The sequence below is a fragment of the Bos mutus genome, chromosome 29 (genome assembly GCF_027580195.1).
Source record: "Bos mutus isolate GX-2022 chromosome 29, NWIPB_WYAK_1.1, whole genome shotgun sequence".
NCBI lineage: Eukaryota > Metazoa > Chordata > Mammalia > Artiodactyla > Bovidae > Bos > Bos mutus.
Genome location: NC_091645.1, coordinates 27,541,284 through 27,683,394, shown reverse-complemented (window position 1 = coordinate 27,683,394; position 142,111 = coordinate 27,541,284). Strand labels below are relative to the sequence as shown.

Genomic DNA, 142,111 nt, shown 5'->3' with positions numbered 1-142,111 from the left:
ATGGACCTTTGTCAGCAAAGTAATGTCTCTGCTTTTTAATATGCTGTCTAGGTTGCTCATAGCTTTTCTTCCAAGGAGCAAGCGTCTTTTAATTTCATGGCTGCATTCACCATCTGCAGTGATTTTGGAGCCTCCAAAAATAAAGTCTCTCATAGTTTCCATCGTTTCCCCATCTATTTGCCATGAAGGGATGGGACCAGATGCCGTGATCTTAGTTTTTTGAATGTTGAGCTTTAAGCCAACTTTTTCACTCTCCTCTTTCACTTTCATCAAGAGGCTCTTTAGTTCTTCTTCTCTTTCTGCCATAAGAGTAGTGTCATCTGCATATCTGAGGTTATTGATATTTCTCCAGGCAATCTTGATTCCAGCTTGTGCTTCATCCAGCCTGGCATTTTGCATGATGTACTCTGCATATTAGGTAAATAAACAGGGTGACAATATACAGCCTTGACATACTCCTTTCTCAATTTGGAACAGTCTGTTTTTCCATGTCCTGTTCTAACTGTTGCTTCTTGACCTGCATACAGATTTCTCAGGAGGCAGGTAAGGTGGTCTGGTATTCCCATCTCTTTCAGAATTTTCCACAGTTTGTTATGGTCCACACAGTCAAAGGCTTTGGCGTAGTCAATAAAGCAGAAGTAGATTTTTTTTCTGGAACTCTCTTTTTCGATGATCCAACAGATGTTGGCAATTTGATCTCTGGTTCCTCTGGCTTTTCTAAATCCAGCTTGAACATCTGGAAGTTCACAGTTCACATACTGTTGAAGCATGGCTTGGAGAATTTTGAGCATTACTTTGCTAGCGTGTGAGAGGATGAGTGCAATTGTGCGGTAGTTTAAACATTCTTTGGCATTACCTTTCTTTGGGATTGGAAAGAAACCTGACCTTTTCCAGTCCTGTGGCCACTGCTGAGTTTTCCAAATTTGTTGGCATATTGACTGCAGTACTTTCACAGCATCATCTATTAGGATTTGAAATAGCTCAACTGGAATTCCATCACCTCCACTAGCTTTGTTCATAGTGATGTTTCCTAAGGCCCACTTGACTTCGCATTCCAGGATGTCTGGCTCTAGGTGAGTGATCATACCATCATGGTTATCTGGGTCACGAAGATCTTTTTTGTATAGTTCTGTGTATTCTTGCCACCTCTTCTTAATAGCTTCTGCTTCTGTTAGGCCCATACCGTTTCTGTCCTTTATTGTGCCCATCTTTGCATGAGATATTCCCTTGCTCTCTCTAATTTTCTTGAAGAGATCTCTAGTCTTCCCCATTCTATTGTTTTCCTCTATTTCTTTGCATTGATCACTGAGGAAGGCTTTCTTATCTTTCCTTGCTATTCTTTGGAACTCTGAATTCAAATGAGTATATGTTTCCTTTTCTCCTTTGCCTTTAGCTTCTCTTCTTTTCTCAGCTATTTGTAAGACCTCCTCAAACAACCATTTTGCCTCTTTGTATCTCTTTTTCTTGGGGATGGCCTTGGTCACTGCCTCCTGTACAATGTCAGGAACCTCTGTCCATAGTTCTTCAGGCACTCTGTCTATCAGATCTAATCCCTTGAATCTATTTGTCACTTCCACTGTATAATCATAAGGGATTTGAATATAGTTTAAAATATTGTTTTATTATTGTAAGCATAATACATGCTCATGGGGCTACCCAGGTGGTGCAGTGGTAAACAGTCTGTCTGCCGATGCAGGAGATGGAAGAGATGTGAGTTCAACCCTTGGGTCAGGAGGTTCCCCTGGAAAAGAAAATGGCAACCCACTCCAGTATTCTTGTCTGGAGAATCCAACGGACAGAGGAGCTTAGCAGGGTACAGTCCATGGAGCCACAGAGTTGGACACAACTGAGCGACTGAGCACACACACACACACAGTACATGCTCATGCAAAAATATTCTAGCAGAATAAAAGAGAATAAGGTGAACAAAGTGCTCACACCCTTCTTATCCTTCTTTAGCCTGGGGTAACCACAGATTGCTTCTTGTGTATCCTTCCAGATTTTATTTTACTTTTTAAATATTTATTTATTTGGCTGTACTGGGTCTTAGATCTCCGATTTTTCTTGCCTCAGGCGGGATCTTTAGCTGCAGCATGCAAACTGTTAGTTGTGGCATGTGGGATCTAGTCCCTTGACCAGGGATTGAACCTGGGCTCCCAGGCATTGAGAATGCGGAGTCTTAGTCACTGGACCATCAGGGAAGTCCCCAGATTTTAAAAAGCATATATATATATCCTTCTTAAAACATAAATTTGATCATGTTATTTGTTCTGTTTTGCAGCCTGTTAGTTTTAGCTTACCAATATATTTAGGGTATCCCTTCACATCAGTATATATATATATATATATATATATAGTCTCCATATTTTTACTTTAATGACTGCATAATATTGGTCATTGCATAAATTTATCATATGCTTGTAATCAGATCCCTATTTATGGAGATTTGGGTTGTTTCTCAATTTTTGTATAAACAATGTTACAAATAAACAACATTATATATATATATATATATATATAAATATATATATTTGCACATATGCGTATCTGTAAGCTAAATTCTTAGAAGTGAAAGTATAGAGGTGACTAACAGCTAACAATAGCTAATGTTTACTGAGTGGTTCTCTTCATTCATCTGTCTAGCAGATGTTCTTGCATGCATGCTAAGTTGCTTCTGTTGTTTCCAACTCTGTGTGACCCTATGCATTATAGCCTGCCAGGTTCCTCTGTCCATGGGATTCTCCAGGAAACAATACTGGAGTGGGTTGCCATGCTCTCCTCCAGGGAATCTTCCCGACCCAAGGATCGGACCCGCGTATCTTGCTTGGCAGGCATTTTCTTTACTGCTGAGTCACCATGGAAGCCCCCTTTCTAACCCCCTTATATCCCCCTCCTTAAGTGCTGATCCTGAGCATGCTCGTCCAGTGAGTCTCTGCGCTATTTCACCAGCTCTGTGCCTCCTGCCCATCTCCATGGCCACTGCCTTAGTCTAGGTTCTCACCATCTTTCACTACTGCAAAGTAACTCTGTGTGTTCAGTCTCCTACTGGGAATCCATCACCTGCACTGCTGCTTTGGGGAGTTGTCATATATTTGTTCAACCTCCATTGAGTAAGCAACTGCGAAGTGCCAGATACTGAGCTATGTGCTTATCTCTGATGTTTGAATCTGATCGTGTCAGTCGTCTACTTAAAAATTATAATCCCTAGAGGAAGTGGCAACGAGTGTTGCCATAGTTCAGATAATGTCTGCTGTTCCTGGTCTTCTCTGTTACCCCTCCCCTCACTCCATACCTCTGCCATCTACATCCCACCACCAAGCAGCCTTTTTCCTTTCACGGGTGGTGCTCTCTCTATTGCTGTGCCTTAGCTCTCGCCATTCTCCATTTCCTCTTCCTGAAATGCCCTCTCCCCTCTGTTCTTCGCTGGCAGGACTCCTTTCAGCTGGCAATCCAGCTTCCATCACCTAAAATTAGTAAAGCCCTCCGTGACTCTCCCAGACCACTTGGTTTATTCCCCTACTGTCTAACTGAACATGTGATGTTTTAATTATTTGCTGACGTAACTATCTTCCCCCTGAACTCCAACGTCCTCTTCAAGAGGTGGAGCTACATCTTACTCATCCTTGAACCCTGGGTGCCTAACATACGGTGTAGTGTGGCATTTACTGTGAACTTACAATTGCCAGGTCTGTTCTAGGTGCTTTATTTGCATAACTCTCCTATTAACTCAATAAATAGGTGCTGTTGTTACCCTCATTTTACAGACAGGGAGACATAGGCACTGATTCAGTTAAGTAACTTGCCTGAAGTTACTTAGGTGGCTACTAAATGGAGGATCCAGAATTTAAACTCAGGCTGTTCCTACACCTGTGTGATCGGTACACCACCTCTCTGCGAAAGACCTGCGTCTGAGTTTAGCAAAGGAAGACTCCCCTGCTCCCCACCCCCACGTGCTCATGTATAATTCATAATTCTAGTAACAGAATGACCTCTACAATCACGTCGCTAAGTATAATCCACTAAGGCTTCCAGATCTTTTCTGCCGTTCTGTTTTTAGTTCTGAAATCCCTTAGTCCCCGGTATCTATCAGTCTCAAACGTGCTGTTCTTTGAGTTTGTGCATTTCTATAATTCCTGGAACTTTTGCAGCTTCAGGGAGGTCAGAAATGGACTATGTTCTTTATCATATCTGTCTTAATGTCCCAGTCTCAACGTTTCTCTGTCTCTCTCTCTGCCTCTCCCTATCCTGCTGTCCCTCTGGGTGTGTGTGTGTCTACGTGAGCATAAAATGCACAAAGAAAGAGACCAATTAAGATCTTCAGATCCCCTGCCTCCAAGAGAGGGTGTCTTGCTTTTCAATTAAAGAGGACTATTCCCTGGCCTCTAATGATTTACATTCAGAGGGAAATGCTTTTGCGTTAAATACATGAGAAAGGCTTTCCACTTTACATCACTGGGTCTTTAGTCTCTGTGTTTCTTGGGTTGCTACCTGTGTTCACAGATTTCTTCATATTCACTGTGAATAACAGACTGATTTCCAGTGTGTTCGGGGGTCCCTCTGCCCTGGACTCCTACCTGCCACTGCTCTCCATTGATTTTTGGTTTCCTATACCAGAAGAGCCTCTGTTTCACCAACATATCCTGAAGCTCAATTCCTTGGAATGAAGATGACTCCAAGATCTCTCTCGGCTTCCATGGTAAAGCCATGGAAAAGCCGGCGTCACTGTGACGTCATTCCCCATGTACACATGCAGAGAAGTCGCTATTCTGACAAGTCAGGGGACTCTAGTCTTCCTTTTCTATGTCCCTCTCCTTTACCACGGCTTTTCTTCCATATCTCTCTCTCCTTCCATCTTCCCTCCCCTCTATCCTGCTGCCTGTTTATTTTTAAAGCCTTACCTCCTAGTCCTGATTGCAAGGCTTATAAATATTCAATATTTCCTAGAAGCAGTCTCTGAATGATATTTCACTACTCAGTGTCGTTAACCCATCCAATCAGAAATGGAGCTAGAGTTTCCTCAGGGTCGCTTCCCTCCACCCCCTTGAGCCTGCACGACCAGCATGGGGGCCTTATTTTCCTCTCCAAGGTCTTCATCATAAAGGGACGACCCACTGTGACTTTGGAGCCCTTTATGGATTCCAACCTTGACAGGCACTAAGACCCGCATCTCTAAATGTGAGAATTTCCAAATAGTCCCTCACCTCAATAAGATGGTTCACTTATTCCAGAGCAATAATCCTGGCATTTAAGGAGGAGAAGCAAAGATACGTCTGGAGTTATAATCCAGGTAGAAAAACTGTAAGCCCTGAGCCTGGTGCACAGAAGACATTTAGTAAATATTTCAGTTGTGTTGAGTGATTTCTATGCATATGAAAAAAATGGAAAGAAAATTAAACCAAACTATAAGCAATGATTGGTTGGGAACGAGGGAACATATGCAATTTTTCATCTTTCTTTCATTTAAAAATATTTTGTTAATAATAGAAAATATTAAATTGTCATTTTAAAGTTATTTTTTATATAATTTTATTTATTTACTTATTTTTATCTTTGGCTGTGCCGAGTCTTACTCGCTGCACAGGCTTTTCTCTCGTTATAGCAAGCGGGAGCTACTCTCTAGTTGCGGTGCTCCGGCTTCTCGTTGCGGTGGCTTCTCTAGTTGCAGAGCCTGGGCTATAGTAGCTGCAACATGTGGGCTTGGTAGTTTGGGCTTGCTGGCTTAGTTGCTCCAAGGCATGTGGGATCTTCCCAGATCAGGGATTGAACTCGTGTCTCCTGCATTGGCAGGCAGATTCTTTAACACTGAGCCATCAGGGCAGCCCTGAAATTGTCATTTTTAAAAATCTTTATTTTTTGGTCACACCCATGCAGCATGTGGGATCTTAGTTCCCTGATCAGGGATCGAACCTGTGGCCCTGCCTTAAGAGTGTGGAGTCTTAACCACTGGAACCACCAGAGAAGTCCCATAAAATTGTCATTCTAAAGGGTTTAGTGCCCAAACCCAGGCAGCAGCCAATCTCTTCTTACCTGCACTGGTTTGGAGAAAGGCTCAGCAAACCCACAGCTCTTTCTATTGGAGGGAAGAGAGATGTGGGAACAGGAAGCAAGTACAGGGCATCAGAGAACGGTAGGTCCCTTTGCAAAGATCCTCCCTAAACCTTTCTGCTCATCCAGGCATGGCTTGAATCCTTCCAGCAACAGGGAGCTCAAAACCTGATGGGAGGGGTTTCCCTGGTGGTCCAGTGGTTAAGAATCTGCCTTGTAACACAGGGGACACCCGTTCGATTCCTGGCCTGGGAAGATCTCAAATGCTGCAGAGCAACTGAGCCTACGTGCCACACCCAATGAGCCTGCGCTCTGAAGCCTGCGAGTGTCAACTACAGAGCCCATGCACCACAACTCCTGAGGCCGGCACGCACTAGAGCCTGTGCTCCGCTGCAGAAGCCACTGCAGTGAGAAGCCCATGCACCACAACTAGAGAAAGCCTGCAAGCAGCAATGAAGACCCAGCACAGCCCGAAACAAATGAAATATTTAAAAAACAACACACGCACACCTGATGGGATGCCGAGGCCAAGACAGACGGCTCCAACAGAGCAAAGGGCTCTGGTCTGTAGACGCCTGCCTCATCTCTGGGGCTGTGCTCTAGCTCAGCCTCTAACTAAAGAATTGATTGGGAAGTGGGTAGGAAGAGAATCAAGTGAGGTGAAAGTCGCTCAGTCGTCTCCGACTCTTTGCGACCTCATGGACTATACAGTCCTTGGAATTCTCCAGGCCAGAATACTGGAGTGGGTAGCCTTTCCCTTCTCCAGGACATCTTCCTGACCCAAGGATCGAACCTAGGTGTCCCACATTGCAGGCGGATTCTTTACCAGCTGAGCCACAAGGGCAGCCCAGGATAAGAATAGAGGTAGAACTGAAAAACAGAGATTTAAGGAACTAAGGAAAAGAAAATACCTCGATGAGATGCCAATATTAGCTGAGTCAAGCTCATCTTTTAACACTGTCTTGAGCCGTCTTTGCCCAGGACCCACACGGGGACTTATGTTGGCAGAGGTTGGGGATGGGGTGGGCAGCAATGACTCTTGCCAGTGTCCAAAAAAACAGCTTTTCAGCACAGCTTAGAGGGAGACGGAAGCGAGGAATATTCCATAGGGCTATTTCAGAAGGCCAGGGCAGCTGTCAGAGGAAGCTGCAAAAGTGTGTGTGTGTGTGTGTGTGTGAGGGGGAGGGTCGGTGTGGGGACAGGGCTCATGTGTTTGGGGCTCTATTAACTAACTCCCTCCCATCCATCACAGCCCCCCTCCCAGGCTGCTGCAGCCCTGGCAGCTGGGTTACCCCGGGGAGGCTGGGCTGAGGGTCCCTAAAGGGAGCCAAGCTTCAGGCAGAGCAGCGGAGACACATGTGTGCCTGGTCAGGTTGGGGCTGGCGCCTCATTGAGAAGGGGGCTCTCCAAGCTGGGCTTCATTAGGGCAGTGGCACTAATAGGGGAGGGGGTGCAGGGGGCTGGGCTGACAGCCAATTACTTGCTCGTCTGCATTATGGATTAACCCATCTGGGTCTGGGAGATTGGCTCTGAAAGGGGCACAAAAGGGGGGGCGTGACCACAATCACACACCAAATTATCCAGTCTGAGCGCAATTGTCCACCAACAAACGGGGCCTCAGGATGGGTGACCCCCTTGGGTTCTCTCCGTCCCCCACCCTGAGCCCCAGAGGAAGAGTCGGAGATAAACTGCCGGCTGGTTAAAAGGCAGGATCTGGCATGAGGAGGAACAAGGATGCCCTTCCTGAGAAGGAGGGGATTTAGGGGAGACAGGCCGGGTTTGAGGTTAAGCCAGAGAAGTCAGAAGCCAAACAAAAGTTCTCCCAACAGACTTGATCATTTCAGTCCTCTACTTCAGAGGCAAAGGATGACGTAAGGAACTTGCCCATCTGAAATACCAGACAGAATCAGAGAGCAGAGGGCCTTAACCAAGTCTAGGGGAAAAGATAGAGGGACTCTCAGAGTCGGGGGGTCTCCATCTCACCCATCATCCTTTCTGAGGCTAATTGATTCCAGACATGAATAAGGGGCTCTCAGATGGGGTCTTGGAGGACCCCTGCCCTGCTCTGGCATCTCTGATGCTCTCCCAGTGGGAGTGCCCTGCACCCTCCCCCATACCTCCTTCTCTAGGAATAAGCCCACCATGCAGGGTAATGGAGGGAAAGATAGGAGGGGGTGGCAGGCAGGGGGGCTCTCTACTCTGGCTAATCCCCTCATTACCATCTCATAATCAGAACCACGCTTTCAATGTAAATGGGGATGTTAAATATTGGTTTCTCTAGACACAAGCTCCTTTGGAAAAAATTATTGATGCTCCTTCTTTTGCCAGCGCTGGCTGGCTCCCACAGTGAGGGGGGTGGTGGTGGCAGCGAGTGTTAGTGAGGGCTGGGGGCTTCAGAGTCTGGTCGGTGGGGAAGGTGAAGGTGTCTGATGAGCAGGGGTGGAATGATTTGGTTTTGGTTGATCTGGGCAGCCTCCATTTTCCTGATTTGGCAGAAGAAACTCACCAGGAGGAAACTGGCTCATTTTGAATTCATCAAGACTTTGTTGGGGCTGATTGGCTGCTGGTCTCCAATCACTCTCAACTGGAGATCAATATGGAGTTGTAGATCCCAAAGTCAGATTACTGAGGGAACAGGGGTGTAGTCATTGGCCAGTTTAGGCACCTTGCCCTTTGCCCATTGCTAGAAACCCCTGGAACACTCCTGGGCAGTGACCTGGACTCCCCTTCCAGCCATTTCTAGATACAAAGCACAACGTAAAGCAACAATGACTTTTCACATGCAAAGGTTCATGCTTGTCCCCTAACAAGCAGTCCTGTGAAACAGCTATGGCTGTCATCATCCCAACTGGCAGATGAAACTCGGGGTCATCAAGTGACTCACCGAGGCCCACATGGCTGCTCAGTGACAGATTCACACTGAAACATGGTTCTTCCAGGTCCAAACTCAGCCCCATCCCCTTGTGCCATGCTCTAGCCTTTAAAAGCAAGACAACTACTCCTGTGCCATTTGTGGGGACACGGAGAGCATTTGGTGTGTCTGCAGTCTGACCATAGAGGTATGAGCACTGGGAGGTGGGTATGGGGGCTCTGGGCTTCCCAGGTGGCTCAATGATAAAGAATTTGCCTGCCCGTGCAGGAGATGCAGGAGACGGGTGTTCTATCTCTGAGTCGAGAAGATCCCCTGGAGAAGGAAATGGTAACCCACTCCAGTATTCACCCACCTGGAGAATTCCATGGACAGAGGAGCCTGGTGGGCTCTTTGCAGAGTCTAACACGACTGAGTGACTGGGCATCCACGCACTCATGGGGGCTCTGCCACTGCAGTTAGGACACCAAACTGCAGACTGTTGGCAAGGCCATACACCCCCTGTTCTCTCTCTGGTCGGGGGCCCCATCCCTCATGGATTTGTCTCTCGCCTGGGTCCAAAACTAAGTGTGAAAAGAATAATGACAACAACAGGGGCTTCTTCTCCCATTTGCTTAGCATTTTACAGTTCGCAGATCTTTTCCACATGTTTTGTGGTTAGACCCTCACATCCACCCTCAAACTAGCACCAGTGTTTGATGCGAAGGACCTGGGCTCCGTAATCACATGGTATGTTCACTTCCCAGCAGCACTTAGTAGCTGGGTGGCCTTGGGCAAGTCACCTCAGGTTTCCCACCCCCACTGTCCTTCTCTGTGGAATAAAGATGGTAAGAATAGACCTGCCTCCTAGCGTTTGGGGAGCAATAAGATTATATATGCCATGTGCTTCACCACCTGCTTGACTGAGCTGCTAACTGGTTTCTTTCCACCTAAAGCAGCAGGAATGCGCCTTCAGCTACTTCTTCCTCTCTCACAACGATGTTCCTATTCTACACATTTCTCTTCCCCAAAGTAGCATCTTTCTTCCTTCTTGTTGTAAAGCTGTATTGGAAGGAAACAGACCCGCAGACATAGAGAACAGACTTGTGCTTGCCAAGGGGGAGGAGACATGGGGGAGGGACAGATTGGGAGTTTGAGATTAGCAGATGCGAACTATTACACATAGGGTGGATAAACGAGGTCCCACTGTGTAGCACAGGGAACTATATTCAGTATCCTGTGATAAACTGTAATGGAAAAGAACATGAAAAATAATGTATATGTGTATAGCCATACATCAGCTTTTGCTGTACAGCATAAGCTAACACAACATTTTAAATCAAATATACTTGGATAAAATAAATTAAAAAAAATTATTTATGCCAAATGCTTACAGGAGTTTAAGTCTGGTACAAACTATTAATAAGATCTCAATCAACCTTAGCCGTTTTGTCTCAGGCCGTATCAGCCTGAAGGCGCCCGATCTCGTCTGATCTCGGAAATCAACCTTAGCCGTTTTGTGGTGGGGTAAGGAGTATGACTCATTGCAAAAGACTCTGATACTGGGAGGGATTGGGGGCAGGAGGAGAAGGGGACGACAGAGGATGAGATGGCTGGATGGCATCACCGACTGGATGGACATGAGTTTGAGTGAACTCCGGGAGTTGGTGATGAACAGGGAGGCCTGGCGTGCTGCGATTCATGGGGTCGCAAAGAGTCGGACATGACGGAGCGAATGAACTGAACTGAAGGAGTATGATCCCATTTTATAGATGCAGAAACAGAGGCTCACGGGACTAAGGAACTTGTCTACTGGTTACTCAGTTGGTAAGGGCAATTCAGTTCAGTTCAGTCGCTCAGTCGTGTCCGACTCTTTGCGACCCCATGAATCGCAGCACGCCAGGCCTCCCTGTCCATCACCAACTCCCGGAGTTCACCCAGACTCAAGTCCATCGAGTCAGTGATGCCATCCAGCCATCTCATCCTCTGTCGTCCCCTTCTCCTCCTGCCCCCAATCCCTCCCAGCATCAGAGTCTTTTCCAATGAGTCAACTCCTCGTTCTTAATTCGGGTCCGGAAGGAAACCTGCCGGTGGCCTGGGACTCCTGCCAGACAATGAAAAAGGACGGTGTCTTGAGGTCCTTTGTTGGGTTTTAGACAGGAAGGACAGTTTCTCTCTGTTTAGCGAGGCTGGGCACACGCGGAGGAAGGAGAAACGAGTTCTCCAGGGCGGCGACCCCTCCTTTATTCCCGGAGGAGCGAGTGGAGCCTGGGGCACCGCGTGGCTCGAGCTACGCCTCCCCTGAAAAGAGGGGGTGGGAGATGCCTTTGGAAGCCCCCTCCTCCCTAGGGCCTCAGACGGCTTCCGCTGCTCGGCTCCCTCCGTTTAGCTTTCTTCTCATTAACTCCCCGGCCTCATTAATCAGCCCGGATGAAATGCGCCCCCGGGAACGCTGCCCGCCCGCTTGGCCGTTTGGCGCTTTAATTATCCTCCCAGCGGGATGAGGCAGTGTGGGCGACGACCGTGTGGGTACACACACACACACACACACACACACACACACACACACACACACACACCCCCTCCCCCCCCACCTCAGGTCCAGGACTCCGCTGCATCAGCCCCAGGCCACCCTAGCCTCTACTTAGCATCTGTCAGTTTACCGTCACACAGTGTCATCTGCATCCAGCCCCCTCCTTACAGGAGAAGGGGGAACATCCTTCTGTCCAAAAAAGTCCACAAAGCTTCATCTCTCTGATCTAATTTCATTTACTAACCAAATCCTTGCTGACCTGCCTACTGTGTGCTGTGCTTCTAGTGTTGGAGGTACAGACAGAGCACCTATGAGGCCTCAGGGAGCGCCCACATCCTCCAGGTGGCAGACAAGTGGAAGGAAAAAACAACCCAACTTGAAAATACAAGAACAAAAAACCCACACAGGGGGCCACAGAAGTGCAGAGCAGGACAGTGAATGGAGTCAGGTCCTGCCCAAAGCAGGTTTCCAAAAAGACCAAAGCTTGAAGGGAGACTTAAAAAAAAAAAAAAAACCTTTTTATTTTGTATTGGCATATGGTGGCTCAGATGGTAAAGAATCTGCCTGTAATACAGGAGACCCAGGTTTGATACCTGGGTTGGGAAGATCCCCTGGAGTAGGAAATAGCTACTCACTCCAGTATTCTTGCCTGGAGAATCCCATGAACAGAGTCTGGCAGGCCCATCGGGTAGCAGAGTTGGGACACTGAATGACTAACACTTTCATAGCTGATTAACAATGCTGTGATAGCTTCAGGTGAACAGAAAGCAGAGGGATTCAGCCATACATATCCATGTATCCATTCTCCCTCCAAATCCCCTCGCATCCAGGCTGCCACATAACATTGAGCAGAGTTCCCTGTCTACAGTAGGTCCTTGTTGGTTATCCATTTTAAATATAGCAGTGTGTCCATGTCCATCCCAACTTGAAGGGAGACTTTTTTTAAAAAATGATTTTATTATCCTTAACTTGTTTATTTTTATTTTTTGGTCATGCTGCAGGGCAGGTGGGATCTTATCCACTGAACCTGTGCCCTCTGCATCGGAAGCATGGACTCTTAACCACTGAACTGCCAGGGAACTCACTTGAAGGGAGACAAACTATAAATGAGAGTTAGCTGGGGAAGGAATGGGTGCTTAAAGAAGAAATTAAAAACCCAGAGGACAAAATATAGATTGCACTGTGTGTGCAAAGTCCTGTGGGTAATTCCCTCTGGCCGGAGGATGGGGTCATGACGAGGGAACAGCATGTGGTAAGACACGGCTCATGGGGAGCCTTGTATGGTGTGCAGAGGAGGCTGGCTTGTATCTAACCTGAAGGCAATGAGAAGTTACTGACAGATCTTTAAGCCAGAGAGTGACACGATTAGATTTATGGTTTGGAACATCCTCTTTTTGATGAGGAGGTCAAATTGGAGGAGACAGGAATGGAGGCAGGAAGGCTAATTAGCAGGCTAGGTGACTGATGGTGTGGGAGGCAAGAAAGAGAGAGAAGGATTTGGAATAGTATCAAGTTTCCTCTGCAAAGTATGTTTTGGGAATTGGGAGGGAGGTTGTCTTGAGGTGTTTCAAGGTCTCTGACTCAGCTCAAGTGAAAGGTAAGGCAGAGAATTCCCTGGTGCTCCAGTGGTTGAGACTTCACCTTCCATGTAGAGGGTGTGGATTCAATCCCTGGTCAGGGAGCTAAGATGCCACATGCCTTGTGGCCAAACATAAAACAGAAGCAATATTGTTGTTCATTCGCTAAGTTCTGTCTGACTCTTTTCATCCTCATGAACTGCAGCAGCCAGGCTTCCCTGTCCTTCACTATCTCCCAGATTTTGCTCAAACTCATGTCCATTAAGTCAGTGGTGCTATCTAACCATCTCATCCTCTGGGGCCCCCTTCTCCTTTAGCCTTCAATCTTTCCCAACATCAGGGCCTCCTCATAGGTAGGTAAATTACTTCACCAGCTCTCTCATCTGTAAGATAAAATACAGATTGAATCTGATTTACAAACCCACACCCGCAGTATCCAGGCAGGTAACAGAAGAGATCTGAGCAGATCAGGAGAAGAACAAGTGTCCACTAAGTCTGGATGGGAGAGGAGTTTGGCAGAGAATGGATACATGCCCTTCAGCCACAGACTAGCCATGCTGGGAAAGGGCTCAGGATTGCCATATTGTCCTCAGGAGAAGACAGAGCTTGGTATTTTTATTATGGTGTCTCCTAATTTAAAAATACTCATATAATAAAAAACATACTGTAAAATCCATCAAATATATTTCAAGTCTTGAGTTTATAATGATTTTTTAAATCTTGCTTACCTTTAGAGGATGCTAAGGAATTGGCTCATTATTTTGAGAAATAATAGGCAAAGGAAAAGAATCGAGAATTTATCCTACCTTTTCTATTTGGATGTACCCCAACATAAATAGTTGATGACAGTTTTTCTTTAGAGAAGTATTCCAGCTAATAAATGAAGATGGAATTACAGAATTAGAATGTCACAATTTGGCAACCCCTAATGAAATAGTGGATCCAGGCAATGATCCTTACTGGATGGTGATATATCACAGCAACAAACAAAACAGACAAGCAGACATGACTGCTGTCACAACTACACAATATTGCCTATGAAGTATTCTAGTGAAAAAAATATCAAACATTAATTGATCAAGCCTCTGTATCTAACAACCAATTTACAGGAAATATAAGGGCATAAGAACATGTTAAATGACACCATGGGGATACATTCAATAAAATTCAGTGTGGAAAAATTTTCACAACAAATGACCCAGTTTTGTCAACAGATAAATTTCAAAGAAAAAAAGAGATAAAGAGGTGGAACATTGCCTCTTTATGTATAGTCTCATCTGGATCCTAATTTGAACAACAATGGATAAACATAAAACAGCTGGGGAAGTTTCAATATTGATTACATATTGGATCATATATTTCAGGTGTGCCAGTGTTATTATGCTATTATTTAATGAGACCTTATCTTTTAAGACTACACTGAAATATTTACAGAAGAAATATGATTTCTCACATTTGCTTCAAAAGTATGAAGGGAGAGAGATGGGGCCAGATAAAGGAAGACTGTCTTCAAATGGACAAGTGCTGAAGCTGGGTAGTGGGTTCATGGGGTCTCATTCTATTTTTCTAATTGTGTGTCTATTTATTATACAAAATATGCAACTTATCCATAATAGGATGCTGAAGAATACTTAAAGGGTCAACATGTGTCTGTCCTCTTGATTTGGCCCAGCATCTGCCAGATTGTGGCCTCTATATCTAATGAGCTTCAGTCTCCACTCAACTCTACCTTCACCCCTGAACTCTAAGTGTTAAGGCCCTTTATCACTAAACCTGGCTGTCCCAACCTTTCTCTGGTCCCTTTTCAGGTCCTTTCTCAGAGATGCCCATCTCCCAGCGATGGTGACATCGTGGCAAAGAGGAGCATGACACAATCCACAAAGACCAGGGCAGGTTCCCTGACAGGGAAAACACCCAGGAACAGGGAGCTGGGTGTCAGGGGCCGTCACCACCCAGCGCCCTTCGTTTAGTTCCCAACTCCTCTGCCCAATTCCTTAACCTCAAGGTCAAAGATACACACACACACACCTGTCTAGATCGCCCACCTTTTCCTTCAGCATTCCAGAGCCCAGACAAAGGTTATCGACCAACCAGGAAAATAAAAAGAGGGCATCTCTCCCGGAACAGTTCGGATTAGAGAAGAGAGTCGTAATCTGGGGAGATGGAGCCTTTGAAGCGCGGGAGGGGAGCGGGTCCCCTGACCCGCAGGCACGAGTGAGACACCGCGTTGGAGACAGGCCGGTACTTTTTTGTGCAGCCTCGGCTAGGTGCTTCCCTCCCCACCCCTCCCCAGGCCCCCTCCCTGAAAGACCCTTCCCCCGGCGCGCCCCACGGCTCTAGCTGCTCATTTCGAATCCACGAGGCCGGCAGGGAGAAGGCTGTTATTCCGACAGAGCGCGGGGGGCGCGGAGTGGACACGGACAATGGGCAATCTGCGAACCCGCTGGGCGCGCGCTACCCGGGTGCGCCCGTCTCTGCCCAGCTCCGGAGGGCCTCTCGTGGTTCCCTGGCTCCTCCTCCTGCCAGGCCTTGGGGGCCCAGATTGGCGCAGGCGTCGGGGGTTTGGCTGGGGTCGGAGATCGGCTGTAACTGGACGGGTGTCCACCATGCAGGCCTCGCCCCTCCACCCTCGCGCGCTCCGGCCCGGGGCTTTGGCGGCCGGCCCTCCCCCGAATCCCCCTCTTTCCACACCCGCTCCCCGGCCGATCAGGGTAATGAGCCGCCCTCGGCCTGGCCCCCGCCCCATTGTGTACACTGTGGGGGTGAAGCCGGGTCTCCGCGTGCGATGGAGGGTGACCGCGCTCGGCTGCGACCCCCGCTTCACACCTGCTCCCCGCCCCCAGCCCGGGGCTGGCGGGGGTGTGTCCTCTCCCTCCCCGCGGGAGGGGCCTCAGCTGGGGCTGCACTTGGTAAAGAGGCTGTGGAGAGGCCGGCGGCGGCCCGAGGAGGGGCTATAAATTTGGAACAGATGCGACCTGACAGGCCCCCAGCCTGGGAAGGTGGCGGGGGGTGGGTGTCCCCCTCCCAGGTCCCATCTTGTCGTCTGCTGCTGAGTTAGACTACAGATGAGGTGACCCGGGAATTTGGACGTACGGAGGCCTTCTCCCCTCCCTACCCAATCCTCCCCCGCCCCACGTCAGCGTCACCCCTCTTCCGCTCTTTGTGCCCACGTGTGGGGAGGAGGAATGGAAAGCAGGGAGGTGCCTGAATCACCATTGCTTTCCCCTTTAAAAGAGTGATTTCTTCTTAAGAGACTGACAAAGTCTGGCTTTGGCCTGGCAGTTTTGGCAGCAGCTGGAGAAGGCAATGGCACCCCACTCCAGTGTTCTTGCCTGGAGAATCCCAGGGATGGTGGAGCCTGGTGGGCTGCCGTCTATGGGGTTGCACAGAGTTGGACACGACTGAAGCGACTTAGCAACAGCAGCAGCAGAGAAAAATATGGCAGACAGCAGAGCATGCTTCGCTTGTTCATTCCACACCATTTGAATGCCCGTTTTGGCTTCCCTGGTGGCTCAGCTGGTAAAGAATCCGCCTGCAATGCCCACCCCTGGGTTGGGAAGATCACCTGGAGAAGGGAGCCGCTACCTACTCCAGTATTCTGGCCTGAAGAATCCCATGGACACGACTGAGCGACTTTCACTTTGTACTAAAAACGCAACGTAGGGAGGCACAGGCAGCGGGATTCGGGGAGAGTAGGAACCAAGGGCAGAAAAATGCTAAGGAATAATGCCTGCCCTGAGGGCTTCCCAGGTGGCTCAGTGGTAAAGAATCCTCTGGCATTGTCAGGAGATGTGGATTCCATCCCTGAGTGGGGCAGATCCCCTCGGGAAGGAAATGGCAACCGACTCCAGTATTCTTGCTTGGGAAATCCCATGGACAGAGGGGCCTGGCAGGCTTCAGTCCATGGGGTCACAAGAGTCGGACAAGACTGAATCACTAAACAGCAACAATGCCTGCCCTGCTCTAGGGACTTTAGGTGCTTCGATTGTGTATGTTTAAATAGCGTTTCCCTTGGTGAGTACGGTCCTCCCTGAATATCCTCTGGGGATTGGCTCCAGTACCCCCGTATCAAAAATCTGACACTCAAGTCCCTTAGATAAAATGTCCTAGTATTTGCATATCACCTATGCACATCCTCTTATATACTTTAAATCATCACTGCTGCTGCTGCTAAGTCGCTTCAGTCGTGTCGGACTCTGTGCGACCCCACTGACGGCAGCCCACCAGGCTCCCTCATCCCTGGGATTCTCCAGGCAAGAACACTGGAGTGGGTTGCCATTTCCTTCTCCAATGCATCAAAGTGAAAAGTGAAAGTGAAGACACTCAGTCATGTCCGACTCTTCGCAACCCCATGGACTGCAGCCCACCAGGCTCCTCCATCCATGGGATTTTCCAGGCAAGAGTACTGGAGTGGGGTGCCATTGCCTTCTCCAAATCATCACTAGACTACAACTAATACAACTCCTGTATGCATGCATGCTAAGTCACTTCAGTCGTGTCACACTCTTTGGAATGGAGCCACCCCCCTCCCCCAGGCTCCACTGTCCATGGGGATTCTCCAGGCAAGAATACCAGAGTGGGTTGCCATGCTCTCCTCCAGGGGATCTTCCTGACCCAGGAATCCAACCTACATCTCTTATGTCTCCTGCACTGGCAGGCAGGTTCTTTACCAATAGTACCACTTGGGAAGCCCACAACAACCCTTGCTGCTGCTGCTGCTAAGTCGCTTCAGTTGTGTCCAACTCTGTGCGACCCCATAGACAGCAGCCCACCTGGCTCTGCCGTCCCTGGGATTCTCCAGGCAAGAACACTGGAGTGGGTTGCCATTTCCTTCTCCAATGCATGAAAGTGAAAAGTGAAAGTGAAGTCGCACAGTCGTGTTCGACTCCTAGCGACCCCGTGGACTGCAGCCTACCAGGCTCCTCCACCCATGGGATTTTCCAGTCAAGAGTACTGGAGTGGGGTGCCATTGCCTTCTCCGACAACAACCCCTACTACAGTGTAAATGCTATGTAAGTATATAGTTCCTTTCCTGAAGCAAATCAAGGTTTGGTTTTTAGAAATTTCTTTTTCCGAATATTTTCGATCCAGGACTGATGGAATCTGCGACTGCAGAACCAGCAGATCCACAGGACCCACTGTAGTATTCTCCCCAAGCAACAGAGGAGGGAGCAAGGTGCTGATGCTGCCTGGGGTTTAAGGGAGTTAGTTTTCAATCCAGGTATCCCAGCCCCAAGTGGGGGAGGTGAGAGGGGGTGCTGCCGGGGGCCTGCCAGTACACCACAATGCCCAGGAGGTGAGTTGCGCCTGTTATGGATCCGGACAGAAGTGGAGAGAGTTGAAACAGTGTCGGCTGGCACAGCCCTTGCTTATCTTATCAGTCCTGAACACTGTGCAGCTACTGTTCTGGAGTAGCATGATTTGAAGGCTGAGTCCATGTCTAAAGATGGTAGTATAGTCACCAATCTGACCTAGGGTAAATTCGGGGGCTAGTGTCTCAGCTTGGCGCCAAGCTGAGCTGGCAAAAGGCACTGTGGTGCAGTGTCATCTCCCTTTACAGATGTTCTCTGCTTCCTCTCCTCTTGCAGGAACCACCACTTCCTCTCTTCTACCCCACCAGTCTCCCTGGTCCATACCCACATAGTTTCATAGACTCATGGTTCTCAAACTTTGGCATGCATCAAAATCACCTGGAGAGCTTGTTAAAAACATGGCAAGAAAAAAAAAAAACCACTCCCAGAGGGACTTCTCTGGTGGTCCAGTGGTTGAGAGTCTACTTGCCAATTCAGGGTTATAGGTTTGATTTCTGTTCTGGAAAGATCCCACATGCCTGAGAGCAACTAAGCCCATGAGCCTCAACTACTGAGCTCCTGCCCTAGAGCCCCAGAGCTGCAACCACTGAGCCTGTGTGCTCTAGAAGCCGTGCTCAGCAGCAAGAGAAGCCACTTCAAGAAGAAGCCTGTGCACCGCATCTAGACAGTAGCCCCGGCTTGCCACAACCAGAGAAAGCCCCCATAGAGCAATGATACAGGGCAGCTGAAAATAATAAATAAACAGTTTTTTAAAAATTGCCAGAGAGTCTGATGTATTTAGTCTGGGAAGTCACAGGGCCTGGGAATTTGCATTTCAAAAAGTTTCCCAGGTGATGGCGGTGCGGATGCCTGGGGCTGCAATTTGAGAGCACTGGCCTGGATGGAAGGAAAAGTAAGGGCTGATCAAAGAGGAAAGAAGTGATCGTGTGCAGTGCTGGAAGAGATTATTGGAAGTTCAAGGTCCCCAGCGTCCTGGGGTATCTTTAATTTCTGTGAGGGACAGATAGACTGAAATCCCCAAGCAATCCTGGGCATATTCCAGAATTAGCCTAGGGCATGTGTTTTTTGTCTGGAGATTTAGCACTCCCCCTAATGGACTTAAACAACTCTGCACCCTTCAGTGAAAACCAGAATTACCTAATTTATTTTCCCAACCTAACTTGGTCATCTGTTCATTTCTTTGGCACTAAAGGTGCAGGGATGTGATCTTACACATTTTTGTTTGCAAACTGATTTGCATGTTTTTCTTTTTGTGGAAAGGCATTTTATTTTGATGAACATGGTTTTTGGTGCTCAATGGTGCTCAACTCCATGGATGATGGTGTATGAATGAATGAATGCTTTCTTCTTCAGGAGAATCCTAATACCTACCAGTCCCCTCCTTCTCACCTTTGGTTCTTCTCCCAGCTGTTCTAAAATACTATGAAGGTGATTTAAGATCCAGATATTTGCTGAAAAATTCTCCTCAATATGTCAGCATCATTATTAAGTTAGGAGAATTTGGCTGGTGGCTAAGCAGGCAAGCACAAGTTAGAGGCTGAGGATGGGTTCTGTAAAAATATGTGTTAAGTCACCTCAGTCATGTCTGACTTTGCGACTCCATGGAATAAATGGTCCACAGAATTCTCCAGGCCAGAATACTAGAGTGGGTAGCCTTTCCCTTCTCCAGGAGATCTTCCCAACCCAGGGATCGAACCCAGGTCTCCTGCATTGCAGGTGGATTCTTCATCAGCTGAGCCACAAGGGAAGCCCTTGTAAAATGTATGATTGTATATGATTTTAAATATATACGATTTTTTTAAAAAAGCAGTATAGCAAGAAATTAGATGAGAAAAGCAGGTGACATTTTGTTTCTTCCCACCAGATGGCAGACCTTGCCCAATCAATGAGAATTAACCCTGCACTTGGAGCCTGGCCTATATACTCTGCATTTTTCCACTCAGAACCAGGACAAAGGGCTGTTTCTGTACTTAAATGACTTGGGAATTGAAGCAGGAAGAGCAGTTACTGGAAAATACCTCTGTAACAGCTGCCGAGGTACTTGAGTGATCCGTTGAATTTCCTCAAGGGCTCTCTGAGACGTCTTAGTTTTTCCTTATGGGAAAGAGGTCCACCCTGCTCTAGATATAAGAAAATGGGTTACTTAACTAAGAAAAATGGAAAGAATGTAACTTCAGACCAGAAGTTTCTACATAGGAGGCAGCCCTGAACCACTTTAAGGCCCAGAGCTTGGTTTCTTCCTCCCACGGACCCTCTGGCAGTCAACCTCTATTTCCTACCACCCAAGAGTTCTTTGTTCTCTTGCTGGTATTGAATCTTCCTCAAATTATTAATAAAAATGACCACTTTATTTTAACTCTAAAGTCCACTCTGGAGTCTTCTTACTAAATTCCAGTTTTCCATCTAATGGACACGAGGGTGGTCTCTCCCAAGTGATCATGACCCTCCCTCAGATGATACTCAACATGTTACAAAACCTAAATCATACAGTAACTTTAGCAAATTGTAACTTTAGCAAACATGCTCATAGCAAGAATATACATTGTTGTTGTTGTTCAGTCACTAAGTTGTGTCTGACTCTTTGAGATCTCAAGGACTGTAGCCCACCAGGCTCCTCTGTCCATGGGATTTCCCAGGCAAGAATACTGGCGTGGGTTGCCTTACCTCCTCTAAGGGATCATCCTGACCCAGAGATCGAACCCCACATCTTCTACATTGACAGGTGGATTCTTTACCACTCAGCCACCAGGGAAGCCCAAGAATATTCATATGTGTGTTAAAATATATTCTCAGTGTCTTACAGGAGAGCTCAATGAATGTTTTGGGACAAGAGCAGGTGAAGATTCTGTTTCATGCACTGTTTTTATCTCAGTTGTATGTGCAACAGATACTGAGAATATAATAGTACCCACCTCAGGGCCAGAGTGGGAGCAGATCTATACCTACACAGGAAACAGGAAGTTGTGAGATTGGGATCGACACATATATACTACTGATGCTATGTATAAAATAGATAACTAATGAGAACCTACTGTCCAGCACAGGGAACTCTACTTAATGCTCTGTGGTGACCTGAATGGGAAGGAAATCCAACAGGGAGGGGATGTATGTACATGTATGACTGATTGATCTTGCTGTACAGTAGAAACGAACACAACACCATACTCCAATAAAAATTGATTTAAAAAAGAAAGAAAACAGGAAGTTGCTATACCATTCTCATGTTCTCAAACGCAGGTGGGACATTACCTTCACTCAGCTCATCAGCTTGAAGCACTGTTGTTCAATCGTTCAGTCGTCTGACTCTGTGACCTCATGAACTGCAGCACTCCAGGCTTCCCTGTCCTTCACTATCTCCCCGAGCTTGCTCAAGCTCGTGTCCATTGGGTCAGTGATGCCACCTAGCCATCTCATCCTCTGTCGTCCCCTTCTTCATTTGCTCTCAGTCTTTCCCAGCATCAGGGTCTTTTCTAATGAGGGTCTTTTCTCATCATCCTGTGGCCAAAGTATTGGAGCTTCAGCTTCAGCATCAGTCTTTCCAATGAATATTCAGAGTTGATTTCCTTTAGGATTGATTGGTTTGATCTCCTTGCAGTCCAAGGCTTGGGGATGTGTAAATCCCAGGTAATAATGACCACTTTAGACTAACTAAAACTCTTAGCCCAGAAAGCTTCAGTGGGCAGTTCCCTGACTCTGCAGCAGCTCACTTGGTCATCTTAAATGTTTATAGAAATCTTGCACTAAAGACAGAGACTGTGAGGGAAGAAATTAGATAATTGAAATAGTACACATTTGGGGGTTTTTCTCTGTGGATTGTTAACAGAGTCAGTCAAACCCATGTTTATGGAATGCCCACAGGGCACATAGCAGGGTACTTCACCCCTCATTGAAAATCCATTAAGACAATTAGTAGACCATGCTTAGAAACTTTTTTTCCACAAAGAAATTTGCTTTAGTTGCTGGGGTAGCAGAAACTAATTTGAGATGTAAAACTAACAACCCCTTTTTGCACTAGGAAGCCTTTATGTAAACGGTCACATATATGTGAATTTATTTGTACCTGTGTCTGTGTGTATGGACTTCAAAGCTACAAATGTAATAGGATATTGATATAAGGGGAAAATAATGTTAAAAGTTAGTGAATCATCTTCTACTAATGCTCCAAAGTTAAATGTTTACCTGGGAGGTTATGCCCTGGTTATAGGCCGTTAATGACCATCAATAAATAAAATTGTGTTCACGTCTACACTTATGGAATGTCATCTTGTCTTGACTCTCACACAAAAATGAGGCTCAAAGAAAACCCACTTTGGGGCTTCCCTGGTGGTCTGTCTAGTGGTTGAGAATCCACCTCCCAATTCAGAGGGCACGGGTTCAATCCCGGGTCTGGGAAGATCCCACATGCCTCAGAACAACTAAGCCCAGGAACCACAACTACTGATCCCTCATGCCCTAGAGCCCATGGTCCCAACAATAGAAGCCACCACAGAGAAGCCTGTGTACAGTAAAGTGGAGAGTAGCCCCTGCTTGCTACTAGAGAAAGTCCGCGCGACAAGGAAAACCCAGCACAGCCAAAAATCAATCAATCAATCGTTCAAAAATCCACTTTTACTGAGATACTGTTGATCAATGTAAACTCATTCAAACCAACATTTTACCTGCCCCGCGAACAGGCCGCAGTGAGTGCAAATGAGGGACTCTGGAGAGGCTACTCTTTGGCATGTCCCAAAGGCACTATCTGCTGAGCCCCAGTAGCTGTTACCCAAGCCGTTGGGGGTTCTTCTGTCCTTACTCTTCTCTGTGGCAAGGATCTGGCCAATGAAAACTGTGAGCACGGGTCAGGTATTTAGCAGATTTTCCGGCAGGCTATGAAGGGGATCCCTTGGCACACTTTTCCCAGTGCTTTTTCCTCCTATCCTTTAGCTCTCTTCTGGGACTTGAGCCCGGCCAAAACCCAGGATGCCCGGCTTCAGGACCTAATGTAGCTCAGGCTCTGATATCTCATTGCAAAAATTCAGTGAGCGACAAAGCCATAAGAGGTGGATTTGTTAGGATTCACAGAGAAGCACACTCTTCAGGGTGTGGGCCATACCCAAGGGCAAGGGCTTGGGCCAAGGAATGTGGCCTGGCTAGGTTTTGCTATGGGGTGAATTCATATGCTACGGTGGGGAGGATCATCCCAATCATTGGGGAACCACCCACTCCTCTTTTAACATTGCCTTAGAGCTGTCCTGCCACCTCTGGGTGTGTCTTTTGGCTTACAAATTGGGGATTAAGGTTTACTTGAATTTGACTTGTCATCTTGGACCCAATTGATTTTAACCGGTTTACGTTATGCCCTTGTGCAATGTCATTCTGTCAAAGGTTGTGCTCTGCCCCCTTCCCTCCTGTTTCTTGCTGTTTTCCTCAGCCCCATCCCAGTCCACAATGTTGCCTCTACAGTCTTCTGGAGGGACAACCAGAAAATAGCTGGCCCTTGGGTGGGAAATACTGTATAACATCCAACCCCTCTAGATATTCAGCCCTTCATCTTCCATGTTTCCTACAACATGTGTAACATCAGCATCTCCCAGTGAACCCGCTAGGGCGGGCGCCAGGCACACAGTGCCTGGTACAAGTCCATCTGTTGGCATCCCTTCAAAGGCAATTGGGCTTCCAGGAATAATGTTTGCCACTTTGGGAGTCAGCCCTGCAGGCCTTTTGGGTCCAAACCCTTACCACCCTTGTCCTAAAGTTACAAACATACCCCTGGATCAAATCTCCACTCCACTTTTATGGAACATTTAGTCTGTTGCCTCTAAACAAATTTGTTCTTAAGCCAATTACTAACTCCTACAATCAGGACATGGAACAACAGACTGGTTCCAAATAGGAAAAGGAGTACGTCAAGGCTGTATATTGTCATCCTGCTTATTTAACTTCTATGCAGAGTACATCATGAGAAATGCTGGACTGGAAGAAACACAAGCTGGAATCAAGTTTGCCGGGAGAAAAGCAATCACCTCAGATATGCAGATGACACCACCCTTATGGCAGAAAGTGAAGAGGAACTCAAAAGCCTCTTAATGAAAGTGAAAGTGGAGAGTGAAAAAGTTGGCTTAAAGCTCAACATTCAGAAAACGAAGATCATGGTATCCGGTCCCATCACTTCATGGGAAATAGATGGGGAAACAGTGGAAACAGTGTCAGACTTTATTTTTCTGGGCTCCAAAATCACTGCAGATGGTGACTGCAGCCATGAAATTAAAAGACGCTTACTCCTTGGAAGGAAAGTTATGACCAACCTAGATAGCATATTCAAAAGCAGAGACATTACTTTGCCAACAAAGGTCCGTCTAGTCAAGGCTATGGTTTTTCCTGTGGTCATGTATGGATGTGAGAGTTGGATTGTGAAGAAGGCTGAGCGCCGAAGAATTGATGCTTTTGAAGTGTGGTGTTGGAGAAGACTCTTGAGAGTCCCTTGGACTGCAAGGAGATCCAACCAGTCCATTCTAAAGGAGATCAGCCCTGGGATTTCTTTGGAAGGAATGATGCTGAAGCTGAAACTCCAGTACTTTGGCCACCTCATGCGAAGAGTTGACTCATTGGAAAAGACTCTGATGCTGGGAGGGATTGGGGGCAGGAGGAGAAAGGGACGGCAGAGGATGAGATGGCTGGATGGCATCACTGACTCGATGGACTTGAGTCTGGGTGAACTCCGGGAGTTGGTGATGGACAGGGAGGCCTGGCGTGCTGCGATTCATGGGGTCGCAAAGAGTTGGACACGACTGAGCGACTGAACTGAACTGACTGACAATCAGGACCCTGTCCCCTTGTAGGCAATGTTGCTCCACCCAGCCTATTATTAAAATACCTTAATGTCACTAACAGGGCCAGATAACCCACTCCTTTGTCATTACTTCTGTTATTACCTAAAGTGGGTCTATGACAGTGAAATGCTTACCAGGGGAGACACCCTAACCTGCTCTTAAGGAGGACTAAGGGAAGAAATCAGTGACTTACAATCCTTTAGAGTAAGAGGACAAGGCTTATGACTGTTTCACTGTTTCCCAGTCTCAGGGCACAGGCTTGGATTGCTTTATATCATGATATCTATTCCCATCTGCGGTAAACAAACTGGCGATGAGTTAAAATTACAACCCCTTAATCCTACCCAGCACTGGTCATGCTGGAGACCTTGGGGACACCCAACTCCAGTCCGGGGGTCCCAGGAGGTCAACCTGCCTTGATCTGCCTAGGGATCTGGCCCTCGAAAGGTTGTCACACCTTAACCTGCTTGGGGATCCACCAGTCCAGGGGTCCCAGGAGGTCATCACGCCTCGATCTGCCCAAGGACCCAATTCTCGGGAGGCCATCACACCTCGACCTGCCTGGGGATTTGATCCCTAGGAGGCTGTCACGCTTCAGCCTGCCTGGGGATCTGCACCCTGACCCGGGCTCTCAGGTTGCAACAGTACTGGGTAGGATAATCTTCAGAATGACTCATCCCTAAGGAAGTCCACCCATGAAATTTGAAGGAGGCCAAGGCCCAGGAGAGGGAGAGAAGGAAAGAGACAAGGCATGCCCAGATGCTGGCCGCCCTCCAGGGAAGCCCTGTGGCAAACCCCGAGTCCTTGAAGGACAAGGCACAAGGCAAATGCCTAATCTATAGACAGGCGGAGCATTGGGCCGAAGAGTGTCCAAACCATTACAAGTCTCCTAAAACGGCTCGCTACAAATGCATGCTTGCATACAAATACAAATACAAAATCAACTGAGACACTGGGCGGCACTCTGCCCTTGGGACCCAAGAGCCTCAAGGTCAAGCGCCAAGCCTTCCCTCAGGGGTTCAACAGGACTGAAGCAGCCCGCTCCAGCCAGCCCGCCTCAGCCAGCCTGCCTGTCACAGATAACCATCACGGGGCTGGAGCCAAGGGTGCAACTGGATGTGGCAGGTAGGTCCGAGAATTTCTTGGTTGACACAGGGCTACCTACTCTGTCTTGATCTCCTACTCCAGAGCCTTCTCCTCCCAAACCTGTACCATTTTGGGTGCTACAGGAAAAACAACTACTAAAAGATTCACCCAAGCACTTCTTTGTTGCTGGGATGGACAAATATTTTCCCACCAGTTTCCGGTGGTCCCTGCGTGTCCTACTCCCTTATTGGGAAGAGATATACTCACTAAACTGGGGACCACCCTTGTGATGGGAAGCTTTTCAGCCCCGAGAGCTCTACAGCTCCTGGTTACTACTGAAGAACCCATTACACCTTCTCCAATAGAGAGGGACCAAAAACTATGGGAGGACAAAATTTACCCCCAGGTGTGGGACCAGGGGATTCCTGGACGAGCCCACCAAGCTGAACCGTTGTCCTCTGAGATCCCACTCAGTTTCCTAACTGGAAACAATATCCCCTCAAAAGAGAAGCTCAGGAGGGACTACAGCCTTTAACAAATAAATTCCTTGCTTGTGGGCTATTGCTGCTGCTGCTGCAGCTAAGTTGCTTCAGTCATGTCCGACTCTGTGTGACCCCATAGACGGCAGCCCACCAGGCTCCCCAGTTCCTGGGATTCTCCAGGCAAGAACACTAGAGTGGGTTGCCTTTTCCTTCTCCAATGCATAAAAGTGAAAGTGAAGTCGCTCAGTCGTGTCCGACTCCTAGCGACCCCATGGACTGCAGCTCCTCCATCCATGGGATTCTCCAGGCAAGAGTACTGGAGTGGGGTGCCATTGGTCCCCACCAATTCACCATGTAACACCCCAGTCCTCTCAGTAAAGAAAAAGGATGGAGCCTGGTGAATGGTTCAAGATCTCTGGATCATAAATGAAGCTGTCGTCCCCCTCCATCCCACAGTACCCAATCCCTGTGTAATCTTGGGAGAAATCCCACCCAGTGCCAAGTGGTTTACAGTCTTGGATCTCAAAGATGCATTTTTTTGCATACCACTGGTGAAAGAATCCCAATATCTTTTTGCCTTTGAGTGGGAGGCCCCAGGAGAAAAACACCAACAGATGACTTGGACAGTATTACCTCAGGGGTTCAGAGATAGCCCCTACCTGTTTGGACAGGCCCTTAGCCAAGATCTCCTAGATCTGGACTTGGGACCTAATGGGAAAATATTACAATACATAGATGACCTACTAATCTGCTCTCCTGATGGGAAAAATGCCCAACAACACGCAATTCAGGTTCTAAACTTTTTGGCAGAAAGGGGATATAAAGTCTCCCGTGCTAAGGCACAGATGGTCGAGACAAAAGTCACTTACCTGGGAGTTCAAATTACACGCAGGTCCAGGAGGCTGTCCTCTGATCATGTACAAGGAATCCTCCAGTTGCCCTCCCCCATGACTCGAAAACAGTTGCGAGCTTTCCTGGAGCTAACTGGGTATTGTAGAATCTGGATATCGAACTACGGTCTAATTGCCCAGCCCTCATATGAAAGCTTAAAGGGACGGGATGATTCAATCCCACTGATGGGGGGAACTCCTCAAAAGAAGGCAGAGGCTACACTAAAACAGGCCTTAACTCAGGCACCTGACTTGAGGTTGCCATACCCAGAAAAAGCATTCCAACTTTATGTCCAGAAACAGAGGGAATAGCCTTGGGAGTGTTAACTCAAAAGGTTGGGATCTGAGCCCCAGGCTCTTACTTATCCAAGAGGCTTGATCCAACCGCCCGAGGCTGGGACCCCAGCCTTGGAAATCTTGCAGCTATTGCAATCATGATAGAAGATGCTTTAAAACTCTCCTTTGGGGGCAAACTAACTATTTTTACCAGCCACCAAGTGAAACAACTCTTAAATGGAAGAGGCCATTTATGGATGTCTGACCAAAGAATCCTCAGATATCAAGTAGTATTGATGGAAAATCCAGGCCTCACTATATCTCCTTGAGGTTCTTAACCAGCCACCCTCCTGCCTACCCCGAGTACTCTCTCCCCTTTCACTCTTGCCTAGAAACCTTGGACCACAGGATAAAACCCCGAGAGGGATTGTCGGAAGATCCTCTGACCAATCCTGAGAAAATCTGGTACTCTGATGGAAGCAGCTTTGTCTTGGATGAAGAAAGAAGAGCCGGGTATGCAGTAGTCTCCAATTTTGAGACCATAGAGGCTAAGCCTCTGCCACCAGGTCGACAAGCTACAGTGTGCAGTGCCGGTTCAACAAAGATATAAAACTACACCCAACCAAGGAAAATATCACTCACCTTTAGATGGACACTGCTATAAGGACTCTGAGGCCTGAGACTAACAAGAGGTGGGGGGGGGCAATACCCCTCGCTGTCCCAGTTCAGCAGGAAGTAGCCAGAAAGACCTCAGCGCCCCTATTCCCAAAGAATTGGGCTTCCCATCTCTTGACGGGGGAATGTTAGGTAGTTAGAATAGGAAACAGGAGTCCAGAATGGCGGTGGCCAAAAGACAAGGAAGGGAAAAGCCCGTGAAAATAGAACAAAGGAAGGTCGGAGGACCGGAGTGAGGACCTCAGGTAGAACAAACAGCACTCCTGGCTAGCCCAATTTACATAGGTCAGGCCCAGGGGAAGTAAAAAACATAAAAAGAGGAGCCAAAGGGCCAGGTCTCTCTCTCTCCTGCGCCCTGGCATGCTCCCCCACTCTCTTCTCTTCGCGTCTTTGAGTCGACATGCCCTCACGCCTTGAGGATGGATTCTCCTGCTATTTTCTAAATAAAATAGAGCTATAACATGGTCTGTTTGAGATCTGAGAGCTATAACATGGTCTGTCCAAGACCCGAGAGCTGTGACTCGCTGAGGGCTTTAACGTCCGTCACTCCCAATCTTTGTTGTGACCAGACCGAACCGAGAATACACTCACCTGACAATCTGATCTTTGAAATTAATTTATAAACATAAGGAGATTTCGTAAATTTGTTTGTTGCTTTTTCCCACTGCTAACTTTAGCAACCTTTATTAACGTATGTACACATACACAGTTGGTTCTGCCTTTTTTCAATTATTAGTTCAACAAGGAATTTTCATCACATACTTAGGGCACTAAAACAGAACTTGTTGCAGGGAGGAAGCCAATTCTGACTCCACTTGGAACTGTTTCCTTGACTTGCTTTTCGTTGCTTTTATTATTATAATCATACAGAATGGTTTGCCTCAGAGCATCCTGCCTCTCTGCCTGACTGTTAAACTAAAGTGCCTTTGTTCAGAACCTTGTCCACCTGTGGGCGGCAGGAAGGAAGAAATTAACACATCCCGTCTGAGGATTGCCACTCTAGGAGATGTCCACAAGATTAACGGCCTTTTTACTTTACTTCCTCACCTCCCCCCATCTTTAATCTATTAAAGGACCTGGCATCCAGACCCCATAAGATGGTTATTTTGAGGTGCTACCCTGCCATCTTCTTGGTCTGCCGGCTCCCCTATTAAAGTCTCTTTCTTGCCTCAACACCTGTCTCTTGGATTCATTGGCCTGTCGTGCAGCGAGCAGAGTAAGCTTGGACTCGGTAACAAACTTACCCCCATATCCTGCAAAGCCCGAGTTATCTAGTAGAGAGTTTCAGTTTGAGGGAGATGTGAGGTCTTGTTGATGGTGCCTGGTCATAGTAGGGTCCCTCCATTGCTACTCCTGTCCCATGTTCTAGTCCCAAATCTTCTCTGCAAACAGCATCCGACCCAAGATTCTCTACAGAATCCCCTAGATTCTTTAGGGCAGAAGAAGAAAGAAAGCAGACTTGAGCAGAGGGCCTTAGAATTTATTTGAAACATGTATCCACATGTTAGTGTAAGAATATCTGCTGTCTATATTGAAAACATTGTCACGATGTAACTCTTTCCATTAAGAGACGAGTCTCTTTTTTAATATTTTTCTTTATTTATTTTTGGCTGCACTGGGTCTTCGTTGCTGTGTGGGCTTCGTTGTTGTGGTGAATGAGGGCTACCGTTTAGTTGTGGTGCTTGGAGTTCTCATTGTGGTGGCTTCTGTTATTTCGGAGCACAGGCTCTTGGGCATGCGGGTTTCAACAGCTGTGGCACGTGGGCTCAGTAGTTGGGGCTCCCAGGCTCTAGAGCACAGGCTCAGTAGTTGGGGCTCCCGGGCTCTAGAGCACAGGCTCAGTAGTTGTAGCACACTGGATTAGATGTTCCTCAGCATGTGGGATCCTCTAGGACCAGGGATCAAACCCATCTCTTCTGCATTGGCAGGTGGATTCTATACCACTGATCCACCAGGGAAGCCCCCAAGAGATGAGTCTTAAAAGTGAAAAAAATACACTTTCCATCAAGTGGCAGAACTGTGGTGACAGACATACGGAAAAGAATATAGGTTTAGAGCATAAGCTGAGGTCGGACAGTCCCAGCATCAAAGTTGAGATTTATCACTTACCAGTGATCTGGTTTTAGAAAAGTAACAACTTCTCTGACTTAAGGCTAAACTTCTCACTTGTAACATGAGGCTTCAATTAGACAAATATGTAAAATGCGTAGTATAGTGTCTACTAGAATGCATCAGTGAGTGGAAGTTCTTGGCATCCTGCAAAGCTCTGTGAGAGTCGAAGCCTGCTTCACCTCTGACACTTCAAGTGGCTTCTGGTTGATCTTCACCTCTGATCAAGAAACTATTGGGTTGGCCAAAAAGTTCGTTTGGGTTTTTTTTTTTTTTTTCCATTTGGGTTTTCCATAACATCTTATGGCCAAACTTCTTGGCCAACCCACTGTGCATGCAGCGTATCAGAAAGCTCACTGATCTGCCAGTAAGTCGGCATACCCCATCATAGAACTTTCTGTTTGGGGAGAAACTCTGTGGGATAGATGTCAATAGGTGAGCAAGATCCTTTCCTTTTTTTGGTAGGGAAATTATTGGTAGGTTAGATTGGATCTCCCAGAGATAGATGCTGAGATAAGGATTAGAGTGCAAGCTGTTTATCTGGGGAAGTCACCAGCAGGGAAATGGAGGTGTTTGAAAGAAAGGAAGGAGTGTGGACAACTGGGGTTTAATCCCATCAGGGAGCCCTGGGAGACAGTGTAGGACACACTTTGGAGCTTCTCCACCAGGAAGAGCAAGGAAGTTTATTTATTTACCAACTTCTCATCATCAGTTAAGATCTGCTTTCAGGAGCATTAACTGTTGCAGCAGAGCCGTGTAGCACAACCCTCGAGGTCTACGCCACAGCTTTCCCAGTGGAGCTTGCAAAAGACTCTGCATGGCATACAACTGCAACTAACGCCGCTAGCACCAAGGAATCTACTGGTCACAGGGCCAGGCAGCAAGGCCACTTAAACTGCTCTCAGAACCTGCTGAAGGTCTGCTCTTGCTCTGGCCCCCCTCATAATGTGTGGTCTTCAAAGTTACCTAATACATGGATTGGAGCAGTATTCCCAAATGTGGTACGTGTTGTCTCCAAGATCGGAAGAAGCCTACCGTTACTGCACCGCCACGTGGTATAAGGAGCAGGATGCAGGAACTTGTCCTCAAGCTTGGAGTGGACCTCTTAGGGATGCCCAAGACAACTGAACCTTAAAAACTTTACTGACATGGCAGGCCTGCCAATCATTTCAGGGCTTATGTCCTCCCTGCTGGTATTCAAGTGATCCAATTAACACGCTGCTTTCAAAATAGGGGAACTTGGGACTTCCCTGCTGGCCCAGTGGTTAAGAACCCACCTGCCAATGCAGGGGACACAGGTTGAATCCCTCGTCTGGGAACTAGGATTCCACATGCCATGGGGCAACTAAGCCTGCAAGCCAAAACTACTGAAGCCTGTGCACCCTAGAGCACGTGCTCTGCAACAAGAGAAGCCACTGCAACCAGAAGCCCAGTCACCACAGTCCCTGCTCACGGCAGCTACAGAAAGCCCTCATGCAGCAGCAAAGATGCAGTGCAGTCAAAAATAAACAATTAAAAAAAATATATAGGGGAATTTGGTGATGTTTTGTGTCTATGTACCAAGACAATCAAGGTCTTTGGAGTAATAATTTGGAGGTGCTGTGGGAAAACATCCTTAGGATTCTCAGAAGCCCTTGATGAGAGAGCATTTATCTTAAATCATTCAGGAGTCTTCACAGATGTCCTTCCAGCCATACCCTTGATTTGATATTTGGCCTTGGACTCCTTCAATGCTGAAAAATATTTACCAGCTGGGAGAACTGGGAATAAGAGTCAGTTCTATCAGCCAAACCAGCCAGTCCTGGCGCTTCTGTGTCTCCTCCAGATTCTGCTTACAAATTGCACGATGCCTTCTCTCGCTCATCCCTCTCTTGCTGCAAGTTACCAGACTCCGTTAGAAGAAACCAAATGGCACTTTCAACATTCTGTCTGGAAATCTCCTTATCATCTATTTTAAAGTTTACTAGGTACATTTTCTATCTTCCAAGTTGCCACATGCAACATTTCTCCATTTACTCCGTCACACTTGACACGTGTTGTCCTTCTCCAGCCTCTAATAACTTTTCTCGCTGCTTTCTCAGCCTCCAGCAACTGTTTGTTCACCATCCCTCCAGGCTTTGCTAACAGCCTCTTTGGTGTTTTTCCAGCTTCTAACCACCAACTGGTCCAAGGGCAGAATTCCAAGAACACTAGAGTGGAAGATACAAGCCTCTTGAGGTTAGGCTGGAACACTTCTGCTACATTTTATTGCAAGGGAGCCATGGGGCCATTCCAGATTCAAGGAGTAGAGGAAACAGACTCATCTAGTAATGGAAAGAGTCATAAAATATTGTGACAATGTTTTTTGGTATACAGCAGACATCATTACACTAACATGTGGATACATCTTTGGGATACATTCCCAAAAGTGAACTTGCTGAGTCAAAGGCAAGTATGCATTTGTGAAATACTGCCTAGGCACCCTTCATAGACGTTATACCAATTTTGAATTTCACCAGCAAACTAGAAGGGGATGGCAGATGAAGTTTCCTCAGATTTCACAAGACAATGTATTATCCAACTTTTTTTCCCCTGCCATTATAACAGGTAAAAATGACATCTTTGGACTTCCCTGGAGGTAGTACAGTGGATAGGAATCTGCCTGCCAGTGCAGGGGACATGGGTTCAATCCCTGGTCCAAGAAGATTCCACATGCCGCCAAGCAACTAGGCCCATGGGTGTCAACTATTGAAGCCCGAGAGCCTGGAACCTGTGCTCTGCAACAAGAGAAGTCACTGCAATGAGAAGCCTGTGAACCACAACAAAGAGTAGCCCCCTCTTGCTGCAACTGGAGCGAGCCCCCATGCAGCAATGAAAGGCCCAGTGCAGACAAAAATAAAAATTAAAAATAGACAAACAAATAATTTTAAACGACCTCTTGTAGTTTTACTTTCTATCTGCATATTAATATTTTATAAATTTGTTTAAGAGCCAATTGCATTTCCTCCTTGAAACTGGCTACGTTTGCATTTTCCATTTGGTTTGTAGGCTTGGCTTATCATCTTTCAATGCACTCATGAATTCTCATGTTAGTAGTAAAATACAATTCTGGAACAGGCTCTCTTGAGTCTCTAAACTGTTTTCTTACATACCTGGTTTTGGTCTTTCTAAGGGTAACAACTTCTCTCCTCCCTGCGAAAAGCTAATAGTATGAGACCATGATGAGCTCTACGGGAGTATGTGGTTCTCTAACTGGAGAAGACCTGGGTTTCTAGATATTTTCCCCCAGATTTCACCGTTCCCAGAAGAGAAAGTCACATAGGCAGAAGAGAATCCTAAGTCTGGAGGGACCTAATTGCCTTCAATTTCCTAATGGAGGCTTAGGGAAAAGTGACCATAAAGACATGCGTGTTTCTGTGTTGTAATTGATTTCTGTACTTCATGCACGCTGCTATAAAGAGTTCTGCACTGGGTTTCCCAGGTGCCCTAGTGGTAAAGAACCCACCTGCCAGGGCAGCAGACATAAGAGATGTGTGTTCAGTCCCTGGATCAGGAAGATTCCTTGGAGAAGGGCAGGGCACTCCAGTATTCTTGCCTGGAGGATCCCATGGACAGAGGAGCCTGGCGGGCCACAGTCCATAGGGTTGCAGAGTCAGACACATCTGAAGCAATGCATGCACACTAGTGGATGAAAATAGAAATGCCTTAAAGAGTTCTACATTGAAGTAGAACATGTCTTTGAGTCTAGTGACCTTGGACAAGCGTCTCCCCTTCACTTCAGTTTCTTTGCTTGTAAAAGGAGGATGATGTTACCTGTCTAGAAACTCAAAATTGCAATTTGCGAAGGTGAATTTTACAAATATATGGTGTTAGGATGTTCACCTAAAGGGACGCCTGAGGGACACCACTATTTCTCACAACCTAAGATACTAGATGTTGTTGCCTGACCTCTTCCAATGCTACCATTTGAGCCAACCAAGGTTAAGAGCGCAGACCCCCTGCCTGAGACTTGAGGCACCAACTGCAAGTTCAGAGATTCCTAGGGCCACCCTCACTTCAGACCAGCTGCTTACAGATTAGGAAGCTCCTATGACCACCTTCAGGTTCCAGTCTTTGTTAAAATGACTCAGAGAACTCAGGACTCATGATTACAGTTTTGTTATAATAGAGGGATACAAATTAGAACCAGCCAAAGGAAGAGATACATATAGCAGAATGTAGAATGGAGCGGGCTCCAAATGTGAAGTTCTGTGTCCTCAAGAATGTGTTTCCCTCCTGGCATCAGTGTATGGTAATATGCAGATTATTGCCAACCCAAGAAGCTCATCCACATGCTTTATATATTCAAGACACAGCAAGAAGGTCAGTGTGACTGTCTAGGGAATAGCAATATGAGATGAGGTCAGAGAGGCAACTGGATGGAAGCAGAACTTAAGCAGCTCTTCAATCTAGGCAAGAAATAATGGTGACTTGGAGCTAATACTACTGAAATATTAATATTCATTGATGTCTGTAGTTTACATTAGCACTGACTTTTTGTGTTGTAGAGTTGTATGGGTTTTGACAAATGTATAACGCCATGGATCCTTGTGCGTACGTCAGTATCACCGAGAATAGTTTCAGAGCCCTAAAACTCTGCCGCGCTCCACCCATTCATCCCTCCCTCCCTTCCTGCCCCACCTCTGGCTATCACTGATCCTTTTTTTACTGTCTCCATAGTTTTGACTTTTCCAAAACATGATATAGTTGGAGTCACACTGTATGTCACTTTTCAGATTGGCTTCCCTCACTTAGCAGTATGCATTCCTCCGTGCCTGTTCATGGCTCCATAACTCATTTCCTTTATTTGTTAAATAATATTCCATCATGTGGATGTACCAGTTGGTTTTTCCATTAACCTATTGAAGGACATTCTGGTTGCTTCCTGTTTTTGGCAATTATAAATAAAGCTGTTACAAACATTCATATCGGAGCGACTATGCGCACACGCACGCACGCAGCTTTCTGTGTGGACGTAAGCACCGTTGTTGGTATGTTTAGCTTTGTTTTTTTTTTTTAAAAGGCTTAAAATGTATTTTAATAAGTTCATGTTGCATTATTCATTTCTCAGAAAAACTTCAAAGGTATTAGGGACAAATCAAACATGGTACACCAATAAAAAATGCACAGCGTAAATACCTAAGATAGGCAAAGCTAAGAGCTACCGTCTGACATTCAGCATACAGCAACCCTGTTCTCAAGATTGTACTAGGCCTATCCAGAAAGCTGTGAATGGCAACATCACAGACACAAAAGGGCCATTTCTGGGTTGTCCTTACCCAAGAAAAAGATGGAGGCAAGTTTAACACAAGATTTTTTAAAGATACACTAAATGAAAATCTCTAAGAGAAAATGTCTTCCTTGGGACATAAAAGGGTAATATATGGGACATAACAGAACCATATGTATGTTGTCTGTGACCTCTGTGGACATGTGCCTGAATTCCCACCTGGGAGTGATTGGAACAGTGGGGCCAAGGTCACTGGGGGATGTTTGGTTTTTGTGGTGTATGTGGCAGGATCTCTGGGGTGAGACAGTGCACTAAGTCCGACTCTTGTGTCCGACTCTTGCGACCCCATGGACTATAGCCTGCCAGGCTCCTCTGTCTATGGGATTCTCCAGGCAAGAATACTGGAGTGGGTTGCCATTTCCTTCTCCAGGGTGTTTAGCTTTGTAAGTGGTTAAATCAATTTGCATTCCCACAAAAAATGAATCCGAGTGCCTGTTGCTCCATAACCTTGTCAGCATTTGGCACTGTCAGTGTTTTAGATTTTAACTATTGTAGTAGGTGTCTGGAGGTATGTTGTCATTGTTTCAATTTGCAGTTCCTCAAAATATATCACATTAAGGATATTTTAATGTGCATTTCCACCCATATATCTTCTGTAGTGAGGTGTCCATTCAGATCATTTGCCCATTTTTTAATTGGGTTGTTTTCTTGTTAAGTTTTAAGTGATCATTGTATATTTTAGATGAATCCTTTATTAAATATTAGATTTATAAATATTTCCTCTCAGCCTTTGGCTTGTCATTTCATTTTCTGAAGCCTATTACTCTTGATTAACAAGACGTACTGTGAACATCTCTCTAAGTTAACTTACTACAATACTTGTCTTGTCAGAATAGTATTTCATGGAATGATTATAGCAGTGTTCATGTAGCCAGTATCTTACTGCTGGGTTTATACACCCATTCTAATTGTTGGTATTGCACACCATGTAATGGCACACCATCTTGTAACTAAATCTTCGTGTACAATCTTATTTTCTCAGTATACATACCTCGAAGTGGAATAGCTAGCTGGATTAAGGAGTTATTATTTTTTTCAAGCTTTTGTAATTTATTTATTGGCTGCTCCATGCAGTACGTGGGATCTTAGTTCCCTGATCTGGGATGGAACTCAGGCCCCCCTCCAGTGGAAGCAGGAGTTTTAACCACTGAACCACCAGGAAAGTACATATTTATTACAATTGCCCAACAGAAATTATCAGTAGTACAGAGAAAGCATCTATTTCCCCAGGCTCTTAAGGAGGTATTACAAAATGCTTCAGAATTTGAAATAGCTTTCTTTTTCCTTCTGGATACAAAAATAACTCATGCTTATGCTATAATTTAAAACTATTTGCAAATTAAAAAGTTAAAACTAGTATTTTATGCCTTTAATTTGTATTTCTTTGATAAGTAAGTTAAACATTTTGTCAAGCAAAACATCTTTAGTCCCACTTAAATGACATTAATATAATGGGTATGTAATAAATGTGCCATGATAATATTTATAAAGCATCATTTGAATACTTGGTATACAACATGGTACTTTGCTGGTTATTACTAAACATGTATAGAAGAATGAATCCCTAACCACTGTGGTGTTGGGAAAATTAGACAATTACATGTAAAAGAATGAAATTAGAACATACCCTAACACCATGCACAAAAATAAAATAAAAATGGATTAAATACCTGAATGCAAGGCCAAACACTATAAAACTCCTAGAGGAAAATACAGGTAGAACATTCTTTGACATAAATCACAGGAAGATCCTTTTTTGACCTACCTCCTAGAGTAATGAAAATAAACACAAAAAATAAGCAAATGGGACCTCAGTTCAGTTCAGTCCCTCAGTCATGTCCGACTCTCTGCAACCCCATGAATCGCAGCACGCCAGGCCTCCCTGTCCATCACCAACTCCTGGAGTTTATGCAAACTCATGTCCATCGAGTTGGTGGTGCCATCCAGCCATCTCATCCTCTGTCGTCCCCTTCTCCTTCTGCCCCCAATCCCTCCCAGCATCAGGGTCTTTTCCAGTAAGTCAACAATTCACATCAGGTGGCCAAAGGATTGGAGTTTCAGCTTCAGCATCAGTCCTTCCAATGAACACCCAAGACTGATCTCCTTTAGAATGGACTGGTTGGCTCTCCTTGCAGTCCAAGGGACTCTCAAGAGAGTCTTCAACACCACAGTTCAAAAGCATCAATTCTTCGGTGCTCGGCTTTCTTCACAGTTCAACTCTCACATCCATACATGACCACTGGAAAAACCATAGCCTTGGGACCTAATTAAGCTTAAAAACTTTTGAACAGTAAAGGAAACCATAAACAAAATGCAGAATGGGAGAAAATAATTGCAAAGAAAGCAACTAACAAAGGATTAATCTCCAAAACATATAAACAGCTCATGAAGCTCAATATCAAAAAAGCGAAGAACCCAATCAAAAAATGGGCAGAAGACCTAAATAGATATTTCTCCAAAGAAGATATGCAAATGCCCAACAAACACATGAAAAGATGCTCAACATCACTAATTATTAGAGAAATGCAAATCAAAACTATTATGAGTTATCACCTCACACCAGTCAGAATGGCCATCATCAAAAATCTACAAACACTAAGTGCCTGAGAGGGTGTGGAGAAACGGGAACCATTATACACTGTTTCTAGGAATGTAAGTTGATACAGCCATTATGGAGAACAGTGTGGAGGTTCCTTAAAAACTAAAAATAGAACTGCCATATGACCCAGCAACCTCACTCCTTGGTATAGATACATGCACCCCAAGGTTCATGGCAGCACTATTTACAACAGCCAGGACATGGAAGCAACCTAGATGTCTATCAACAGAGGAATGGGTAAAGAAGATGTGGTGCACCTACACAATGGAATATTACTCAGCCATTAAGAGAAATGAAATTGAGTTATTTGTAGAGACATGGATGGACCTAGAGTGTCATACAGAGTGAAGTAAGTCAGAAAGAGAAAAACAAACATCGTATATTAATGCATGTATGTGGAATCTAGAAAAATGGTATAGATGATCCTATTTGCAAAGCAGAAGTAGAGACATAAACATAGAGAACAAATGTATGGATACTAAGGGGGGAAGAGGGTGGGAAGAATTAGGAGATTGGGATTGACACCTGTACATTAATGATACTGTGTATAAAATAGGTAACTAATGAGAAGACACTGTATAGCACAAGGCTGCTGCTGCTAAGTCACTTCAGTCGTGTCCGACTCTGTGTGACCTCATAGACGGTAGCCCACCAGGCTTCCCCGTCCCTGGGATTCTCCAGGCAAGAACACTGGAGTGGGTTGCCATTTCCTTCTCCAATGCACGAAAGTGAAAAGTGAAAGTGAAGTCACTCGGTCGTGTCCGACCCTCAGGGACCCCATGGACTGCAGCCCACCAGGCTCCTCCGTCCATGGGATTTTCCAGGCAAGAGTACTGGAGTGGGGTGCCAATAGCACAAGGAACTCTACTTAATTCTCTGCAATGACCTGAATGGTAAGGGAGTCCAAAAGAGAGGGGATATATGTTCAAGTAGGACTGATTTGTTTTGCAGAACAGTAGAAACTAACACAACACTGTAAAGCAATTAAAAAAAAATCCCTAACCACTAAGAAATCACAGTCCCAGAAAACCAACAGTCACTCAGTAAATACCTATTGTTTCTCTGGAACTATATTTTCATAACAACTTTACTGAGATGTAATCAACGTACAATGAACTGTGCACAATTAAGTGTTCAATTTGATAATCACTAACATATGCAGGCTTCAGCAATACATGAACCGTGAACTTCCAGATGTTCAAGCTGGTTTTAGAAAAGGCAGAGGAACCAGAGATCAAATTGCCAACATCTGCTGGATCATCGAAAAAGCAAGAGAGTTCCAGAAAAACATCTATTTCTGCTTTATTGACTATGCCAAAGCCTTTGACTGTGTGGATCACAATAAACTGTGAAAATTCTGAAAGAGATAGGAATACCAGACCACCTGACCTGCCTCTTGAGAAACCTATATGCAGATCAGGAAGCAACAGTTAGAACTGGACATGGAACAACAGACTGGTTCCAAATAGGAAAAGGAGTACGTCAAGGCTGTATATTATCACCCTGCTTATTTAATTTATATGCAGAGTACATCATGAGAAACGCTGGACTGGAAGAAGCACAAGCTGGAATCAAGATTGCCGGGAGAAATATCAATCACCTCAGATATGCAGATGACACCACCCTTATGGCAGAAAGTGAAGAGGAACTAAAAAGCCTCTTGATGAAAGTGAAAGAGGAGAGTGAAAAAGTTGGCTTAAAGCTCAACATTCAGAAAATGAAGATCGTGGCATCCGGTCCCAACACTTCATGAGAAATAGATGGGGAAACAGTGGAAACAGTATCAGACTTTATTTTTCTGGGCTCCAAAATCACTGCAGATGGTGACTGCAGCCATGAAATTAAAAGACGCTTACTCCTTGGAAGGAAAGTTATGACCAACCTAGATAGCATATTCAAGAGCAGAGACATTACTTTGCCAACAAAGGTCCGTCTAGTCAAGGCTATGGTTTTTCCAGGGGTCATGTACGGATGTGAGAGTTGGACTGTGAAGAAAGCTGAGTGCCGAAGAATTGATGCTTTTGAACTGTGGTGTTGGAGAAGACTCTTGAGAGTCCCTTGGACTGCAAGGAGATCCAACCAGTCCATTCTAAAGGAGATCAGTCCTGGGTGTTCTTTGGAAGGAATGATGCTAAAGCTGAAACTCCAGTACTTTGGCCACCTCATGCGAAGAGTTGACTCATTGAAAAAGACTCTGATGCTGGGAGGGATTGGGGGCAGGAGGAAAAGGGGATGACAGAGGATGAGATGGCTGGATGGCATCACCGACTTGATGGACCTGGGTTTGGGTAAACTCCAGGAGTTGATGATGGACAGGGAGGCCTGGCGTGCTGCAATTCATGGGGTCACAAAGAGTCGGACATGACTGAGCGACTGAACTGAACTGAACGTATGCATGCGCCAGTGTTCTTGCCTGGAAAACTCCATGGACAGAGGAGCCTGGTGGCTTACAGTCCATGGGGCTGAGTGGCTAGGCACACGCACCCAAGGAATGCACGCACCTGTGAAACCATCCCCACAGTCACCTTGTTTGTTTCTCATCTCTTAGGTTCACTGTCATTTGTTTTCTGATGTCTTTTGTCTCGAAAGCCCTTGTTTCATAAGTTTGTCTGGTTTTCTAGTGATTCAGGGGAGGAGGGTGTATCTAGTTCCTGCTGCTCATCTTGGTTGATTGTGAAAGCTTGCCTGGACTCTTTTAAGTGCTGGATCCAGTAGGAGGCAACAAAATGGACAAAATCCTTAGTTTCAAAAAGCCTACATTCCAGACCAGGGTGACAGTAAATATATGAAAGAACAGTAAATTTGCATAAATAAATGATTTCAGAAAATGTGTGTCAATAAAATAAGATGGTACTGTGATAGAGATGCAGGAAAGGTTTCTCTGGGGAGGAAACATTTGAGGAGATGACTTATGAGAAACAAGCTGTCACTTGAAGAGCTAAGAGTGTGTTCTAATATAAGGAGATATGACAAGTCCAAACAGAAATAAGCTTGGCTTATTTCATAGGGCAAATACAAGGCCAATGTGGCTGGAGTGTATCTGAGATGGGAGATGAAGTTGGTGCCGCAGGTAGATTGTTGTTGTTCAGTCGCTCCTTTGTGTCCGACTCTTTGCAGTCCCATGGACTGCAGCACACCAGACTTTCCTGTCCTTCACCATTTCCTGGAGCTCGCTCAAAGTCCTGTCCATTGAGTCATTGATACTCTCCAACCATCTCCTTCTCTGTCGTCCCCTTCTCCTTGTGCCTTCAATCTTTCCCAGCAACAGGCTCTTGAGTTCAGAGGAAAAGAGTCTTGTAGATCAGTGTTCCAGCTATCAACTGCTGCATAACATAGACCAACAACAATCATGAACTTTACTCGTGAATCTAGGGGTGCTTGAGGTCAGCCAAGTGACTTTTGCTACAGGTCTCTTGTGTGGTTGCAATTAGGTGATGGGTGGGAATGGAGTCATCTCAAAGATTCCTCATCCCCATATTTAGAGCCTGGGCTACTTAGACAAACAACTAAAGGATAGAACATTTCTAGTTCCTTCACTCTCTCTCTCTCTCTCGACTTAGGGTAGCCCAATTTTTTACATGGTGGCTAAAGGTTTTCAGAGCAGAAACTGGCAAAAGCTTCAGGGTATTTCCAAACCTAGCCTTGAAGTCACACAATGTCACTCCCACCACATTTGGTTTGTCAAGGTAGTCACAAAGATTCACCCAGGTCCAAGGGGAAGGAACAAAAATTCAACTTCTTATTGGAAGAGCATCAGATAATATGTGGATATGTTTTAAAACTGGGATTCCCAGGTGGCACTAGCGGTGAAGAACCTGCCTGCCAACGCCCGAGACATAAGAGACACAGGTTCAACTCCTGGGTTGGGAAGATCCCCTAGAGGAGGACATGGCAACCCACTCCAGTATTTTCGCCTGGAGAATCCCGTGGACAGAGGAGCCTGGTGGGCTACGGTTCATAGGGTTGCAAAGAGTTGGGACACAACTGAAGCGACTTAGCGTGCATGCATGTTTTAAAACCATCATACTCATGGCAAAGATTTTGGGTCATATTTTTACAACAGGAAGCCAGGTGGGTTTTTAACAAGGGAATGATACGCAATGATTTGCAATTTTAAAAGGTCAGTCTGTCAGGATTCAGTTCAGTTCAGTTCAGTTCAGTTGTTCAGTTGTGTCCGACTCTTCGTGACCCCATGAATCGCAGCACGCCAGGCCTCCCTGTCCATCACCAACTCCCGGAGTTCACTCAGACTCACGCCCATCGAGTCAGTGATGCCATCCAGCCATCTCATCCTCTGTTGTCCCCTTCTCCTCCTGCCCCCAATCCCTCCCAGCATCAGAGTCTTTTCCAATGAGTCAACACTTCACATGAGGTAACCAAAGTACTGGAGTTTCAACTTCAGCATCATTCCTTCCAAAGAAATCCCAGCGCTGATCTCCTTCAGAATGGACTGGTTGGATCTCCTTGCAGTCCAAGGGACTCTCAAGAGTCTTCTCCAACACCACAGTTCAAAAGCATCAGTTCTTCGGCACTCAGCTTTCTTCACAGTCCAACTCTCACATCCATACGTGACCACAGGAAAAACCATAGCCTTGACTAGACGGACCTTTGTTGGCAAAGTAATGTCTCTGCTCTTGAATATGCTATCTAGGTTGGTCATAACTTTCCTTCCAAGGAATAAGCGTCTTTTAATTTCATGGCTGCAGTCACCATCTGCAGTGATTTTGGAGCCCAGAAAAATAAAGTCTGATACTGTTTCCACTGTTTCCCCATCTATTTCCCATGAAGTGTTGGGACCGGATGCCACGATCTTCATTTTCTGAATGTTGAGCTTTAAGCCAACTTTTTCACTCTCCTCTTTCACTTTCATCAAGAGGCTTTTTAGTTCCTCTTCACTTTCTGCCATAAGGGTGGTGTCATCTGCATATCTGAGGTGATTGATATTTCTCCCGGCAATCTTGATTCCAGCTTGTGCTTCTTCCAGTCCAGCGTTTCTCATGATGTACTCTGCATATAAATTAAATAAGCAGGGTGATAATATACAGCCTTGACGTACTCCTTTTCCTATTTGGAACCAGTCTGTTGTTCCATGTCCAGTTCTAACTGTTGCTTCCTGACCTGCATACAGATTTCTCAAGAGGCAGGTCAGGTGGTCTGGTATTCCCATCTCTTGAAGAATTTTCCACAGTTTACTAAGATGCAAAATCAACATGCAAGCATCAATTGCGTTATTAAATAACAGCAAAAACAATTAGCAAATGAAGTGTTTAAAATGATACTATTTACAAGAATGTTTTAAAAATACCAACTACCTAGAAATAAATCCAACAAAAATGCATGTAAGACTTTTATGCAGAAAACTACAAACCTCTGTTGAGAGAACCTAGAGACTGAATAAATGGATTTACTATTTGCCAGAATTGTATGGCCAATTGTTATGAAGATGTCAGTTTTTCTTAAATTGGTCCATAGTTTCTGTGCAATGCCAATCAAAATATCCATAGCTTTTTTCTGTAGAACTTGACAAGCTAATTCTAACAATGTATATGGAAATGTGAAGGATCAGTAATAGTAAGCCACCCTTGAAGAAGGAGGAAGAAGAAAAGCGGAAGAGGGATTTTCTATCCTTGATATAAGACTTATCATAAAGCCAGTGTCATCTACTATTAAGGCAGTGTGATATTGCCATGAGGAACACAGATAGAAAAATAAATAGACCAACGTAATAGAAGAACCCAGAAATAGACTCATGCACATATGGACACTTGATTGATGTCAAAGATAGCATTATAAAAGAAGGAAAGGATGGTCTTTCAGTAAATGGAATTGGAGTAATTATGTATTCACATGGAAAGAAAGAAGGAAAGAAGGGAGGGGGAGGTATATAGTCTGCAGAAATATTCGTGCATATGCACTGGGAGACATGCACAAGAATGTTTGTAGCGGCATTATTCATAATATCCTAATTTAGAGACAACCCAAAGATTCAGCAGTAGGATGGATAAATAAAATGTGATATATTCATAAAACAGAGTATTTTACAGCAACAAAAATGAAATAACTGCAGCCTCATACAGACTAGATGAATCTTTAATTGAAAACATAATATTGAATGAAAGAAGCCAGACACAGAATACATGTGATTTCATTTCCAAAAAATTCAAAACTGGGGAAAACTTCTAGCGGTGCATAACCATGGACAGAGGAGCCTGGTGGGCTAAGTCCATGGGTTGCAAAGAGTCAGACACAACTGAGCGACTAACACTTTCACTTTTTTCAATCATTCGATAAAACTGTAAAGAAGGGCAAGACTGCATAGTGGTTATTTTTATGAGGAAGATAGAGTTGAACATTGGGAAGGGGTTGTAGGATAGGGCTTCTAGAGTGCTGGCTATATTTTATTTTTACCGTCTTGGGTGTCGTCATATCAGTTCAGTTCAGTTGCTCAGTCGTGTCCAACTCTTTGCGACCCATGAATCACAGCAAGCCAGGCCTTCCTGTCCATCACCAACTCCCGGAGTTCACTCAAACTCATGTCCATCGAGTCAGTGATGCCATCCAGCCATCTCATCCTCTGTCGTCCCCTTTTCCTCAATCCCTCCCAGCATCAGGCGTACCTGTTTTATAAAAATTCATTTAGTAGTTCTGATGCATGCTTTATGTACTCCTCTATACATTGTATTTTACAAGAAAAAAGTTTTAAAATACCAAGTTCACTCTGGCTACTGTGTAAGCACACAAGTATGTAAGCAGAAAGTCCAGTTGTCCAGGAATGACAAGATAGAGGCTTGGACCAGGGTTGAGAAGTAGTCAGATATAGGAAATAGTTTAGAATTAGAGGTAACAGGACTTGATGTGGAATATGAAGGGCAAATAATACAGCAACAAGCACACTTAGTCATAAAGCACAGTGAGAGTATGCAACAGAATTAACTAAGCTTCTGAAACAGAAAACTTTAATGTGAAGTGCTAAGTTGTGTGAATGGGTATCAGATGGAGGACTTCTGTCTGACACATCAGGGAAGGTTTCATAGAAAGGCTGGGAAGGAATTCCCCTGCTGGTCCAGTGGCTAAGACTCCCGAGCTCCAAAGGGAGCCGCCCGGGTTTCATCCCTCGTCAGGGAACTAGATCCTGCATGCCACAACCGAGAGTTCACATGCTGCAACTAAGACCCGGCATGGACAAATAATTAAAAATAAATCAAATAAGTATTTTTAAAAGCTGGGAAAACAAACAGTTGACACTGATTATGGAGGAAATGGATGAGGGGTGATACAGTTAAAGGAGATTAGTGGATTGCTTACAGGTAGAAGCTTTGTATTATCCTGTACTCTTTTGCACATTATTTTATTTTTGAGGCATTTCGTGCATTATCTCTCAAATAAGTTTTTATCTACTTATGATTACCATTTAGCTCCACAATAAAAGGTGTTAGCAAATTACTTCAAACGCAGCAGCCATTCCACAAGTCCCGATTGAACCATGAAGTCTTGAACAAGTATATCACACAACTCCTAGAAGCCAACACCACGGTCACATGATCCTGGTGGCCAATATGGCGGTGCTTCTACACTATAGAATGGAATACGTATTAATAGCTTTTACATTATTGGCTTCATTTTACCTTTAGGATGTTACTGGAAGTTTTATTTTTGATACAAGCTTTTCTCATTGGATAGACTGATGGGTGTGGGAATAAAGGGGGGGATATATAGAAATAATGTCTAAAACAGAAGTTAGTGGGAAGGGAGACTTCTCAGTCAACCCACTTTATCTAGGAAGGTTTCCTGCATGAGTCAGAGTGATTTGAGGATCATCCAGAATTAACAATAGAAGGAGGCAACTTTTTTTTTCAGGCTTGTGGAAAAATAAGAGTGGGAGAAGCAATGATTTTAAAACTCTGTGGCATTTCTGATTTCATGTATAATTTTAGGCACATCTCTCTCTTTCACCAGGGCTTCCTTGGTGGCTCAGCTGGTAAAGAATCTGCCTGCAATGAGGGAGACCTGGGTTTGATCGCTAGGTTGGGAAGATCCCTTGGAGAAGGGAACAGCTACCCACTCCAGAATTCTGGCCTGGAGAATTCCATGGACTGTATAGTCCATGGGGTCGCAAAGAGTCGGGCATGACTGAGCGACTTTCACTCACTCTCTTTCATACACACTATACACCTTGACATTAAAAAAAATTACTGTTGGCCTAAATGAGAGTGAGTTTTGCTTTCATAGGTGTCTAAGATTCCACTAGAGCCTGTGAGAGAGTTGGAAATGAGAACACTGAAAACCAGAAGTAGAGAGAAAGTGAAGGGGGAAGATTAGATTAACTAGAGTGCAAGCAAAGTGATGTGATAGCTAGTGCTCACACATGCTTGTGAGGAACCAGGAACCGTTGGAAGAGTTTCATCTATATTAATGCATTTACTCTCATGACAATGCTGTGAGGTCATCCTCATTTCATAGCTGAAGATACCACGACACCAAAAGGTTGGGTAAATAAGTTGGTTGAGGTTACAGAAGTGGAATTTGAAGCCAGGCCTTCTGAGTCTAGAATTCATACTCTTAACTGTGGTGCTAGACTATATATACATATAGATAGATAGATGTGAAAGATTTATTGCTTTGAATTTTTTAATTGGAGGATAATTGCTTTACAAGTGTGTTGGTTTCTGTCCTATAACAACAGGAATCAGCCAGAAGTATACATACCTCCCCTCCCTCTTGAGCCTCCCTCCCACCCACCCACCCCAGTTTTGAATTTTTATTGGAAGATAGTTGATTCCAATAGTTTATTGGAAGATAGGTGAAGATAGTTGAAACTAACACAGTGTTGTGTTAGTTTCAGGTGTAGAGCAAAGGGAATCAGTTATACATCTACTAGACTATTAACTTTTTCTTAGAAAAAAAGGAAGAGATAGCATGAATGTTGGAATTTCTTTGTGTTCATATTCCTATCTTATAAAGTACGGCGACATTTTAAAATGGCATACAGAGACAATTATCTCCTCTACTTTGTCCCTGGTGCTTATTCCTTTGGCTTTTCCAATGACAACCATGTCATTCTCTGGGGGTGATTCTGAGTTTATTTTTGGCTGTGCTTGGTCTTCCTTGCTGTACTAGCTTTTCTCTAGTTGCCAGGAGCCCAGCAGTCTAGTTGGCCGTGTGTGGGCTTCTCATTCCGGTGGCTTCTCTTGTGGCGCACAGGATCTAGAGGCCCTGGCTTCAGTAACGGTGGCATGATGGCCTAGTTGTTCCACAGCATGTGGGATCGTCCCCCATCAGGGATTGAACTCACGTCTCCTGCATTGGCAGGTGGATTCTTTACCACTGAGCCACAAGGGAAGCCCTGATTTTGAGTTCAAAATGCAGCTGACCTCACCTTTTTTTTTAAAACCTGATATATTTGCCATTAAAAGAAAAAAAACATTGCATAGCTTATTTATATTTGAAAAACAACAACAAACAGCTGGGGCCTTCAAGTTTAGCATCCAAGATTAATGTTTGGCTTTGAAGAATATTGAAATAGCTTACAGCGACGTATTGGACTTGGGGTGTTTAACGTTCATTAAACTGCAGCACTTTATGGAACGATTACCACTAATTACTGGAGGTCACAAGAGCCGTCATAATTGACAGTCTTTTTTTCGTCGCCTTACACTGGAGAGTATGAAAAACTGTGGGAAAAACGATGTAACTTCCCAGTTAGGGAGGATGGAGAACGGTATGGGAAAGTAACTTTTCTGCTGAGGCTGGGAGTTCATACTCATTTAAGCTGTAGACAGATCGTGCAAGCGCAATAAAGACGTCTAACTAACTGTTCTACAAACCATAACCCCCATCCAGACTAACTGGCAAATAGATCAGAACTGGAATAGGAGTTGCTCTTCAAATACTGCGCTTGGGAGTCTCGAAAAGCTACAGAGCACAAACCAAGCCTGGTTCCCAGATACTTTTTAAAGTCTTTTCCAGGTATGCTCTCCCTGCAGCCTCGGCGCCTTCCCGGCGCGGGACTCCCCAGCCTCCGTCCGGGACGTCAGCCCCTGCACGCGGAGGCCAGTTCCGAAGAGGGGAGCGGCAGAGCCGAGGGAGGAGAGCGAACGAGCGAAATGGTCAAGTCCTCCTTAACTCCGGGCCCCCTCGCGGGCCTCACCCCTCCTCCCGGGGGCTGAGATTGGAGAGGAAGTGGGAAGGTTTCAATCTGTTCCTCACACCGGCGCCCTCATGCCCCAACCCTTCTCCTCCGCTCGGGGCTCCGGCGAGCCTCATTCTCGCCCCTCGCCCCGGCAGAGGAGCGCGCGCCGCGGCCGGGTGCGCGGAGAAAGACCAGGGGCGACGGGCGACCTCCACGCTGCCGCCGGGGCCCGCAGCCGCTCGCCGGCCAACAAGCCAGGCCCGAGGGCAGCCCCGGAGTCCGGGGCGGCCGGATGTGAGGGCGCGTCACTTCCGGGCGGTGCAGCGGCGGCCGCTTGGAAGATGGCTGCGCCCTGTGGCTCGGAGCTGCCCGCCAACTCGCCGCTAAAAATCCCGAAGATGGAGGTGCTCTCCCCGGCTTCTCCTGGTGGCCTGAGCGACGGAAACCCATCGCTGTCCGACCCTTCCACGCCTCGGGGTGCCTCCCCGCTCGGGCCGGGCAGTGCGGCGGGCTCGGGGGCAGCGGCGTCCGGGGGTCTCGGGCTGGGGCTGGGGGGCCGCAGCGCCGCCTCGTCCTCGGTCTCCTTCTCCCCTGGTGGCGGCGGTGGTGGCGGGGCTGCGGCAGCCGCCGCCGCCGCCTGCCGGGGCATGTCGTGGACGCCGGCAGAGACGAACGCGCTCATCGCAGTGTGGGGCAACGAGCGGCTGGTGGAGGCACGGTACCAGCAGCTGGAGGGAGCCGGCACGGTGTTCGGCAGCAAGGCCCCCGGGCCGGCCATGTACGAGCGCGTGTCCCGGGCCCTGGCCGAGCTGGGCTACGAGCGGACCCCGTCCCAGTGCCGGGAGCGCATCAAGGTAACCGGCCGCCCGGCCTGGGGCAGCAAACCAGAGGCAGAGAGAAGGCGGGGAAGCGGGCCTCGGGGGCGGGGGCCGGTCTGAGCGCAGGGCTCCCCTCCGGGGCCCGGTGGGCCATTCGCATCTCCTCCGCCTTTTTTCTTCTCTCCCTGGGAAGGGGGGGCTTTTTTTCCAGATGGCCGCCAGCCCGTAGGTTTTCTGAGTTTGAAGTTGGGCGTGCCTGCCGCCGCCCCTCTTTCTTGCCAATCGAGGATGTTCTTGCGCTCTGAAGTTGGTAGTTTCGAATTGTGCTCCCGGCGGCGGTCCCGTGCAGCCGGCGCTTCTCGCCCCCACCGCCGGGGCCCCTCGCTTTGTTCTAGGCTGGGGGGCTCCCAGGCAGAGGCTTACCGGCCGGGGCGGGATGGAGCAGGGATAGAAGCGGGGGAGGTGCGGGGAGGTGCTGAGCTCCCCCCCGCCACCCCCCAGTTTAGGAATTTTCAAGTGAGTGGCAGGGGCAGAGCCGTACGAAAGGCGCCTTCAGACGATGGCCTTTGTGTCAGTTGTCTTGCTTCTGTCTTGAGCTTGCTTCTAAGTCGAAGGGCGATCAAGTCTTGAGATGCTTTGGAGAATTGGGAAGGCTCGGTTGTAGCCAGATATTGTATTGCTTTTGTGGAGTTAGGGCACAGTTAAAGTTAGCCTGGCTGATAGTTGGTCCGAAATTTGAGTGTGGTGTCTTCAGAGTTAGGTTGGCTTGAGGCCCTGCAGTGTTTCTGACGAAGCTCCTTCTTGAAAGCCTGTGTTCCCCTGCTATAGCTGTTGTGCCGGATGTGATGACAAGTGAAGCTCTCACTGTGCGTCTGGCCATCCTTGTGTACCTGAAGGTTTCAGTACAGAGGCTCAATTTCGGCTAGAAATGTTACCACCAGTCGGGTTACTGTTTTCTGTTCCTGATGACTTTTAATTTGGGAGTTCACATTTGTAGTATTGGCAGATACGGAGTTGTTTTTTAGGTAAGTTGGTTGGTGTCCTCTTCGCAGGGTCTGCTAAAAGATTCTGGTAGGAGACTTTCCCCCTAGTTCACGGAACTACTACTTGTTCAGAGTTACAGTATCAGTGTGCTTCGTTTCTGGCAGGGCTGACACTTTTTTGGAACTCCATGACGGGGTAAAAACCCAGTGGGAACTGTCATACTCACACTGGAGAAGGATATGGCTCCAAAATTCCAGAGATCTTGTCTCAAGTGTTCATTTGAGGACTTTGCGGCTTAGAAAATTTGGTCCAGAAACCAAGATATTTCAAACCTACTATTTTTAGGGACTCTAACACCCATTTCTCAATTAGAGAATTAGATTGGTTTACCTGATAACATGTTATCTTTGGGTCCCCCTCCCTCTCCATTTTAAACAAGGATGTTATGAAAGTAATAGTTTATAGATAGGATAAATAGTAGCTAATAGTAGCCACTGTTCTCTGAATCTCATTCCTTGTTCTATTCAAGGTTGTTAAGGTTAAGTTCAGGGGAGTTTTTGCATTGTGCTGTTTAGCCTCTATCCGTGAACTGTTTTGAGTTTAGCAATACTCTTTAGGCTTTTGTAATTGTTTTAGCTTCATTGATTTTCTTTTGTCCATAGAAATTTCCCAATCAGAAGGACAAAGGGTGTTATCCAAAGCTGCTTATGAATCTCACTGATTATAAAATTGTTTCTCAAAAAGCCAGGAAATCTCCAGTTGGGTTGCATCTTTGTCCAGTTATGAAAAGCATAACCTAAAGCAAAGAAAGGAAACTGGGTTTGTCTGAAGAATTTTCAAAAGAGGATCATTGTCTCTGTCTCCAAGCAGATAAGATCAGATTGACCTCAAGTTCTTAGAATATTTGGAGACCTTATGGATGTTGATGTACTCTAATCCATAGTAGCAGTTGGTGAGGAGACCAGATCACCGTTTTTTGTTTTCTTTTTTACATAAACAGTTCCTTAAGTGTGATTTCAATCAAGGAACCAGACTTCTTCATTAACAGCATTGGTCTTTCCTATTGGAATTCCATAAAGACGAGTTCTGATCTCTTATTCCCAACAGTATTTCCAGTGCCTAGGACATAAGTAGGCACTGGATACATATTTATTAAATTCACCAAATAAACAAAGCCTTGAAGGAGAATGTTGGAAAGTATAATAATCTAGAGCAGTGTCCAGATTTTAACCCCAAAACGTAGACTCTGAAACCCAATTTGAGAAGTACTTCCTTAAAAACTGAACTCTGTCCCTCTTGGAGACTTAAGATGAATGTAATCTTAAACACAGATGCACACGTGGTCACTGAAATCATAGCCGTACACAATTATGAGGTGGATGTCCAAGTACTCCAGATTATGTTTATGAAAATCAAAAGGCAACCTTAGGAAATTCCCAGGGAATCATCACAGACCCCTGAAACAAATCTTTCAATCCCAGTTTCAGAAATGCAGATTTAGAACAAGTAATTCAGAAATCTCTTTCATCTGATTCTGTTAATGAGAACTACAAAAAGAAATTCAACAGTCCTTTTTGCTTTGGAATTTGCAAAATAGAAACAAAGTAGTGCAGTGAGATATGGACCTGGAGGTACATCTTATCCAGAATAATGCAGCTCACTTAAGTGTGAACTCACGTCAGAGGCTCCCCGGGAAGGAGCACCGTGTGCATCAGTTCATTTCTGGTCCAATGTATTTATTTAAATATCTGTTAAGATTCAGCTATGAAGTAAATCGTTTCTTCTAAGTTTGAAAGGAAGGAGGGTATATAGTAACTTCAGTTTTTCCCTGAAACTTTCCCTGAATTATAGTTTCAATATATTGATGTAACAACCTTGTCATATGATGACTCTTGGATTTTGCTACCAAAGTACTATTTTTAAATACTATCCAAGCGAATATATGTATTTCTAAGTGCACAGGATTTTAACTTAAAGTCAGATATAAACATTTTTTTTTTTAATTGCTGCAAAGTCTGAAATGTCCTGTTACTGGTATTTGTTCAGTTTTTTGGATAAAATGGGTGTTTTTGAGACTGGCTTGCTACACGTGTTTGGTATTGTTTGGTTCTGAAGTTTTGTTGCTTTCTGTTTGTTTGCCAGGAGAAAATGAATCTGCTAACAATTCCAGCCTAATTTTGGAGTCAGATAAACAAATGGGTGATTTACTATCCTTTCCTATAAGCCTTGTCATATTTCCATTTTGTAAGTGCTTGAGTGTTTACTGTCTGCTTGGTGTTAGGGTGAAGAGAAGAGCTGTAGTACAGAGTCCAAGAGCTTACAGTGTAGTTAAAGTTTGTGTACCCACACCTAAGAGTTAAAAAGCTGTACCAGACAACACAGGGGATGGTATGCAGTGCAGTACTTCGTATCGAATGACAAAAGCGGACCGTAAGTGTGATGACTTCAAAGGAGGAAGAGGGCTCAGCACAGCCCATACTATAGCAGTTGAGAGACCTATCTAGACTTGGAATTTGGAGCCAGATGCCAGATTCACACTTAAGTCAGTTAATCCGATGCCCTGCAAAACTCATTCTCAAGTCCCATATTTTTGGGTGTTCTCCAAAAATTTGGCTCTTGAGAGCTGGCTTTTTGTCTCTCAAACAGATGCTTTACTCTGGCTCTGCCTGAAGATGAAATGCAAGGTGATCATATGACCTAAAGAACTTGTCTTTGCTCGGTCAATGCTGATTGTTTACCAGATAAACTTATAAATGGTGGGAGTCTTCTGCCTAACAAGCAAGATGATTAACTTTTTAGGGACATTGTCTTGATCTATATTCATCAGTAATTCCTCGTAATCTTTGGAACAAATATTGTACTTTAGCAGACAAATCACAGTGTGGTATATTTGATCTTTCATTGTAACTATTAAGACTTGTCATTATCTGTCCTGTGAGAACAAATAGGACAAAGATAACTTGGATCCCACAAATACTGTTGTCCCTGTCTGAACATTTTAAGACTGCCTATCTCTAAGGACTTTTCTGATGTCAGCACACTAGACTTTCTGCATTATCGTTGAAAGATGTTTCAGAAATACGGTCTGCCACTCAAAAGTGTTCATACGAAAGATTTAGTCAGATTTATCTCCTTCCGTTTCTTTTGTTCCCAAGCCATAGCCACCAGAAAACATATGTGTTCCAGTTTTTTTGTCTGCTTTTGAATCTGACGGAGATTTGATATATATACTGAAAGAATAGATTCCCAGCCATACAAACATATATTTAGGCTTTTGGTTTTGGAGGTAAGGACTCTAGTAAGCACACCTTAAAACTGCGTGAATAGGCACCTGAGTTTATTTCCTGTCATTTTGGGAAATCTACTGGAAAGTGGAGTGAAATATTCTGGATCCTTCATTAAGAGGATATGTAAAAAAAGGAAAAAAAAAAAAAAAGGAAACCCATACTATAAAGCAGTGCTGTTCAATAAAACTTTCTGTAATGATGGAAGTGTTCTGTATTTGCTGCAGTTCAGGGCAAGAGCCACTAGCCAAAGGCTATTAAGCTTTTGAATGTGGTTCGTGTGCTTGAGGAACTGAATTTTTAATTATGATTCATTTTAATTAATTACATTTTAAATTATAAATAGCAACATGTGGCTAGTGGCTACCATAGTGAACAATATAGGTAAAAAGTTGTTATTCAGAATATTAAAGAAGGCTTTATTTTATGAAAGGATTGTCTCGGCTACACCCTCAGACCTCCGAGGGGGCTTGTCGTGTTGGAAGTTCTTTCTTCGTGCCTTCCCTGTTGCTTTACCCCTGAGTAGGAGGAACCTTGACAAGTCGAGAGATAGGGTTCACCATTGTAGGAAGAGGAGCTTTTCCTGTAAGGAATAAGGTATTATAATCTCAGTTGACTGGGGCAAAACATATCTACACTGTCTAGCCGACTGTGCAATAGCTGCTGGCCACAGGCAGTAATTGAACACTGGAAAGGTGGCCAGTGTGACTGTGCCACTGGATTTTTAATCTCAATTTTAATTCATTTATATTTAACTAATACAACATTGTAAAGCAACTATAATCCAATAAAAATTAACTTAAAAAGGTAAGTTAATTTAGTGGCTGTTATGGCACCCCACTCCAGTACTCTTGCCTGGAAAATCCCATGGACGGAAGAGCCTGGTGGGCTGCAGTCCATGGGGTCACTAAGAGTCGGACACGACTGAGCGACTTCACTTTCACCTTTCACTTTCATGCATTGGAGAAGTGCATGCGTTGGGCTGCCGTCTCTGGGGTCTCACAGAGTCAGCCACAACTGAAGCGACTTAGCAGCAGCAGCAGCAGCATATTGACCAGAACAGCTTTGGAATTATAGTGTTCAGACTTTTTTTGCTGTGTACTCCCAAAAGAGTTTTGAAATCCATGCGCTCTCTTGAATGTTTGAAAGCTGACATTAATGTTTTTTCATCATATGTTTTAAAATTTATGGGACATTAACAGGATATAGGACATATTAAATCTAGTATGAGTAAAATGAGATTGATGTAAAACTTACTGAATAATGTACTCTGAATCTGAAAGAGTCACCACAAATTCTTATCTATAGGTTTTATCAAATATATCTTGAAAATGTTGATGATCCCACAATATTCCACTTACACTTAAACAGTATGATTAACCTATATTCCTTTGACTGTTCTAAATTCAGCAGCCAAGCTTCATGCCTAAAAAATATATACAAGACTGAGAATGACAGGAGTCCCTAAGGTTTAAGGTGCCTTGATCAATCATCAAAGAAGGCGTATAGGCACTACAATTAGAGACCGCTAATTTAGAACTTTGAGCATCTTTTCTGTTTCTTTCTTGGCTGATATAGAGCTCCCAGGCCCTTGGAATTCCACTGCCCTGAGGAGCCACGAGAGATTGGAACTTAACTCTTGGCTAAAGGCCAGGCATCTGGGGAGGACTTGGAAGTCTTACCCATTCCCTTTCATCACACTCATCTGACAGATGGATCACAGGGTTTCTTTAAATACTAAGGTCTGAAATAAGGACTTTTTTTTTCCCCCATTATTCATCAACAGATATGTGAGGGCTTTCTGTGGGAGGCCCTTGACATACAGCAGTGTACCATTTACTGTCAAGGAGTCTCCTTTCCAGGGAAGCAGGAGTCAGGATACTAGAGCACCAGTTCCAGTACTGTGAGCATAGTCTATGAACTGTGTGGACATTAAGCTCCTGGTGCTATAGCCTGTTTGAAAAGTCATGCCTTTCAGCTGAAGAACCGTTTGCTGTAGTGCATGAAGGTATGCCCTGGACACCACGTGCGACTGGTGGGGGGCGTCATCCAGGACCAGGCCAAAGGGTGGAGTCACTGGTTTGGGGACAACAGCAGAGGTACCAGTTCTAGAAATTTATGTTTCCATAAGTAACTTTTTTATAGTTTGAATTGCAGTTATATCCATTATATATCTCATTCCTTAATTTATATACTAGAAAGAAAAACCAAAGCCGTGCATCTTTGTGAACATTCAAGAAGAATTGTATTTTACCCTGTGGCCTAGTACTCACATGACATACATATATGTGCATAAATAGATGATTGTATGTATGTAACCAAAGCACATTTCACAAGATAGTAACGCTTATATTGCACTTACAGCGTGTCATGCACTGTTCTAAGTGCTTTACAAATACTAACTTAATTAACTCACATGGTGATGCTGTACTTAACTGTGCCACACAGTCTGGTTTATTCTTTTCTACTTGAACCCAGATCCTCCAGCCCCAGCGTCTCTTGTGTGGCATGGTCTTCAGCACCTGTCTGCGCCTCGCAGGCCTCTTTCTTCGCCCCCTCCCCACATCCTCCTTCCCCCGCCCCCCACCACAGTGCTTTTCAGCATTGCTGCCCCTTGCCCCCCAGTCCCTCTGGCCCTCATCTTTCCTCTACCCCAGCCACACTTTCAGTTGTCTCTGGAAGTTCCCTCACCTAAAACAGGTGCAAAGAAAACCTGGGAGGATGGGGGTGACCGCACCCACTGGTACTGGGCAGTGGGCTTACTCCTTGGGGACTGGCAGCTCAGGGTCACGTTGGTCCCCACGTGGGCCACAGCGCGAAGATGGCAGGATGGCGGAGCTGGAGGGACTGGGGGAGGGAAGACGGGTTAAATACATCTAGGGGACCAACAGCTGACAGAATAGAGGTAGGGCCTGGAGTCTTTCTCCTGCAGGTCCCGCAGCCGCAGTGACACGTTCCGGGAGGGCATGGGGTGGACCAGGGATGCTCGAGGCGTGCCCGTTGTGACCTGACCGATGTGTGCCAACACTTGGTGGGGGCAGCAGTGCCTCCCCATCACCACGTGCATGCTCTGTGCCCAGGGCTCAGCTCGTCCCCCTCCCCTGAACTGGGGTCCTCAAATACCCCTTACCTGCACCGTCCCCTCTAACTGTAGCAACTCTCCATCCACCCTTGTCTCCCTAGCCACCTTCTCACCGCCCCAGATCCTCTGCACCAGAACTGGTCCTGTTCCCCTGGATGGTTATCCCTTCATCTCCCATGTGGGGTGTTGAGAAATGTGCCCACAACTCATTAAAATTGATTACCAACCTGCTAATGGGCCAGAACCTGCAGTTAGATAGAAGGGGAATAAAAGAGAATGAGGTGACATTTAGTTTTTTCAGTCATTGTGCTACTTTAGACGCAAGGTATCAAAACTCCAGAAACATCATTCATTTGGGACAGGTCATGTCCCAGATATTCTCATGAAATGTTTTATCCTGTGTAGTTCTAGAGACCTAGAACCTAGGGCTTGAGGGAAAGGTGAAAGGGGGTGGGAAGTGGTAAGAAATCAGACTGGAGACAAACAGGAGGTCAGAGGATGGGCTAAGGAGTTTGGACTTTGTTCGAACTTATTAGAGTTTTCAGCTGGGGAGTGGCGTGGTTCCTCTTAGGTTCTCGAACTGGCTGGCAGGTGGAAAATGACTTGGCAAGGCTAAGACTTCAAGGACTAAGATTTTTTAGACGCTCCTTGTAGAAACCTACGCAGGAGGTGAAATAGTGGCAGTGAAAAGGGAGAGAACAGAACAGATTTCAGACATAATCAAAAGTAGTGGAGCTGTTTTGGAGAATCTGAAAAGTTAGATTTGCTAGATCTTAACCTGGCTACACAACTCACTGTGTACTTGTCTACCAGTGTACACAGAGGATTGTAATTGCAGTCCTTAGAGGTCATCACAGTACTTGATTGCTTAAGTTTTAAGTTCTAAGTTGGTTCTTTTTTTTTTTTTAAGCTGTGCTACGTGACAGGGAGTCTTAGTTCTCCCTACAAGGGGAGCGCAGAGTCCTAATCACTGGATCACCAGGGAGTTCCCTAGGTTTGGTTCTCAAACCCAATGGAAGTGTTAGTCATTCAGTCATGTCTGACTCTTGTGAGCCAATGGGCTGTAGCCTGCCAGGCTCCTCTGTCTACAGGATTCTCCAGGCAAGACTGTTGGACTGGGTTGTCATTTCCTTCTTTAGGGGATCTTCCTGACCCAGGGATTGAACTCAGGTCTCCTGCATTGCAGGCAGATTCATTACCGTCTGAGACACTAGGGGAGCCCAGAACCCAATGAGACCCAGCTAAATAAAACACTGCTTTAGGGCAGTCCTGTCTGTGTTAAACAGATTCCCTTGGGTTCTGATCTGCTCCCCAGGCTTCTTAAGTGATGGTCCTGCCTTCTTTTTTCCTAACATTACCAGAGGGCAAGAACTAAACTCAGATCTAAAATTTCAATGTAAATTGTCATGCATTCTCTCAGAAGTATGCTCACGTCACTAGGATGAAGTAGAATAGCAGCTGCCCGCCCCCGACACACACACACACTTTGGATGGTTTGTATCTGTGTCGTGTTTGCAAAATGTTTTTTTTTTTTTAAAAAGGGAGAAAAAACTTCTTGAGTTTCAAAAACGAATACCAGTACATTTTTTAGATAGTCAATTGTTAGGATTGCCCATTGACTACTAGATACTGTGTAATTTTAATTCTGTTGTGGGGTTTATGCAGTGTGCTCTGCCTGCTATTTACCATTGCAGAAACTTCCTTCAGTGTTGAAAATGAATGCTCAATGAATCTGTGTCTCCTTGCTGCATATGTTACAAATTATCTGCGGTTTGTAATCTATGCGGAATCTTCCCCGCTATTGTTCTGAAGAATTGAAAAATGTCTGCATACTGGAATAAGATGTATATTTAAATCTGTATAATTCTTAACCTATTTGTAGTTGAGAGAGTCCTTGAGAGCCAATGGAAATACTTTTTTTCTTGGCACTAATCAAATGAGTGTTACTTTGTCACTTAGTGTGTGGGGTGTGATGTTATTTCCTAATAGAATACAGACCTGTGTTTATTCTCAGACATTTTAGGAATAACAGCCATCATCTTATTTTTATGTGTTCTTGGCTGTATTCATAAATTACATTTCTTGAGCTACCAAATAATAACTTCATTCATTATAAAGTGATGAAATAGAATGGAAGTTATTTACCTAGATTTGTTTTCTAGTAGCGTTTTCTCAGCCTGTGTAAGATGACTTTGTTGTAACAGCCTGAATTTTTGAAACTCACAATGTTGTTTCTCTACTATCTACCTTCAGATTACTACATTTATCCAAATAAGTCAATTATGTTTGTACTTGAAATTAATAAAACCAGAATAAAGTTCATATCTACCAAAACCTGCTCTTATCATTATTATTTAAAATTTACAAATACTTTTCTCTAAATGGATAGAGCTGCTTAATGATATAGAAAAAGGAGTGTGATAGGCCAGAAAGTACCTTGACCTTATAACTCTCAACTGCCACGTACAATCTTAAGGAGTTTCCATCATTCATTCATCCCTTTAGCAAATATATATTGAGTCGCTTCTGTGTGCCAAATATTTGATTTAGGTTCTAAGAATACGTAAAAGAATAAAACTGGGAAAAAAACAAAAACAAACCCACTTGCCTTCAAAGAGGTTGTATTCCAGTCGAAAACAATATGAATATTTTAAGTATGTTAATTCAAAACTATTACCACAATCGGAAAACCCCTCAAATAAGATATTCCTTTATATTAGCCTTATTGACCTTAGAAGGTTTGAGCTCTCAACCTTCCATTATGCATAGGAAATAGAAATTCATTTGCTTTGGCTTTATTAAGAATGATATACATGATTTTTATATTATGACTTCCTATTGTGATATGTCCAGTTGTCACTGAGTTTTGCCCCTCCAAGCAGCGAAGTGCCATGCTGCTGGTATTCATCTCTCATTAGATAATGAGCACATCTGTGCTGGTCCTGGTGGCACAGCCTTCAGCAGAAATGGATACTGTTCCTTCTGTCTTGTATAAATCAGGGAATATGGTTAATAGTTGGATTTGAGAAATCAGAGTTTTGCCAGTTTTAGAACACTATAAAATAATTTTTGACATAAGTTATATAAACCACATTACAAAACTGAGAGGAAAAAGCAAGGGAAAGTGTTTAACTTCTTCACAATAGCATATCTACAAGTCCGTGAGATGTTATTTTTCAAGAAGTGGTGGTGAAGCTTATTTTAATTCCAGTAAAATTTCCATTGGAGAAGGAAATGGCAGCCCACTCCAATATTCTTGCCTGGAAAATCCCATGGACAGAGAAGCCTGGTGGGTTACAGTCCATGGGGTTGCAAAGAGTCGGACATGACTGAGCACACATGCAAAATTTCCATGCACCAAAGAAGAAATGAGAAATCTACATGCTTTTTGTTGTATTGAACTCTGCAGAAGTATATATTCATGTCATTCATGCTTCTTACTTGATTCATGCCTGCCTCCTGCTTCTTGCAAACAGGTTGCCCAGTGAGTGAGGCTAAGTCCTCACTCTGGGTGGGTAGTGAGGATTCCTTTTTTCCTCCCTTGTTTATATGTCACTGTGTTAGTCACCATATTCTTGCTCAGACTATAAACCTTTGAAAATGGCTAAATGATTGGCTTTTAGCCATAGAAGAATGAATATGAGTGAAAAGTTGAAGTTATGATGACACAGCCAGGTGTTGGTGAAACTTGAATAATGTGTGGGCAATAACATATTCATTTAACAATGTTACCTAATATGTAACAAACCTAAATCTAGGTATAAACTCCTTTTATTAATACTTAAAGATTTCACGTGTTGTCAAACAAACCTTGATACAACACTTTAAGTATTAATAAAGAAGTGAGCATTCTTTTATATTGGGTGATGTTGTTTAGCTGAAAGTTACTTGCTTTTCTAAACAAGGTTCTGACACTGATCAGTACAGTAAGGTCCTTTTGAGTCTGTTATTCTTATCATGTGCTTAATGATAAAGCTTCACTGCTACTTTTTCTCTACTTGAACTAACCTTCACATAAGACACCTTGGTTTCCAGGTGGTGTGACTATTCTTTAATAATAACAAATATTTAACATTTACTGAGTACAAGCTACTAAGCAAACACTGTTTTAAATTCTCTACTTGAATTTTTTTTTATTTAACACAAATCTATGATGGAGGTAATGGCAACACACTCCAGTATTCTTGCCTGGGAAGTCCCATGGACAGAGAAGCCTGTCGGGATACAGTCCATGGGGTCACAGAGAGTTGGACGCGACTGAGCAGCTGTCACTTTTACTTCATGATGGAGAGACTGTTACCGGCTCCACCTTACAGATAGAGAAATTGAGGTACAGAGCGATTAATTTTTCTAATGTCACAGAGCTAGCGGGTGGTGAAGCTAGACTAAGTCTGACTCTCCACTTTTAACCACTTGATTGTATTGCCCCATTGTGAATTATCAGTCCACCTTTATTAAAATTTAACAGTTGAAACAGTATTTTGACAACAATGAAATCATAAATTCAGAAATGCCAAAATCACACTGCAACACACAGATGGACCTCATAGGGCTCATATATGTTCCTTGTCATAGAAATGGAAACACAAATTTTAAAAATCCTTGCAGATAATTCATGGTGTCCTAAGATTATAAACATAATGAGAAACATTGATTTGAAAGTCCCAAGAATGTAAAACAAAGTGTTGAAACATAAGACTTTTATTGTAGACAGCTCATTCAGTCATTCATTCAGACCTTTATGTAATGGTATTTATTGGACTACCAACTCTTCTTCAAGAAATTAAGTTTGAGGTTAAAGAAGGAGAAACATTTACAGGGTAGAATGAACTTTTTGACAGTAAAAGTGGATAAGGATGTGGCTTATTGAAGGAGACCGCAGAGTGACCATTACTTTATGCCTGCCGTTGTTCACCTAATGTGTAAACGACTGGGTGCTCTTCTCAGAGGTGATGAGGGTGACATGGACTGTTTCATAATGCGTGATATAAATGTACAAAAAGGAGACTATGCAGATGAAGAAAGCTCAAAATAGACTCAAGAAGTGAGAAATCAAGAGAGTGCAGGGAGTATAGCAGTAACCCAGGTAAATGTGGTTACTTCAGCTAAATATGAAAATGAGCTATGAACTTCCCAGCAACTATGGGAATATACAGTGATTTTCTGTACTTTTCATTGTCTGCAGAAGAGAAGCACACCAAGTCCTCGTTCTGAAGCCTAAGATGAATTTTCATTAAGGACACTCTGATAGCGGCCTTGGATAAGCTCTTTTCTCTTCATTCTCTTTTCTGTTAAATAGGGCAGCATGACGCATCTTCTGTGTATATGTAATACATTGCCCGGACCCCTCCCCCGGGGGTGAGACACTGGTGTGTCCCCACCAGCTGCCTGAGTGGTGATGGCTTTAGGAATCCTCCTGAAGGAATCCTCCCAGGAATGTCTGGTTGTCCATGGCTAGGCTCCCTCTCCACTGGCAGCCGGGTCTCAGTGACTGGTCAGTGCTGAAATTCAAAAGTCCAGCCGCCTTGCCTTAAGGGAGTTCTAAAGTATTACTCATATTCCATACCTCACTTTAGGATTAACCAAGACCTCTGCAGCAGCCGTGAGTTACTTCACCTCTCTCTTCCCCATCCTGTGCTCACAAATGCTGTTCTGAAGAGCCTCCTCAGTGCCTCTTTCCTGGGACCCTCTCTTTTAGCATCGTAGAAATTAGAAATAATAAATATAAACTGCTGACCCCAATTCTCAGCACACGGTAGGAACTGAGAAAATTTTAGTTATGGTTTACTTTCATTGCATGGGACATTGAGCCACCTATGGAAAATGTCTGATTTTTGTAGAAGGTACAGACTTTTTTTTCATACAGTAATTCCTTTTAGCAGTCCTCATAAAGGTAAGAATAAAATATAAAAATGCTACCAACTGAGCTATGAAAAGTGTTAGGGTAGATTTTCTGAGTTTGTAACAACTTTCTCAGTAAGTTGAGGTTGCTCAAAGACAGGTGCACAAACTTAAAGCAGGCTTATTTTCAGATTTTTCATAGAAAGTTTATGTGTCAAGATATGAAAATGTATTATTTTCCTGCATTTGGGACCTATAGCTTATACCCTGTAAATGCAGAAAGAAAAACCCTTTTGAAATAACTTAATATTTACCAGGTTTTAATAGTCAACTGAATCTTAATCTAATGCTTGTACCCAGGAGGACTTCTAATCTTACTATTTAGGTGATTTTATCTTGATGTCCAAATTATTATTTTTTTCACAACCAAATACCTAAAATTTACTAGTGGGAAAAAAAAAAAAAACTATTGTAAGTTATCTTTGCATCATAGATGGTAGTATTCAGTAAGAAGATAACTACAAAATTGAGAATCACATGGTCACCCTATGAAACAGATCAAGTGGCCTTTTTCAGAGGGGAGCCTGGTCTGCCTAAACATTGGTCTCATGGATCGAAGAAAGTACCTCTGTGTTTGGGAAGCACTACAGTATTGTAAGGATGATGCTCTGAGGATGTTCGGAACACGTGTACACATGTGCGTGTGTCATGCTTAACTTTTAGACACTGTTGGTTATGGAGCTGTCAGTGTTTAATGCAGGATGTTTGTATGAGAGAGGACTTTAAAGATGAATGGCTCTCACTGCTATCCTAGAGAGATTTTAGATAATTCTCTTTGAATGTGTTTTTAGTTATCACATACTAATAAAAGCTACCACTTTAACATCATCCAAATACTGCTTTTAGGTGGTGCCCTGGGATGTGAAGTACTGAGAAAAGATTCAACAGAGATGCTAATGTAGCAACGTCAGCGCTGATATAGGAGGTCAGATGAAAATAACCTCTCCTCCAAGTCAGTGCTTTTTGAAACAACTGATTTTTTCCTCTTTCAAGTGGGGGGTGGGGTGGGGGAAGTTCTAGATACATAGTGTTATCTGACTGGGTTTGATGACTGCCTGCCTGCTGCCTACATCTGAAATAATTAAGTAGTTCAGTAAACTCTAGTTTGTTTTTTTTTGCTTGTCTTAAATAGAGAAACCCTTGAGGATTCCGTATCTAGAAAGACTCTTGTATCCCAAAGACGCCCTTAAACCTGACCATGCAGACTAGGTATGGTTTATCTAGTATTGTGGCCAAGATGAGATTTTGTATGAGTATCTGTATGATTTATAGACAGTGCAGAGTTAAAAGCTTTATGGCCATATGAATTTAGTTCCTTGAGCAGTGGAAGATGTTTAATTTTGACAATTAGTATTGTCCTCCTTCCTCGAGGGCTTTTTTCTTCTTACTCGGAATGGGTAAGACCCTCAGCTGCTAGCATGGAGGAAGCTAGAAAGCTTAGAATACTCACTGAGAAAATTTCCTGAATGATTTGTTCTATGCAAGAATTTCTCCCTCATAAAGACACACTGATCAGGTATAGACACAAAAGTGAGTCACTGATAGCCAGATTTGGGATGAAGTGCAGCTGATAGAACTCGATCCTGGACAGTTCCCCACAGACTGAGGCACTAGAGAGGTAAGAACTCTTGGTTTCTGGTGGTCATTCTTGTGTTTGGCCCTGATAAAATCCAGGAAGCAATCAAGTCTTTTTTCCTTTTGTATCTTTAACTGAACTACTGTCAAAGAATATTCTTCACTATTTAATTTGTAAGGCATAAGAAATAATAAAATTTGGACAGGGTGTACAGAGCTGTATTTGGCAGTCAATCCATCCTGCCCCACCACCCCCCATCCCCGACCAAAGAAAAGTGTAATAGGAATGGTAGATATTTTGAAATAGCCTTGCCCTCTGCAGTTAGTCCTCCTGTATTACAAAGAAATTAATTTGCTCTGCTAATTATAGCGGTATCTGTGTTTTATACCTTTTGCCACTCCTGCTCTTTTCAAAAGGTTTTAGGACTCCTACCTACCTTGGATTTATTGACGTTAATACATTTAATGCATTGTATGGTTATACAGTGAATTTCCCCATTTTCTTTGCTAAGAAGATTTCCACCTTCTTGCAAGTGATTTAATACTTTAAAATTACCTTAATTTGTTTAATAAACATATATTGAACAATCCTTACATGACAGACACTATTCTGGGCTTCAGGAAACAGGGAACAAGGCAGACAGCCTTTGCTCCTTTGAGTTTACAATATAGCGAAATAGCTTTTTTAGGATCCAGTAACATTTTAGAGTGTCATTTGGTAATTTTTACATGCCAGATCCCTTCTGAAGGAACACTTGTCTTGGGGCCTTGGCTCATTTGTTAAATGAGAAAGTTGGACTAGATGATCTTGAGTTCTTTTCCATTCAGAACTTCTGTAATGTTTTGGAAGTTGGAACCTGGTTTTCTCTCAGAACCTTGGGCAGCCCCACCCACTCTCTGTCAATCATTATATTACAGGCGATTTTACAGAAGAGGCACTTGGCAAGAGTAGTGACAGGGATAGGTACCGAATAGTATCAAGTACCGCAAGAAAGTCAGATGAGTTAAGGACGAAGTTTGAGGACCATTGTTCTTGGTAATTAGGAAGGCATTGCTGACCATGATGGTTTCAGTGGAATAACAGATCAGCTTTGATCCCATGGAGTTAAGGATTGAGTTCCTGTAGACACTGCCTATTCCTTGGAGTCCCTTTAGGCTATTAAAGTGGGGAGATGTTAAGGCTTAGCTGTTGTCCTCTAAGGAAGGCAGTCAAGACTTAACGTTCCTATACTTTTTCCTAGGTGTGTAAATTTCCCTGGTCTAAGTGGTTACCTTAGGTGATTTACCTAGAATCTCAGTTGATAAGTTAATCAGATAATGAATGATCAAGTACTTTATGATAGGGCTGGAACAGATAACATAACTTATGAATCATTTATTACTGTTTCATTGCCACTACAGAAAAACATTTCTTTCCCAGTAGGTAGGAAAAAAGTGCTATATTTTTGTGAAGAGTAAGTTGATACCTTTGTATGCTTTTACCTATAGAAATTGTTTCTTTCAAGAAAAGGGAATTTTGCTAATTTACCTCTTAAAGAAAATAGGCTGCTTTATCTAAATGAGTAGGATGCTGAGGAAGCTGGAGAAATTGTATTTGAATTGGTCCCAGTCTTCAGCCTCTTCTGTAAAACGTAAAACATAGACTAAGTCTACCTTATTTTAGGATTTCTGACTAATATGTTATATATTCTTTTGTGGAAGAAAAAAACCCATGTGGCATAGAGCAGAGTTTCTTAACCCCAGGTTCTTGTGTGAGCTCTTGAGGGAGTCCATGTGCCCCTTGACGTTGTATAGAACAGTTTTGTACAGGTCTTCTGAGGAGGGGATCCAGGACCCAAAAAAGCACCTCTGCTCTAGAGAGGAAAAGGGCATCTTGAGAATAGATTTCTCACTTGTCAGATCTTCTATAGTGCTAAGAACTGGGGAGTGTGAAACAAGTGCTGTTGTGTTTTTTGGTTTTCTTTTCTGCGTTTTTTGGTTGATTGGTTTGGTTTTAAATGACTTAGTTTGGTTTGAAGGATTAGGTGATTGGCAAGTCATTTTGCCAAATTTTAACGTACAGAAAACCTAAGAAAATAGACAGTAAAAATTACACTGACCTTAGATGGATTTTGCTTTAACTGATTTCCTCATCATTAGTTATAACTCTGTCTATATATACATACATATATATATATAAATTTATGCTATATTCTTAATATTCCTTTTACTGTGTGCAAAAATGTTTTTACAGTTGTCTGCCATTTCAAGCTTCCCCCCACTGCCTTTGTGCTCACAGTAAGAAAATCAAACTAATTTAAGAAATTCTGAGTCTTTCTTAGAAATATTGAAATAAACTCAGTATTGTTCTGTTGCCTCAATTAACTAAGAGCAACTGATTGTAACACAGTAAAGCAGCAGCTTTAGTTTAAAAGATGATAGGTCTGTTTCTTTTGCTTTACAGTACACGTGGGCTTAGGCCAAAGTATTGTTTTTAGCACTTTTTATAAACAATTCCTAGAGATTTGCACCTAGTGTAATTTCCGCTACTGCTTATGGAAATACAGTATGTGATTTTTAAGAGTTTGTTTTCAAGTAAGTGTATCCTTTATTTAATCATTTGGGTTAAAGAGGCTTAAATTTATCATATTTAGTTGGCAGAGGGTTAAGATAAACTGTAAGCCATTTCTAGTATGGCTAATTTGACAACCACGTTTGAAAATCTGTTTCACTGCTTGTTTTTTTCTTATAACATTGTTTCCTGCTGTTATAACTAAGCTGTCCTCCCTGCAATTTGACTATTTTTCATCTGACATCTTAGACTGATCATGCCAGTGTTTTCTAAACAAAACATTATGTGGCAATTATGCCTTATCTCTATTCCTCCCTGTTATAGACCCTGTTCCAGTTACAGACAGTTCTGTTAGAACAGTGATTTTGTCATGGTGATGATTTTATGATTGTATGAAATGGGGCACATTTTGAGAAAATGATGGAGCCAGTAGCAGAATTAGGTGGCGTATGCCCATGTAATTTATTGAGCTTGCTTCCTGCTCTGCCATACCAGGGAAGAGTTCTATTCTTCTCCCTTCCTGAAAGCCAAAGGAGGAATTGGAGGACACTGAAATAAAAAGAAGCCTTATTTTTTGACCCCCCCAGAGTAGCTTATATAATGTCAGGAAGGGCTTTGATGAAACCACTGGCCCTACTTAAAGATCTTATTTTCCAAGCCTTTCATTATTTTATTTGCCCTTTTCTGAACTCTGCAATTTCCCTCTCTTGTAGCTGGTTCGATGCCCAGAACTGAATGCTGTGTTCCAGCTGTGGCCTCACCGGTGCTGAATAGAGAGGAAGAGCCACCTCCATAGCTTACATGTGATTCCTCTGCTTATACCACCCAATACTGGATTTACTTATTTGGCAAGATAGCTGCATCGTGCACTGTATTTAATGTTACGTGTACTGTAACCCTGGGTCTCTCTCTGCATTGCTGCCGTTAAACCCCCAATCCTGCCAATCTTAAAGCTCCTGCCTTTGTTTACCTGCCCCGCTCCCCACCCCCCAGACTCCCCTTACATTCACCCACAATGAATGTCATCTTTTATTCTCTCATTTCCTCTCCCTGTAATCTTAAACTTTGGCAAAACCTTCCCTCTGTCTATGAATTGTCAGTTGTCAGCCATCTGATTTTTTCTTCCTGCTTTGGTAATGGGACATCTCTTACTTCTCTCTGGTTCTTTTTCTCTGGTAGTCGTTGAACCCTTGGCATGGTGGATTTATCAAGCATTCACTTGGCAGTTCTTCTGAATCAGATACCTTTGGATTTCTCTGATCTGACCACCTGGTCAAGTTGTTTTAGTTCTTCCATCCAGGTTTTCTTGACTTCTATCCATGTGACTTCACTCAGGATATAGTATTACCTCAATAAAGCCTGGGGGAGACAATAATAGAGATTTACCAGGGACATTTCTAACAATAAGGGAAGTGTTCTTCTTCACTGTGAATAGAATAGTCTTTAATAATTTTAAGCAAATTCTTTCCTCTCTGAGGTCTTAATTTTTTGAAAAACGCTAGAGCCAAGTGACTATAAATTTGTAAGATGGGTGAGATAAAGGAAGAAAGGAAGGGAAACAAGGTTTCTGTGTAGAACAGGAAATGATTCTCGAAGGAAGCTGAATTGAGGTTCTTGTTGGGCTTGGTACAGCTTTCCAAAATGGGAGGCAAGACTTCGCTTTTCCTAGATACCATAGCGTTATCTAATCTAAGATGTACAGTAGATGTTTAGTTGGTTTATTGAGGACTGTTGATACAGACATACAATTGCTTAATTTTGTGCTTTGGTTAATCATTTAGAGTGTGGAAAGTGTAACCTTTTCTGGTTTATTATGGATGGTAAGAATTGGAAGGCTTCCATATGTCCTTTCTCTCCATTTTTAAAGTCCCTCTAGCTTATCTAAATCCCAGTGTTTGTTAGAGTAGCAGTTAAGCTGATATTTCACTTTGTTTTCTATCTCAGTTGATATATGCTTTTTAAATAGCCTCTACTTGGATCTGTGGTCTTTACTGAACCCAGAAGGTACCTCTTTTGTGTATTTATGTCTCCAGAGAGTTGGAAATCTTTTTAACATTGTTTCAATACATCAAATTCCCATCTTATAGATTTAGATGTCACCAAACATTTTTCATTCAGACACCTAATAGATATTTTACATTTCAGCATATTACACTACTAAAGTGTATTTCAAAATTACACTGCAAAGTAAGAGGTGACAGGATCTGTTAGACTTTTTCTTTTGGATGGAATATAAAATATATCATCTGACTCTTCTTCCGTATCTGGAACCCTTAAATACTGCTGGTTTCCTTATTCATACACAGAAGAAGTGAAATGTTAAGCTCGATTTGATGGTTTCAAAGAAAGTAAATCTTCTCTGTAGTTTCCCACCAAATGTAGTGTCAAAGATTGGTCGCTTTGCTCACGCCTTGGTCACGTCTAAGTGTGGCACGTTCCTTCAGAGGAGTGTTAATTTCACTCCCTGACTTCCGAAATGACCCTCAGTGGCAGATCCGTCGGGGTTCTTTGTGTGAGGAGCGCTGTGCTCCAGGCAGCCAGCAAGTAGTGAGCACTGAGTGGTGTGGTTTCCATCTCCATTTATGGCCTTGGAAGGGTGAGAGGGACAAGGCTGGGACTCTCCATTTACGGTCCTTGGAGGAGCTGAAAAGTGCGGTTGGGGTGTTCCTGGAGGCAGAAAGTAGACATTGTGAGATAAAAATAAATTGGCAGGAGATGTTTGCAATTCAAATTCCAGTCCCGTCAAGGAGGGCAGAGGGTGCCGGGTAATGGGGTATAGAAAGTCACGTGAAGTCAGCTGGAGGCATTTGTCCTCTCCCATTTGAAGAGTTGCCTACGACACATTTCTCAGGTTCATTTCCGATTTGTTCCAGAAAGTTATGTATTATGTACTTGTGAATATCCTTTACAAAGAGGAAGAAGAAACACTTTTTATTAAAGAGTGTATGATCAGAAACCTCACTTCTTTAAGGCGTCCTTTTGGGCACCAAAAGAAATCTCCAGAAAGGGAGAGTAAGGCAGGTGCTTATGCAGGGAGCAGGCTGGCTGGTTTCAGGATGGACGACTCTTAATTGCTGCTCTGTGTCGGAGGAAGATTGTCATGTATGTTTTGTGTTTATTATTCCCTTTGCCCGTCTGGATTTCTGGCCTCAAGGGAGAGATCTGCAGTGTTTGACAGAGTGTCTTCCTGTAGTTTGTCAACTGAGATTTAACAGTACTGAACTTTCGAGGAGGCTCCATAAAGATTATTCAGAGTTGTTTTATTTTGGCGAGAGTAGGTGCAGTATTAGCTTATGGAAAGTCATCCCACATTCAGGAGAAATTTACAGTCTGGCTGATGTGTGTAAATTAAATCTAAGGTAAGCTGGTTTGGCACAGTTGAGTTCAAAAGCACTTGGAGAAAAAGAGTCTTGTTTGCCGTGAAAATTCTCAAGAGTAAAACCCAGTAAAGTAGAAAGGAGATTAAAAGGAGCAAAAGGAGGTAGAGATGGGACAGAGAATGAATATAATTAAACTAAATTTGGAACTGAGGCGCAAGGCCTGGGACTAAATCCTTGATTTATCTTTTGAAATATCATGTAAGCTAGCATAAGACATACCATTAAACCAAGGAAACTGGGTTAATTATCAGAAATATGCATTAGAAGACCATGAAGCAGGTTGAAGGGTTGTGCAAGGTAATAAAATTATAAAGGTTTTATCTGTGGACTTGCATAAGGATATGTTATTCCCTGTGTACCACAAAGAGAAAAAGAAGTGAAATAACACCCTTCTACCTCACTTTCTGTGACCCCACCCCAAAAGAAATGATTGGCTTCATCTGTTGGTGTTTGGCTGGCAGTTTGAGTTGGTAGAATAGGCTAGTATTATCATTGGTTAATTGTTAGATGTTGGTATTGTTGTGTCTTGTTGTTTCTTGATGATTGATGTTTGAGACTGAGCATCTGTAGTGTTATTGATTTGATCTCTTTTAAATTCGATTCTAGCAACTGCCCCAAAGACAGAGTGAGTTAGTAAGGAGTATGGACTATGTAAGTAATTTGTTTTACTAGCTAATTCATTTAGGCAATTGTTTTTACCCTATATTCCTTCTTAATCGAGAGTAAGGAAGGGTACATTCTTTGCTTTGGGAAATTCTTCTTTCTGTCCTCCCTCCCCTCACTTTTTCCAAATTCTGGGCACAACAGCAGCTCTTTCTTTTCTGTGGCAGGTGTGCATCCTATTGGCTGGCTGGTATTTCTTGTTTTCTTTTTTTTTTCTTATTCTTTTAAAATGGGGGTGGGGGGTATAAAAATATGTGTATGGGATACATGCAATAATGTTTTAATGTTTCTTGTTGTTTAATGGATAATTAATTGCAAAATAATTGTTTGAATTATAACATGTTTGAGTAAATGCTAAATTAGTCTTTTTTTTTTTCTAATATAATAATGAATTTAAAATCTAGCATTCCTGTAACAATGTGTCTGTGTTTGTCTGTCCGTGTCTGTCTAATAGTAATTAATATCTGTGGTCCGTACCTGGAAGAGGAAGTACAGCTTTAAAGGAATAACAAAAGACTTTGTGTCTTAGACCCTTCGCAGGTGTTACAGTCGGGTGAAAGAACATGGTGTTGGGAAAAGAAAGAGCAGTTACACATTTGAACAGTTGGAACAGGTGTTTGGTCAGGGAGGATGGGATGCTCAGCCCTGCCAGCCTGTACTTATTAACAGTAGTGGCTTGTACCAGGAGCTGGAGTCAGATGGCAGCACTATGGAGGAGTATTCACAGGAGGACTGGGGAAACCACAGTCAGGAGCTCCATGGCTACCCCACAGATCAGGAATTGGGTAAGAAAGCTGGCGTCTGATACCTGCGGTGCGTGTGTGTGTGTCTGTACATATCTTCACTTGTGCTCGGGTGTTTCATATCTGTAACACCTTCTTTTACCGTTCCCACTGGTAGCCCAACACACAGAGCCAGTGTCTGTCTGGGGCAGTTTGGGTAGCCTTCAATTAGCCTTAAACTGCCAGCTGGTGCTTGGTGCCTTGAATTCCACAAAGTCCCTAAAGACACACAAGAATTCCTAATTCTGGGCTGCACAGGGAAGCTCAGTGACAAGCTATGCAATTAAAAATATCCTGCACCTCTTTGTTCTAAGATGACTGCTAAGAGTTATTGACTCCTGGCTCAACGGGTATAGATATAACTGTCATTTCCTTTTTTTATCCCCAGAACTTTTCCCCCACCCCCGTTTGTAATTTGGCAAAGGTCCCTTTCCAGGCTTCAGGGTGAACCATAAATGAAGGAAAGCCTTGGTTTGAAAGGAGCTGATAATTGAACTTTATCAGGGATCATACTCCTTCCAACTTCATAAAGGCTCCCATCCCAACAATAGGTAGAATGATTTATTCACTATCTTCACATTAAAAATGGAAAATAAAACTCCTGGCCATCAAATCTAAATTTGTATGGACTAATTAAGAGGGTATATATATATATATATATATATATGTAGTTGGGTGGTTTTGTTTTTGTTTTTTGCAATAAATGTTCAGGTTTTAGTTTTCATAACTTGCCAGTACTAATCAAGTGTCTGCTGCAGCCTTTGTACATTCGTAGCAAGTTGTGTAATGAGTGCTCACTTGTAAGTGAATGTTCTTACTCTCTAGTGATGCACTCGGGCAGCCCCCAAGGAAGGATAAGTAGAACTGGCTCTATAAATATGCCTCCCCAGCTTAAAACAAAAGGCCACGGGCACTGTTTTACAGATCCTCCTATGACAGAGAAATGCTAATTCAAAAGAAAAAGGATTAAATGCTAATATTGAGTTGGCCAAAATATGCATTCGGATTATTTCATAAAATGGTGTGGAAAACCCGAAAGAACTTTTTGACCAACCCAATATTTCTTTCAAATGCTCTTCCTAAAAAAAAAAAAAAATCTTAAATATTGAAAGAGAGAAGGAGCAAAGAAAGTGGTTATAAAACTGTAAGACTAACACTATGTAAGAGAATTGATTCCTGGAAGAAAAAAAGGGCAGATGCTAAGTGATCACTGCCTCTTAATTTCAAAACAGTTCTAAGGTCTAAATTACTTTGGCATCCTATAACTCTGGTTTTGCTGAAGAGAGTTAAGCCACCCAAACCTTTGGGACAAAAATAACATGTAGAGCACATGGATCCTGATACTGGGCTGGGGGAGAATAATTGCTCTATAAAACCTACATAGAAAATCTAAATAAAACAATTATTTTCATTCTCATTCCTTTAAAAATCATGTTTGCCATGAAATTAAGCTTTAAGCTCCTAGCTAGAAATCTACTAGTGACCTTGAAGAACTTTATACTCATAGAGCTGGTTTCTGATCTTGCATATAAATGTATGCATCTCATTATATATGAGTTACATCTATAAATCTGGCATTGGACAGTGTTTGACACTAGAATTAAGTTCTCGCATTGGAAAGTATGGAACAAACAGTAAACTTACAGCTACTCATCTACATAAATACATGTCACCACTTAGGAAAATATAATGTTTCCAAAATCTCTGTTTTTCAGATGAAATACCTGTCACAAAGAGAACATTAAAAATAAAACAAGAGTCTTCTGAAGAAGCACAGTAAGTAGATGTTCCCCCTTTCTAAAAAGTGTAAATACCTAAGTTTAATGACAAAAGTCTTGCTGTAATTCGACATGCTATGAAAGTTAGGGGCTTCTCTGGTGGCTCAGACACAGGCTCAAGAACCTGCCATGCCACTGAGGGAGCATGTCTCATTGTTCTTCTTCATCTTCTTAGCCTAAGTTTTCCAGTGGTTAATCCAAAAATGCTGAGAATTATGTATATGACAAGAAGAAACAGATATATGAAAATAAGTGTGTTTATGGTATTTGTGTGGATATGGCATTTGGATGTTTAAATATGATACAGAGATGAGGTGCAGGGCCCACAGATTGTCTGGGGTTAAGTGAAATGATAGGAGGGCCAGAGGAACACTTAAATTACAGCTGTCCCCAACCTTTTTGGCACAAGGGACCAGTCTTTTGGAAGACAGTTTTTCCATGGACCAGGATGTACGGGATGGTTTGGGGATGATTCAAGCACATTACACTTATTGTGCACTTTATTTCTACTATTATTACATCAGCTCCACCTCCGATCACCAGGCATTAGCTCCCAGAAGTTAGGGACCCCAGATTATAATATTCCATTTTGGGAATCAAAAAGTAAGTTCTTAGGAACTGCAGGGTAGGCCAACTGATGTAACTGGAAATGAACTCATTTTCACAGAATTGGTGTCACCAGTCTCAGAAACCCCTGAACTTTTCCCAGTTGGAACTTCAGAAATACAGCAGACAGTTCTTAGGAACTGTTCAGACAGCTGGGTCTAATTCTTGCTGTGTTCCACAGCTGTCAAAAGCTGGTCTGAGGCTTAAGCCCAGGGAACTTCAGGCTGAGATCAGATCAGTGGGGCAGGAAACTGGCAGACTCTGCAGAAATGTCCAGCATGGCTGTTTCTCCAGGATTCAGCCCATAGGGTGAGTGGGTCCTAAAAGGCGACTCATTTCCCAGTGTGCCAGTTTCCTAAGAACTGTTCCTTATTGCTGACTTAGGGCTGTGACAGTGCCAAATATGATAACTTCATTTGGGCACTGGATTTTTTCACTCTTAAGTTTTAGGTGGAATTCACCTGAACTAACTGATACATTCTTTTACACCAGTCAATTATACCATCCTTCACCCATGAAGAAGAGTCACCACTTATTTATCAAATACCTACTCTATGTCAGGCATTGGGATACTTAAAGCATTGACCCATGCAGAAACATGGTCCTACATCTTAGCCTCACAGACACCACATCCTCAACATTAGCAAAGTGACCGAGTGCCTTTGTGCACTCTGAGAAGAGGAACAGTCCCCAGAAATGCAGTGATTTCATCTGCATGGCCACTCAAGTACTTGAGTAGCTTTTTAGACAAACTGAAGGGTAGAGGGTGAGTCCAGGACAGTCACTGGACCAAGAAAACTGATAACAAAACATTTGCTCTTTGTCATCTTGGAAAGAAAGTAAAGGAAAGTAAGAGAGAATGGCTATGTGGAAGATCCCCCAGTTTGTTCCAAAAGCTCTTCTAGAAGATTTGAGAATTTAAGAGGAAAGTGTACAGTCTGTCTTCTACCAAGAAGCTGTTCACAAACCACCCTCTTTTCTTGCCTGTGTTTGATTATATGTGAGTGTGGTAGTTGAGTATTTTTGTAGTTTAAACTTGTGATTGATGTAGAGTGTGATTATTTGCTGCCAAGTTACCATTTAACAAACTTCAGTCTTCCAATATCAGAGTTGTGCCCTGAGAAACAAATATCCTCATATCTATATAAGTCATTATGAAGTGTCAGTTGGAATTACTTGAAATAAGCAGCATGTGAAACAAGAATTTCCCTGCACTTTGTCTTATTCTGTTAACTGTCCAAATCAAAATTGAAATAATTTCTATGCTTTTGCTTCCCTTTATAAAAATACATTTTAGGACAATCTCAATTCATTATCTGGAATTTTTCTCTCTTAAAACGGAAGCTTAATAATGGAACTTTTCCATCTGAATTTTCAGATCTTGATTCTGTGCTAAACTGTTCTTTTAAATTTGGGAGTAGTAATGAATTTTAGACAAATAGAGGAAAATATCCTTTTTTCAATATATCCTTTTTTGAATCAGATCAATTCAGTTCAGTCGCTCAGTCGTGTCTGACTCTTTGCGACCCCCATGGACTGCAGCATGCCAGGCTTCCCTGTCCATCACCTGCTCCCAGAGCTTACTCAAACTCATGTCCATTGCATGGGTGATGCCATCTAACCATCTTATCCTCTGTCGTCCCCTTTTCCTCCTCCCTTCAGTCTTTCCCAGCATCAGGGTCTTTTCCGATGAGCTGGTTCTTCACATCAGGTGGCCAAAGTATTGGACTTTCACCTTGAGCATCACTCCTTCCAATGCACATTCAGGACTCATATCCTTTAGGATGGACTGGTTGGATCTACTTGCAGTCCAAGGGACTCTTAAGAGTCTTCTCCAACACCACACTTCAAAAGCATCAATTCTTCAGCGCTTAGCTTTCTTTATAGTCCAACTCTCACATCCATACATGACTACTGGAAAAACCATAGCTTTGACTAGATGGACCTTTGTTGGTAATGTAATGTCTTTGCTTTTTAATATGCTGTCTCGGTTGGTCATAACTTTTCTTCCAAGGAGCAAGCGTCTTTTAATTTCATGGCTGTAGTCACCATCTGCAGTGATTTTGGAGACCAAAAAAATAAAGTCTGTCACTGTTTCCATTGTTGCCCCACCTATTTGCCATGAAGTGATGGGACCAGATGCCATGATCTTAGTTTTCTGAATGTTGAGTTTTAAGCCAGCTTTTTCACTCTCCTCTTTCACTTTCATCAAGAGGCTCTTTAGTTCCTCTTCACTTTCTGCCATAAGGGTGGTGTCATCTGTGTATCTGAGGTTATTGATACTTCTCCCGGAAATCTTGATTCCAGCTTGTGCTTCATCCAGCCTGGCATTTCTCACGATGTACTCTGCATGTAAGTTAAATAAGCAGGGTGACAATATGCAGCGTTGACGTACTCCTTTCCCTATTTGGAACCAGTCTGTTGTTCCATGCCCAGTTCTAACTGTTGCTTCTTGACCTGCATACAGATTTCTCAGGAGGCAGCTCATGTGGTCTGGTGTTCCCATCCCTTGAAGAATTTTCCACAGTTTGTTGTGACCCACACGGTCAAAGGCTTTGGCATAGTCAGTAAAGCAAATGTAGATATTTTTCTGGAACTCTCTTGCTTTTTTGATGATCCAGCGGATGTTGGCATTTTGATCTCTGGTTCCTCTGGCTCTTCTAAATCCAGCTTGAACGTCTGGAAGTTCACGGTTCACATACTGCTGAAGCCTGGTTTGAAAAATTCAGAGCAGTAGTCGTTATCAATTTCATGTTTTCCTATGGCCAGCATGTATGGGTCAAACTTCCTTAACTTCCAGAATTTCCAAGTTAGAAATTAATCTGTTTATTCTTTTAAGTGATTCTGATTACTTTTCTGAATACAGCATTCTTCACCTACTTTTTGATAGGTCCGAAAGCCATGATACGCACTATTATACACACACACACACACACACACACACATTATTCTTGAGTTTCTGAAATCCTAGGGTCTTATGTATCAATAGTTACTAAGTGTAATACAACTAGACTATAGAATAATGGAAAGCAGTTTATCACTAGTTCTAGAAACTTGCTCGGGGTAAGCGTGTCTCAGATTTTAATACTATGATTATCTGGAACTGCACAGTCCAATATGGTAGCCACTAGCCATCTGTGGCTATTTAAACGTAATTTTTAGCTAATTAAGAACTTAATACCTCACTCACAGTAGCCACATTTCAGTGCAATGGCTAACATACTGGACAGCACAGACATAGAACATTTCCACCATTGCAGAAAGTTCTGTCGGACAGTGCTCATCTAGACACCTGAGGAATCTGACTTTTATCTCTCTTTCTAGGAAAAGAGACATCATGCAGAATATTGTACAAATTTTGGAATCAGTACAGTTGAAATGGGAACTGTTTCAGAGCTGGACAGACTTTTCAAGGCTTCACCTTTCTAATAAACTGGCCATTTTTGGAATCGGTTACAACACCCGTTGGAAAGAGGATATCCGTTACCATTATGCTGAGATCAGCTCCCAGGTGCCCCTCGGCAAGCGACTCCGGGAGTACTTCAATTCTGAGAAGCCCGAGGGCCGGATCATCATGACCCGAGTGCAGAAAATGAACTGGAAGAATGTATACTACAAATTTCTGGAGATCACTATCAGTGAAGCTAGGTGCCTGGAGCTGCACATGGAAATTGACTGGATCCCCATCGCCCACTCCAAACCAACTGGTGGGAATGTGGTTCAGTATTTATTGCCAGGAGGCATTCCCAAAAGCCCGGGTCTCTATGCCATTGGCTATGAGGAGTGTATTGAGAGGCCTCCCTCCCCCCATGTGGAGCGACGTACCCTGGACCCCGGAAAGGAGGGCCGGGTTGACTTGGAAACCCTTTCAGCACAAGCCTCCCTGCAGGTGGAGATAGAACCCACTCGAATTACCTATTGCTACCTCGGAATTGCTGAGGTCAGGACTCTGCAGCAATGCTTGTTTTTACATTTCCAAGCAAATACCAAAACCTTCAGCAAGGATTGGGTTGGTATAAATGGGTTTTTGTCTCAGAACTGTATTGTGGATCCCGGTGTGTCCCCCAAATCCATCTACATCAAATTTGTAGAAGTTGAGAGGGATTTTCTTTCTGCTGGCTCGTTAGTTGAGTGCCTGGAAAAAGCCATCGGGTACCCTTTAAAATATAACAACTGAATGTCATCCTTCATAAGGATCTGGGCTCTTACCTCTCTCTTCTCTACCCCTGTCCCATGACCCAGACTGTCCCTCATCCAGATGCTGCCATCGACTCTTCATGGAAACTCTTTCCACGATTGGGCCAGTACAACTAAGAAACCATAGTAGACCTTGGGCAGAGAACACAGACCTCACCTGAAAAATGCTCATTTTGAGCAAACAAGCTACACAGCAGACTTGTGTGGTGGGTCAGCTGTTTCTTTTTTAAAACAACAAAAAACCAATTTTTAAATGAATTTTAGAGCCCTAATGTAAACAAATGTAGGTACATTCCATATTGGACAAAACTTATACTTTGAGTTTCATATGAAATTGAAAAATTGTATTTTTTTCACGATGTTTCATTTTTACACATCTCTATGTCTCTATATAAGTATTATTTACAACCTTGAATAAATAAGCAATAGATAATGGCAAGTAAAATCTTGAGTCACAGTGAATAAGACTGTTTTTCAATATTACCCTTTAGCTACTATTGTATATAATTTAGAGTTTCACTTTTTTTCACCAACCAAGTGTTTTGCTATTCCCAATCAGTGTTGCCTGCAAAGCCCTCTGTTTCTGTGATGTACCAACTTTTGGTTGTGTTGCCATTTAAAACTTAAAAAAAAAAAATTAAAGGAATTCCTGGCCTCTTGGCGTTGTAGTAGTGGAGCTTTTTGTAGCGGAGTGTGGTCTCACCGGCAGTGGGACTGTTCTCTGACTTGACTGCGAGGGATGAACAAAACAGAGCAGGGTAGGAGCTTCACTGCTTTACTCATCTTCACTCTCTGTACCCCACTGGCCAATGTCATGATCCGTTTTCAGAGTCCCGAAGGTCACTGGGACATTTCATTTTGTGCTACTTTTTAAAAAGCTACAAAAGGATATTCCTTTTGGCCCTCGGTACATAATATTTGCAAGAGACTTTCATTCCTCATCTTTATACTCAGGAATCAGGGGCAGCTGTCTCAAGAACACAGGTGGAGGACTGACATCATACTGCCTAGAAAAGGAGAGAAGATGTAAGAGAAACGTCCAAAGACTTTAGGTGGTCCATAGGATAGGAAATGGTAACGTGTTGATTCATTAGGAGGGTAACTATCACGTTCAGATCTTTCAGAGATTTCTGTGCACTGCACATAGAGGTTAGTACTCTCAGCTAAGAACTAGCTTACCAGTAGTGTTGTGAAGGGATACTTTAGTGTCTAGGCAGGGATTTGTTAGATTCATTTACCTTTAATGAGTCCCCCAACATCTCTCAGGTTTTCTACTTTAAGTGGTCTACATGTCCAAGGAATAGCTATAAATCTCCCCATTTTTCTTGAAGATAAAATTGCATATTGATTAAAAAAAAAAAGTTTCTTTCTTTCTTATAGCCTGAATGGCCTTATATCAGTAATTTTTCTCATTCTGGTTGTGAAAATTGCTCAGTCGTGTCCGACTCTTTGTGACCCCTATCGGCTATACAGTCCATGGAATTCTGGCCAGAATACTGGAATAGGTAGCTGTTCCTTTCTCCAGGGGATCTGCCCAACCCAGGGATCAAACCCAGGTCTCCCACATTACAGGTGTATTCTTTACCAACTGAGCCACCTGGGAAGTCCTCATTCTGGTTGGTCAGTGCTTATTTATTTGTCTAATGACTAGAGAGCTTATGATCAATGAGATGACCCTTATTAATGGCATTTGAGGCTAGCTCTATGGAGTTGGCTGTTTCCTGACATGAGATGCTAAAATGAGGGCTAGTTCAGGGAGTGTGTAAATAGTCTGGAATGTTTGAATGCAGCACATCTTGCCAGGCATAGGCTGTAGGAATGGGCCTTAGGAAACTCTCATGAGTTAGCTCTTCTTTGGAACTTGGAATTATTGTCCTGAAGACCAAGGCTACACTGACCATTTTGAAGCAATGATCTCATAATATCCATGCCAAGTGCTGCAGGAAAAAGCATTATTGCCAGGAGTAGTACATGGCATTCCCCAAACTGCCACTGGTCAACCCTAAAACTAACACAATTTCTCCCCATCCCAATTCTCACTGCTGTTGGTTACTTAGCAGGGGCAGAACATTTGGGAACATTTAGAGAGGACGTTTGAGATCTACCTACTGTTACTGAGAACAGGGCACTGCTAGACCACTATGAGCAGCAAGGAGAATATGGCAAAGACTGATTCTGTGTGTGTTTTTACCCTGTGGCTTGGGACGGATGAGGAGTCGGGGCAAGAGGACAAAGCTGAGCATTGGGAAATGGAGACTTGAAGTACCTTGCTGATTCTGAATATCTATTCTTTTTGGCCGGAACAATCCAGAAAAAGGGAGAGCAGGGTGTCATATAACTATGAGTTTTCCTAAAAACAAAAAGTGGACTATTAAGACCTTAATGAAGCCTTATAACTGATTCCAGGGGAATGGAGACGCTACATTCAAATATAAAAATCAGCATTAAAAAAAAAAGTACCGTAGAGACTTTCCAGGTGGTCCAGGGTTTAAGACTTTATCTTCCAATGCAGGGGGTGTAGGTTCGATCCCTGGTTGGGGAGCTAAGATCTCACATGCCTTGGGGCCAAAAAAATCAAAACAGAAGCAATACTGTAACATTCAATAAAGACTAAAAATGGTCCACATCAAAAAAAAAAAAATCTTAAAATACTGTAGAGGTAAAAGATGATGTATGACTGGGAGAAACACTAGTGAACTGCAAATCTCTAACATACGAACTTAGCTCGTGCAGATAATCTGTTGTGCAAGCAGCTCCCAGATCACTCACAGATCATCTTCTAATATTCCCATTTTATACAAGGGTAAAGAGAAATGTTCACCCTAAATTACTACATCTCAGCAAAAACTTTCAGGAAGTAATAGAACTGCTCTGCTAACTTCTACACTTGACCCCCTCAGGGTCAGCAGGGAAAAAAAAGTGGTTGGAATAGGAGATAGTATAGAAAATTCTTCTATTGGGTGAGAACAGTGAAAGAGTCCTGAAAGCACTGTTTCTGTGTCACTTGGAGAGAATCGCTGCCTACAAATCTTTATTTGTATTTTTACCTCTCTTTTTTCCTTTAAGAAGCTTTTTATTGAAATAATTTAAGATTTTTTTAAAATAATTTAAGATTTATAAAATATTGTAAAAAGAGTGCAAAGTATGCCCCTGTATATTCACTTGTTCCCATAATCTTGCCTACAACAATGATTACTGTGGTGGTTGCCAGACAAATAATATTTGTGTCTTTACTTCTGATGTAAATTACTTCGGGTGCAAATTCTGAAAAGTTAGCTACTGAGAGTGAATGTTGAGGTTCTGCATTATGTGGCGCTTGATTACAGCCTGTAATCAGATGCTTTAGTGCACCTGAGACAACCAAGAGCTCACTGCTCTTCTTGGAAGGGGTAACCTAGCCTGACCTGGAAGTAAAGGAGGGATGTTTATAAAAGGTGCTTTGCAATGAAGACTAAAGTTAAAAAAAAAATGACTGTGATAGACTAGAAAAACCAAACCAACAGCACCCCACCACACACACACACACAATCTAGTTGACAGTTTCAAGCCTGTAGCCCCTGCATAAAGGTATGAGACTAGCAGTTACCTATTACTACTCCCTTTGCTGGCACTAAGCTGCCGAGTACTAGATTCCAGGGATTGCATGAGCAGTCTAGTGTTTGCATTGCCATTTCTCAACGCCACTGCATGGCAGGTATTTAAAGAGCAGTCACGAAGGTCATACTAGGAAGAAGGAGCCGAGAGGGTCAGTGGGACACCGTGTATTCTCCTGCTTGGAGACTGCAGGCTCAAAGACCTGAGAACCATGTGGAGTAAATGGAATCCAGGAGACCTGGCATCTTTTCTGCCCAGTAAACTATCACCTGGAGCAGGCAGCGCCAGGGATTCGTTGTTATGGTTTCTGCCCTCGGTGACCTTGACTCGGTGGTTGAGTTGTGCCCCGACGTTTGAAGCATCTTTATTTTGGCTGTCCGACAGAGAAGCCAGAACAGGTGCGCGCCCTTCTCTAAGAGAACTGCGGCCGCCAGAGGGTGCAGAGGAGCATTTGACCGACCCGCGCGGGGAGGTGGGGGCGGGGTGGGGTGGGGGGAGGGACGGGTAAATTAAATTTCACTAGAACATGATCTAGTCCGGGGAATTAAAAGATCAGAACGCGCTGGGGGCGGGATGGGAGGCAGCGAAGATATGGGCAGAAATAAACCGACGGACTCAGTCCAGTCTATCTTCCCGCAGCTGCCCCCTCCTCCCCGGTCTGCCTAAGGCTTTTCAGAGTTGAGAGAGGAACTTGGCTCCTCTCTCCTGTTTCCCGCTCAGAACCTGGGGTTCCTTGCGCCAATCGTTTCCCTCCTTGGGTTTCCGGCACAAGCTCCGAGTGACCCTCGGGTCTGCCTTTTAGGGAGCCTCGGGGAACCTGCGGAGAGGTCCGATCTCCGCCCGCAGGTCCTCGCATCCTGCCCCGCAGCCTAGGGATCCCGCGGCACCTGCAGGGATGGGCGGGGGCGGCCGCGGCCGCATCCCTGCGCCGCTCTCCCGGCCGGCTCCCGCGGCCAGCCCGCCGCTGGCCTTGGAAAACTGGTCGTTTCGGGCAGCAGAACCGGGCCCGCGTGGCCGGCACTCTGGCCCCTTCCTGCCGCCCCGACCCCCACACTGTGAGCCCCAGTGGCCCCGGGGACACGCGCCTGAGGACTCTGTACCCGCAAACTCCCCCAGTCAGTTAATGGGGCGGGACCCCCGGACGCTTAGGGTGACCCCTGGACATCGGACAATCCCCAAACCTCCCTTCCTTCCTGGCCCTCCTTCCTAGCCCACGTAGCGGACGGGGAAGGGTATGGCATGGTCTGACAGGTCAGGACCCTCTCTTCTGCCCTGGACCTCCGCTGGCTGCGAGGGCCCCACGACTCACCCGACCCCACCCTGCGACCTGACCGGGTGGAGGCCGCGGGATCCGGCCGTCGGAGCGCGAGGATCGCCCCCCTGCGGCGGGTCACCCTGGAGCCACGCCCGGGAGGACGGCGACCTCTCCGCCCCCTCGAGTGCCCCGCCCTCCAGTCCCCGGCGGTCCCCACCCCGCCACCGGCACACACACTCAGAGACTCTGGCCAGAGCCGCCCTTGGTATCAGTGGCCCGGTTCCCGCGTCCGCTCCAGCTGCCGGGCAGCCTGAACACCTGTCGGTCGGTGCGCCCCGAGCCGGCGCCCCTGACTGCGTCGGGACCAGGGAAGGCCATGATTTCCTTGCCCGGGTCTCCTGCGACCAGCTTGCTGCGGGTTTTGTTCCTGGGGCTGACTACTCTGGGTGAGTGAAAGCCTGGATGGACCTGGAGGGGACATGAGATGGGAGATGGGATGAATCCCACCCTGAGAGGCTGGTTTGGGGAGCTGATGAGGAGCTGGGTGGGACAGGATCCCGCCTCCTCCGGCTCTTTCCCTCCCAGCACTTAAACTTTCCCCTAGGTTGGGTGTCACTGGTTGGTGCTGATTTCTGTCGCCTGTGTTGGGGAACAGCCACCACTTTGGGTGCTGTATGTTTGTGGCAGGGGAGAACGTTTGTTGGAACCATTCCTCACCCTCACTCCCCACCTCCACCGGCAGAGCCAGATGAGCTGAGCTGCTAGAGGAGACACTGGCTAAACAGCTTAAGGACTTAACTCTAGCCCCCCTCCCAGCCCCCCACCCCACACACAAGCTGATGTGCAAGAGCCCCTGGGGAATTCCCTGGTACTCCAGCTTGACTCACACAGGGACTTCACCTCAATTCACAAGCCTGGATCCTTCCTCTGGCCCCCTCCTTCTGCTTCCTGCCCTGGGAATCAAGGGAGGTGCCCCCAAAGCTTGACCGTGAGGTCATGTAGGACACAGGAAATGGAGGAGGGGTTCGAATGCCTAGAGGAGCAGAATTGTGACACCCCCCCCCCACCAAGAGGTCCATCACCCCCTGTTGGTTCTCTGAGCCAAAGGGACAAAGGAAATAGAGAGGAGGGCCTCAGAGAGTCAGAGAGGAAAGCCACCTCCTTGGGGCAAGTGCTTGAGGCCTGTGTGAAGGCCTCCAGGAACACCCAGAAGCTGGAGTGGCCCGGTCCAACATCTGGGAGAAAAGGACCCACAGGAACAAAGCTCATTATAAACCATTTCACATGCTGCCTCCCAGGCTTTCTTGCCATCCTTCAAGGATCCCAAATGAGGGCGAAGGGTGGGTTTGTCCGGCTCAGCTTTAACTCCTCATTTCTCTCAGGCTGGAAGTCTCCAGGGCTTGGAAAGAACCATAGTGATTGAGACTGAGATGGGGACCATCTAAATCTCACCTGGGTGCTCTTTAGCCCAATCTGTGCTGCAAGGGTGTCAGGGCAGGAAGTATTAGGGTCCCCAGACAAAGTGGGGCTCAAGACCAGACAGCCCCTCTAGGCTTGGTGGCCTGCTATAGGATCTCTCCACTTCTCAGGTCCCCCTCTCCCAACTTAAACTGTCTCTTTCCTGCATTCTATCCTCAATTTCCCCATCCCCCTTCCTGCTGGGGATCTCTGAAGCAAGGCAGAAAAATTCAAGTCAGTGTCCAGGGCGTCATCCGATCATCTGTGTCTCTCCTGCAACCCATCCTCCTTCTATCCGAGCTCTGATAACTCTGAGCCTGTTTTCACACTGAAGGTCCAGGCTTCAGCATCCCTACCTCTCCCCACCCCCACCCCCCACCCCACCCCCGCTGGGGATTGCCGAACTCTCGCTGGCCACTTGAGGGTTAAATGGTCCTCTGGATGGTCAGCATTTTGGGAGATACCGGCTCCACTGGGCTCTGCCCGACCGGGTTCTACCCGGAGGCCCTTATGCTCCCTCGCGGCTCAGCGATGCTGCCCCTGGGGCGTGAGAAGCCCGCGGGGGGAGTTTCTCAGAGAAAGGGAGACTAAAAATAGTAGCCCTGGGGAGCCAGCCCAGAGCCCATTTTCGCTCTCCTTCGCTCTTGCCTGCTCCACAAGTTGGTCTGGAGAGGCCCAGTAGGGTCCCTTCCCTGCCCTGGGTTCCTTCACTCAGATCCGCCCGCCCCCCTTTCCTCTCCCTGTGGCACCTGGGAGCAAAAAGCCCTGAAGAATTGAGGGGTCTGTGGTCCGGGGGACACCCAGGATCAGAGCAGTGAAGCCTGGGACCTTCTCCAGCTCCTAGCTGACCTGTGTCCAGGCCCCAGTGTGTCCAGCTTACTACTTACTAACTTACCCTGCCCGCCCCCTCTTTGTAAAGTGATATTATAAATGCAGGACCTGAGCGAGGGGCGCCTAGGGCGGAGGCGGCTCACTCTTCTCCTGGGACCCCGGCAGGTTTCCCGCGGGAACTGTGTCTGGCCTCTGGGAGTGAGCTGCAGGAAGGCCCGGCTAGGGCCTGCGCCCCCCGCAGGCCTCTCTGGTGTCCCGGCCAGCCGGTCGGTCCTCAACGGGCGGCGGGCTCCTTGAAGCGGAGGTTGTTTTCGCCTGCAGAGCCTCCGGTCCAGCGGCGCCCTCGGCATTGTCTCCTGGCTTATCACCGGGCACAAGTTTCCTGCTCAGCCCTCAGGGACCCCGCCAGGAAATGGGGAGGGGGGTGCTAAGAAGGCCAAGGAATTGGGGTGAGGGTTCTGTAAAGACGCGCAACCAGGAAGCGGAGGGGGTAGCGCGCATCCTGGCCGGATCCGCTCCTGGGCCCTCAGAGGCCTTCAGCCGGCCTCCAGGAGGGTGGACAGCCCGGCCTGTGCGCGGCCTCTGTCCGCTCGGCGGCCCCCTAACCACCACGCAGAGATGGCATCTCAGACTCCAGTGCAGACCGTTGAGGCCGAGGACTCAAGAGCCTCAGCAAGAGCTGGGTGAAGGTCCAGAGCCGCCAGCATCCTCAGGCCTGGCTTCCGACAAGCCCAAGGTTCTTCCCCCAAAGGACTTTTGTTTGGGCCTCTCCTCTGCCTCTCCAAAGGGCAGTAAGGGAGTGCCTCTGGACGCCATGAGGCAAGCTCCGATTCGACAGTCCCCTCCCTGAGACCCATACCCCCGGCCACCTCCTGAAGGACAGCCACAGGCAGATGGAAGCTCTGTGCTTGATCGGTTTTGTACCTGATGGTCAAGGGACTTTGCTTCTCCTAGCTCTGCCGAGGTTCCCAGTGACCTCAGAGTACCCTCCCCCCATCTCCCGTGGGCCCCCAAAGGGCCTTTGAGAGGTTTCCTGGGGGGAGCCCACGTGTGGAGATCCAGCAGGAAGTCGTGGAGCCCAGCAGTCACTGGGCCGCACTGGGCACTGGCCGCTCCAGTCTCTCTGGCTCGGAGTAGTTCTGAAGGAGCCGCGGGGTTAATCGGTAAACGATTAACCTTCCTGGTCCCCTCTGCCCATCTGGTGGAGGACTGCAGGAGACCGGAACGCTGTTGATCCTGACCCTCGTCTTTCCTTCTTGGCTCATGCCCCGGGGAAATTGCGGGAGCAAGTGGCTTAAGTAGAGTGTAGATTAAAGGTATTAAATCCGCCCTTCCTCTTGGGTGTCTTCCCCTTCTCGCTGGAAATCTGCCCCCTCCACTTGGTGCTCTGAAATCTGTGCCTCTGAATACAAATGAATTTACAGACATGGGTCCTATCCTTGCTACAAGCCAGCGGGGCTGAGGCTGGGGAGAAGACGCGGTGATGGATTCGACCATCGCGGGATCACAGGCCAGCGAGCCCTGGGCAGTCTTGGGAGAGAACCCCGAGAGTTTCGTCCTCTGCTGCCACCGCGCTGGGCAGGGTCCCTGGGCTCCGCGCTCACTCTCCTTCTCTCCTCCCCAGCGTCCCCCTCGCGGGCCCAGATGGAGGTGCACGTGTCCGCCAGCCTCACGAAGCTGCGGGCGGTGGAGGGAGCGGAAGTGGTGCTCCCAGCGTGGTACAGCCTGCAAGGGGAGCTGTCTCCGACCAAGCCCAAGCCTTGGGAGGTGCCCACCGTGATATGGTTCTTCGTAGAAGGGAAGGATAAGAATATGAGCCAGGTGAGGGAACTTCTGGGCAGGAGGCTAGCTACCTACTAGAGGCGGGGCTGGGGGGTTCGGAGTGGGAGGGGGTTAGGGGGAGGGAGGGGAGAGGAATCGGGGAGTGCATTGGGAAGAGCTGGCGACGGTGGGAGGGGTCGCCAGAGATGTCAGGGAAATGCAAGATCCGTGTCACCAGTTCAAGTTTTGTTTTGATCTTGGAGTCTTCCCCTCACCCAGCCATTTCTCCTTTTCCTAGGGTTCCCTAGAAACCCAGCACACCAAACACTGCCAACGTTTTACTTTGCTGGGTGAGGGGGAAAGTGGGGACTGAGGATACAGGAAACAGGAAGTTTAGGGCAGGTGTCACACAGCTTTTAAAAGTTGAGCATCTTCCTGTTTTCACATTATCTGTCCTTTGGATGTGCTCACAGGCCACAGGTCACAGTAAGCCCACTACCCAGATGATTATCTGCCCCCTCGCCCAACTCCTTTATGAACTCCTTGAGAAGCAAGGGTGGGTCTCTTTCTACAGTCTCTTACCTGTTCTACTTTCCTGACATCAGAGGCAGATTTACCCCGAAGCCAGGGAAATGTCATTTTCAGAGCACCTTCTTTACATGGGCTCCCTGCAAGGTCCTAGGAAGAGTGTTGAGGGGGGAGTCATTTGGTAAATAGGGGATGAAAGCATATGAAATATGAAAGCAACTTAGATTGCAGGAGTGGGGCTGGGATTTATACACTGGAGGGGAGGGTCTTCAAGAAAAAGAAAACTTTATAAGATACTTTTTCTTTTTGGCTGTCCCCCTGCAGCCTGTTTCTTTCATACGTTCTCCGCTTGTTTATATGATTTATAAACATATGTTTTATATGTTTATATGAGCCCCTCCTGGTGGCTCAGATGGCAAAGAACCTGCATGCTATGCAGGAGACCCAGGTTCAATCCCTGGGTCGAGAAGATCCCTTGGAGAGGGGAATGTCTACCCACTCCAGGATTCTTGTCTGGAGAAGTCCACGGACAGAGGAGCCTGACGGGCTACAGTCCAGGGGGTCTCAAAGAGTCAGACATGACTGAACAACTAACACACGTCCATTTTTACCACTTTCTAAACACCCAAGTGGGAGATGAAGAAACAGCATCCAGGGAAAGAGGACCTGTTCTGATGCAGAGGATCTGGGGCGGTGAGAGGGTGGCTAGGGAGACAGAGGTGGATGGACAGCTGCTACAGGTTAGAGGGGATGGTGCAGATAAGGGGTATTTGAGGACCCCCAGTTTGGGGGAGGGGGACGAGCTGAGCCCTGGGCACAGAGCAGGCATGTTGTGATGGGGAGGTGTTGTTGCCCCCACCAGGTGTTGACATACATCGGTCAGGTCACAACGGGCATGCCTCGAGCATCCCTGGTCCACCCCATGCCCTCCCGGAACGTGTCACTGCAGCTGCGGGACCTGCAGGAGAAAGACTCCGGGTCCTACCTCTGTTTTGTGAACTTGCAAGACAATCAAGGCACTGTTAAAGGTCAAAGCAGCAAACATTTAGAGCTCGATGTGCTGGGTGAGCCAGAGGCACCCGTGGGAGGTCAGGCAGGCCTCTCCCCCAAGTGACCGAGGGGGAAGGTTGGGGGAGGGGCAAAAAGGGTGACAGAGGGTCCATGTGTGGGAGGGGGAGGGGGAGCTCCTGGTCCCCTGATATGAGTTTTTAACCCGTCTTCCCTCCCCCAGTCCCTCCAGCTCCGCCATCCTGCCATCTCCGCGGTGTGGCCCACGTGGGGGCCAACGTGACCCTGAGCTGCCAGTCCCCAAGGAGTAAGCCCACTGCCCAGTACCAGTGGGTGCGGTCACCCCCATCCTCCCAGGTTTTCTTTGCACCTGTTTTAGGTGAGGGAACTTCCAGAGACAACTGAGAGTGTGGCTGGGGTAGAGGAAAGATGAGGACCAGAGGGACTGGGGGGCAAGGGGCAGCAATGCTGAAAAGCACTGTGGTGGGGGGCGGGGGAAGGAGGATGTGGGGAGGGGGCTGAAGAAAGAGGCCTGCCAGGCGCAGACAGGTGCTGAAGACCATGCCACACAAGAGACGCTGGGGCTGGAGGATCTGCCATTCACTATATGTGTGACTTTGTGACTGTTTCCTCGTCTGTAAAATGGGAGTATCAATAGCCTTGACTTGAGCACACCAGCTGGCTCAGTGGTAAAGAATCTGCTGGCCAATGCAGGAGACACAGGAGAATGGGAGTTTGATCCCTAGGTCTGGAAGATCCTCTGGAGGAGGATATGGCAACCCACTCCAGTATTCTTGCCTGGAGAATCCCATGGACAGAGGAGCCTGGTGGGCTACAGTCCATGGGGTCGCAAAGAGTCGTACACGACTGAGCATGCATGTATGAATACCACTATAAAAAACACTTGGAGGCAGCTGGAACTTTTTTTGTCAATTTTATTAAGATTATTGATGGAACAATTTTAACCCGATGCTTTGGAAGAATCATTCTTAATTTATCAGCTATGGTAAAGGTATTGCAGTAATGTCGGACAGTATCCTTATGTTTTGGAGTTTCATGCTGAAATGTTTATTTTAAAATGTCTTGAGAAAAAGAGAAATAAATGAAATAAGTGTAGTAAAATGTTAGCAAGTGTGGATATATGGGTTTTCATTTTGTTCCTCCTTCTACTTTTTATTTGACCATTTTTATAATAAAACTTTTTAATTTTTTTTTTAACATAGAGCTTCCATAATAGGTTTGTTGTGAGACTTTTATATAAATTAGTACATGTAAAGAACTTAGTCTTTGGTGAAGAGTAAGCAACCAATAAACTTTAACTGTTAAAATCATTAGATTATTTCATACATTCCTTTCAACACCATCAATTAGGTCATATCACCCCATTTTATAGATGAATAAATTGGGACCCAGAGATAGCAAATAGCTTTCTTAAAGTCCCATGGCCTGTTCTGGATGCCACGTTTTCTAATTCCTTGCTCAGTGTTTTTTCTCTCTCACTACTCAGAAATAAAAGTAAAAATCAGGTTTTGGTTTTTCTGGGCATCACTTCCTCTTTAGCCTTCTTTCAGATATCACTTGGGAACACTGAGCAGTGGAAATGGAAAAGGGTAGTGAGCTAGCAGTTTGGCAACTGATCGTCACACCTTCACCTTTCATCAGGGATTCAGATAGCTAAGGCTCTCAGAGAGTCAAAATAGACATTCCAGAGGAAGGGCAGGGTGATTTTTTATGGGAAAGGGGATCGATCCTTGGACTGATGGCCAAATTGTGTCCACAGATGCCATCCACGGGTCTTTAAGCCTCAAAAACCTGTCCACTTCCATGTCTGGAGTGTATATCTGCAAGGCCCACAATGAGGTGGGCAGCGCCCAGTGCAACGTGACCCTGACTGTGAGCACAGGTCAGTGAGGGGTAAGTGTGGTTAAGGAGAAGATTGATCAGTGGTGGGAGCGGGTCAGCAAGAGAGGGGAGGAGGGCTGTCTGCGGAGGCCTCTCGTTAGAACAGGACAAGGTGCTTGTCCTGGTTACGTGTCTGTGCAGGTGTTTGGTCAGTGACTACTTCCTGCTCACAGTCACCTTCCCCTTAACAAAGAGAGAAACTGGGTATGGTGGTGGTGGGGCAGAGGGGCAGTGGGATTGGAAAGGGCCGGGGAATGGCTGAGAGTCCGCCTGACAGTAAGGTTTTCCAGGGCCCAGGGCTACGGTGGTTGCTGGAGCTGTCGTGGGCACCATGGTCGGACTGGGGCTGCTGGCCGGACTGGTGCTCTTGTACCAACGCCGAGGCAAGGCCCTAGAGGAGCCGGCCAATGATATCAAGTAAGTGCCCCTGGTCTCTGCCAAGATGAGGGCTCTCCCTGGGGATTCAGGGAGCTCCCATCTAAGGTAGGGATGGGCGGTGGCTGAGACATCACTTCTATGGGCAGATTTTAAGGGAGGAGAAGTGAGAATAAGACAAAGCATATGGAAACTCTCCTCTCCTCCTCCTTCCACCTTCTGACCTCTTATCACTTCTTTGATGACTAGGGAGGACGCCATCGCTCCCCGGACGCTGCTTTGGCCCAAGGGCTCAGACACAATTTCCAAGAATGGGACCCTTTCCTCTGTTACCTCAGCGCGAGCCCTCCGGCCACCCCAGGGCCCTTCCAGGCTTGGTGCATTGACTCCCACACCCAGCCTCTCCAGTCAGGTCCTGCCCTCGCCAAGGCTGCCCAGGACAGATGGGGCCCACCCTCAGCCAATATCTCCCGGCCCTGGTGGGGTCTCTTCCTCTGCTCTGAGCCGAATGGGTGCTGTCCCTGTGATGGTTCCTGCCCAAAGTCAGGCTGGGTCTCTGGTGTGATGGCCCAGCCACTCGGTGGCTAAGCCATTTGGTTTCTCTCCTTCCTGCAAGGTTCAGTCACACCTGGCACAGAGGCCTGAGACTGGGAGGGTGGCCGCCTTCCAGACCTCTGGTCCTCCGCCCTCACCTTTCTGAGGCTCAGTTGAAACCCAAGTTTCCAGGAAGTAGGAGAAGAGGAAGTGGACCTGGGATTAAGAAGCACTCCCACCCCTGGCTGTCTCTAAGTCTGCAGTGGGATGCTGCTGAAATTGCTACCACTGCCTCCCCCCAACCCCCAGACCTGGTGGGGATCGCCAGTCAACCAATCCTCTAGGCCCCTTTGGTACCCCACCCCACCTAACCTCATCCTTCACTCCCCACTTCAGCTCCTTGCATTAATATAACCTACCCTGCTGGCTTGGTTGGGTTTTGTTGGGGCAGGGGATAAGGAAGATATTTTTTCCCTCTCACTTGAAATGCATGATTTTGTTTTTATTTCGCCAACTTCAATAAAGATATATTGTGTTTGTATGGAAAGTGAGAGTCCAGTCGCCTTTTCAAACTTGGAACTCCCAGGGAGAAGCTGACTCTCGGGATGATGCAAAGAGGATGGTACCCAGACTGTGGACCCAGCAGGGCTTCTCCACACAGCCTCTGACTTGGCTTTCTGGCTCAGGATAGCTCTTCTAGAGTCTTTACAAGGGTCATGTGCTGTCAGGTGGTGCTGGAGAGGCGAGGGGAGGTCCTAACTCACTTTAAGCAGCAAGGGGATGAAATTGGTGACTTTCTGCTGGAGCTCGCAGCTTGGGTGCCTGTGCACTTAATCTTCTGCTTCCTCTTCAAGTGCAGGGCCTGAAGAACCTGACTCCTCCTGCCCTCTCCCAGACCACTGAATCCTTCCTGTCCATCCAGCAGTGACCCCCGGTACTGAGGCAGAGCCAGGCACAGGATGTGGGGCTGCTATGTCCATACCAATCCTGCCACACGCTTTCATACCCAGGGCGGGGGCTTCTCTAGACCTCAGTTTCTCTGCCCATGTAATGGGGTGACTCTGTGAGGCGGGAGGAGGGTTGTAGTTTCCATGGAGACACCTGTCTCAACAAGGGATGCCAAAAGGGCCAAAGAAGGGGTCTCAGGGGAGAAAAGGACCTCCGAGGGCCTCAGAAGGAACAAGACTCTGTGAAGGGAGTGGAAGGGGGTGATGGGGTCTTAGCCTGGGGTTCAGGCTCACAGTGTGAGACCCCGAAGTGGTGACATCATCTCAGTTATCAGGATGCATCTCTTTTCCTCCAGGGTCGCTCTTTCCCTGCAGAGCTCCCATTCTGATCCCTCCCCTTCCCTGGAGTGCCCACCCCACCCCAAACCCAGCCCTCCCCACCCCCCACACCTGACAGCTTCAGAAATTGGGGGAAAGGGGACAACAGAAGGGGGTAGGGTGAGAATGAGTCCTGTATTGGGCCTGGAGGAGGGAGGAGCCCTTCCTTACCTCAGGGCCCGGCCTCTCCCCTTGTTTGCTCTGAGATAGCCAGTCTCGCTCGGCCCAGCACCAGCAGGCTGCTTGGTGGGCACTCCCTTCCTTCTCCCAGACCCAGACACTCAGACGGACCAAGAGTTGGCGGGATGATGGCCTGGCTCCCGGGGTGCTTCCTCTGCAGGGTCCTGCTGGTCTGGGTCGGCTTAAGTGGTGAGGAGGGGGCTGACAGATGGGGATGAGAGCAACCGGACTGGGGAGGGGACATGGAAGGCTGCTGGGAGGGTCGAGGACAGAGGCTGGAGGACAAGTTGGGCCTCTCTCGGTAGGGTTTAACCACCACCCAACTTCTGTTTTTCTTTTCCTGACAAACACACCCCGGGACCTGGCCCAGTCTTGGTCCTTTCACTCACCAACCTGGCGGGTCTGGGCTCCTCCCTCCCGGAAACCTCAGGTTTCGGAAAGGGAGGGATGGAGAGGAGGGAGCTGAGCCCTGGCAGAGGGAGGACACTCAGAGTCATCTGAGCCCTCCCCCCGCCGGCCTCTGGCACCCCCAGCCCCCGGGTTGGCTGTGGAGGTGACGGTGCCCTCCGAGCCCCTGAGCGCACCGGTGGGCAAGACTGCGGAGCTGACCTGCAGCTACAGCACCTCGGTGGGAGACAACTTTGCCCTGGAGTGGAGCTTTGTGCAGCCTGGGAAGCCTGTCTCCATGTCCCAACCGGTGAGCTGGGGGTGCCTGCGCGAGTGGGGGGCCTTCTTGCCTTTGGTGGACTTGACAAGGAGATGCAGGACCAGGGGACCCACCTAGGACGAGGGCAGGGGGTCAGAGAGAGTGCATTTGGGGATGAAAATACTTGGATGAAAAAAAATCAGTGGACTCTTTCTAGATCTTCTTAGGAACACAGTCTGCATGACCCTGTATCACATACACAGTCCTGCAGTTTGTAACTTCCTCCCCCATAGTTGGACTTCCCTGGTGGCTCAGTGGTAAAGAATCTGCCCCACTAAGGCAGGAGACCAGGGTTTGATCCCTGGGCTGGAAAGATCCCCTGTAGGAGGAAATGGTGCCCACTCCAGTATTCTTGCCTGGGAAATCCCATGGACAGAGGAGCCTGGCGGGCTACAATTCATGGGGTCATAAAGAGTCAGATGGGACTTAGCCACTTCCCTATGTGAGTGCAGCTCCAGTGTCAGTTCATAAACTCACAGAGGCTAAGCTGTTGTGATTAAAAGCAGGATAAAATGCTGCCCCTTCCAGGAATATTTGCTCTCCCTCCCCGCCCCTACCCCTGGATTGAGAGCTTGCGTGGCTGAAAGCAATGAATCCAGTTCATTCACCACCTGGGAAGGGGTGATATTTGGGGACAGATAGACCTTCACGGTTCTGGCTACAGAGTATCAGCTTCCCTGGCTGCTTTAGGGAGGGTCTCTTATACCTGCTTTGAAGGACTGTAGAGTTGACACCAGGTGGCAAAAGGCACATCCGCATGTCTTCTGCTTCTCCCTAGATCCTGTACTTCACCAATGGCCAGCTGTATCCAACTGGTTCTAAGGCAGAGAGGGCCAGCCTGCTTCAGAACCCCCCCACAGGAGGAGTGGCCACCCTGAAACTGACCGATGTCCGCCCCTCAGACACTGGAACCTACCTCTGCCAGATTAACAATCCGCCAGATTTCTACACCAATGGGTTGGGGCTAATCAACCTTACTGTGCTGGGTAAGCCAGGCTAGGGACCCTCCAGCCACCCACATGACCTGAAAGATTGCACTGGCCTGCTAAATCTCCCCTATCCTGCTTTCTAGCCCAAGCACCTAACTGCACTAGAGACCTTGAAGGAAAATACCCTTTCCTAAAGTTGTCTAATCTTACCCCTGCTCCACCCTCCTCCCTCAGTCCCTAGTAAATCTCTCCCACAGATAGGGATCTGAGTCATCCCCCAACAGCTCCATCTTTAGGGGAACCTCCCATTTGCAGATAGATTCTGTTTCTCTCTAGGTTAGCAGCAGAGAAAAGCTATGGCCAATTAAAGGAAGATGGCACTCCATCACTAAGCAATAACTTCCTGTTCAGAGCATCCATCTAACCTCAAACTAGAGTCTGATTGGAGATCAGCAAACAGAAGAAACTATTAAAGGGGCTGGGGATGTTGAGATGGAAAAGAGAAGACTTAGGTGGTGGTGTGTAACAGCTGCAATCAAATATCTGAAGAGCTGTCTTATGGAGGAGAGATTTTTCTTCTTTTTTCTCTGTGGGCCCAGAGGGCAGGAAATGGAACCAATGGGAGGATATCATATTAACACAGATTTGGCTTGACATGAGGAAGAATTTTCTAACAATCAGAATTTCCAATAGTGGAAATTACTTCCTGGAGATGAGGTGGTGTGTGAACAGAGGTGGTGTGTGAACAGAGGTGGTAGGTAGGAGTATTAAAGCAGGAAACTTAGCACTTCATGGAGGTGGAGCCAGAAGAAAGCTAAGGTACTTCTTATGACTTTTGCAGTGCCCCCCAGTAGACCTGCATGCAGTCAGAGTGGTCAGACCTTCGTGGGGGGCTCTGCTGCGCTCAGATGCAGCTCTTCTATGGGAGCCCCCAAGCCTGTGTACAACTGGATCCGCCTTGGAGCTTCTCCTACACCTTCTCCTGGCAGCATGGTGCAAGGTAAGGGTCCAGGCCACCAAGGAAGATGGGACTCAGAGCCTGGGCAAATCTGGCCTCTAAACTCCACACAGCCACAATAGAAGTTCCATGTCTGGAGGTATGAGATACATGGCTATATCTCCCCTACTTCTTCCTTGGCTGCCTTTACTGTTCCCTCCTGTCATCCTGTACCATCTGCAGCTGTGTGGTCCTGGGAGCATTTATCAAGCTAAACATATTTCTGATATCCTGGAAGACAGTGGAAGGCAGGGGGTATTCTGTGACTCCCACTTGTCTATTCTGGGGCTTGGGGTTCCTTGTAGATATCTTAATGGTCATGAATCATTTCCAAACTTCCTAGAGAGGAAGCCGAGGCAGAGTAGCAAGGACTGGCTTGAATCTCCTTCAGGGGATCACATAGCTGGCTAAGAGCCTTGGCTTCTCAGTCTCCTCATGCTGGCTCCAGTGCCCTGGCTACCCTCCCAAGCCCAGCAAACCACTTTACCAATGCAGAAAGCCCCCAGGTCACCTCCCAATGTGTACTTTTCCTTGTAAAGGGAAGGTAAGCAGCTTAGAAGAACATTTGGGTCAGCTTAGAGCCCACTCCAGAGAACACAATTTCTAGCAATCGAACCCTTTCCACCAACCAAGAACCTGACATCAGCCAGTAGCCAGCCCACCCCAGTTTCACTGCGGTGTCTGAACCCTTCATGTGTGCCATTTCCCCTTCCCTGAAAAGGCAGCTGTGTAGGGTGGAAAGAGTACAGAAGTTGCAGTGGTTTTGCACTTCCTCTCTGGGTCACCTTGGACAATTACTTTCCTTCTCTGAGCCAGTGTGCCCACTTATAGAATGAGGTTAGTTCCTTCCTGATGGGATTGTGGTAAGGATGAAGTGAGATACAGTTTTGTCATAGTGTAGCTCACTGTGAGTCGAATGAGTGATGGACACTTCTTCCTTATTCTCTAGATGAGGTGTCTGGCCAGCTCATTCTCACCAATCTCTCCCTGGCTTCCTCGGGCACCTACCGCTGTGTGGCCACCAACCAGATGGGCAGTGCGTCCTGTGAGCTGACCCTCTCTGTGACTGGTAGGGGATGCTGGGTAAAGGCTGGGTTGGTCTGCCTGGGTAGGGGGTCAGTGTGAAGCCATCTGGGGCATCAAGGAAGGTCTGTTGCTCTGACGATCATGTGTCTCCTTGTATGTGTGCTAAGTTGCTTCAGTCATGTCCAACTCTTTTCGACCCTATGGACTGTAGCCCCCCAAGCTCTTCTGTCCATGGGATTCTCCAGGCAAGCATACTGGAGTGGATTGCCAAGCTCTCCTCCATGGGGTGGTCTTCCCCACCCAGGGATTGAACCCAGGTTTCCTGCACTGCAGGCAGATTCTTTACCATCTGAGCCACCAGGCATTTATCTCCTTACGTGTCTCCTTAGACCCTTCCAAAGGCCGAGTGGCTGGGACTGTGATTGGGGTGCTGCTGGGCCTGCTGTTCCTGTCCGTGGCTGTGTTCTGCCTGATAAGGTTCCAGAAAGAAAGGAGGAAGAGGCCCAAGGAGACATTCGGGGGGAGTGACCTACAGTGAGCAGGAGGGCTGAGGGCTGGTCAGGGTGGGAGGAAAGGGCTTGGGTTAAGAGTTGGTGACGGCAGCTCTCAAACTCTGACACCTTCAGGGGTATTTCAGGGTGAGGGGCATGGCTCAGCCCTGGGCTTTGGTTGTGCTGTGGGTGCAGTGCGGCTTGTGTATTTCAGCGTGTGAGTGAAGTGTGCAGGGTGGAGGGCTTGGTTCATGAGCTACCCTCTCCCTCCTAACACTTAGAAGAATGTTTTGCTTTTCACTTTTAAGGAACTTTTACATAGATTAACAGGCTGTGGAGGCTGGGAGTTGTTTGTCCTGAGCTCTCAGCTGAGTCTAGTTCTTCTGTGTGGGGCAGAGAGAGGTAGTAAGGAAAGGAGAGGCAAAAGCCACCTGTCATCAACTTCAGCTGTCAGCTGTGGGGTCCAGAGTCAGGCATCGTTTCTCCAAGTGTGGTCCTCACACTGGGAGAGTTCCTATGTGCTAAGCTGCCTCAGTCCTGTCCAACTCTGCGACCCTATGGACTGTAGCCTGCCAGTCTGTCCTCTCCAATCCCTCCTCTGTCCATGGGATTCTCCAGGCAAGAATACTGGAGTGGGTTGCCATGCCCTCCTCCAGGGGATCTTCCCAATGCAGGAATGGAACCTGTGTCTCATGTCTCCTGCATTGGCAGGTGGGTTCTTTTACCACTAGCATCACCTGGGAAGCCCAGTCCTCAGATTACCTGAACTAGGAGTTTGTTAAACATTCAGATTCAAACCACTTCTATTCCTCCTGAAGCAGAATCTGTGTGTGTGTGTGTGTGTGTTTGGGGGAGGGATAGGGCCTGGAATTGTCGTTTCAACCAAAATTCCACAAGGATTCCTACGCACAGTAAAAATAAGAAGTCCCTGGGATAGAGGATGGGTGTGTTCTGAGGGATGCACCCAGCTTTCACTAAGAATTGCCTGTATCCCATCAGGGAGGACGCCATGGCACCGGGGGTTTCTGAGCAACCTTTGGAAAGGGAAGATTCTAGCAATGGGCTCCTGGAGAGGCCCTCCTCTGCCAGCACGGTGACGACCAAGTCAAAGCTCCCTATGGTTGTCTGATTTCTCTCTTGATCCCTGAGGGGGGAATATCAGAAATTAAAGTTTTTGGGTACCATACTGTCTCTCTCTTCGTTCTGCCGGTTTAGCAAATTCCTCTAGACTGCCCAAAGAGTATTCCCAGAAGGGATGCTGTGGGCGGGAAGTTTGGTTCCCAAGGTACCTTCTAATCTTGGTTCCCCTCCTCCCTTCACCCTTCCACCTCCACTTTTTGGTTTGGTCAAAGGAGACTTGTTCAGATTTCCAGCGGTGGCCTCATGTACCCAAACTCCCTCCCTTCTGGCACCCTCTGAACACTTGGACATTCCTCTTTATTGTTCACATTCCAACCCAGCACAGTCACATGCACACACGGAGATAAAAACCCTCCCGGCCACAGCCCCAGGAGCCCGTGGGGGGCGGGGCCAGCAGGAGCAGGGGCGGGGCCGCGGGAGACTCCTCCTACCGAGCCGCCCCCGCGCTCCGCGTTCGCGTAAACAAGCGGAGAGCTGGAGAGGTGGCTCTCGGGGTACGCTGGGGAGAGGGGAGGGCTGATTACAGGCAGGCGTGGGGTTGGGGCGTGACACTGCAACTTCCCTTCTGATCACCGGCAGGGGCATCCGACATCATAAAAACCCTCCTCCCCTCTCTCCCCGCCCCAAAGTTCTAGACTAGGCTGGGGCGTGAGCGGCGCAGCAGAGACGCAGGGGCGCCCCCTTTAGCTGCGCGCGGAACGAAAGGATTTCTTTTTTTTTTTTTGGAGTGTTCTTGGGCCAGGCTTAGGGCGCCCTCCGCAGTGCGCGAAGGGAAGCACGCGGAGGCTGCGGAGAGAGAGCTGCATGCTGGGTGCGGGGAGAGGTGGGCGAGAAGCTAAAGATTTGGGGGCGCGAGGATGGGGGGGTCAGGATGGGGAGGAAGGGCGAACGGGGACCATACGAGACTGGAGAGCTAACTAAAAGGGCACGGCCTTAGCGACTGATGGACGAAGTGTTCCTGGGAGAGGGAGTCTCTGGGGGAAGCAGAGAGGGCTCCTGAAGCTGGCAGGTTGGTGGAAAGGAGAGGATCACAGACACGGCAGGGAAGTCTCGTCACTGCGAAGGGGACGCGGCATCCATCTGTCTCGGGAAACTGAGCAGAGAGAAGGGGTGAGCACCTGCCCGCTCCCAGTACTTTCTTCTCTACCCTCCGTCCTGAACCGGGGCACCCAGGGCGGGGAGCGGGGATCACCCGGGACTGCCCACTCGGAGTCACTGAGCTGAAATGAGCCCGCGGCCGGTAGGTGTGCGAGCCGCGGGGTGTTTGTGACCCCTGGGCCCGGCTTGTGGAGTCCAGTGCGGGTGACAGGTGTGTCGGTCCAGTTGCGCCCGTCGCAGCGTCAGCTGTTACCAAGGGTCAGAAAGCCCGTAGGCTCAGGGGCATTTTCCCTGGCTGGGAGGCGGGTGGGGGCGGAAGAGGGAAGGGGTGGGTCTGGGGCTTTTCTATCACTCAGGGTCCCACCCCGCTGCTTCGGAGTCGCATTCATTACCTTCGAAAATGCTCAGTCCTTCGGTCCGGGGCGAGGCAGAACGGAGGATGGAGATAGAAACAGGTGAGCTCTCGAGCCCGCAGCCTCGTCCCCACCACGCGCCCCCACCCCACATCGCCAATTTCCTTGGCTCCCTCCACACCCTTCTCCATCCCCCAGTGCCCTTAGTCATCCTTGCACCTTCGGAGGAAGGGGCCCGGTGTCGGGAAGGAGAGCCTGCGGCCCGCCTCACCTGGCCTAGTCTCCGCTGGGGCCGCCGCCCGCGCCTCCCCTGGCGCCCCCAGCTCCGCCTGGTCCCCCGGGGCCCGGGCCCTTCCGGCCACGCTCTCCGCTCTTTATCTTCTTCCTTGCCATGTGGCCCCGGAAACTCGCCTGGATTTTGGCAGCGGCCGCGTTGGCACCCGGATCGTCCAGAGGGATGTCTAGAATGTCGTCGTCCGGCTTCGAGCAGGCGCTCTCCTGAGGGTAGGGTAGCGGGGAGGGGGTGTTTCTTGTGGGATGACCCAGCCGAGATCCCCGAGAGGGTGGGGTAGGAGGAGAGACTTGCGGGACTGAGACCAGGGCTACGCGGGAGTGGGAAGCGCAGAGAAGGGGCTAAGGCAGGGCCCGCACTGGGGCAGGGGGAGGGGACGGTGTATGTGTGTGCTTGTGTGTCTTGGGCAGCGGCAGACAAAAAGGAACGTTCAGGGTCAGGTGGACACAGCTGTGTTCCCAACTCCGGAAAAAGAAGCGCACAGTAGATGTGCTACAAGACAGCCAGGTAGCCGTAAGTGAGCCACGGCCCAAGCCAGCGGCCCAGTGAGGGGAGTCGTCTAGCTGTCTGGAGGGTGCCTGCAATTACTGGAGAAGAGCAAAGTAAACCACGGCGGGACTCCTGGACACGGCTGCCTTTCCCCCATCCTCAGAGGGTGCCTCTGGCTTAGAAGGGTCCCTGCTGAGTCCAGGATTCCCTGGGGGAGGGTTTAGAAGAATCAGCAGGCTGTCCCTTCGCTGAGTAAAATCACCCCAGAGCTCAAAGCTGGGATGAAGGTGAAGAGGGGGCTTACCCTGCAGTGGGGCAGCCTTCCCCCACCCAGGGCTAGAGGCCAGAGACTGTTTCCCATTCAGGCTCTATTCTGCACTGCTCCAAACACAGGAGAGAGGGAATGGTCTGCAAGAAGCTACAGAGAAAAGGCTTCACTTCAAAAAAGGACAAAGGAAAGATAAGCAGGAGCAAGAAGTCCTTTCCATGAGGTGCGCAAGAGAAAGAAAAGAATAATGACAATAGTTCCTAATACCACTGAAGCACTGCCCTTGTTCCAGGCATGGCAACACAAGGTTTTACAGATGTTATTTTATTTAGCCCTGCTAACAACCCTATGACGTACCTTTTATTGTTATCCCAGTTGACCCTTAATCAAACTGAGTTAAGTCTTGAAAACCTACTTGAGGTTGTACAGGTAGTTATCAGGACCAAAGAGTCAAGCCTTTGTATGTTAGAGTCCAGACTCTATTTTTAACCCCTGCCTGTGTATGTGCTAAGTCGCTTCAGTCGTGTCCGACTCTTTGTGACCCAATGGACCACAGGCTCTTCTCTCCATGAGATTCTCCAGGCAAGAATACTGGAGTGGATTGCTCTGCCCTCCTCCAGGGGATCTTCCCAACCCGGGGATCGAACCTGTGTCTCATGTGTCTCCCCATTCTTTACCACTAGCGCCACCTGGGAAGCCCCTTTTAACCCCTACTTTGCAGATAAGCAAAGACAGTCAAGAAAATGAACCATGCTCTACCAGTTGCTAATTGAGTGGTCTTGGGCAAGTTTTCTAATCTTTTCCTATCTCCATTCCTTCTCAGAACTCAAACCATCTGAAATCAGGTCCCTCTGGGTCATGGGGAAGAATAAACACTGTGATATGCAGAAAATTTCTGGCACAATCTAGTCGCTCAATTAATGGTAGCTATTATGATTCTTTTAAATAATGGTAAGTTGATGCAAGATAGTTGTTTCAGTAGGTTGAAGCAGTCATGTAAAAGCAATATCATAGGGAGCAACCAAAAAATAAGGAGACCCAACCCAACAGCTATGAGGTGAGGTGGGAAGCTTAAGGTTAACTATGGAGTTAAAAGGGCATTTCTCCTTTGAACTGACTTTTTTTTTTTTGCCTGAGGACTTCCACTACTTTCCCTGTGTTTTTGTTTCTCTGGCAGGAGATGACCAAGGTCTTACATACTAAGAGTACTTCAGTTCCATTCCTTTCTCTTCCCTCCATCACCCATCCAGTTCACAGAATTGAGATGAGTGTGAGTGGGACCTCAGTGACCACTGCCCCAACCAGATCCCACCCCAGGACCTTCATAGGTTTCAATCTCAGATGCTTAAGTCCAGGTTTACAAATGGCTTCCTCTCATCATGGTCCTCAAGGTTGTCTGCATTTTCTGGGCTTCAGAGATCTTTGGTTTGCGCTCAAGATGCCCACAGTTGAGTTAAGTGCAGATAAAAGGTGTTATCAAGGGCTGGGGTGGCTTTGGAGGGGCCCGACACACTCTTTTTGTCTTTCCTGGGTCTATCCCTCTCTCCCTGACATCTCATTCCCCACTTATAAACAGAAATCACTCTTTTTTTTGATCCTCGATTCTCAGAACTCAAACCTTTCTTGGGGATATTCTTAGGGAATGGCGAAAGTTTCTTCTCCAAAGAGGACAATGATCAAAAATGCATGCCCAAAGCCCTCCCCTGAGCCAGCAGCTGTAGCAGTTGAGCGGAGGAAGGGGTATCTTCCCCCAGAAATGCTCATACCCACCTGCTGCCACCACCCACCCCAGCTGCATCCAGAATGGAACAACAGGCAGAGCCACCCCCAACTCACTGCTTCTCCCCAGAGCCCACTCCCTCTTCCTTCAGCTGAGTTCTCAGGGCAGAGCTGGAGGGACAGTAAAAAGACCCAGGAAGGGTGCCTACGTTGGTGCCTTCCAAAACCAAGATCTGATGGTGTGTGCTGAGAGCTCTGCATGAACTAGGGGGCTTCTGGAAGGGGGAGGTGGATAGTTGTGGGCAAAACACGAGTCATGGCTCTTGGTCCCAAACATCACTTCAGCTCTGAGGATCTCAATATCTTCAGCCACATCTAGAAGTTGTCCCCAATTAAGGCAGTCTCCTTCAGCTCCCTTGTTCTAAAGGCTTTAAGAATTATCCCTGCCTACTGCTTGTCATATGCTGGGCCCTGTGCTAAGCACTTTGCACCCGTTGGTGGTGGTGATGGTTTAGTTGATCAGTTGTGTCCTACTCTTGCGACCCTGTGGAGCCCACCAGGCTTCTCTGTCCATGGGATTTCCCAGGCAAGAATACTGGAGTGGGCTGCTGTTTCTTGCTTCAGGGGATTTTCCTGACCCAGGGATTGAACCCATGTCATCCGCATTGCAGGAGGATTCCTTACTGCTGAGCCAAAAAGGACGTCTTCATTTAATCTCTATTTTACAGGTCAAGAAACATCCGAGATATCTTGCAAATTACCCAAGGTCACAGAGCCGACAAATAGTGATGGGATTCAGAAACCTGTGCTGCGAACTACTTCCTCAGGGCAGGTAATTATTTCTATGAGTTGGATCAACAACTAGACTAAGTAAAAAAAAAAAAGTCCAAAACTGTTTCTTTGCCTTTTTATATTAAGTGATTCAGGAAAAGCCTGATATTTGTGACTATGTAAATTGGCAACCGGTACATCTGAATCAACAGCTCTTGCTCTTAAAAAAAAAAAAAAAGCAGGACTGTTTTCTTCCCATTTCTGTCTGAGCCTCTTTACCAAGGAGAAAGAAGGGAATAAGGGAGGCCTAGGTGTTGCCCAAACACCAGGTTGGATAGTCAGCAGGGAGAGCCCAGGATGGATGGTGAAGAAGGACTGGTTCCCAGCCTCCCAGATGTGCTCTGTTCACTATGCATGTCCCAGCTTCCTCCCAGTGCAGAGCTCAGCCCTCCACAGAATGGAGATGGGTAGGAAGATGCTCAGTCCCAGCCCTGCCCCAACCCTCAGCCTGTCACCTCTTCTTGGACCCCCTGCACAGCCTGGCAGTGGTGCTGTCTCTTGCCCAGCCCTTTAGCCCTGCATACCTAAGACACGACCTGAAAGGGGGAGGGCGCCTGTGTACAGAATGCACTGGAGGAGGTGACCCAGAATACAGGGCAAGTGGGATAATTGTGTGTTTGCCTCTGCTGTATTATTTGAGTGAGCAGCGTCTTCTTTTTTAGGGGACACTTATTCCAACCATGCCCACCAGCCCTTCAGTATGGCTTTCTGGGCACTCAGGAACATGGTCCAGGGCAGACCAGAGCCCACAGGCAGGCACCCGACATCCTACTCTAATTAGTCCTGCAGGTGCCAGTGGGGACAAGTTACTGTCCTTCTCTGGCTTTTTGTTGTCTTTGCTCTTGCATTTCTTTCCATTGACCATGATTCCTGACTATCTTCCCCACCATTCTTACCATCTGGGCAATATTTCCTCTCCCCCACAGGCATACCCAGAACCCACCATCCATTTATTTTCTCTGTTTTGTAAAACACCACTGGGGGGTGAGGAGCCCAGGAACCTCCATTAAGAGCCCAATTCTCCTTTCACAAACAAAAACTGCTTCCAGGAGAACAACAGAGAGGAAAGGCTGGAAGAAAATATGTTATCAGGGCTTTCTCTAGGGGTGGGATTGTAGATGACTGACATGTTTCTTTTTTATACTTTTCTTCAGTTTAAATTTTTTTTTCTGTTATGAGCATATTACCTTTACAATGAGGAAATATTGGAAATATTTATAGGAGAGGTTAAATTACAGCTGTTGGAATCAGACAAGTCTAGTGTTCTACCTCCACACTTAGAAGCTGTGCTTCCTTGGGCAAATCATTTAATCTTTCTAAACCTCACTTCGCACATCTGTAAAATGGAAAAATGTCTACCTCACAGGGTTGTCATGATGCTTAAATATAAAGTGTTAGGTACATGGTAAGCATTCACAAATTGACAACAATTATTTGTATTAATAAGAGCTAAACATCATAACAGCCACAACCACTTGCCCCTTTCTTTCTGCCTCTTGGTACTCAGACACAGGGAACCCTCACCTCTTCTAAATTGGGCTATTCCTTCCATCCAAACCTCATTTACCCTCCTTTTTAAGCCATACGGTGGAGGGTGGGGAGCAGGCAAAGTTATAACTTCTTGTGTCATTAGCTGGGTTGACCAAATGGCTGAGAATACAAGGACTTTGGAGTCGGACTTTCTCTATACGTAAGGACTAAAAATAAATAAATAAAAGTAACAAGTAAATAAACAAATACAAACATATCGTATACACGTATGATCACCACTCCTCGGATGTGCCAGGAGCCTGGTCCTGTGCGAGGCGCTTTCATGCCCGCACCTTTAACAGCAACCTGCTTTGGCGTCAGGTCTCCTTGTGGGCGCTGACAAATTGCAGACACTTCCTTCCCTCGCCAGCAGGGCTCTCTCGCGGTCACTTCACCCAGCCCCCTCCAGAGCTAGAAAGCGTTGGAGGCCGGGCCAATCCCTCCCCAGGACCACATGGACTAGGCTCTTCGCTGCCCATCATCAGTACTAAGGTAACCAACATGAATTGACTATCTCACCGGGCGCTGCACAGGACGCGAGGGTCACCAAGGTCATCCTGTCCGCCCACCGACGGCGGCAGTAGTGGGATGGGGATTGGGGTGGGGGCCGAAAGCCAGGGGAAAGGAGTCGCGGTTGCTTCGCTAGGCGACGGTTTCCAGCGTCTCCCTGGGGAAGTTCCTCTTCTCGTCTAACCTGCAGCTTTCCTGTTGCAGAGCCTTGTCGATCTCCGGGTCCAACCTAGACTGCTTAGCGGATGGGCGCCCAGACGCCCCCGCGAGTTGGGAGCATTTTTCCTAGGGCTTCCAAGTCAGGCGGGCGCCTTCCACCACCCACCATTCGCGTCTCAGCAGGCACCCTTATGGCTCCTAGGTCTTCTGCACCCACTTCCATCCCTCACTTCCCACTGCCCCTCCAGGAGCTTCTCGGTAGCCCCTTCCCCAGACCAAGCTGAGTGCCCGTCCCCCAGGCCCGCTCACTTACGGTGCAGCAGTCCATGTTTGATGTCAGGAGTCCTTGGCTGGGACGGAGGCTGGCGCAGGGGGTCTGCGCGGTGACAGGTGGGGACCCTGGGGCGGTGGCGAGGCAGCCGATCCGCGCCGAACTAGCAGCTCAGCTCTCGGGTCCTCTCTCCCGCGCTCCGCTCTGCTGGAGAAAGTATCCTGAGCCCTGCGGAAGAGAAGCCAATCAGGAGAAGCCCTCGGCAGAGTGGGCGGGGGGATTAGAGGCAGGGCCACGCCCCCTCGCGGCTCCCTCCTCCTCGCCCCGCCTCCTGCCCCAACCCCTCTGCCTACACACTTTCATCCATTCCTCCTACACACCCCATCCTCCCAAACTCACCACCAACACCCTCCCCGTTGCTGCCGAGGCGGCAGACTGCCAAGCAGATGTATGCCGGCGCACGCAGAAGGAGGACCCCGACATCCCGGGCACAAAAACACTCGCATCTGGGCACAACACTCCTCCCACCCACAGAGAGAAAACCATGCACCCCTCACCCACACTTCCACAAACTAGCTAGAGTCCCAAATATGGTTTCTTCTACCTTCCCTCCCCACTCAGGCCTCAAAGAATTTAATGACCCCCTAGGACGTGCGGTTTAAAGGTATCGTCATCACTCTGCGGTGGAATGGGGAAGGTGTGGGTACATAACCTGGAGGTGGGCACGCGTAAACACAAAAGCTCACACCAGAGCCCAACACGCCCATATATGATACTTCCCAGGCTCACTAAAACGTGCACTTCGACACGCAGACAAAGACTGCAAAAATAACTAAACAGGCCTTGTACACACGCTGTGCTGATACACGCAGACTCCCTGTTATGTGCACACACCAGCACGCATGGACACGGCAATCACCCTACTGGAAATGTCTGCATTACATATCTATCTATCCATCCATCCATCTATATGTCCTGCACTAACAAGATAAAATCATATATGCATGACACCCATTTGGTGTGTGTATATATAGAGAGAAAGATATATGTAGATATACACACCTTTCCTTCCCACTCCCCAAGCCACACCTCCCCAACCTCTTGTTCCATTGCTTCTGTATAAGACAAATACTGGCTACTCTCACCCTTGCCCCTGGGAGGGGAAGAAAATACTCTCAACCCCAGTGTAGGGAAATATCCAAAGTCATCAGTTCTCTGGGTCCATGGTGGAGGAAGGATGTGGGCTTTGTGAGAGGCTTGGGAAGGGAGATATGGGAGGAGGAGCCTCGTAGGAGAACAGCCTGGTGGGGGAACAGCTTGCCAACCTCCCCCAACCGGTCAGGGTACCAGAGCTAGCAGCGTGGCATGCTAGTGAAGAGGTTGGGCCACTTCTGAGAAAACTGGGAGGTCCTTCTCAGCTGAGGTCCTAGAGGAGGGAAGGAAGCAAGGATGCCTGCTCTTCAGATGTGTGGACTGGAGCAGAGGGGAGGAGGGGGAAAATGCCCTGTGGCTCTGGCTGAGACAGGGGTTGCTGAAACAGCACTGATGAGACTCCACAGCCACTTGCCCGTCCTAGCACGGCTGTCACATGCTTCCTTCCTACCTGAACATTTGGGCTTTGCTTGCCAAAGGGAAAATGAGTGGGAGGGAAACTCTGGTGGCCACTCAGGTTGGGGACAGGGTTAGCCAGCTTGTCTCCCAAGCTGAGCTGGATGCCGGCTGGGATTCCAGGCCCCGGGGTGTAGGGGTGTCTCTCTCAGCAGGTTTGGGACCCACCCACCCTTGTAACTGAAAATCTGTTCCCCAGTCTGTCTCTGGCACATCCTTCATCCCCCACCCCCCACCTCCACCAAATGGCAGAAAGTCCTGGGAACTCGGGCCCTTGCCTACATGAGGGCCTCGGGTTTGTGCCAGTTAGCGTTAGTTTTCAACTCTGGCTTCCAGAGGAGGGAGGGAAGGAGGACCTGAGGGGCACACTGGATATCAGGCCTGGACTCCGTGCTTATCTCTTCCCAAATTAGAGCTGAGGAATTCGGGATTGAGTGAGTTTGCAGTAAAGTCTCCCAAGTTGCTAGGCAACATCACTCTGCAGGCTGCATTGCCTCTGGGCCCTTCTTCCTGCTGGTCAGAGCTGAAGAGGGGGGTATCTTATTAATGCACCCCCCCTTCAGAGCCCCGCACAGGCAGCACAGCCCTCTCCTCCTCCTGAACGACACCTTTGTGTGGAGGTGAGGGTGTCTCTGAACAACCGCAGGCCCAAGGGACAATGGATACGCGACTGTGGTTCTACCTGGAAAACAACCATTTCAGCAACAGCCCACTTGAGGCGCCTACGCAGAACTGGCCACAGCGCTTGTCAGGGGGATGGGCAGGCGCAGAGGTGAGGAAAAGGTAGACAGACAGGAAGGCAGAGACAGAAATAGGAAGGCAGACACCCACAGACTCAAGTATCCAGAGGGGAGCAGCACCACTACATGGGGATGTCCCCATGTAATGACACCTACATGCATACACACACACACACACACACACACACTGGTCACACATCTTCAGAGACACGTACTGTGGGCTCTTCGCCACACAGTCACATCCAAAGATACGCACAGAAGCAGGCCCCTCCACCAGCACACATCAAGGACACGCACATCCTCTGGTGAGGGGTTCCTCTTCCGGACTAGGTGACTAAGGTTGTCGGCAAGTCTGGCTGGGTGGATCTGTGAGCCTCTGATTCTCGAATCAATGAGAAGGAAAGGAGACAGGAGCAGTGAGGACTGAGGGGTCCCAGGACTTTGAGGAACTGATGAGACCAGATGACACTCCCCACAGAGAACTGCCTGGCCTGGGGCCTGGGGCCAAGGTCAGCCTTTGGAGTGTTACCTGTTAACCTGCTGGGCTTGGGCCCTGCATTTATTGTCCTTGACTCTTCACATTTCAAAAACTCCTCGACTTCCACTGCTATTGAAGGAGGATTGCAGGCCTAGAAAGGGGAGGAACTCTGGAAGGGCCTGGTTTGAGAGTGAGCTGGGGCCGGTGGGTGCAGAGAGGAGGCTGGACTCAGCAGGGAGTAGGGAGGTGGAGGGCACAGCTGGAAGGCAAAGCTGGCAGAGGAGGAGATGGCTCAACACAAGAGAGGATAAAAGATGGATTAGTGGGAAGCTTCTAGGGTCCAGTACAGATTCTTCTTGGGACAGATGGAGGGGGATTTGGAGAGAGCTGGTCCTCATAAGCGGAGACAAACGCCAAGGCACATGGCAAGCTATTTGCCAAGACTTGTGGCTTCCCCGCCTTGGAGTGGGCACTTTCTGAACATAACATCCTAGCTGTAACCCACGGTGGGACTCCACCATAAGACGAGGGTGGGATGTGGGAGGCTGCGCCTTTGGTGAAGCCGAGCTGGGGGCTTCTTAGGTCAGGATTTTGAGTGGAAGGGGTGAAGGTAGCAGGAAATTCATTTTTCTCTGCAAATATTTCAGCTTTTGCTGTGGTAGTATTTTTAGAGACTTGGTTGGCAGAGGAGGAACCCGGGTACATTTTTAAAGGGGCCTCTACCAGACTGGAGGTCTCCTCCCACCCTACCCCCACATTTCAGAAAGGCAAGGGGGAGAAAGCACACGGCATTCAAATCTAAAAGTCGGTTTTGCTAGCCGTTAGGCCACCGTGAAGTCATCTTTGCGGGTAGTCGTTGTCTGTTTTCATTAACATCATTCTCATTAGCATCTTTATCAAGAGTAAATATTTCTCGAACTTCTGCCGTGTGCAGGGTGCTGCTCCAGGCAGGATAGAAAAAGCTTACCAGGACACACTTGGTGAGACAGAGAAGGGAGCAAACTTCCGAGTGAGTGCTGGGTGCTGTGTGTCGTGCTAGCCACGTTGTCAATGTGATTTCGTTTAATTCTGATAACAACCCTGCAAGTTAGGCCTTATCTTTCCTATTTTACAGATGAGGATGCGAAGAACTTTCAGGGGTTGAAGAATTTACCCAAGCTTCCACTGGCATGAAATGCAAGAGCCCGGATTAAAACCCAGAAGAGAATGGTAATATTATCCTAAATCTGAATAATGATTTACAAGGTGTTTCCACAATCGTGATTTAATTTGGTGCTTTTGAGAACTGTGTGAGGAGGTATTAGTATTTTTAACGCGTTTGAGGAGGAAGTGAGGCCTGGAGAGATTCAGGGACTCGGGTCTTGTTGATACGAGTCTGGTGCACTGCAGGACTAAGACTAAAAGGCGAGAATTCTGTTACAGCTTTGAATTCTGTGAGTGTTCACCTCTACAACTCCCAGTGCTTACTGGGCTCGAAAGAATGGGTTACAGTGGTTAACAAATCGTGCGCTGTGTCTCTTCTCTTGGCTCTTACAGTCTTACAGATAAAAGTACATATGTATGTATGTGTATATATATCTATGTGCACATATAGCTTATGTATATATAGATATGCTGCTGCTGCTGCTGCTAAGTCGCTCCAGTCGTGTGCGACTCTGTGCGACCCCATAGACGGCAGCCCACCAGGCTCCCCCGTCCCTGGGATTCTCCAGGCAAGAACACTGGAGTGGGTTGCCATTTCCTTCTCCAAGGCATGAAAGTGAAAAGTGAAAGGGAAGTCGCTCAGTCGTGTCCGACTCCTAGCGACCCCATGGACTGCAGCCCACCAGGCTCCTCTGTCCATGGAGTTTTCCAGGCAAGAATACTGGAGTGGGGTGCCATTGCCCTCTCCGATATATAGATATAGATGTATATAAATATATGTATCTACATGTACATGTATGAGACATATTTATATTTCCTAAAGTAATAAATAGTGAACTCTGGGAGTTGGTGATGGACAGGGAGGCCTGGCGTGCTACGATTCTTGGGGTTGCAAAGAGTCGGACATGACTGAGCGACTGATCTGATCTGATCTGAAAGTAATAAATGATAGATGCCAAATGAATGATGCAGACAGTAAGTGTTATGAGAATTGAGATAGGGGAGAAATAATTGAAAATTTGGATGATCCAGGAAGGCTTCCTGGAGGAGGATGGTTTGGAGGAAGAATAGGACTAAAAGAAATAAAAGTCAGGGGACTTCCCTGGTGGTCCAGTGGTTAAGACTTCACCTTCCAGTGTGGGGAGTGTGGGTTCAATCCCTGGTCTGGGAGCTAAGATTCTACATGCCTCCTGGCCAAAAAACCAAAACAGAAACAATGTTATAACAAATTCAGTAAAGATTTTTTCAAAAAAGAAGTGAATAGGGCTGGAAGTAGGCAGAAGGACATTTCAGGCACGCACTGCATTTAGTGTCGCTGTTGGCTCAATGCAGTCTCCCTGTCTAGAAAGACTGTGAGGACAGCAATTCCATCGCCTGCCCCTCACGCAGGGTTTATGTCTAAATCAGTGCCCTGACGACACCCTGGGGCACTGCCAGGCCTCGAGGTCACGTCAGCTGTGTGCTCCTGCCTGGTCAGCAGCCCCGCCGCTCCTCAGAGCTCTAACACACACCTGCTCCCTTGCCCCTGTGCCAGGGGCCTGCCTCCTCCCGGTCCATGCCCTGTTACTCTGGGTCTCAGCGTAATTCTGAGTCCTGCATGCAGTTTGCTCCTTGTTCCTATATTGCCCCATTTACTTATTCTCTAGCCCTCCGTTTCCCTTTCCTCAGTTTGCTTCCCTGCGTTTCCTGATGAATAAAAGCCAGTGATGGCCTAGCAACATGTGTACCTGCTGAGCCTCACATCCCACCTGCAAACATTGAACCAACAAAGTTATTCTTATAACAAGCAAACAACCATTCTGATAATATTTTAAACTCCCACACAAACCTAAGAACCACTTCAATTTTGGTCCAGATAATGCCTGTTTTAATTGTTTGTTTGTTTGTTTTTATAAAAAGACTTATATGAGGTATGGTTTTTACCTTAGTCTGTTTGAAGACCTTTTCTCCTTTTGTGGTTCAGGTGGACAATGGATAAAAGAGAGTCCTGGGGCTTCCCTAGTAGTCCAGGGTTAGGACTCTGAGCTTCCAAGGCAGGGAGTGTAGGTTCGATCCCTGATCAGGGAACTAAGATCCCGCATGCATCATGGCATGGCCCAAAACTTAAAAACAATTTTTTTAAGTAAAAGAGATTCCTTGTTCTTTCAGTAATGTGCGTCAGGTGAGGTGCAGGCCATTCTTCCTGCCATTGTCTACCTTAGGGAAGAAGGGGAAACATCCAGGAGATAGCGACTCTTGAAGTCATACAGAATGGGCATCTCTTGGAATGTGTACGTAGCCAGCATTCCACATTTAAGTTGCTCCACGCTACACTCTCTGCAGGTGGTGATTGCAGCCATGAAATTAAAAGACGCTTACTCCTTGGAAGGAAAGTTATGACCAAGATAGATAGCATATTCAAAAGCAGAGACATTACTTTGCCAACAAAGGTTCGTCTAGTCAAAGCTATTGTTTTTCCAGTGGTCATGTATGGATGTGAGAGTTGGACTGTGAAGAAAGCTGAGCGCCGAAGAATTAATGCTTTTGAACTGTGGTGTTGGAGAAGACTCTTGAGAGTCCCTTGGACTGCAAGGAGATCCAACCAGTCCATCCTAAAGGAGATCAGTCCTGGGTGTTCTTTGGAAAGAATGTTGCTAAAGCTGAAACTCCAATACTTTGGCCACCTCATGCAAAGAGCTGACTCATTGGAAAAGACTCTGATGCTGGGAGGGATTGGGGGCAGGAGGAGAAGGGTTCGACAGAGGATGAGATGACTGGATAGCATCACCGACTCGATGGACGTGAGTTTGGGTGAACTCCGGGAGTTGGTGATGGACAGGGAGGCCTGGTGTGCTGCAATTCATGGGGTCTCAAAGAGTCGGACACGACTGAGCAACTGAACTGAACACTCTCTAGTCTGAGAGCTTGGGTAGAGTGGTGGTTTTCGTCTGGATCCAGAGGCCATGGTTGTCATCCATTTGACATCTAGCTACTATTGCCTTATATTAACACTTAAAAAAAAAATAACCTTTTGTTTTACTTTAGAAAAAACACATGCAAAAGTAAACAGAGTTAATACATAAAGGAACTCCAAGTACCCATCACTCACTTTCAATAAGTCTCAGGTCATCACCAAATTTACCAATATTCCTCATGACTCCCCCATTATCATTTTACTTATAAATATTCAAGTATATGGGCTTCCCTGGTGGCTCAGACGGTAAAGAATCCACCTGCAATGTGGGAGACCTGGGTTCGATCCCTAAGCTGGGAAGATCCTCTGGAGGAGGGCATGGCAACCCACTCCAGTATTCTTGCCTGGAGAATTCCATGGACAGAGGAGCCTGGTGGGCTACAAAGAGTCCATGGGGTTGCAAAGAGTTGGACACGACTGAGCGACTAAGCACGTATGTCCCTGAAATATCAATTCAATCAGTTCAGTCATTCAGTCATTGTCTGACTCTTTGGGACCCCACAGACTGCAGCACACCAGGCTCCCCTATCCATCTCAACTCCTGGAGCTTGCTCAAACTCATGTCCATTGAGTAGGTGATGCCATCCAACTATCTCATCGTCTGTCAAATCCTTCTCCACTTGCCTTCAATCTTTCCCAGCATCAGGGTCTTTTCAAATGAGTCAGTTCTTTGCATCAGGTGGCCAAAGTATTGGAGTTTCAGCTCAGCATCAGTCCTTCCAATGAATATCCAGGACTGATTTCCTTTAGGATGGACTGGTTGGATCTCCTTGCAGTCCAAGGGACTCTCAAGAGTCTTCTCCAACACCACAGTTCAAAAGCATCAATTCTTTGGCACTCGGCTTTCTTTATAGTCCAACTCCTACATCCATATATGACTACTGGAAAAACCATAGCTTTGACTAGGTGGACCTTTGTTGGTAATGTAATGTTTCTGCTTTTTAATATGTTGACTAGGTTGGTTATAGCTTTTCTTCCAAGGAGCAAGCGTCTTTTAATTTCATAGCTGCAGTCACCATCTGCAGTGATTTTGGAGTTCAAAAAAATAAAGTCTGTCACTGTTTCCATTGTTTCCCCATCTATTTGCCATGAAGTGATGGGACCAGTTGCCATGATCTTAGTTTTTTGAATGTTGAGTTTTGTTTTTTCTTTTTGAATGTTGAGTTTTAAGCCAGTTTTTTCACTCTCCTCTTTCACTTTCATCAAGAGGCTCTTTAGTTCTTCTTTGCTTTCTGCCATGAGGGTGGTGTCATCTGTATATCTGAGGTTATTGATATTTGTCCTGGAAATCTTGATTCCAGCTTGTGCTTCATCCAGCCCAGCATTTTACATGATGTACTCTGCATATAAGTTAAATAAGCAGGGTGATAATATACAGCCTTGATGTACTCCTTTCCCAATTTGGAACCAGTCTGTTGTTCCATGTTCAGTTCTAACTGTTGCTTCTTGACCTGCATACAGATTTCTCAGGAGGCAGGTCAGGTGGTCTGGTATTCCCATCTCTTTAAGAATGTTCCACAGTTTGTTGTGATCCACACAGTCAAAGGCTTTTGCATAGTCAATAAAGCAGAAGTAGACGGTTTTCTGGAACTCTCTTGCTTTTTTGACGATCCAACAGTTGTTGACAATTTGATCACTGGTTCCTCTGGTTTTTCTAAATCCAGCTTGAACATCTGGAAGTTCATGGTTCATGTACTGTTGAAACCTGGCTTGGAGAATTTTGAGCATTACTTTGCTAGCATGTGAGATAAGTGCAATTGTGTGGTAGTTTGAGCATTCTTTGGCATTGCCTTTCTTTGGGACTGGAATGAAAATTGACCTTTTCCAGTCTTGTGGCCACTGCTGAGTTTTCCAAATTTGCTGGCATATTGAGTGCAGCACTTTCACAGCATCATCTTTTAGGATCTGAAATAGCTCAACTGGAAATCCATCTCCTCCACTAGCTTTGTTTGTAGTGATGCTTCCTAAGGCCCACTTGACTTCACGTTCCAGGATGTCTGGCTCTAAGTGAATGATCACACCATTGTGGTTATCTGCGTCATTAAGATCTTTTTTCTATAATTGTTCTGTGTATTCTTGCCACCTCTTCTTAGTATCTTTTCCTTCTGTTAGGTCCATACCATTTCTGTCCTTTATCGAGCCCATCTTTGCATGAAATGTTCCCTTGGTATCTCTAATTTTCTTGAAGAGATCTCTAGTCTTTCCCATTCTATTGTTTTCCTCTATTTCTTTGCATTGATCACCGAGGAAGGCTTTCTTATCTCTCCTTGTTGTTCTTTGGAACTCTGAATTTAGATGGGTCTTTAGATCTTTCCTTTTCTCCTTTGCCTTTAGCTTCTCAGAAAAATAGGGACCCTTTAATTCTTATTTTTAAAGAGTATGTTCTTTGAACTGAAAGCTCCATAAAGAATGAAAATAGCTCTTTTAACCACCGACTCTGATGCGGGAGGGATTGGGGGTGGGAGGAGAAGGGGATGACAGAGGATGAGATGGCTGGATGGCATCACTGACTCAATGGATGTGAGTTTGAGTGAACTCCGGGAGTTGGACAGAGAGGCCTGGCGTGCTGCAATTCATGGGGTTGCAAAGAGTCGGACATGACTGAGTGACTGAACTGAACTGAACCTTATCTCGATGTATGGGACATAGTGGATACTTCACAAATTCTCTTTTTTGAATGATTGAAAAATGGGTGAAAGAATTTCAACATGAAGTAAGGGGTAAAGGAAAGTGCATATTTCTGTGGTCAGGCATGATCTAATTTGCAGTGGGAGATTTGCTGAGAGCTTCCCAGGTGGCTCGTGTGTAACAAACCTGCCTGCCAATACAGGAGACGCAGGTTCCATCTCTGGGTTGGGAAGATCCCCTGGAGGAGGAAATGGCAACCCACTCTAGTATTCTTGCCTGGGAAATCCCATGGACATAGGATCCTGGCGGGCTATAGTCCATGGAGTCGCAAAGAGTTGGACACGACTGAGAGACTCAGCATACACACACACACACACACACATACACACACACACACATATGATTCTGGTGGAGGCCCAGGTATGTCTTCAGCAAGAATGTAGTAGGTGGGCCTTAAATAGGGAGGCGACTCCTCCACTCTCTGAGATTCAGCTTCTGGGCTTCCATTCTCAGGAGCCGAGACATTGGGATCTGTGTTCCGTGGAAATCCTTGCTGAGATCCCCCTCCCCACCCCTTCATGGGAGGAGCATGGAAGACAGAACATGACAGGGCCTGAGAGCCTGAGAAGGAACTTAGCCTACAACCAGTTTATCTAGTTTCGTGTTTCTCTTGCTGTTTTATGGTTTCCTTCCTTTAGCTCGGTGGAGCATTTCAGCTTTGTCTTAGCTACACAAAGGGACATCAAAGGAAGAATGACACACCCCAGGGCTCGAGGTCCACAGGCCAGCTGGGTGGCAGCATCCGTCAGTAAGAGAGCTTAAGAGGAAATTGGCTGTCAGGGGATCAGAGCCTGACTTTGTGGCCTTGCTGTCCTTTTTTTTAAAAAAAAAAAAAAAAAAACAACAACTTTTTGGCCACACCCCTCCACCTGTGGGATCTTAGTTCATAGACCAGGAGTCAAAAATACACCATCTGCATTGAAAGGCAAAGTTTTAACCATGGGAATGTGAAGGAAGTCTGCTGTCCTTTTTTAATTTGGAGGTTTTCTTTACAGTGATAAGCTTAGAGGGTTTTCTTTTCATTTTAAAAAGTGGGATTTTTCTTTCATTTGGTGGTCTGATGCAGTTGATCCCTATTCCCTTGAATAATTTTCTATGCTAATGATTTCTGCCTACCAGGCCAAACCAATGGCCGGTTGGGTAGATGAAGATCAGTCTGCCACTGCCATTTATAGGCAAGCAAGGATCTACCTGGTGGCTTTACCTTGTGGCTCCAACGGTAAAGAATTAGCCTGTAATACAGGAGACCCGGGTTTGATTGTTGGGTTGGGAAGATCCCCTGAAGAAGGAAATGGCAACCCGTTCCAGTATTCTTGCCTGGAGAATTCCAGGACAGAGCAGGCTGGCGGGCTAGAGTCCATGGGGTTGCAAAGAGTCGGACATGACTTAGCGACTAGCACTTTCACTTTTTAAGGGCCTTCCGCAGTCACTTTTGTTGAACCAATACAGATCCGCCATCTGGCTGGAGATGGTGTTATCAACAAGCATCTACTGAATTTTCACACGAACTTGTGCGAGGACAGTTAGTGTTGGTATGGAAAGGTTTCTTATCTAGACTTCACAAGGAAGGGGACACAGACAAATCTGTCCTCACAGACTGCCATGCTATTGGATGGCATATGTGACCCAGACATAGGAGAACAGATACTAGAATTCAGCCATTGTAGGGTCTAGATGGCAGGCCTTCTACGAGAAAAAGCTTCCTCGAGGGCTTCCCTGGTGGCTCAGTGGTAAAGAGATCGCCTGCCAATGCAGGAGACACTGGTTCCATCCCTGGTCTGAGAAGATCCCATGTGCCGTGGAGCAATTAAGCCTGTACGCCACAACTATTGAGCCTGTGCTGTAGAGCCGGCAAGCTGCAAATACTGAGCCCATGAGCTGCAACTGCCGAAGCCCATGCACCGTAGAGCCGTGCTCTGCAACAAGAGAAGCCGCCTCAGTGAGAAGCGCACCTCAAGTAGAGAGCAGCCCTCGCTCGCCTCAACTAGAGAAAAAGACCTGTGCAGCAACAAAGACCCAGCACAGCCAAAAATAAAGAAAATTTTTAAATTATTAAAAAGAAAAAACACTTCCTCAAGTGCACCACCCAATATGCAAGGCATGTCACACACCCCTCAGATTAGACCATGACACAGGAATTTGATCGTTGGGTCAAATGCCTTTCCCTATGTAAAGATGACAGAAGTTCTACCCAGAGTAACCCTGACTCTAACTTTGGTGATGTTTCTTTGGTTTGACTTTTTTCTTTTTTACTCTTTTTGGTCAGACTGAAGCACTGGAAAGTAAAGGATTATTAACTACAAGCTTTTGTTATTCTGCAGTTTGGGTGGAGTGTTTGCATTCAACGAGGCAAGAACTGATCGTTATTTGGGTTGATATACTTTTGTTATTTTTGCTTTGCCTGCCGTGGGATCCTGTGTCGGAGTGGTATGAGGGTGGGGAGTGCTGGAACATGAGCTGTTTTGGGGTTGGGTTGTTAGTGGAAATGTTCCTACTGCTTAGCGGAGAAGGCATGTTAGGTAAAACCACTCTGTCCCTTTGACCCTGAGTCTTAAGGTATTTAGATAGCCTTTCCAGAGGTGTTCAGTATTCACACATGCCTGGGAGACCGAGTCAACAATCTGTACGGTAGACACAATCCTGTAACAGATGTTCCTCATAAGTGAGACTAGAAAGTTTGGTTCTTTTAAAAAAAAATTATTTTATTGTAGTTGATTTACAATTTTGTGTTAGCTTCCAGTGTACAGCAAACTGATTCAGTTATATGTATACATATATACATACATGTATATACACATGTACATATATATATACACGTATGTGCTTAGTCGTGTTCGACACAATCTTTTTCATACTTTTTTCCAATATAATTTATTACAGGATATTGAATATAGTTCCCCGTGCTAAACAGTAGGACCTTGTTGTCTGTCCAACCTATATATACTACTTTGCATAATCCCAAGCTCCCAACACATCCCTCCCTGCCAACCTCTCCCTTGGCAACCACAAGTCTATTCTATGTCTGTGAGTCTGCTTCTGTTTCGTAGATAAGTTCATTTGTGTCGATTTCAAATTCCACATGTATGTGACATCATATGATATTTGCCTTTCTCTTTCTGTCTCACTTCACTTGGTATGATAATCTCTAGATCCATCCGTGTTGCTGCAAATGGCATTATTTCATTCTTTTTTATAGCTGAGCAGGAAATGGCAACCCACTCCCGTATTCTTGCCTGGAGAATCCCATGGACAGAGGGACCTGGTGGGCTTCAGTCCATGGGGTCACAAAGAGTTGGACACGACTGAGTGACTAAACAACAACAGTATTCCATGGCATACACATGTGTATATATTTATGTCACATCTTCTTTATTCATTCATTTGTTGATGGACGTTTAGGTTGCTTACTTATCTTGGCTACTGTGGATCGTGTTGCTGTGAACATAGCGGGGCATGTATTTTTTTGAATTATAGGTTTGTCCAGATACAGTCTTAGGAGTGGGATTGCTGGATCATAATGGTAACTCGTTTTTTTTTAAACAATTTTTTAAAAAGTCTTTAATGAATTTGTTACAATATCATTTCTGCTTTACGTGTTTTTGTTTGTTTCTTTGGCCCTGAGGCAAGTGGTATCCTAGACGCCAACCGGAGATTGAACAGGCACCTCCTGCATTGGAGATGAAGCTTAACCATTGGACCACCAGGGAAGTTCCCTATTTCTAGCTTTTTGAGGAAATTCCATACTGTTATCCATAGTAGCTGCACCAATTTACCTTCCTCCCAACAGTGTACAAAGGTTTCCTTTTCTCCACACCTTCTCCAGCATTTATTGTTTGTGGGCTTTTTAATGATGGGCATTCTGACTCGTGTGAGGAGATACCTCATGGTGGTTTTGATTGCATTTCTCTAATAATTTAATGTGCTTAGTCATTCAGTCATGTCCAACTCTTTGCAACCCCATGGACTGTAACCCGCCAGGCTGCTCTATCCGTGGAATTCTCCAGGCAAGAATACTGGAGTGGGTTGCCATGCCCTTCTCCAGGGGATCTTCCTGATCCAGGGGTTGAAACTGGGTGTCCTGCATTGCAGGCAGATTCTTTACCAACGGAGCCACCAGGAAAGCCCAGTACTTTAAAGCCTGGTTCTTAGAGAATAGAGAGCACCATCTGTCCTACATGGGAACAGAATGGCAGAATTGAGCTATGTTATGATTTGCTAAACATATGTCAGATCATCACAACAGGAAAGAGACCCTCCCCCCACCGCCCACCCCGGTGGCCCAGTGGCTGGGACTTCACCTTCCAATGCAGAGGGTACAGGTTTGAACCCTGGTTGGGGAGCTAGTATCCCACATACCTCCTTGCCCAAAAACTGAAACATAGAACAGAAGCAATGTTGTAACACATTCAATAAAGACTTTAAAAATGGTTCACATCAAAAATGTCTTAAGAAAAAAATAACAACAGGAAAGTTCCACATTTGGGATATTATATGAAGATGTGTAGATCTTAATCAAACCATCATGGCAGAAGCTATTGGTTACCTAGCCAACAACCATGTATTTCCCTCTACTTGCTTCCTAAGAGAACGGCAGTTTTGTTGGAGCCTGTCATGGGTCCGGACCTGACAATGCGTCATAATCAATCTAAGCCTATTTCCACTTTCACAGCTTTTATGACAGCTAAGGCTGATCACACAGCCCAGATATGGCCAATGAGATATGAACAGATTTCTGCTGAGAAATCTTCTGGGAAAGCTCTTGCTCTCCAGATAGGAGGAGGCAGAAGCAGCTGGCATCACCAGTTCCTCTTCTTCCTGCCTTGAATACAGACCTGAAGTTCAGAGCTGCATCAGCTGTCTTTTGACCGTAAAGCAACATGCTAAACTCATGCGGAAACAATCTCTTATATAGTTAAGCCACTATCAATTCAGGCTTTCTATAAGATATATACGAATGACTGTCTAATATGCTGTAATAATACAAGAGATGTTTGAGTGCCTCACATTAACGTACCCAGTATTCTGACAGGACGGGGGCAGGAAGTGCGAGTTATTTCCAGGGATTCTTTGATGACAGACCCTGAAGATTCTAAGTCGGAACAGCTAACATTTCAGACATGAGTTTATTCGATCTTGTGCAGCTGGGCTTTCTCATGTGTTGTCCTAGATTAGCTCTGCTTGGTTGAGGAACCATTGTAGGATTCTGGGTGACCATTTATAGTTCCTCTAGTCACGCTCAAAGCCTTTGTCCCCTGGTCTGTCTCAGCACCTCTCTCCCTTGTCCCAAGTCTGTTGTGTGGGCTTGCTATACTTAGACTTACTGGAGAGTCGGGAAAATTCCTTTAAGACAGAGACAAGAACCCAAAGATAGATGAGGACTGGATAGGTACAGGCATTTTTTCTCTGGTCAGATGGCTGATCTTTATTGGTTTTAAAAAATTGACAGGTCGGAGACCCTTTGCATGTGTATGTGTGCTCAGTCACATCCAATCTTTGGCGACCCCGTGGCCTGCAGCATGCCAGGCTTCCCTGTCCTTCACTGCCTTCCAGAGTTTGCTCAGATTCATGTCTGTTGAGTTGACTGTGCCATCCAACCATCTCATCCTCTGTTGTCCCCTTCCCCTTCTGCCCTCAATTTTTCCCAGGATCAGGGTCTTTGCCAGTGAGTCGGCTCTTCACATCAGGTAGGCAAAGCATTGGAGCTTCAACTTCAGCTTCTGTCCTATCAGTGAATATTCAGTGTTGATTTCCTTTAGGATGGACTGGTTTGATCTCCTTTCTGTCCAAGGGACTCTCAAGAGTCTTCTCCAGTGCCACAATTTGAAAGCATCAATTCTTCAGTGCTCAGCCTTCTTTATGGCCCAGCTCTCACATCTGTCCATGACTATAGTGCAATGAAGCAAATACTGTCATCCACGTTTTACCAGCAAGGAACTTGTGGGGAAAAAGAGAAGTTAGGTAACTTGAATAAATCACACAAGCTGTAGGCAGCAGAGCTGGGATTCCACTCAAATCTGGCTCACCACAAAGCTCTTCCTTATGATGCCACCTCTCCTGTCTTTGGGGCTTCTCAGGTAGCTCAGCTGGTAAAGAATCCGCTTGCAATGTGGGAGACCTGGGTTCAATCCCTGGGTTGGGATGATCCCCTGAAGAAGGAAATGGCTGGCTACCCACTCCAGGATTCTGGCCTGGAGAATTCTGTGGACTGTATAGTCCATGGGGTCACAAAGAGTCAGACACAACTCCTCTCCTATCTAGATGAATTTCTCCCCTACCCGTGTATCTTTCAGTCATGGAGCCATGTGGCCGAATTGCTCTATGCACATTAGGCAACCACCTTCTGCTCCCCTCTAGGAAAAGATCTTGGTTCTGAGGGCTCTTGTCAGTCTTCTGTTTCCTTTTGGAGTTACTAGTTTAAACAAAATCAAGAATTTTATCAGACCACTTACCTGGGTTGGCATGGGTGGATGGGTGGACCCGGGGGCTTAGAATGTGCTGTCAAGTCTCTGTTTCCCTTGCCATCTTTCCACAGTGCTTCTCTCAGAGTCTCTCTGTGTTAGATTGACCCTCACATTGGTGAAAAGGCTGCAGACAGGCACCAAACTGCAAAATTAAAAAAAAAGAGAGAGATGGAAAGACCCTTCTCTGTATGAATCCATATACCAAATTTTGAAAGGGTTCTGTGCAGTCCTTCTTGGGTATTTCTTCACAATACTGACAAGCACTCCAGGAAAACGCAGATTGGACCAAGCCTAGGATGAGATGCTGACAGCCATAAACACATCCATATAAATGCTGAGCAAGGTGGAATCATAGAGTGGAGAGCTGTGGTCTGTTTCCTCCTCCTCAATATTACACCAGCACTTTATTAGCAGTTATCAGCCTACCTAGAAGCCTCAGGGGTTCCCAGGTGGTGCAGTGGTAAAGAATCTGCCTGCCAGTGAAGGAGGCTCAAGAGACTCGGGTTCCATCCCTGGGTTGCGAAGATCCCCTGGAGGAGGGCATGGCAACCCACTCCAGTATTCTTGCCTGGAAAATCCCATGGACAGAGGAGCCTGGCGGGTTACAGTCCATGGGGTCGCAAAGAGTCACACACGACCGAGCACAGCACACAAGCCCTGCCTGGTAATTGTTTACATCTTACCTTCCTTACTCGGCTGTGAATACCTGTGGAACCAGGATTCCATCTTTCATTTTGACATCTCAGAATCTAGCATATTGCCTGAGATAGAGGAACTCAAAACATATTTACCAAACAAATGAATATAATACAGAATAATGCTATGATTTGCAATGCTGTGGTTAAGAAAACATTCTCCAGAGGTCTGGCAGGCACCACAAGAATAAAAGCCACTCCTTAGAGGCCTCTGTATAATTTACAAAGTAAACGATAGCTATTTCCTGAAAACTTTTATATACACATCTCATTTAAACCTGAACGCAACGAGAATGTATGTACCAGTACTTAGAAGCCTCGCACTTAGTGGGTGTAGAGGAGGGTGAGGGAGGTGGGAGAGGCGGAGGATGTGATCTGTAAGGAGACTGTGGTCCTGAGGATAACTAAGGCAATGAGAAAAATCACTCCAAGACAGTGGGGGACTAATTCCTTCATTCAAATGGATGCTCAGGTGCTCCCTGGCAAAGGCCCAGCGTCAGCTCAGGTTCCAAGGAGGAACTTCGGGATCTATTCAGAGCGGAGTTAGAAGGGTGATAAGAAGATGAGCTAAAAAACATGACATGTGTGGAAAGGTTAAAGGAACTGGGATGACTCAGGTTGGAGAGGAGAAGGCCAAGGGGAAACTGAATCATTTTCTTCAAGACAAAGAAGGGATCTCTCGCTGGGGGCTGGTGACCAGCTGTCCTCCGTTGCCTCTGCATGTGGAGCAAGGGGAAACGGGCTTAGACCGAAGGCAGGGCTAAGATTAGAGACAAGGAAGAACTTGGCAGTGAGGGATGTTGTATAACCTACTTTACAGACACTTGGGGACTGAGGAGACTCCCACATTCCTGGTCCCGGCCCAGTGGACTGGATGCGGGGATGGTCTGGCAGGCTGGCGGGGAATGGAGGAGGAAGGGATCCTGGGGGCCCTCCGTCCGTGGCCCGATCTTCCTCGGTGTCCTCAATTTCCCGTTGGAAAATTCAGTTCCCCAGTTTTGGAGCTGGCAAGGCAGCACCTCCCCCACCCACCACGCACTGCACCAGTGTTCTGGGCTGGGTAATAATGCCTGTCATTTCCTCTCCCGGGGGAGTGGGGCTGCAACCGCCCTGACAGCCCCGAGGGATTGAAGGCAACTAAAAATAGTGCATTAAATATAATCTGTTGAGGGGCACGTTTGCATTGCTCTTCTTTCCCCCTCTGGTCTTTTTATCCTGCTGGGCAGGCCAGGCCTGGGTCCAGCTCGGGGGCCCTGGGAATCAGGTTTTGAGCTCCAGCTGCTCTCATTTTGTTGCAGAAGGATTCTCTCGGCAAGAGATTTCAGGGAGCAAATCCACAAAGTACAACCGGGGATCTTCAGGGGCCACCTCTCCTCACTTCCCAGTGGGCCCTCTGGGTCCTTCAGGGCCCGAAGGTACAGGGAGAGAAGCTGGAAGTGGGGGAGACAGTGTTGAGAAGGAGAGCCAGCTCCGGCTTTGTTCTCCCATCAGCCACTTCCGTCTGCTGCACAATCTCTCTGAGGTTAAATATTAATTAAGAGCAGAATGACAGTGAGCGCTGAGCAGTGTCACTTTCTGTCCCAACACAAATGCTAATTTCCTTCCCGGTATGAAGTGACTTTGGAGTGGGATTGGCAGCGCAAGGAGAAAGCTGGTGGGGGGGCGGTGGGGAGGAGGAGAGGGGAGGAGAGATGGGTAGCCCAGCTTTAGAGAACTAAGAGGAATGATGCAAGGGAGGGGGAAGAAGAGGGCTGTCAGGTGACAAAATGTGGTCATGATGCCAGCAGGGCCCTGTGGGACTCCTGGGCACGGATGCCTTTGGTCCCCCATCCCTTGTAGGCAAGATTCTAGCCTCCACGACCTTCTCTGAGTTCCAGGAGGGAAAACAGTTGCTGATCAAAGGAGAAGCAGCAATGAAATCACCTGAGGCAGAGTTTCATCCACAGTAGGAGATGGACCACTTAGGACCCTGTGCACACCCTAATCTGTCAGCAACCCCGCCCTTTTGAAACTGCAGAAGAAAGAAGAATGCAAGGTTGTTACTGCCTTGATCCTTACCCCATTCTCCTGCCTGACTATAAAACCTTTCCCTGCTCACCAGGGAAGGGACCGCAGTTCTTGAGGCGCTAGCCTACTTACTCAGTTCCCCCTTTGCCTGGCAAAGTAATAAAGCCACTCTTTCTTTCTCCTCCATAACTCTGTCTCCATATTTCTGTCTGGCATTGGTGCAGAGAACCAAGATTTTGGCAACAGTCACAACACAATCCTAGACTTTCTCCACTTTGTTTTTTTTAAAAAACTTTAAATTTTGTATTGGAGTATAGCCAATCAACAATGTTGTGTTAGGTTCAGGTGGACACTGAAGGGACTCAGCCATACATATCCATGTATCCTTTTTCCCCCAGACTCCCCTCCTATCCAGGCTGCCACATGACATTGAGCAGAGTCTCCTGTGCTCTACATTGGGTCCTTGATGGTTATCCATTTTAAATTTAGAAGTTGAACATGTTCATGTCAAACTCCCTAACTATCCCTTCCCCCATCATTCCCCACTGGCAATCATAAGTTCATTCCCTTAAGTCTGTGAGTTTCTTTCTGTTTTCTAAATAAGTTCATTTGTATCATTTCTTTTTAGATTCTGCATATAAGGGATGCCATACGATATTTCTCCTTTCCTGTTTGATTTACTTCACTCAGTATGATCACTTTAACCTGATGATCTAAGAAGCTGGGGTAGAGCTGAGTGACCCCACATCTATAAGGCAGGGTTCTTGACATGGGTCCATGCATTGGTTACAGGGTTCATGAAACTGGAAGTTGTTTGCAAAATTGTGTGTGTGTACATAAGCAGCTTTCTGAGGAGATTTCTGAATTTCCATCACAGCCAATATAATGTTCCACAGGGTCAGCCCCAGTATGTGGTACCCATCTCATGGCTCAAGATGGCTGTTAGAACCTTAGCCGAACATCTGTCTTCTAGGCAGGAGAAGGAAAAAGATGGGACGAAGAGGGGAGGGCAACAAAGTTCCACTCCAGTTTTCTGTTTCCCTATTAATGAACTGTCTCAGAAATCCCTGGTGGCTCAAACAGTAAAGAATTGACCTGTAATGCAGGAGAACAAGGTTCGATCCCTGGGTCAGGAAGATCTGCTGGAGAAGGAAATGGTTACCCACTCTAGCCTTCTTGCCTGGAGAATCCCATGGACAGAGGAGCCTGGTGGGCTACAGTCCATAGAGTTGCAAAGAGTTGGACAGACTGAAGCAACTGAGCTCGGGGGCGCCTGGAGAGGTTAGTAGAAGAGAGAGGAATTTAGGGAGGAATACTGATTTGTGTGAGGCCTTAAGGCAAAATCAAACCCCCATTTTTAGGGCAGCACCTGGAACTGTGGTGTTGGAGAAGACTCTTGAGAGTCCCTTGGACTGCAAGGAGATCCAACCAGTCCATCCTAAAGATCAGTCCTGGGTGTTCATTGGAAGGACTGATGCAGAGGCTGAAACTCCAATACTTTGGCCACCTCATGCAAAGAGATGACTCATTGGAAAAGACTCTGAGGCTGGGAGGGATTGGGGGCAGGAGGAGAAGGGGACGACAGAGGATGAGATGGCTGGATGGCATCACTGACTCGATGGACATGAGTTTGAGTGAACTCTGGGAGTTGGTGATGGACAGGGAGGCCTGGTGTGCTGCGATTCATGGGGTCACAGAATCGGACACGACTGAGCGACTGAACTAAACTGAATTGAACTGGGAAAGAAGGGGCAGGAGGAAGAGAAAACATAATCTTTGGAGATCAGATGTTTTGGCAGGGCTGGAGAATTCCTTTGGGAATCTAGAAGTGTTTCTGTTTAACACAGGGAAACTATGCTCTCTATGTTGGGTTGAGTACAAAGCCTGACTTTTTATTCTGGAAGGAGACTGTGTTGTTCTTTATTTTATTTTTAAAAATATTTTTTGTGTTTGCTTACTTGGCTGCCTCTGGTCTTAGTTTTGGCACATGGCATCTTAGTTCCCCGACTAGGGATCAAACCTGCAGCCCCTGCATTGCAAGGCAGAGTCTTAACCACTGGACCATGAGGGAAGTCCCTCTTGTTCTTGTATAGCTTGAAAGTTCTGGTCAAGGTGTCAGGACGGTGAGATGGAGGTGTTCAGGGAGAGGAGGCAAGAGGCCAGGGTGGGGGCTGGGATGGGAGCCACCTTGGTCCAAGTGTTTTGCAGGCCTTTGGGAAGGAGATCCCATGCTAGGTCCTTCCCTCGCCCTTCCTTTTTCTGTCTTTCTTAAAATATCCTGTGTTTCTGCAGCAGTGCGGCTGCTAATCTAAAATAAAAACAGCAGGAAATGCAAATGGTCAGGTTCTCCTAGCAACAGGAGCCAACCCACGCAGGGCGTGTGGAGCAGAGAAAACTGTCCTGAGGCTGAGATGTGGGTGGCTGGGCCGAGGAGCAAGTCTCCTCTGACAGTCTTGCCTCTCTCACTGCAGACAGGGGCTGTCTGGTGGGCAGCCACCTGTTGTGCAAAGAAGCCCTCTATGAACTGGACTGGGGCAAAGGATCACATGCTGGGGAGATGGTGCGAGGGTAGGGAGATAGCAGCAGCCTTGGTTTATTTAAGACACCTCCTAACCAACACAACACAAAATGTAAGCCATTTTCCTCTGATTAAAAAAAAAAAAAAGACATCTGTTGACGGCAGTGGCTGGAGTGGCCCCTTGGAACCTGACAGAGGGGGTCTAACTAGGTATGTGATTGGGAAAGGCCTTGATTTATCAACATGTTCTTATATGTCCATTTGAGTCAACCCTTGGAGCCTTGCCGTTCCGAAACAATAGCCATAACAATTTCATAACAATAGGTTATGAAATGAGAGGAAGCAGAAAATGGCTCAGATGCTTAGGTAGGGGGACCAAAACCAGGAGACTGCAAAGACTCTTAGAGACTCCTGGTTTAGGGACTTACCTGGTGGTCCAGTGGTTAAAAGTCAGCCTGCAATGCAGGGGACATGGGTTTGATCCCTGCTCCGGGATGATCCCTGCTCTGGGATAATCCCATGAATGGTGAAGCAACTAAGCCCGAGAGCCACAGTTAATGAGCCAGCCCTCTAGAGCCCATGCTCCGCAACGGGCTTAGGCAACTTACTTAGGTTCTGAGAATTGGATTCTTTATCTGTAAAGCAAGAGCAATTGTGTCTGTTTCACAGAGTCGCATCTCACAGAGGTATGTGAAGTGCGAGCACCGCCAGGCATACAGTAGGCCCTCAACAGATACTGGTTTTTGCACCTCTTACTTGTGGTTGCGGTTGCTCAAGGGACCAGGTGGGAGTTTCGACTGCTATTGCCAAGGCAGGGAATGCTATTTTCCAGGTAGCCCGAGATGGAGCTCAAAATGGAATTCTCCCACACACACACAAAGGAGCTTGCCTTCATTATTGATTAAATGGCTTTTAAATAGATAGATCTGAGACCATAATGCCTATGTCTGTTTTTCATCATTGTGTCCTCAGCACCTGGTACTCAATAAACAATTGTTGAGTGAATGAACCAATGTGGTGTTTTTTCCATGAGGAAAGGCATTTTAAATATGAGATAGCCAGCTTACAAAAGAATATTGAAGCAAATGGACTTCCTGAGTTTGATCTGCTTAGGCAACCTCTTTGAGGTCAGGTCCAGAGAAGACAGGTCATGGCCCAGGGTGGGGACCTGACCTGCTAGTGGGTTTACCAAGCCATGACCTGCAACCCTGATCTGTGCAGTTTCTTGGCTCAGACAAGACGACAAGCTGTCCTGATTGATATAAATGGCTGATGAGGGGGTGGGTCTTTTCAGGAGATCTCTGATGGGCTGTTGGGCTCAGAAAAGTGAGTCATCACCCTTGGCCTCAGCAACTCCATCCTCCATCCCACTCTTCTACCTGATGAGGGGCATATGAGGCTGAGGTCACCTCCAAGAAGGGGTTTGCTCTTCCGTCTTATTTGTAAACATCTCCCTGACCCTACACCACTGTCTCAGTCCCTCTCTGTGTGTGTGTGTTTTTTTTTTAATTAATTATTTTGTTTGGTTGTGCTGAGTCTTAGTTACGGCAGGCCAGAACTTTGATCCTCATTGTGGCATGTAAAATCTTCAGTTGCTGCCTGTGGGATCTTAGTTCTTTGACCAGGGATCAAACCCAGACCTCTTGCATTGGGAGCAGGAGTCTTAGCCACTGGACCACCAGGCACATTGCCTTTTTTACTTTCTTTTCTCTCTATCACACCCTTCTCTTTCTCTCTCTCTCTCCCACACATACACACGCATACAGACACGCACATATGAATTTGGATATTGATTTTTACTATTTTAACTCCAGGTTCTGTTTTTCAAATGTGGATAATTCCAGCTTATTCATTATTCTCTTGTCACTGGGGCTGTCATAAAAATGAGTTTCCTGTTGTTGAGATAGTAGCCCCTGTGTGTCTCAGGGAGATCAGCAAGGGCAAAGACCTTCCCATCAGACCCCTGGGAAATCACAGAGCCTGTTGGAGTGTGGGCTTAGCGTGTGAGGTCCCCAGGGAATTATGGCCCACTCCTCCTGGGAATTGTGGACCTGCTGAGCTGATTTGCAATCTCCTTGAATCCCAGACTTACAGGAGTGTTCAGAGTCTCTTCTTTTTGCTTCCTCCACTTAACACATTAAAGACCTACAAGAGGGCAGAGTACCTAAGGATGAGACAAAGTCTTTGGCCTTAGTTTTTTTCTTTATAATATAAGTTATATTAGTTAGCTCCCTAGAATCTGGCTGCCTGATACCATTATCCATAAAACAGGTGGAGAGTAAGAACTGTCTTTGTCTTCATGGGTAGGAAATCAGGTCATCCTCTCCAAAGGTATAGAATACTCCCCCAGGCTGTGGAGAGCAGGTTCTGGTTTCTATCCAGAAAAGCTAGAGAGGAAAACTGTGGCTGCCTACTAGAGTATCAGGGGAAAAAGCAGAGATATTTTTAACATACGGAATATCAGTGAACAGAATGCTAAGGAACTAGAAAACTTATTCCAATAAATATGAAGCATATGCTCTTCCTAAAGCAAACCCAGCTTCTGCTATATACAAATTTCATGAAGGAAAAAAAATGTCGGAAATAGCAGAAATATCTGGCCTGAAGTGGGCTACAACCACTTTCTGCAGGAGACCTGGAAGGCTGCACAGACAGCCTGGAAACAGTGACTGGGGGGTCGGGGGTTCTTGGCCGTCTTGTCATGCGGGTTGGGGATTGTCCAGAGCCCTCTGGAGTCCGGGGAGCCCAGCTCAAGATAGACAGTCGGACACACAACCACAGCTTGTAATGTCAGAGCGTGCGTCACCAACAATTGGAACGTCCTCTCCAGCTCCGCTCCCCAGAATCCCCAAACACAGAAAATGCCTTTCTGAGTGGCAGAGATTCCTGCCATCAAATGGCCTTTTGGATTCTCTTCAACCTGTTTTTCCTCTTGCAAGCAGGAAGGGCGATTTGTATTCATCTCATTAGTAGGGTTTTGGTAATTGGGGCTATTATTAATAATTTCATTGCGAAACCTGACAAATATTTTACTCTCTCCTGTAGTGGGTAATTGCATCCCCAACAGCATCTCTTTTTGTGGCGCCAGATGGAGAGGATGTGTGTTTGCCATTCTCATTAATACAGTTAGTACCTTAGCATCGCGCCTGTCCTCTCCCTAGCCCCACGCTCTCCTGGCTCGAGGTGGGGAGGGGAGACCGAACCGGAGGCCTGCTGGGGTAGGGTGGAGGGCGCCTGGGGCCCTGGGCGGAGGCGGGGAAGGCTGTGGGAGGGGCTGGCGGGAGAACCCTGAGAGAGGCGAGGCACTGCAGAGTGCTAAACCACAATAAAAACACCGCCGCTAACAACAGGGTGATGGAGACACAAATCATGATGCTGCCTAAAACTCCCACTGCAGTATTTCAACCCCAGAGCAGCTCCCCCGACTCAGGGCGCCGCCGGCCGCCCTTCCACCCCCCAGCGCCACCCCAGCAGCCAGACTGCTGACACGGTGCAGCCACTCACGCCCCCGGCTGTCCCCGCGCCCAGCACTTCGCTCCTCCCCGCCGGGAGATGCTGGGAGCCCCGTCGGGGAAGGGGGAGCGCTCTCAGCAGGCTGGTATCTGAAAGCCTGTTCCTCTTCCCGGGGAGGAGGAGGAGCAAGGATCGCGCTCCAGTTGCCTGGGCCTCCAAGTCTCTCTCTCCACCCCCCATCCGAAGGCTGCTAACCTGGCCAAATCCTCACGACGTTCCCGGCCCCGCCTCCTCAGCCCCAGCTGGCCCCTGACTAGCAGACGCTGGCCTGATACAGCTTCTCTCCTGGAGGGACAGGGACAAGGGCAGACGCCGGTGAGGGATGTAGCTGCTTCTGCTGCTGCTGCTGCTGTTAAATCGCGTCAGTCGTGTCCGACCCTGTGCGACCTCATAGACGGCAGCCCACCAGGCTCCTCTGTCCCTGGGATTCTCCAGGCAAGAATACTGGAGTGGGTTGCCATTTCCTTCTCCAATGCATGCATGCGAAGTCGCTTCAGTCGTGTCCGACTCTGTGCGACAACAGCCCATGGACAACAGCCCATCAGGCTCCTCTGTCCACGGGATTCTCTAGGCAAGAATTGCCCAGAGGTGGGTTGCCATTTCCTTCTCCCATGAGGGATATAGTCCAGCCCGCATCTCAGGGTTCCTTTCTGCTGCTGCTGCTAAGTCGCTTCGGTAGTGTCTGACTCTGTGCGACCCCATAGACGGCAGCCCACCAGGCTCCCCCGTCCCTGGGATTCTCCAGGCAAGAACACCGGAGTCGGTTGCCATTTCCTTCTCCCATGAGGGATGTAGTCCAGCCCGAATCTCAGGGTTCCTTTCTTCGGGGTGTCACAAATGAGACCCATGACGGACTGGCTGGAGTCCCCTGGCTCCTGCCTTTTCCCAGTTGTCCGGGAGATGCTTGAGGGTTACCCCTTACTTCCAACTTCGCCTACTCCAAAGGGAAGGCAAAACTAGGCAGGGTATCCTTTCTCTGGCATCTGAGTGTGGATTTGGGGACCTTGAGCGAAGAGTTCCAGAAAGAAACCACCTCGAGGCCAGCCACAGTCTACTCCTAGGAAGGAGTCTGTCCTTCAAGGGACCTAGGTTGTTATAGAATGAAAATAATTTTAAAAAATCATCCCTGGGTATAGCAGCTAAGAGTGGCCATAGTGCTGCTCCATCCAGGTTTGCCCAGGGGCACCACTTTCTTTTCCCCCATTTTGGGTCACCTACTAATATCATTTGAGCCAGATATGGCATTGGTGGCAAAGACTATTACAGTGGGGTTTGGACTTGAAGAACCTGGGTAGAAGCAAGCCTATGGTCCCTACTCCTGCTAATGCTCTGAGCTTTGTGTGACCTCTGTAATTTAAGATTGATACTTCTTCCTGAGCTTTAAGATTAAAAAATTTTTTTATTGGCAATAATAAAATAATTTTTTATTGTAATAAATAGTTGCTTTATAACATTATTTTCTGCAGTTCAGCAAAGTGAATCAGTCATACATATACATATATTTCTTTTTTGGGATTTCCTTCCCATTTAAATCACCAGAGTTCTCTGTGTTGTACAGTAGGCTCTCAATAGTTATCTATTTCATATAGAGTATCAATAGTGCGTCTCCTTCATGGACCATAGCCTTGTTGTGAGAAGCATCACCAACTTCATGGACATGACATTGAGCAAACTCTGGGAGATAGTGGAGGACAGAGGAGCCTAGCATGCTGCAGCCCATGGGGTTGAAAAGAGTTGGATATGACGTAGCGACTGAACAACAACAATCAATAGCGTGTATATGTCAATACCACCCAATTCATCCCAGCCCTTTCCCTTCTTGGTGTCCATATGTTTGTTCTCTACATCTGTGTCTCTATTTCTGCTTTGCAAATAGGTTCATCTGTGCCTTTTTCTAGATTCCACATATATCATTAATGTACAATATTTTTTTTTTAGGTTTTTGAAACAAAACTGAATGAAAATACCTGAGTATTATAGCGGTTTCCCCTGACTCGGATGGACTCATCTTTTCTTTCCAACATATGATCCCATACCTCTTCTCCCCCTAAGAAACTTTCCTTGACCTGTTCTTTTCCATGAAGTCATCTTCATGGAGAAGGCACTACCTGTCTCACTCACCATTGATCTGACAGCCTTATGATGAGTTTCCTGATATGTGGGTGGGAGCAACACGATCATATGTGGTATATGTTGCCTCTAAAATTCAAAGAGGCAAGCATTGTGCCTGTCAGAGTATATCCTGACATGATCTAGACCTCTAGATCCTTAGGAATGCTGCTGATGTGGCAAATCCTTGAGCTTTCTATCATGACACCAATGTGACAGACTAGTATGATGTTCTTAGGGTACCAAGACAATCAAGGTCTCCCTAGACTGTCATGACAAAGAGCAGGTGCCTTTACAGTGAAATATATTGTTGTCTCTGCCACCTGGAGTCAGATTGCTTCTGATTAACTTTGGCCATCGGAATGGGGAGTGGGGGAGAATTTGTTAGGCTACTATCTGCATACCAGCTTCCAAGGGCTCCGTTGCTTTGTTCCAGCAAAGATATCACATCCAGAATCAGCTGCAAATGGCATCACTGATTAAGTGTGTGATAATCTACAGCCATTCTCCAAGACCATCTGTTTTTTGAAAGAGCCAAAAAAGGAAGTTAAATGGGGATGTGGTTGGAATCACACCTCTGCCTCTTTCAAGTCTTTAATGGTGACACTAACTCTGTGATTCCTCTGGCATGGTTTCTAGCTTGTTTTTGGGTTACTAGCTCAGCAGAGGAGAATGGGTGGGGGTAAGGCATTTGGGGACCTTCTGCTTGGCCCTCCTTTCTGTATAATAGACTGCACTCCATAGGTCACGGGACCACTATGTTATTACGTGTGTCTGTTCCAAGTATATTTTCTGAGACTGGGAACCATAAAAATAGATCCATGGTCCCACTGAGTTTCCAAGGAAGGTGGATCTTTTACCTGACTTTCATAAGCACACTCTGACTAGTGGACCAAGGTGGGGGGCTTCAGATTTTAGCATTTGTGTGGGCATTTTCCAGGCAAGAATACTGGAGTGGGTTGCCACTCCAGGGGATTGTCCCGACTCAGGGATCAAACCCGTGGCTTCTGTGTCTCCAAAGAGTCCTGCCAAGCATTGGGCCTGAGCCACCTGGATTAGGTTACATTTACCACAGAGACACCTGGATTAGGGTCAGGTTAATTGGAGGGATTGGGGGCAGGAAGAGAAGAGGACGACAGAGGATGAGATGGCTGGATGGCATCACCGACTCGATGGACATGAGTCTGAGTGAACTCCGGCAGTTGGTGATGGACAGGGAGGCCTGGTGTGCTGCGTTTCATGGGGTCGCAAAGAGTCAGACACAACTGAGCGACTGAACTGAACTGAATTTATTTCTTAATTCCTTGAAGAATGGAATACCTTCCAGGAACTCCTGAGGAAATATGGCTGCTGAATGGTTGAGTAGGTTGCATATAATAGATCCTTTTTAGCATCCTCACATTCTTTAGCATTTAGACCTCTGTCTATAGCATGTCTGATATTTCAGTCTTACTGGCTATAGCTTACTGTCAAGATTGGCTAACCTAGTTGAATATTAATACCTCTTCCCAAGTGCTCAAACCATGACATTACATCCTATTTTCCAGTTGAGCACCCATTTCAAAATATTTTGGGTAATCAGGCCTTCGATTACATTCTTGTTTGTCTAGCAACCTTAGAATCTAGTTAAATGCATGTTCCCCAGAACTCTTTACAGGAGTTGATGTAAGTTAATGAAATCCTGCACTTCTTTTGGCAAACAATCTGTCTCCTCCGGGCACATGTCTTGTACTTTACTATCTGAACTATGCTGCCATTTAACCCTCCTTGAGCATAGTGGAGGTGGTTTCTGAAGAAAATCACATTTTCTTGGCATGGTCATTGAAAGGTTTTCATTTGGGAAGGTTTAGAAGGATTTGCGTATTCAAGGTCTCAGTTTCATCTGTGTCTGCACAAATGTCTCCATTCCATACCTTGGAATCTTCCTTCTTCCTCATCCGTGTGTGCATGCTCACTCACTTCAGTCATATCCAACTCTTTTGTGACCCCATGGACTGTAGCCCGTGAGGCTCCTCTGTGCATGGGATTCTCTAGGCAAGAACACTGGAGTGGGTTGCCATTTCCTTCTCCAGGGGATCTTTCTGACTTGGAGATTGAACCTGGGTCCCCTGTACTGCAGGCAAATTCTTTACCCACTGAGCCACCAGGGAGGCCTTTCCCATCATACCCTCCACTTATTGTAAGGGACTTAAACCAAAGGGTTTGAGTATTTAATTGGGTTTGCAACTCTGCCACATTAAAATCATTTTCTAGACTTGATCCTCACCCACATCAATCCAGAGGCTACAGGAGGAGAAGTATTTCTTTAGAGCAAACACTGAGACTTCCTGATTTTCCACCTGGTTCTGAGTTGGGTATTAAAAGTTTTCAACAGGTCCTTTTCCCTTCTTACTCTCTTTGGAGCCATCAGAAGCAGCCATCTGACTCTACAATCTTTATAATAGCTATTGTCACCATGGTGACTAAGTATCACAGTCACTTTATTTCTATTGCCCACCACCTGAACTTCATCCCTTGCAACACCAATGATAAATTGAGTCACTGTGATGCCACTAAATGCCATGGATTATCAGTATCCCATTTTCTCCTGGTAAAAAAGTTAGTTGTGTGCTTCTTAAATATGAGAGTAATAGAGACTTCTCTGGTGGTCCAGTGAGTGGCTAAGATTCTGCACTCCTAATTCTGAAGGCCCAGGTTTGATCCCTGGTCAGAGAACTAGATCCTATATGCCTCAACCTAAAAAAGAATCCCTCATGCCCCAATGAAGATCAAAGATCCTGCCTGCCTCAACTAAGACCCAGTGCAGTCAAAGAAATAAATATTTTAAATATTTATTAAATAGAATATTTACTATTTATTAAATAGCATATATAAATATATATATAATTTATATATAAAATATTTATGAATATAAATATTTAATATTTATTAAATAGAATATTAGAATAGCTATAGAATATTAGAATCCCATTTTTAGGGACGGTTTTCTTTGGTCCTTTTTTGATATCTATTCTTACCTTGTCTAGAGTCTGGAAGGCAACATATGGCACATTCAAATAATGTAATTGAGGTGGATTTAATAAAAGGGGCTATTTATAATGACGAAGATGGGACCAGCAGATTGAATAACTGACTTCAATTCTTTATCCTTATTTTTATCCATATCCTTACATGGTATTGTTATTTGTAGAGTGTAATTCCCTGTCTCACTTCTTTGGGCTTGGAGGACTTTTTGGCCAATAGTATGTGGGTGAACGTGAGACCATGCCAGTCCCAAGCTTAGGCCTTAAGAGGAAGCCTGTGTTGTGTTTGCTCTTTTGAGGCTCTGCCACTGTCATGAGAGAAACATACCTACCGATCCAAGGAGGGTGAGAGGCCTGTGGAGCAGAGTTGCTTCCATCTCACAGACCTCCAGTGAGAAAAGCAGCTGCCCCAGCTTCCAAAGCATGAAGTAAAGAAGTCCAGCTGAGCCCATCCTAAGTCACCCCAGTTCTAGCTGACCTGGAGATCTGTCAGAACAAATGGCTGCTTTAAGACATGGACTCCAGAGTGGTGGAAATGCAGTGCTGGTATATGCAGCAGATACACAAGAAAAAGTAAAAAACAGTAAGAGATGGGGCAGAGCCTCACAGATGCTGATGGAAGGCTTAAAGGATCAAGGGGAGGGAGGAGTTACCAGAATTTGGGCAGTAACTGTAGGAGAAGGTGTGTGATGAGAGCTGTGGCCTTTGATAGAGGGATGGAGACAATCCATAGAAGCCAAGTGAGGGGAACAAATTTCATTCCTTTGCTCTTGTTGCGTCCTCTGACCTCCTGATGGTGCCTTTTGTTATCAAAACTGGAAGGCAAGGGAGCCCACCGATGCAGACCGCGAAAAAAAATTCTCTGAGTACACAGAGCGGGATGAAGGTCTGGAAGGGACAATGGAAGATACCTAACACACTTTGCATGTCTGAGAACATCTTTGTTCACCCTCACACTTGTATGATAGCTTGGTGGAGTATAGAATTCTAGGCTTGAAATTTTTTCCTTTAGAAGTTTGAAGAAATTTCTAATACAGTGTAGCTATTGAGAAGCTTGAAAGTCTTCTGATCTCTTACCCTGTATGTGGGATCTATATGTGTCTTGAAATAAGTAGAATCATCTTGTCCCCAGCAGTCACAAATTTTCTCCATGTGCCTTGCCGTGGATTTACTTTCAGTTATTGTTCTGGACACCCATAGGGTCCTCAATCTGGAAACCTATGTCCTTCAGTTGTTTCTAGAATTATTTCTTGGATAATTTCTCCTATTCTGTTTTCCTGCTCTCTCTAAATTTCTAATTTTCTTTCTCCTATTTTCCATCTTTTTCCTTTGACTCTCCTTTCTGGGAGCTTTCCTCAACTTTTCCCTTCAATTCTCTTGATTTTATTTTAATAGCATTTTAAAATTGAAATATGTCTCATATAGCATATTTACAACTTTAAGTGTATACTTCAGTGGTTTTGAGTCTACTCACTATTTTGTGCAGCCATCACTGCTATTAAATTCCAGAACATTCCCAACATCCCTGAAAGAAGCTGTGTGCCTATCAGCAGTTAATCCTGATTGCCTCCTACTTCCAGCCCCTGGAAAACACTGATCTATTTCCTGTCTCTTATGGATTCACCTATTCTGAACATTTCATATAAATGGAATCATACAATATGTGGACTTTGTGTCTGGCTTCTTTCACCTGGTTCATCCATGTTCTAGCATTTGACAATATTTCATTCCTTTTTAGGGCAGAATAATATTCTGTTGTAGAGTGGTCCTCACTATCCGTGGGGATTTCCAGAATCAATCCAAATCCATGGCTGCTCAAGTCATTTATATAAAATGGCATAGAATACAGTCAACCTTCCATATCTGAGGATGTGAAATCCACAAATAGAAAGGGTTGATTGCATTTATTGGAAAAAAAAAATCCAGGTGTAAGTGGACTCCAGAAATTCAAACCTCTGTTTTTCAAAGGTCAAATGTATAGATATGTCACATCTCATTTACTTAGTCATCAGTTGATGAACATTTGGTTTATTTCCACTTTTTGGTTATTACGAATAATGCTGCTGTGAACATTCATGTACAAATTTTGTACAAACATATGTTTGCAGTTCTCTTGGGTATGCACCTAGAAGTGGAATTGCTGGGTCATATGGCAATTCTATGTTTAACTTTTTGAGGAACTGCCAACTTCATTGAGTTTTAAAAATCTGTAACCAAGTTTGACATTTCTGAGAGCTTTTCTTTTCATTTCCCGAGTGTTTATCCTTTGAAAAAAATTGGTTGTAATCTCTCTCCTCTCTGAGGATATCACTGGAATTAAAAAAAAAAAAAAAGATTTCTTCTCCCTGAATAGCCTATCTTATAAAGCTAATTTAATTTTTAAAAATCTCTGCTTTCTAGGGCTCCTTGGTGGTCCAGTGGTTAAGAATCTGCCTGCCAATGCAGGGGACACGGGTTCCACTCCTGGTCCGAGAAGATCCCACATGCTGCAAGGCAGCTACACCCGTGTGCTGTAACTACTGAGTCCACGAGCCAGAACTGCTGAGCCCGAGTGCCCTCGAGCCTGTGCTCTGCAACAAGGCAGGCCACTGCAGCGACAAGCCCTCACACCTGCTCAGTGCAACTAGAGGAAGCCTGCATGCAGCAAGGAAGACCCAGCACAGCCAAAAAGCAATAAAACGAAAAAGAAAAAAAAAGAAAAGAAAACCACTCTGTTTTCTGCGTTAGTAGCTTTGACCAACTGTCTGTATATCTCATAATCCTCCGCCGATCAAGAGTGATTTTATTCAAGAATAAAGAACCAGAAAACTGACTGGATCACATTTGCTATCACATGGGTCATCTTGTTGATTTTGAGTTTCAAAGTGATTTGATGGGCTGTTTGTGGAGAACCCCTAATGCCAGTTATTTCCATGAGAGTCTTCAGAGAAGGACCTTCCAGTCTCTCATCTGGAAGGTTAGGGTTCTTCTCCCTATGCTGTGGGGGAGGAATGGGAAAAAGGGTTGGATGTCTCCGGACTCACGAGTCAGTGTGCTCGTGGTCACGCCACACTTCTTTGGGCGAGGTGGTTCTGCCCTCAAGGGGGCCTGTATCTCCCAGTCTGGGGACTATGCTATTTTCTCTGGATTGCAAACCTCCGGATTTCTGCTAGTGTGTTGGGGCAGGTTCCCAGTGGCATGAAATGGAGAAAGGAATCTAAGGATCTGACTGCTGCTTAAGCAGCTTTTAAGCCATTTTCTTTTACATCGCCTGCCACCTCCCCCCTTTAACTAATGAGTCCTGCATATTCCTGCCAATGCGGTGGTGCGAATTGTGTTGATGCTCAGCCTTCCTCGGATTAGGCTTGGGATTTGGAGCTCTCAGTTCAGCTGAATCTAGTTTCCAGTTTCTAAAATTTGTTGATTTTTGCCTCATTTCCTATTGCACTAACCATGCTAGAATGTAAAAAACAAACAAAAATCCACTTGCTGTTGTTTTTGTGGGGTTACTGGAGGACACAGAATTAGATGCACATGTTCAGTCTTCCAACTTCATCCAGAAGCCTGCGTCCCACTCTTCTTAATGGAAAAAAAAAAAAAAGAAAACTGATATTTTGATTCCCATCTGAATTAGACACCATGTAATCATGGAACAAAACCCTCTATAGTTATCTTAATAGATAGAATGTAACATAAAGAATTGTTAATCAGGTGTAAAGAATTGTTAACATGGTGACTGAAAAAGTTAATAGAGGAACCTCAGCTATTAAGGAGATAGAAATTGCAGGAAGCAGCTACTAACTGTTAGGCCTGGAGGAACAAAGAGAAGAAGCTGGAGTTTTTAAAACATAGAAGAGACTCACAGACTTAGAGAAAACACTTATGGTGGCCAGGGGGAAGGAGAAGGGGAAGGGATAGTTGGGGAGTTTGGGATGGACATGTACACACTGCTATATTAAAAATGGATAACCAACAAGGATCTACTATAGAGCACAGGGAACTCTGCTCAGTGTTCTGTGGCAGTCGGGATGGGCAGGGAGTTTGGGGGAGAATGGATACATGTGTACGTACGGCTGAGTCCCTTCACTGTGTACCGGAGTTGTGTACGACATTGTTCATCGGCTATACTATGATATAAAAGTTAAAAACCAACAACCAAACCTAGAAACATAGTGAAAGGGGCTCACGGAGCTGGAAGTCAGACCTCTGAGGAGGAACACATCTCGGCTGGGGCCGGCACCTCTGAGGGGGCATGCTGAGGCCAGCTGTGACTGTTGGAAAGCTGGGCTAAGCTGCTTCAGGACTGGACACTGCCCTGGGGTGAGAAGAAGCACAGCGAAACCGACGGGCAGAGGAAGCCAACAGGAAATGGACAGAAATGAGCACGTGTCACCTTCTCCTTCAGCCTTGCAGTCTCCCTCGTGGCCCTACTGTAGGAGCCTAAAAGAGGTCCAGGGCTTCCCTGGTGGCTCAGTGGTTATAGCATCCTCCTGCCAATGAAGGAGACACGGGTTTGATCCCTGGGTTGGGAAGATCCCCTGGAGGAGGGCATGGCAACCCATTCCAGTATTCTTGCCTTGAAAATCCCATGGAGAGGAGCCTAGTGGGCTACAGTCCATGGGGCTGCAAAAGAGTCAGACACAACTTAGCAACTAAACAACAACAAAAGAGTCCAGCTTGCAAAGGACAGGAGTGAGGTGTGGCATGTGGCACCCAGGCCCAGCATCACAGAGCCAACCGGAAGGCGGGCTTGAAGCTGAGGGACAGCCACTTAGTAATTAGTATAGTCTATGCTTTCGGGTACTTGAATGCCTATGTATCCTGCTGAGCCTATTGTGAGCTTTCATTACAACAACGAAATCCACACTGTGTCTCCATCTTCTCACAAAACCATTCTCACTCTCTCCCCAAATGAGAAGACGCCAAGTCCCAATAGCAGTTGTACTGATACGTGGGAGATGGTTTCACTATCTATTCCGAGCTATATTAATTGCTGATTAAATTCAGCCACAGTTCCACCCAAATACTCTGTTTCTAAACAATGTCTTTTGATCCCGGTGTTCCTCCTTTTTGTCAGTTGCTTCAGAATTTGGGGTGGGAAGGGAGGGGTATTATATACTGACCTTCTTCCCCACTAATGGGTGTGCTTATTGTCGACACATTTGCCAGCTTCTGTGCCAATTTACATTCATCCCCAAGAGCAATGTGAGTTTCAACTGTTTCACAGGATCCACTCATTACTGTCAGACTTAAATTTTGCCAATTTATGAATGAGAAATTGTATCCCATTATTGTTTAATTTACATTTTCCTTAATGGGGAGGCTGAACATGTTTTTCCCATTTGCTTTTTGGACTCGGGTTTCTGCTCATATTTTTTGCCCAATTGTCTAATTTTTTCTTCTTAATGAATTGCAAGAATTCATAAAATTTTTTTGGTAAAATGTATATGAAACATGTATACATATGGCTGATCCATGTTGACTGTGAGGAGTTACCCTACATCCAAGGGCAGAGAAGCCCCAGCAAGATCGTAGGTGCTAGAGTGGCAGCTGCCTGGTGCTGGAGTGACTTTGAGGAGATACCTCACATCGAAGGGTAAAGGAGAAGCTCCAGCAAGATGGTAGGAGGGGCGAAATCACATTTAGAATCAAATCCCATACCCACCAGAAATACTCAAACATACCTTCTGCCACCAGGACCCAGAGAGTGAGACAGAACTGTGTCTGGGTGTCTCCTGAGGAGGGACGGGTCAGCAGTGGACTGTTGCAGGGGCAGGGGCTCTGGGTGCAGCAGGCTTGGGTATGGCATAAGCCCTCCTGGAAGAGGTCACCATTATCCGTGCCACAGAGCCACCGGAACTTACACAGGACTGGGAAACAGACTCTTGAAGGGCACAAACAGAACCTTGTGTGCACCAGCACCCAGGAGAAAGGAGCAGTGACCCAAGAGACTGACCCAGACTTGCCGGTGCATGACCCAGGAGGTGTGGGTCAGTGGTGGCCTGCTGCAGGGTTGGGGGCACAGAGTGTAGCAGTGCGTGCATGGGACCTTTTGAAGGAGGTTGCCATTTTCTTCATTACCTCCACCATAGTTTGGCCTCAGGTCAAATACCAGGGAGGGAACACAGCCCTGCCCTTCAACAGAAAACTGGATTAAAGATTTACTGAGCATGACCCCACTCATCAGAACAAGACCCAGTTTCCCTCTCAGTCAGTCTCTCCCATCAGGAAGCTTCCATAATCCTCTTATCCTTCTCCATCAGAGGGCACACAGACTGAAAACCACAATCATAGAAAACTAATCAGTCTGTTTACATGGACCACAGCCTTATCTAACTCAATGAAACTATGAGCCAT

General features: G+C 46.2%; 4 protein-coding genes and 1 long non-coding RNA gene across 13 annotated transcripts; 3 read left to right on the top strand and 2 right to left on the bottom strand.

Moving 5' to 3' along the window:
• The first annotated feature begins 47,733 nt into the window (after nt 1-47,733).
• Nucleotides 47,734-78,933, top strand: MSANTD2 (Myb/SANT DNA binding domain containing 2). Of its 8 annotated transcripts, XM_070365150.1 has the most exons (6): nt 49,572-61,176; nt 63,594-63,672; nt 67,587-67,676; nt 71,602-71,701; nt 73,414-73,474; nt 77,407-78,921. In XM_070365150.1, the coding sequence occupies exons 4-6, from the start codon at nt 71,626-71,628 to the stop codon at nt 78,257-78,259; spliced, it is 990 nt and encodes a 329-aa protein (XP_070221251.1). In that variant the 5' UTR covers nt 49,572-61,176; nt 63,594-63,672; nt 67,587-67,676; nt 71,602-71,625; the 3' UTR covers nt 78,260-78,921. The 8 variants fall into 8 exon arrangements, 7 of the variants coding, with proteins under 7 accessions (XP_070221253.1, XP_070221252.1, XP_070221254.1 ...); XM_005903943.3 differs by having other exon boundaries at nt 49,574-61,176; nt 67,587-71,701; XM_070365148.1 differs by lacking the exons at nt 49,572-61,176; nt 63,594-63,672; nt 67,587-67,676 and adding an exon at nt 48,683-49,532 and having other exon boundaries at nt 71,446-71,701; nt 77,407-78,933.
• A 218-nt stretch (nt 78,934-79,151) lies between these two features.
• On the bottom strand, nt 79,152-83,297 carry LOC138986240 (uncharacterized). Its single transcript, XR_011463099.1, has 3 exons — nt 83,183-83,297; nt 80,740-80,837; nt 79,152-79,286 (listed from the first exon to the last, which is right to left on the bottom strand). It is a non-coding gene; the product is annotated as an uncharacterized lncRNA (long non-coding RNA).
• A 54-nt stretch (nt 83,298-83,351) lies between these two features.
• On the top strand, nt 83,352-92,072 carry ESAM (endothelial cell adhesion molecule). Its single transcript, XM_005903942.2, has 7 exons — nt 83,352-83,574; nt 87,042-87,238; nt 88,569-88,770; nt 88,938-89,093; nt 90,495-90,617; nt 90,907-91,033; nt 91,241-92,072. The coding sequence occupies exons 1-7, from the start codon at nt 83,505-83,507 to the stop codon at nt 91,554-91,556; spliced, it is 1,191 nt and encodes a 396-aa protein (XP_005904004.2). The 5' UTR covers nt 83,352-83,504; the 3' UTR covers nt 91,557-92,072.
• A 144-nt stretch (nt 92,073-92,216) lies between these two features.
• On the top strand, nt 92,217-138,602 carry VSIG2 (V-set and immunoglobulin domain containing 2). The gene is made up of 14 exons (XM_005903941.2): nt 92,217-93,219; nt 93,564-93,727; nt 94,515-94,722; nt 95,507-95,665; nt 96,612-96,731; nt 97,078-97,222; nt 98,179-99,429; nt 99,774-99,872; nt 100,196-100,274; nt 100,917-101,042; nt 103,267-103,370; nt 105,270-105,391; nt 109,780-109,874; nt 138,176-138,602. The coding sequence occupies exons 1-7, from the start codon at nt 93,156-93,158 to the stop codon at nt 98,306-98,308; spliced, it is 990 nt and encodes a 329-aa protein (XP_005904003.2). The 5' UTR covers nt 92,217-93,155; the 3' UTR covers nt 98,309-99,429; nt 99,774-99,872; nt 100,196-100,274; nt 100,917-101,042; nt 103,267-103,370; nt 105,270-105,391; nt 109,780-109,874; nt 138,176-138,602.
• On the bottom strand, nt 99,292-106,072 carry NRGN (neurogranin). Of its 2 annotated transcripts, XM_005903940.3 has the most exons (4): nt 105,882-106,067; nt 100,042-100,268; nt 99,810-99,827; nt 99,292-99,412 (listed from the first exon to the last, which is right to left on the bottom strand). In XM_005903940.3, exons 1-2 carry the CDS (start codon nt 105,894-105,896, stop codon nt 100,047-100,049), a joined length of 237 nt encoding a protein of 78 aa, XP_005904002.1. In that variant the 5' UTR covers nt 105,897-106,067; the 3' UTR covers nt 99,292-99,412; nt 99,810-99,827; nt 100,042-100,046. The 2 variants fall into 2 exon arrangements, with proteins under 2 accessions (XP_005904002.1, XP_070221255.1); XM_070365154.1 differs by lacking the exons at nt 99,292-99,412; nt 99,810-99,827 and having other exon boundaries at nt 99,883-100,268; nt 105,882-106,072.
• Nucleotides 138,603-142,111: the final 3,509 nt, after the last annotated feature.

What these genes read in the sequence shown, in the direction of transcription:
- ESAM (XM_005903942.2), top strand. Translation starts at nt 83,505, where the DNA reads ATGATTTCCTTGCCCGGGTCTCCTGCGACCAGCTTGCTGCGGGTTTTG. An exon ending in CCTGGGGCTGACTACTCTGG is followed by an intron (nt 83,575 to 87,041) that starts GTGAGTGAAAGC and finishes TCTCCTCCCCAG; the next exon opens with CGTCCCCCTCGCGGGCCCAG. An exon ending in TTTCTTTGCACCTGTTTTAG is followed by an intron (nt 89,094 to 90,494) that starts GTGAGGGAACTT and finishes TTGTGTCCACAG; the next exon opens with ATGCCATCCACGGGTCTTTA.
- MSANTD2 (XM_070365148.1), top strand. Translation starts at nt 48,768, where the DNA reads ATGCCCCAACCCTTCTCCTCCGCTCGGGGCTCCGGCGAGCCTCATTCT. An exon ending in CCCCACAGATCAGGAATTGG is followed by an intron (nt 71,702 to 73,413) that starts GTAAGAAAGCTG and finishes TCTGTTTTTCAG; the next exon opens with ATGAAATACCTGTCACAAAG. An exon ending in GAGTCTTCTGAAGAAGCACA is followed by an intron (nt 73,475 to 77,406) that starts GTAAGTAGATGT and finishes CTCTCTTTCTAG; the next exon opens with GAAAAGAGACATCATGCAGA.
- VSIG2 (XM_005903941.2), top strand. Translation starts at nt 93,156, where the DNA reads ATGATGGCCTGGCTCCCGGGGTGCTTCCTCTGCAGGGTCCTGCTGGTC. An exon ending in TCCTGGCAGCATGGTGCAAG is followed by an intron (nt 95,666 to 96,611) that starts GTAAGGGTCCAG and finishes CTTATTCTCTAG; the next exon opens with ATGAGGTGTCTGGCCAGCTC. An exon ending in TTCGGGGGGAGTGACCTACA is followed by an intron (nt 97,223 to 98,178) that starts GTGAGCAGGAGG and finishes GTATCCCATCAG; the next exon opens with GGAGGACGCCATGGCACCGG.